Below are 144,179 nucleotides of genomic sequence, written 5' to 3' on the forward strand. Positions count from 1 at the left end.
AAACACTTTTTTTTACTCATATCCCACCATTGCTGCAAGTCCCCAATCACCCCAACACTCCCCAAATTGTACCCACACTTCAACTAAAAACCCATAAGCGCATAATCAAATCAAAGCAAAAACCCGACACTCATCATCGGCACTCCACTCTAAATCACCCACTTCAAAAGACTGATATCAAATTTCATTCAGCTCGGTTGCTTCTGCACTAAAAAGCAAAGTCAACAATATGCCCCAGGATACCAACTGTTTCAAGATAGACTGCCCAATAATGGCCTATTAAAAGTGTGTATTTATAATGTGTACCTATCCCCTACTTAAACATCATCCATACAGTCTTTCTTCGGCGTGGATCCTCAACCCTTGGTAATGTAATTAATTTCTGCTGCCGCCACTGATGCACACTGCGGATTTAGACTGGCCCCAAGGCTACATGGTGTAGCATTGGAAACGGTTTCAGCGATACACTGTTGTAGATGTTGGTTAACCGAGCTATGTCTGAATGAATCGACTTCGCTTCTGGTGGAAGGGTCACTGCTGGTCGACAGAGTGCGCAGGATCGTCTCTTCTCAGTTTCTGCTGATGAGTAGGAAAATCTACAATTCGTCAGAGAGGGTTTTTATGCATCTCATCCGCAACTATCATGGGGTTGTGGAACTACCATCTGTACCGGAAGTTACTATGTTGCCGCTGTTGAAGCAAATGGATGGAATGGACTATGCTGAGTGGATAACTAATCATACGTTTGTCCTACCATATGTGCTGGGTGCGTTATTGATCATCATGGCTATCATGGTTGGGGCCATTGTCCTTTATATGTGGGAGGTTTTGCTGCTTCAAGGAGGGCATTCTCCACAAGTGCAGATGACGGTGGAGCATGAAACCGCACCACAGTGACTGAATAAGTGTGCTTCAGGTCGAGGGCGACCTGCAAGGATAGGTGGCCTGAGCTCTTTGTGCATGTACTGGCATACACGCTCACAACACACGGCCTCTTCCAATGTATAACAAACCCTGCAAGTGGGTATGTGTTTGTTAATTCAGCGCCCAACATTCATTCACCTGTGGATGTCAGCAATTGATCGATCGGTGACCTGAACATGTTTCGGAGGGCACTTGGATACAGCGTCACATGTCAGTGATGGAAATTTCCATCATTATAGCATGGAACTTTTTGGTCTGGTTATAATCAGATATTGGGGTGTGTTAATGGGTATGCAAATCCACTTGCGCATTACGATATCGCTAAGTGAGAAGAGGCTTTGGAAAATAACTAACTTTTATGATCTTTCCTTTGCAGACTTAATTATGTTTTTTATTATGATTTAACATTTATCTCATGTATGTCTGTAAATTAGGGGAACAATAATTTCTAATGGATATGGTTCCTTCTCTTCTGTACAGAAATTTTTCAGTGGAGCCATGTCTCAAGTGAGGTGAAACCTTAATCTGGCATATAGTCCCTTGTGGGAATGTAACTGGGGCCGAAGTGACTATGTTTTTTTACAGACCACTCAGACTACCTTATTAATGGACTTCGGGTGTTTTTTATAGGAAGGGGAAGTCAGTTCCTACTTTTTATGATGTCTTGCAATGTTTTTATTCCTTAGATATGTGGTAATTGGAATCAGAGATTTACCATGCATGATGTTTCATTTACTTGGTTTATTGTTAGGCTTGAAGAATAAATGTATATTTTTTATATTCTGAGGCTTGATTTATACACATCAGTTCAGAAATAGATTTTCACAGAATTCGTAAGTGAGTCTGAGAGAGAGAGAGAGAGAGAGAGAGAGAGAGAGAGAGAGAGAGAGAGAGAGGAAAACGCGACACTCAGCAAGGGGGAGTGCCGGCCAGCGCTACTAAGATTTCTTTGCATTTTCTTCAAGGTAGGTAAGATAAAATATTACATCCCCTCTGAGTGTGTGTAACATATATATATATATATATATATATATATATATATATATATATATATATATATATATATATATATATATGTATATACAAATATCATACTAAAAAGTCGTTCCAATGCAGACGTCCATTTCCAACTAACTTATCTTTTTTTAAAGCATCTTTTCGGGGGCCAGCACAATTTCCAAGCTGAAAATTACAATAAGATAAAATTACTATAAAAGTACTCAGGATTAGGGAAGACCAACAAGAAAATTAATTTCATTCGCGCCTCTTTCATTAGTTTCGTCCATTTTTCTGGATTTATTTGCTAGATTCATCAAGGTCCTACACATTTACAAATGTTTCAGTGCGGAATATTCATTTCAATTGCGGCACGTGGAAACATAAGTACTTAACAATGTTTACATTTTGACTTAGGAAAACCTTATGCTTATGACCCAGCGTCAAAATTATAATACTCACACGCTTTATATGAAATATATATATATATATATATATATATATATATATATATATATATATATATATATATATATATATATATATATATATATATATATATATATATATATATATAGTTATATATATATGTGTGTGTATGTGTATGTAAGAAGGTACTAAGTCAAATATAAACATTGTGAAATACTTATATTTCCAAGTGCCTCAATGAAATGTAGATTCCGCACTGTAACGTTCGTGTATGTGTAGGACCTTGATAATTCTAGCAAATAAAGCCAGAAAAATAGAGGAAACTAATGAACGAGGCGTGAATGCAATGAATTTTTCTTGTTGATTTTCCCTAATCTTGATAAAGACCAAACATTTATCCGAAAGGTGTTCGTGACTTATAACATTTGAAAAGGATATGAATACCGCTTGAAAAGAAACAGTGGCAAAGAATTAAGAAACGTTTGTGATTTCTCAGATGATAACAGATTACGGTATTCAGCTGGTCCACCTCCATGGCCATACATTTGAAGAAGGGCTTTGCTTTAACGAAGTTCAGTGACCTTCCTTGGATATCCCGGGGCCGTCTATTGTAATAAATCTTCTCATAAACAATTTTGTTATTCTTAATACTGTTATCAGGCTCTCAGCCTAGAAATATACCACGCCATTCGTGCACAGGTGTGGTATGAGCGCAGATACTTCGTCCGATTTGTGGTACCCTTTCGTACCACGTGAATATTTCAGGCCCTTCTGGACTAATGACATACAGTACATCGAAACAGATATTTCGTCCCCGTCCTTGAAATGCTATCATTTCTGTAGTGAAGACTTTTATCAACGAAATTGAACTCCTTTAGTTTTTCTTAAGTGATTATTTTTCTTGTGAAGTGTGAAGAGACATTTTCTACAATATTTTTTATCTTGGTTATTTGGCTTCTTGTCTCCATAATCACTTTCAGCAAACTTGAAGTTTGTGAAACATGGAGATTGATGGTATAAATGAGGGCTGGACAAAGTAACATAATCTTCCAGCATCAAAGAAATATATTAGATCCTACTTACATTATTATTCATAATTCTAATAGATAAATTATTGACATTTATAAATTTGCCTAACAGCTTTAAATATTATCAGTTTCACAATTTCAGTGAAAAAAAAGAATAATTCTAGAAACGAAACTGGATCTGTTTTTGAATCCAGATCTGTGTCCCGTCTCACTATCAAATCAACTCTTCCTAGACCAATATCCCATTTTGCAACAATATTTCATTCGTACATTGTGTACAATTTCGTAGACCAAAATGCACATCCATATTAATATCAGATTTTGAATCCAAATCCATAGCAAAATATGCCCAGTTCTTCCTAAGATTCAACAAGCATTTCTAAATACCTTCCACTTGAAAGTCTTGAACCTACAGCATGCACGGAACTGTTCATATTCACATCTGTGTCCAGATCATCCAAAATCTCAGTCCTCCACCGAATATTATCAAATATTGGAACGTCTTGATATATCTCAAAATTCCAAGAACTCTTCATGGCCTTATACTCTAAACCACAAAATTTAATCAGATTAAAATAAAAAAAACCTTTCCTCTGCATTCATGTGATTTTGCATCATGATAATGTATGATTATTCCATTTCTGAAGTGCTCAATAAATATTTAGCGTAAAATCTATGGCTGTCCATTGGCAAACCTCTAATTGTGCAAAGTGGGAACTCAGATTGATTGATTGATTTATTATAGAATTTAGGCCAAAGGCCAAGTACTGGGACCTATAAGGTCATTCAGGGCTGAAACGGAAATTGACAGTAAAAGGTTCGAAAGGTTCAACAGGAGGAAAACCTCGCAGTTGCACGTTGACTCAATTGCTAGGAGAGGGTGGAAAATAAGATGGAGGAAAGGAAATATGAAAGGAGGTACAGCAAAAGGAATGAAAGAGGTTGCAGTTAGGGGCCGAAGGCGCTCTGCAAAGAACCTTAAGTAATGCCTACAGTGCACCGTTTGAATTTACTTCTTTTTATGCTTTACCTATTTAATTTAAGGGTGAATGCGGCCTTGATAATAAAAGAGCCCAGATACCCAAACCTTTAACTAATGGCGGCTGATAAGAGGTCCTCCCAAAAATAATAAAAATAATTAGAGAAAGATTGCGCAAAGCGGGTAGGATGAGAATAAGGAACCACTGATGGATATACATAAGCTAAAACGGAAAACATATATGAAGTGAAAAGTAAAAGAGAGAGAGAGAGAGAGAGAGAGAGAGAGAGAGAGAGAGAGAGAGAGAGAGAGAGAGAGAGAGAGAGAAATGTAATGTATTTTAGTAGTTGTAAGATAATGCGAATTGGAGTGAAATACTAGGTAACACTAAAAAAAAAAAGAGAGAGAGTGGTTGGATGACCGAGAATTGGAAATTGAAAGTCGAACGGATAATATAAATTTTTATGACCTCATTAAATCATTCTCGATTCGAAAACAATAAAAAGAGTTATACCCCAGATTTTATCACCTCCAGTTGGAAAAGAAACGGGACACCATTCACGAGACTTTTTATAGCAAATTCGAGCTACGTTCTCTCATCATAGAGTTTTGACCTCCTTCCAGGAAAATAATACCGAATTACTCATATCAAAATCATCTCGAGATGATACTTATTTCAAATTAGTGCTTGTTAATTGGTAAGATCGCGATCATTGGAACTTTTACTAATGATTTTCCGAGAGTGTAGGCGTGGGTGTGTTAGAGTTATGTTTTTTAATGTTACAGTTATGTTTTTTATGTCTTAGAAATATTTATTCCCGAGGTACTTTTATATGCTAAATGGTCTCTATTCGTTTTTCGGTTATGCTTCTATTATTTCGTGTATCTAAGCCCTAATATATATTGATTTCTTAGTACTTCTTCCACTCCGATAAATTAAATATATTACAAGTTGAAAGTTTTCTAGTAATATTTAGGTTACAAAATGCCAGTGTCAAATACCTTTAGATTCTGTGCAATTTACTAAATACTTCTCTGGCATTTAAAGGTATAATTTCTTTCTCTTTTCTTATATTATGAGAGAGAGAGAGAGAGAGAGAGAGAGAGAGAGAGAGAGAGAGAGAGAGAGAGAGAGAGAGACACTCTCAAAATCTGAAAAGATCTCAGTCTACAGTGAGCAAAATCCAGCGACGATAATCAAATAATTATGAACTATTATAGCACCATAAACTGAAGTTTGGCTACAGAAAGGCGAGGCAATAAAACTGAGGCGGGGACGGTGTAACAAACCAAACTCAGTTTGACTTAACTTTTATATACTCTGTTTCTCTGGTGGTTTTTGGTAAGGATTTGCCACAATAAGGATGGTTAAAAAGACACAAAATCCCATTAATGATACGTTTCATAATCCATTAATACTAATCATCAAACAAAATATACAAAATACGATATTCAGAAAACTAGTAGCAAAAAGATCGAGAAGAACTTCACTTTGAATATAAATACTACCGTTACCCACAACTCAAAACCAGTGGTTGGAGATCAGAAGAAAGAATACGGTGGAAAACGGAAACTTAACTTAAAAGATGGGAGTCAGAACAGTGCCTTCAAGCACTGAAGGACCTGTCACGCAGTTGTTAAACATGTGTATGGAAACATATAAGTAAATAAATTACCATATGAATAAACTTAAAATAACAAAAAACGTTTAATGATTGTTTGTTACAATGGTAACCCCCATATACAGAAAAATCGCGAAGCTCAATGTAATATTAAGGTGGTGAAACATGGAGGTTAAGTAAAACGCAAAACTCATTCAGTGTCTTAATACCAAAATTATCCAGCATAAACACCCATCTGAAATACCCTAATTCCTCTTTTAAGTTTTAAAAATGATCATAACCTTAAGTCCATACTGTTGCATTGTTAACATGAAAACTTCACAAAAATAAATTTTCGATAAAGCGATAACTGTAGCACTCAAATATTCTATGGGTAACACACAAATATCCTTAATTACCAATGGAGGATAAATCAGCGTCAAATTACCGCATCAAGGAAAGCCTACCACACCTATAGTAAACACGGAGGAAAAGACCTGATTACAGAGAGACCAACAAGGTCAAATATCCTCAAAATCAATTTAAACATGTCTCAGAAACACCAGAACGATTAAGTCATCAGTGGAAAACAATACCTTCCGTATAATGGGCTACATGTAAATCATCCTATACAATCCAATACTAGAGCAGCCCAGTACTCACTGCACTGTATAAAAAAGAGTAAGAAAATTGTCATTACTATGCATGATGCATGAAAAAGTTTTAGGTAACTTATCCTTACAGAGTTGCTTTATTATTGTTTTTAGGTCACGTCAGAACTTTTTAAAACCTTAACTAAAACACACTAATGGCCTCACCTTAGATTAATGATGAAGCAGGAATGACTGAAACGAAGATTTCCGGTCGATTATTCGCTCCGTACTTGGTGTAAAGAGTAAGTGAATCAGTATTTAGCGAAGAGCCATTTCACAAAACAATACGCAAACCCCTAAAGGTTCCATCTATGTAGTTTAGCCTTCTTCCGTTAAAGGCTCTTCATTGCAACCCAGCACTTACAATGTAAAAAAGGGGTTGTACAAGTGAACTCTTCGGGCCAGTATACCTGAAGTCACTGTTCAGGTCGAAGTAGAATTCACTGGCCACTATTTCTTCGTCGTCTCACACTTTAGCGTGGAAACCAAAACAAAAAGTAGTTCCTGAGAATTACTGTTTGTTTTGGTACTTAGACCACCCAACAACAGATAAGGCCATTATCAAATTAACTTAAAATGACAGAACAAAAAAACTGTAAAGGAATTTTATCCTAAAACAGTCAAGAATAAACCAACACATAAGACTGCGTGAAAAAATATATGACAGAAAAATCAGTTATATTTATTTTTGTACACCCCAAAAGTAGGACAAGAAATCTTTCAATGAGACCCCCTAAAGCTTACCAATTCCCCCTTTTTTTTTTTTTAAATCTGGGAAGCTCACTGCTTCAGGAAACACGCAGGAAAGAAAGAAATTCCAATCCAGGAAAAAAAATTTGAGTTGTCATTAAATTGGTAAACCACTAAAATCGTTACTCATATGCAGTTCCTTCAGGACTCTGGGGCTTGATGTGACATGCAGTCTAGTAGCATAAGATGGTGATGCTTAAATTAAAATATATAACGAGCAGAAGGTATCATACTTTTAACAGAGTTGTAGTGAATCGAAGTTGGAATTGAAAGTTTTGCCATTCCTCGCAAGGCACTGATACAAACCTGTCGAGAATATACAATGTGCAGATACTTATTAGGTCTGAGATCAATATCACATACAAGGATGGATAAAATTCCCATGAAATAGATGGAAATGCTCAAAACAGTAATACAATATATGCATCACTTTATATATATAGTCATTTTCTTAGAACTAGAGCTACCCCAGATCATTACCTGATTTTCCTGAAAAATGCTATGCTCACTTCCAGACCTAAAGTGCCGATAGATCAAAAAGGTTCAATTTTAACATTTTCAAAAGCTCTAGTGGAATAGTACGAGACGAATAGATTGAAGGGATGTTAATCTTGAGAATACCAAACCACTTAGCTCATTCATAGGTACTATGAAGATCATCATCACCATCATAAAGGATAAAAAGAGACTGAAATAAAGTTCCTTATGAAGAGTAATAACGTTGACACTGGTAGAACAATGCGGAACTTGAAGCAGGCCATTGAATAAGAAGAAAATGAAAGTAAAAGGACTGGACAAACAAACCCATCAAGATTACCATTTCAGAAGAATAAAGAACAGATTCTTTAACTCTCTCAAAACGGGTATAAATCAATTTTTAAGGTAGGATTGAAAACACAATGATTATTAGCGTAAGCTTGTCGGCAAATTCCTTAAGGAAAAGCGAGGGTACCTTAGACACACATTCATTTCCTTTCTTCAGTCAGCAAAATACACAAGGATGGTAAGAGGCTGAGTATCATGGGCAACTATAGTAGGAAAAATAGATATGGCACTAAAGTGATGAAAGAGATGTAAAATGCCAGAAGTGCAAATGTTTCCATCATGGTTTTAGCTAAAAAAAAAAAAAGTCAGTGGACTGTTGGAACTGGATGTAGTCTGTTCTCATCCTTACAAAGTTTATTTTTCAGTGGTTCACCACATATTTTTAAACAACTAAAGCCGACTGGGAAAGAGTCATAAGCAGGCTCCATCTCTAGCCTCAATAGCAAAAAAAAAAAAAAAAAAAAAAAAAAACACGCACAGTCAGACCAAGGCTTCACAAAGAGAAGCAATAGTTGAATTAAGACTGAGGATGATAACATAATTATGTTTATCTTGGTCAAAGTGCAAAGCGTACTGCGCAAGAAGGATTAGTGGACGAGATGCGAAAGCAGAGGCTACCACAACAAAATTGTAATAAGAGAAGTGTTGGTCGTGCGTGTATTATTCAAAATTCCATCCGTTTTCAAAATGTACTTTAAAAGCATGCTGAGCGAGCGCTTTCCAGGTAGTGTTCATTTCCTTTTATAAATAATAATAATAATAATAATAATAATAATAATAATAATAATAATAATAATAATAATAATAATAGTGAGTACATTAGATTATAAAATCACAGAAGTTATTTGTTTTACCAATTTCCAAGAGATGGAGAGAGAGAGAGAGAGAGAGAGAGAGAGAGAGAGAGAGAGAGAGAGAGAGAGAGAGAGAAGGCGATATCACTCTTTACATGTTGCAGCTTTCCCCTGTCCCCTATGGAACATAACGGTTTTTTTTTTCTTTTTAAAGGTACAGATTACCAGGCTGTAACGTTACACGCGTATCGCGCTTCAGAATCTTCTCTGTAAGACTGGCACAACAAACGAATTGATGTAATCGATTTTCTGTCATGAAAATTCCCTCTGCGTTTTTAAATCCTTTTCATTCGTTTTTTTTTTTACGTCCGTGGGTAAAGAACTTTGCCAAGTTAATTTACTAAGAAGAGTATCAGTTAATTAAATTATACGGACTCTTTCACAAATGGAAAAGATGTTACCTAAATCATGTAAGGAATTTTTTGATGCATGAATATGGTTTTCATGGAAGCGACCTAACTGCATACAGGAATGTGTATGTATAGCTATTGAAATGTATAGAGAGAAAAATGATCCTTGGAATATTTTGCTCCTCTTTAGTTTAGAATTCTTTTGAGGGGAAATACAATACAGGCGTGCATTTATGTATTTATAAATACTATATATATATATATATATATATATATATATATATATATATATATATATATATATATATATATATATATATATATATATATATATATATATAGTTACGTGGAGAGCAGTCCACATTTGAAAAGATTAAGTTTTTGATTTATATGAATTTAATTGTGAAAAATAAAGGCTAAAGCAGTGAGTGGTGAACAGTTGCAGACGAGAAATTTCAGTTTTCTTGTGACCCCCTGGATACGATAGAAGTACTCACAGCCGCTTGCATCGTCGGATGCTGATAAATTCATCAGGCACTGTTGAAGGTTTCCACGCCTCCCGTGATAAATGGATTGTACATTTTTTTGTTGACACACTCTAGTCTCTGAATACTTAAGTTTCTTTTTTACTTTAGACTCACGAGATCATATAACCACTTGAGATTTTTATTCATGAAATTTCCTGAAGTTGATTTCACTTTTACTGAACACTATAATCGTTGGATGGAAATGTTTTACAAACTTGGATAGAATTATGAATAACAGCGACACACTCTGAAATCAACCAATAACGAGAACCATTCCATATTGAACAATAATCATGTGTATTTAATAAATAACGAATAAAAAATATAAAATAAAAACACATGCAAAGTTATGTAAATGACAAATACAGATAAAAATCAGGCAGAGAAAAATAATCATTAATAATAATGGCAGAAAGTAACCAGAAAGAGAATACAGTGAACTTTCACACCCATGTAAACCAAATCAGGAGCATACGCGAGCCAACAGTACTCTGCCGCTCTCAAGAAGAACAATCAGGGAATGAAGATTTACTTGAATTAGAAAATATTCGCTTTCCAGCAAAGTCTACTCTTCCAGTAAACAGTCAGCAAGGTGGTAATTGTAAGGACTTCAAGCATGTATTCAGAATTAAGGCAACAAGTTTAAAACTGAATCTCCACAGCGCATTCACACGCCGCGAAAATGGAAAGCATTTACGTTAAACGCCCACGAAAAGACCGAACAAAGGCTAAGATGATTTCTAACTCACTGCACTCGTAGGGATTGTAACCTTAAATTCTCAACTTTCTAAAAAAAAAAAAAAAAAGTATTTATGAATAATGAGGGACGAACGCGGACCATGGGCCGACACACAATGAATTAGCACCCAAAAACAACGGCTTATTGAGGTGCACATGGCCACGATTCTTGCGTTAATTCTTTACACAAATGAAAACAGAATAATTTCAATTTCACACGGAACTAAATGGGGGATCTCTTTAATTTACTTCAATGATAAAAACTCTATGGGCACTTGACTGCAGCACGGAAATATCTATCATAGCTCGTACAGAGGGATCTGTCCAAAAAGGTTAATCAGACATGCTGCCTACAAACTCAACCATAGCCTAACATGGATAGTACAGGATTCACAGACGAGGTGAACTCATGATGAAACAAATAAGGATATGAGCTACAGTCACAAAGACAAACTTAGGCACGTCATTCAACATAAATAATAAATTACAGAGCAAAAAGATACCCAGTCGGTAGAACAAGAGACAAATGTGATGATAATAATGAAATTACTCTTTTTTTTTTCTTCTTTATAATAAGGTATCTCACTAGAGACTTTAGGTCAGTGCTCTTTATGAATTTTGGCAAACAGTTATAATTATGATTCTACAGCTGTATATCTTTTGCTAATACAGTATAACATATAATTCAGTTGGGATCATGGAAGAGGGAAAGAGAGAGAGAGAGAGAGAGAGAGAGAGAGAGAGAGAGAGAGAGAGAACTGTAACATTGTTTATATATTGCTGCTGGGTCCTTCCACGGCCATAGAAAACCAATGAAAACATTTGTTTTTGGTTAACACTAACCGCAGCAGACCATTAACTCAGCAGGTGCTGTGGAACACGTAATTACTTGTCTTCTCTGCTTAAAGGCACGGCAATGTTCTCTAATTTCCGTGGAGATTTTTCAAACCGCCTTGAGGTCGGTCGCCCAGATGGAACGTTTGTACTGTACACGCTTCTCTCCTAAAGTAGCCTTTTCCCACGTAAATCATTTTTCAATCTTCTCGTCTTTTAATACTCTTTTACTTTACCTCTCATCTTTAACTCACTCTAAAAGGTTTCTTCATAAAACTATCTGGTTTTCACTGATTCCAATTTTTGAAGGAATCCATTTTTCGAAAACTCGTGTAGCGAGATTTACTTTCCTCTTTCGCCACTTGAATTATTCCTTTCCATAATTTTTAGTTATGAATTATTTAATCACAGGTTTCGCCAGCGGAATTAGTTGCCCTAAAGTTCTTTCAGGTATTCTTGCCTTATGACCTTATTTTTTTTTGTCCTTTTTAGATTTAAAAAGGCCTTCAATCCAGCCTTCCTAATTGCCGCTTTGAGTGACTTTTTTCGTGGTTTCCTTTTGCGGTTGCTGTGCTCTTCAACTCGGTCACTCTCACGCTTTCCATTCCCTTACAGGCATGATCGAAAATAAAAATAGTTCCTCAAGATTTCCGAAAATGTTTATAATTAACTTCACTCTTGGACTGATGCAGGTTTTTTCACAAACTCAACTTGTGAAATGGACGCCGTTCCTGCAACTTCTTTCTCTCAGCGAGAAGAAACTTACGACTCCCGTCGGTTAAACTACGTCACTTTTATGAAGGTTTCTCTCCTTTGCTGCAACGACCAAACAAAAGTGGAATTCTCAGAAGTTCTCAGCAAAATCTCACGAATGTAATTCCTGACTGTAATTCGAGGTGTTCACGCGTGCAATTCTGGTTGCGTATTTCATTCCGAAGAGGAGGAGGCTGTGTGTACGAAGTTCATAAGGAAAACCGCAGTTGAATAAAATTTTGCATTTGCTTGTTTTCCCGGGAAATACCATTTGCTTTGCTCTTTAACTATTGTTAAAGTGTTATAAATACTTTAAGTACTACGCACATTCTGGTTTTTCACTGTATGTAACAACATGTAATACACTCATAAACTTTTTCAAAGGAATTATGAGTTTATTGCATGCTGTTTTCGGGAGTCAGAAAAAATATTTCGCCTTTTCAAGAATCTTGAACTCAAAGCATGTGAAGAAGTTCCTGATTATTACTTTAAAGTATAAAGATTAAACAATATCGGTCTTGACGCACGATGGGAAAAAGATCGTCTTGATCTATGGAAACGTTTGGAAAGGACATTTTGATCAATGGCGTCATGAAGGAAAACTCATTTCCCTTTTACAGAAAACCTTTTAACTGAATTATTATTATGAATAATAATTTTTAGATTAGATAGTTAATAAGATGTTCACTTTTTTTTTTAGATATGTACATTGTTAAAGATCTTAATCACATTCAAGATGCACGAAATCCTCAGTGGCGTTTAACCATTAATCTTTCCTATTGACCTTTATATCGGATTTCCTTCTTATAATGTACCTTGTTTTGCGAGCGCTTCCACAGAAGATATCCAGTTCCCAGAATTAATGTCCTCTTTTAATGAAGCTAATCGATCTAGACGTCTTGCTGTGACGTTAATGGAAAGTCGTGGACTATTAACTATTTTTTTTTTTCATCTATGAAGCCTTTTCTGAATTTTTTATTTCACAAGGGTTTTTATTATATGCCCAAATAATAAAACAGAGGATAATACAACTGACATCCCAATTCTCTTTTCAAGGTCAGGTCTAAACAAAACAATGAAACAGGAGAGAAAAGATGAAGAATAAGGGCGACCTTTGAAGGAAGGGATGGAATAACAGAAGTAGGAAGATCATTCCGAAACTTGTAGTTGAGGGAAGGAAAGAGTTGGAGAATTGCCGATTTCCACAGAGTATATGTGGGAAGAAGTGATATGACAGGCGTTACGAGGCCATATTCGTGGGAGGAACTCTTTTCGAGTTACACGGAACAGTGAACTAATGTAACCTAAGAAAGAGAAGAGAGAGAGAGAGAGAGAGAGAGAGAGAGAGAGAGAGAGAGAGAGAGAGATAAGCCACTGTGAAGTGAAGAGAAAAGAATAAAGGTGAGGATAGGGAAGAGTCATTGAACGAACAAACCACCTTAGACTCCAAATCTGGGAAAACCTCTAAACACTGAAGAAAAACTCCGACTTGATTTGAATGAGGAAAAGTATATCTACATAATTCGCAAAAGGGTTAGAGGCAAATAAAACTATTCTAATTATGTCAGTCTAGTAGGTGTAATATAAAAATATGAATAGCACAACTCACTAAATATATTCTATTGATAAGATTCAGAAGCATATTTTGACTGTTATCAATATCACAGGGAGACCATCTTCAATGAAATTGTTTAAGTATGGCCGAACAAGGGGTAAAGGGGCCTTTCAAGTACAGTATAAGAAATACATCTAAATAAAACAACCCACGATGAAGCACCTCTGATCCTATATATGAATCGACGAATATGGCCAGCACAAGTCAAGCATTTTTCATTCCAAGGAACAGGTTTCAAATTTCCAAGTCCCATGTGATAGCTTAGAAATCCCATCCCAGAAAGCTGTAAAATCTCATCTTGAACAGTGTTGGATGTTAATTACCAGAATTCGTTCACCAAGTGCTGGAAACTGAAATGGTCCAAAGGGTTTGGTGGCGTGTTTATGTAAAATGCCTCACGCGAAAAGTAGCCGAGAGACAATACCCATAAAGAAATCGTGCCCAGTCAAATGGAGTTTACTTGAAGGTCACTTGCTCAAGGTTATCGGTCGCGTTCCTCCTGGTAGCATAGAACCCTGGTCTTGTTTTTTTTTTTTTTTTTTTTTGCTCGTCTGATTCTATATCTGTTTTTAATGCGTCATCCAATAATTAAGTTTTTTATGACAGTGATCAACTTCCATCATTTATCTTTTTTTTATCTAACCTTGATATAAGATTGTTCAGTTATATTGTTATTCGAAATAACTAATGAAGAGAGAATGAGAAAATTAAAGATCAATCCTTTTGAAACAGACAGGAAAAACTGTCTTTTATGTCAAGCCATTCTTAGGCAAAAGATGAAGAAAATGAAAAAGGATGACATTTTCTTCATATTGAAAATATATTAAATATCTTGCAAAAAATAAAGTAAAATAGAAAACCTTAACACAAGGATTATGAAAACATTATGACTGACCTAATATTTTACTCATTTTTCATCATAACGTTAATATCCAGGCATACAAAATAACAATTGAACTGAGACGAAATATTATTGCACAAATTTCAAAAACTTTTTCTAATAGATAATGCTCACAGTCCTTGAAATAGATAACAAATCAAAGCATCAATATATAACTATATAAAGCTATAACGTCACATAAACAAGCAGCTCAAAACATATAGTCCAAATGCCATTACCCCGTTTCGCAGCCAACGATAATCCTCAGCCTCATGCGCATACCTGAGAATTTCTCATTCGGAAACCAGTGATTACGAAAGGCCTAAATTCGGCAGCGTTTTCCCGTCAATATCCCGCAACGTTTTAGGGATTTCTCTCGGGCCCAGAATACCTACAGGACAGACCTGAGGTAAGTATTTCAGTCCCACAAAACGGCCGGAGAGAGAGAGAGAGAGAGAGAGAGAGAGAGAGAGAGAGAGAGAGAGAGAGAGAGAGAGAGAGAGAGAGACTCACAATTATAAAAATAAGAAGATTATACTGGCTTGGTATTTTGGCTTCTAAGAAATTGTGAATTTTCTAACAATATATAAAACAAAATACTTGGAATTATGGTCATATACTTTCTTAGACAAAAAAAATCTAGATTTGGTTATTGTGAATGTCAAGTGTGAATTTTTTATATAGTTATGCAAAAATAGCTGTAGTCTTTTTATTACCATATATATATACATATATATGTGTATATATATACATATATATATATATATATATATATATATATATATATATATATATACATATGTGTGTGTGTGTGTGTGTGTGTGTGTTTGCCTGTGTACTTCCACGCTTGTAAGAGCGTGAATATGTACATGTGCATATGTGATCAGTGATTTTATTGTTATTACTTCAGTAAACATGGAACCCTCCCCTCCATCAAATTAGGCCCCCTTTAAACTAGGCACCCGGCCAGAAAAAGAATGTTATATTCATGACCAGCCCATTTAAGTAACTGTTAAAAACTAACATCATTTACTTCCTGCTCTGTGAAATTTTACCAAGACGATCTAAAGGAGTTTATTAAGCCTGGAGCATTTACAGTCTTTCGTGAAGATCACACGCAGGCTCCTCCCGGAGCTAAAATCGTGCAGTATTGTAGTATTATAATTGATTCATTTCCTTCATTAATATAATCATTGTATTAGTTTGCTCTTATTCTCTTTCGGCTAAGAAATACTTATCGAGATGTCTGTTCGTTTCTTGGTGTAAGTTCACGCCCTATTAATGATAATTTCTACCAAACAAGGAGGGGAAATGTCGACAAAGTTGATTACGTAGATTGCACTGTTGCGTTTAAGCCGTTGCTGGGAAGCTTCAAGGCTTAATTCCCCTTTATTTTATCAGACGAGAAGAAGAAGAAATTGGCCGCTATAGATATAAAAAGATATATAAAAGTTTACATTACGGATTATTTACAGTCTCATTGCCGTTAAACATGAAAAAGTTACATCGAAGTTTAGTTTGTCGATTATCACGTGATCTGAACATCCATCCTACACCGAACAGAGTTTATGGCACAGAAGGTAACATAAGGGTTTAATTTGTTTGTCTTTAACTGAAAACCTGTCACTTCTGATGCAAGTGGTAGAAAATACTTATCATGAGTCAAAGCACACTTTCCTACGCTCTACCTTCCACCTCAGTTTTTCAAGGTATGGCCTCCAATAATATTCAAAAAGAGCGAAAGTCTCGTGTATTTATCAAAGTGGTTTAATGCATTAAGATTCTGTATCAAATGGATTCCTTAAATCATCGTGAGATATTTTATCGAATGCTTATGTAGTTGGATGATCTGCAACCCTCTCTCTCTCTCTCTCTCTCTCTCTCTCTCTCTCTCTCTCTCTCTCTCTCTCTCTCTCTCTCTCTCTCTTCGGAATGTAAAAACGGTTTCTCCTCCGAATGCCTACCTTTGAAGTTGTTGCTCTTTTTTTTCAATTTTCTCTCCACCCTGGAACCTTCATTGAATTAACTCATATTGTAATAGGCTGTCTTCCCCACCAGGGCCCTTAGGCTTATAGCACTCTACTTTTTCAACTAAGGTTGCAAAGTGACTTGTAAGAATTATATTAAAATGTAATATCTGCTTTTCTAATACTCTCTCTCTCTCTCTCTCTCTCTCGCCAAAGTTCTGAAGAAGGTTTTTATACATCTTGCTTTCCCTTCAGTTTTGTTTTAATTTTTCTCTGTTACAATCCTCTTTTCTTTTACAAATTGGAGGTAATATCTATTTTTCAGTTAGTCTCTCCCTGTCTCTCTCTGACAATCAGAATATACTATAGTGCTCTCTCCCCCTCCAGATAGCAGTTACTGAAGGTAGCATCGATGACAATAGTGGAATATAAAACGGTAAACATCTTTTGTACAGACGACGTATCTTTTGATGATTCTCGCAAATCGCTCGGTTCCAAATTGTGATGACCCCCAGTGCCATCAGAGCGGAAGTGGAAACTATAACGGTGGTGGGCATTGCAGTGCAATGATGGAAGAGAGATGGAGGGTAATCTGGTCATACTTTCGCGCATGTTTTTATGTCTGTGTGTGTGTGTATGAGTGTGTGTGTTTGTGTGTGTAATGCAAAATGCCTTTTGTCTTTGGTATCGAAGTTTGAGAGTTTTTGATGTCGATTGCCGTCACCTACAGTGTGTGTGTGTGTGTGTGTGAATGTGTTCTTTTATCTGGTTCTTCTTTTATTTGTGTGTGTGTATATATATATATATATTTTTTTTTTTTTTTTTTTTTAGCAGACGGTAAATTTCCGCATCTAATTTTATGGTAGCCAATGATGATTCTTAAGGAAGAGCTTCCGCTAATGACGATTAACTTTAGTAATATCGACTGTGGATATTTACCGACAAGTTAAAAGAAAAATTTATAAACATTCCTGCTAATAAAAAAAATAAAAAAGTTAAATTAAGTGTTTATTTTTTTATATAAGATGGCAGATTTCCAGTAATGAAACCACATTCTTCATTTTTGTCTTAATCGGTTAAGAAAAATGTCGATATAGAAAACCTTCAATAAGGTCCTCTTCAGCTGTACTAAACAGTAATTAAAAGTGTTTACAAAGAAATAAAATACAGAAAAAAATCTAAATACAATTTAGCCACCTAAAACTGATTTTCTACAGCGGCTTTTTTCTTAACCAATCAAGACAAACTTGAAGAATGTGTTTTTATTAATGGAATTCTGCCATCTTATATATATAAAAAATGAACTTAAATTTCACGACTACAGACGGCAAAGTCTTATATCTTTGTGTAAGTTAGATACCTGTCAAGTTCAGCTTCTCATAAAGCCTTATGAAAATAAGACAGCCAAAATTCAGCCAGTTGAACCAGTCTTTCATTTCACTCGCCACAGCTAACTGGCCTGCTGCGTATATTTTGATATCTTTGATTTGTCTTTTCTTATCTTTTAGTTTTTTCATCCTATCCGGCATAATCAACTTGAAGAACAAAATAAAAAAAATCAGGATTCGCCAAATGCTGAGGACAGTCTAATTGTGTTCTTTGTACCTTATGCCATGTTCTTTGAGATGCGGAAGATTTGCAGATCTTTGATCAGGCAGTTGACTACTACGCGGAAAATTACCAAGGGTTGTTGGAATGGCTGCTAAACAGAAACTTAACAATCTTGACCAAAGGAGCAGAAAATCTGGATCTCGACGATGAGAATAGAATAGTAATGAGGAGAGGTAGTTCTGGTAAATGTGCCACCCTCGTTTATGAAGGCGTTGATAAATTGTTATTTGAAAACTGTGGGGAAGTTAACAACGCGAATTGCTGGGCACATTCTAACGGCAGTCAAAATCACTCCTCTATTGTTTGTCCGCTATTTGTTCGAATTTCTGCTGATAAAGTTTTTCTATTCCGTTGATTCTTGAAGCCATAATCAGGCTGATCACTATCATTTTATTTATGCTTGTTGTTGAGACGACATGTAATGTAGACAAACGGAATACACATAGCCCGACGACAAATGAGAAATAAACTGGATGGAGTTGTAACGATGCTCACACAAAGTATCACGCCAATTTCTAATAGAATGAGCCGTGGTTTCCAGCCTACTTGCAACTGTATAAACTCCATCGTGAAAATCATTTTAAGTAATATTCAATATTCTCTGTTTTCAAATGATATACTTGTAACCAACATGAACAATAGTCAATCTTTTCTTATTTACTAAGGATGGAATTCTCATTTACCAATCTACTTAAGTCGGGATAGTAAACTCCATCGTAAATAAATCTAAAACTTCAAAATAACCTGCTTGGGTAAATTATATACATGTTTGCACCAAGCATACGCTTTTTGCGACATATATATATATATATATATATATATATATATATATATATATATATATATATATATATATATATATATATATATATATATATATATATATATATATATATATATATATATATATATATATATATATATATATATATATATATATATATATATATATATATATATATATATATATATATATATATATATATATAAATAAGGGGCCAAGAACTAGAAAAAACTGGAAGAACAGGTAGCCTACAGTCAACAAGATAACTAGTAAAATAAGATTCACAGATATAGTATTTAAAAAGAATAATGAATAAATAATCTAATCAGATGCGATAAAATATGGAATGTTTGCTTTGACAAGTCAGTGGTAGAATGCTTTGAAACGGTTAAACTAAGAATAATACAGTATATTCAAAAAGCAACATTTTATATTTAAATAAATGCAAGAAATTGCTACCTACCCACAGGTTATATATATTTTCTTTGTTTTTAAAATGACTTTCTAGTGGTCCTTTGTACATGAATTGATCTAGTGACACTAATTATTAAAAGATCATATTTCTTTTAGAATCCTGTAGAATATGATTATTTTTCTACAAAGGGAGCATTAGAAATTAGAACGGTCACTTTGTGACGATACAGCTGTGAATGATTATTAGTAAAAGTCCACGGCCGAATCCATTTCTCTGAATGCGCAGCAGGCTCCCTTGGAGGTTCTACAGATCGTGTTCTTGTTGTAGAACAAGCTCACAATACTCTGCTGATTATTTTGGCATTGATCACCATAGTTTTGTAAAAATCGGACATGGCATTCGGAGAGCCGATTTTAATTGGGGCTGAGGAGAACTTGTAGACTCGTAGGACCAAATGTAGACGATTGTTGATGACGTACGTGGAAGAAAAGTTAATATTATTTATTTATGGTGGCAAAGAAATCAGCTGAATATTCTTACCCAGTGATATCTGGTGTGGTATAAAATGGCTGATATCCTGAAATAGGAAAACATGGAAATTATTACAAAATATCTTTTCCCACATAACCAAAGCCACACAGCCTAATATTGCTCTCCATAATTTAGAAGCCAGTGGACAGCCTCAGCTTCATTTTAAAAACATAAAACAATCTGTTTTTGTGCATAGATTACAATGAACTGAACGTCCTTCGGTCTTTTGCCACCGTTAGAAGCATCACCTTTGTGTCATAGCACTCGATGTTAAACGCCTTCCTTCTCATAATTCAAAGGATTCTTTTCCCTTGAGATACCAGGATATGGTTCGTTCGTAGCTTCTGTTCATGGAAAGTACGGTGAAGATTAGCAGTTAACTGATGGGGTCTTCCACCAGGAAGCAAAAATTCGTGTGGTGAGAGAGAGAGAGAGAGAGAGAGAGAGAGAGCAGCTGGCTCTATGAATCCCTTTTTGCACACAGATGTTATCAAATCTTGTGTACTATTTATTAATTATACTTTCACCTTATCTCTCTCTCTCTCTCTCTCTCTCTCTCTCTCTCTCTCTCTCTCTCTCTCTCTCTCTCTCTCTCTCTATCTATCTATCTATCTATCTATCTAGTAATGAATTTATAGTTAATCTTTGAAGATATCAAAGGTACACACATTATCCCTTTTACCTTGATAAAATCATAAATGTGAGACCAAGCCTTCCCAAAAAATGTTCCCTTTCACTAACTTTTTTAGAAAAGCATTTAAATGTTCTTCCTTTTTATTGTGAAAAATAGCCTGGCAGTCATCATTTACAACAAGATATTATTTTCCTGATCGTATTTAACAGAAAATTATCTATTTTTGTATACGACAGAAAGGATACACATGAAAATGTGACATTATTATTTGCTGTTCTCAAAAATATATTTTCATCACTGTTCCTCTTCCAATTTGACAGAATCCCTCTCAAATAGAAGGACAAATTTTCATGCAAGTTGGCGAAAAGGATAACAATAGGGTAAGGACCGTTCCCTGATATTGATCCGGATCCGGATCCGGAAGCTGATAACAGGATTATATTCAACTGCTGGTAAGTCTAACTTATTCTCGCTTTTTTGTTTAAATATTAGTTTTAGTTGCATGTTGACATGTCTTTTTTTCTTTTCTAAATATGCCTTGTCAACGTCATCAATAACAAAGCATATTTAGTTAGTTTCTCTGTTTTTTTCTTTGATATCATTGGAAGTTTCATCTTTTTCCCTTGAACAGGGAGGCTTTAGAGGGTAACATGTCTCTAATTCCATCTCGTATTTATGGGGTGCAGTTGCTATCCTCGTACCTTTTTCCAGCTTCGTCTGCAACCAACTGAAGTTGACTCACTATTACATAGAAGACTCATTTCTTAGGTCAACACCGGTACAAGTTATTCAACAGAACCTGGCCAGTATATTCCGCCGCAGATGTGAACTCTAATCCCCTCACTAATGTAGCGGGCGCCTTTTCTCTATACCACGAGGTTTTATAAAAAAAAATAGTGTAAATGACATTTCAACTGAAATATGCCTTTAAAAAGAAGAAAAAACTCTTCAAAGGCTTTGCAGAAAACTAAAATTGGATGCAGCAGCGGGCTAAAAGACCTTGCAAGCACTCTCAATAAACGCCTGTAGTGAGAAATGTTAGGTAAACTGACGACGCTACCCCCTAATGGGAGAAGAGAGGAGAAACAAGGAAACGTGAGTGTGCATTACTAGGGGAATGATTTGATGCAGAATGAAGGTGAATCAAATAATAAATGAATAAAAAAATCTTAAAAAGAAATTTAAGGAGAAGGGAATTATTAAGAGAAACGCTATTTGAAATTTATGGTCTTTTTACCCAACTCTTATTTCAGGAAACAAAAGAAGCATAAAGTGATATATGTTGACATGAATTATTTGCATGGTATATATGAAATAAGTAGGGTTTGAAAATATGAATTCGATTACATCGACGTGTTTTGGCCATGTAGAGGAAGAAAGCAACGCATTTTGAAAAGGTTACGTATTTCAAAAGTGTTTGGGAGTAAGGAGGATAGACGCCAAGAGAGTGCTCGCTACTTGAAGTAAACAAAGTGCTTAAAATAGGACGTTAATTGAACAAAATAAAGGTAAAAAAGAAACACAGCCTTGGAGCTCGCATGTAATACCAAAGCTACCTGTGTATGGTTCAGGGATTTTACGGGCCAGACAGTCTAATTTATTCAATTACGTATCACATATAGCTAAACTTAAAATTTGTTCATGTATTACCATGATGTTTTATGGCAAGATCTTTCAGATTAAGGTATCAAAGGTAAGATTACAATAGATCTCTCTCTCTCTCTCTCTCTCTCTCTCTCTCTCTCTCTCTCTGACAAAGGCAATGATTTCCCATGACGAAGAAAAACCTTTATTACCTACCCTCAGCTGGTAAAAAATTTTAGAGGGGACCTTTCTGTAAAGATTCCAGAAATTTGTGTAGGTTTTGCTGTTTTGTTGATCTACAGAAGTTCTCAAATACCTAACGTGGATTTCCCTGGCTGCAAAGGATAATATATAGTAAGAATAAGAGAGCACGTAAGTTTGGACATCAGTGGAGCATCTTGTATAGTGTTGACAGTGCACAAACGAGCCTTCTGTCTACATTTATGAAGCTGCTGATGATTCATAAACTTTCTGCACACTGGTATTCCGTTTGATTTAGCGTTTGAATAAAGACCTTGCCGTAAAAAGTTCTTTTGAATAGACGAAAGAATAATAGAAGCGAATATAAACATAATTTAGGCCAGTGAATTCAAAATATCTGAGGAAAGGAAAGAAACGCTGGGCGGTGACTGGACTCTTTTTAAAACTGAACGCTACGCAAAAGGAAGGCCGTTCTTGTTTCTTCCGGCTAACATGTCGAAACTCCCGTGCGAATCAAACTTTTTTTCAGTTAATTACAAAGTAAGCCAAGCGTGCTTGGAGAAGAAAAATCAATCAATAACGACTTCTTTCACTTGTAAAGCCCAAGAGCAAACAATTCTCTCTCTCTCTCTCTCTCTCTCTCTCTCTCTCTCTCTCTCTCTCTCTCTCTCTCTCTCTCTCTTTAAGCCTAAGAACAAGCGAGAAACGCCGGTGATTCTGGTGGTAGCGCCCGATTACACCAGTCAAGCATTTTTGGCCCATTTCGAAGAGCAGGATTTGAAAGGCCTCCCATTAAACGAAGTTAATGTTTCCTTTCTTAAATGGGCTCTTACCTTGATATACGTGTTATATAACTTTTAGTTTTTACCTACTGTTGACGTGCAAAGATGTAAATATGTCCTCATTTTTCTGTATTTTCATTCTATTTGTACCTACTGTTGACGTGCAAAGATGTAAATATGTCCTCATTTTAGTTCTCTGTTCTTAGCGTACCGCGTCCTCCCAGCATCTGTTTAGAGGCTTTAATGCACTTCTCAAGTTGTAACTAGCTCGATCTAAACAACAATTGCCGACGTAAATATCTAATTGTGAGAGAAGCGTTACTTTACCACCCCATGGTGTCAAGATGAAGAGACTTTCGGATTCTCTCTCCGTTCATATTCTCGAAGACAAGCACGTTTGATCGAAGCAAAAAAAAAAATTAAAAAAGTAAATTGATTGTGGATATAAACCAGACATCTATACACGACCTTTTAAGGAGAGCGAACTTGCTTAATTCAAGAGGGACTGTGTATTCACCCGTGTCCACGTTGTCCTGTAACATAATAGAGTCTTTCTTTGTAAAATAGAAGGAAATTTTTAAGCCACTAGCGTCTTTTAAACTTTCCACATTTAGGATGTCACTGATTTGGCATATCGGGGTCTTTTGGCAATCATGCGAAATGGTAATTTTTTTTCCGTGAAACTTAGATACAGCAGTTATTATTAAAAGATTTTCGTATATGTGTCTCCGTACGTATACGTTTATGTACGTGTTTATAAACCTGCGTGATGCACAGTGACGGAATATGCATCATTTTAATCATTGTCTCTTTATTATTATTATTATTATTATTATTATTATTATTATTATTATTATTATTATTATATTAGTCACGCATAGGTCTTCTGTCGATGAAATTTCGTTAAACTACTGTATATTGCCGCACCAGAAGAGTCATTTTTAATCATAAGTGACTTTTCATTGTTTTTACTTCTCTCTCCTCTTCGGAGACTAATGCAATAAACTTCTAAGGAAGTGCGTGAGAGACGCTTTAGCACTTGTCTTACAAAAGATAATAGGAATCTATAAATTTATTTGCCATAATTACTATGTCAAATATTGACTTCTGTATTGAAATTGCCGTGTTTGTGTCGTTGTGTTTTTAACTAACCACCGTCTATTTCAAGGACATATATACAGTAGAGCTATAAGGGACATGAAATTTTTTAGTTCATGCATATTGTGAATTGTCTGACTCTTGAATTTAGGGTCATGAGTCATTAGGTAATTGTTCTCGCCCGATCTGAAGTATCCAGGACTCAGCAGAATAACCTCCCCCGTAGCTTAGTTAGAAATACTATGAGCGGAACCAAACACAACTTTAGCATCCCTCCTCCGAAGTCAGGCCGCTTTTTGGAATTCGAAGACTTTAACTTCAGCCCTTCTCGAATATTTGTGAGTTGTCTCTCCTTCTATAATGAAGTTATTTTGAAAGTTCAATCTTCCAGCGTCATTTTACTCTGCCTTTGAAGGTCGCAAAGATGGCATAGAAATGAATATCAAATTATTATGTAGGTCGGAGTTATCTAATTCGCGACCTTGCAACCTCTGGAACACAGAGCTTCGATCAAGTTCGAGGTTTCGTGACGCTTTTTCATCTCGAGTCTGTTCTTTCTTTATTCTTTGTGATTTCTTTCATGTTTCCCTTTCTTTGTTCGAGTTTTCTAAGGTCTTAGATCATTTTTATTTATCAGCATGGTATATGGGATCATATGAGGAAATCTCTCTCTGGTTATATTTATTTGGTGTTTAGTTATCATTCAGTCTTTTCATTAATCACTGCAGATGGCATGAGCTTCGTGGCGCCGGTTATATTATGCATTCATTTCGTTTTGTTGGAGGCTGTTACACTGATTCATCTGAAATTCAAAACAAATGTCAACCAGATCTGAATTTTGAGCAATTTGCGTATTCATTTTTCAACAATGAAGGATTAATCTTCGTTCGTGATTTTTATTAAAAGGGAAAAATGTGATGGCATTCAGTACAATAACTCAGAATAGAATTATGCTGTATGAATAAAACAAAACTCATTTCTTAATCATATAAAGAGAAAGCGAGTGAGAGAAAGAGGATCAATACTGTTTTTGACACCAAAAAGATTTCAGGACGGAATGATGGCGCTATAGTAACAGAGACAGAAATAAAATCTGTCATTCAATAGTCTTTACTAGAGAGAGAGAGAGAGAGAGAGAGAGAGAGAGAGAGAGAGAGAGAGAGAGAGAGAGAGAGATGTAACGTCATATCAAAACTAGCTCCATTTAACTATCGTTTAAAAAAACAAGTTATTTGTCAAGTATAGCTTCTCAGAAAATGGCAGTGCCCCCAATTACGTTTTACAGTGTCGCCAATGTTCTGTTATTGAAATTCAATCAGCTTTTTTGCTTTTATATTACTGTTATATATATATATATATATATATATATATATATATATATATATATATATATATATATATATATATATATATATATATAATATGCCACACGTTTACCCTTCTGAAAGAATCAGTATTCTTGGTTTTTCAAGTGATTCAGTTTTCAATGTCTCAATGGCCCTTTTGTTCATTTATCTGAATAGCTAACTCTCTGCTTCTCTGCTCCAGCTGAGGCGACTTAACTGTGTACCTTCTGAAGGTTCACTTCCTCACTTCCTCACCCTCGCCTTATCCCTCATAAGAGTTATTTTATTCTTTTGATTTCCTCTTTCTCGCAATTCAGTTTTCTTTATCCAAATAACTCTTACTCGCGGATCCTTTCGATCTCCTTGCTTACGAAAAAGAAGTCTCAGTCACTCGACTTTTCAAGAAAGTTCATCTGTAAATTCTCTTTCAGACTGACGAAGGTTTCCTTCACCAAGTTGGCGCCGTAAAGAGAGAAGTGGCTTCTGAAATGGACGCCGTTCCTGCAACTTCTCCTTTCTCTCAGCGAGAAGAAACTTACGACTCCCGTCGGTTAAACTACGTCACTTTTATGAAGGTTTCTCTCATTTGCTGCAACGGCCGAAAGTGGAATTCTTAGACGGGCTCCGCAAAGCCCCATGAATGTAATTCACGACTGTACTTCGCAGGTGTAATTCACGCGTGTAATTCAAGCCGTGTATTTCATTTCCTGATGGGAACTGCAGGTGCGAATTTCATGAGGAATATGGAAGGTGGGCGAAATTCACCCTTCCATTTACTTCTCCAGGTGGTTACATTTTGTGCATTGTTTTTGAGTCATTACCCAAATGAAATCCAAATTAGCTCGTAGTGAGCATAAAAAGTTAATGGAAATAAGGGGGTAGGAATGGGTAATGAAATTACTAGGTGATGGGATGCGGTAATGAGAGGTTTTGCGAGTGAAAATGAAACCGTTCATTTCAAAAGCGTGACAGAACAAAAGAGGATAAACAAACAAAGTAAGCTAGAAGATTGGAGGAGTGAACTGAAGAAAATGTTTTATGGAGAGATAAAAAATGTTCTCTAGGGACATACATTGCAGGGAGTAGCCTAATATTAATGATCAAATAGATTAAAGGATGATAGAAGCAAGCAATGATGATGTTTCCTGCGGAGAAGATCAAGTGGAAAACAGAAGACAGGAAGAATGAAAGGCGATAGTATAAGTTTAGATTTACCTGTGGAAGTGATTGTCGAGGATGTAAGGATGGTAATCAAAATATTTAAGAACGTAAAGGCACCAGGAATTGATTTGATTACACGTGAGATATTGTGATATAGTAACAAACGTCTGGTAAAGTGGTTGGCCATGCTTTGTAAAATGTCTTAATGAATGATAAATTCCAAAGGAATTATCAGAGGAATAACTAATAACTATTCATTTATGTACAAGCAAAGGTAATAAAGGGGTCTGAGAATTATCGGTGCATAATGTTATATTGCCTATAATTTCAACAAGCTTGTGTCTAAGATGTTGATTCAGAAAATAAAGTAAGACAGAGGTAATGATTTGGAGAGTAAAAGAAAGAACTCTGTGTGACTTAAACAAAGAACGGGATTATGAAAAACCTGACAGAAATGCAATTCAGCGAGTACTGAGCATGTGTGGTTTACTGGATGTTGTGGTGAGAGCAATATGTAGTTTTCATGACGGAAGCAATAAAAGTGCCAAAATATTTAAACTGGGTAGTGTTTAGACTGGTGTATAGACTGGTCTGACACATGAGCGAGCTACGCATGCGTGGCTCTTTGTTTCTTTCATCATGGAGTGATGTGAGAAGCCAAAGAACATCATAAGTACTGTAGGTGCAAAGTTGCGGGATAAGGAAATGGACTGTGAATGGAGTGTGGACCGATGTGCACCAGGAGACGACCCAGTATTGGTTGGAAGTCGTGAAGAGAAATTGCAGAAACTATTTCAAAAGTATGTGCAAGAAGAGAAAGTTAAAAGAAAATGTAAGCAAGACTAAGGTTATGAGATTAATTAGATACCGGAAAGATGTAGCAATGAATTTCATTATGAATGGCGGAGGAATGGGATACATTGATTTGTAATGGTATTTGGGAGTATATGTGGTCATCGGGAAAGAGTTGAGGTGATTAGGGGGTATAATATTGAGGTGTTAAGAGGGAAGAAGAAAGGAAGACTAAGAAAGTATTGGATAGATGGTCTGAAAGAGGAACTGGAGAGGTATGGCAAGAGAGCATGGAAGAAAGATGTGAATGGCACGGCTTAAGAAGGAGGATAACAAGGAGAAATTTATTTTGCGGTTTTCCGCACCTGGGGCTCATTCATGTTTCAGCAGTTGAATCACCAGTGTCGTTTTTTTCCTGTTCACTTTCTTTGTTATCATGATATTTTAGTAAAGGTAGGCCTTATGATAAGCACATGTTACTATTTGGAAAATAAATCTGAGACTCTTTGTCAGCATCTGAGCCCAATATTCTACCCAGTATAAATCGTCGAAATGTCCATCTACAAAAAGAATAAAATATATCATAGAGGCTTCACAAACAAATGCATAGAACACCGCTGGTTACAGTGTGAGAGAGAGAGAGAGAGAGAGAGAGAGAGAGAGTGTGTGTGTGTGTGTTTGCACAAAGTCAAATTAGGACATAGTTAAATATTTCATTTCACATTACATTAAAAAAATTGTCTTACAGTCATAATACACCACATAGCTCACATTCATGGAAAATACCACATAAACACTTCAGAAAGACGTGTATCTCAAAAGCATATTTAGTAAATTGTAGTATATATATATAAACATATTTTGTTAGACAACCTTTTATCTATTCTTATAGAAAGAGACCGAATCAATTTATAAGAACAAGGTAGAAAAAGAAAAAAAAATAAATGACAAATAATTAAAGCTAATTCAACTAGATGGCCAGTGATCAAATGTCCTTTCCTTTATCTAAATAGGCCTACTTGTTAAAACCACTAATTAAGGAAAGAGAAAAAAATATCCTCTTCTGCGTTTAACCATCAGTCTGCCCTGTCCCCCTTTTAAATTTACTTTTTAACATAACGTAATTGCTTTTGCCAACGCCACTGCCAAAGATAACCCTTTGTCAGAATAAATGTCCCCTTCTGGTGTTGCTAATCTACGTAGGCATCTTGACAGGAATCTTAATGAAACGTCATGGCATTTGTATTTCCTCCGGTCCTCCGGGAGAATAGGCGAACGGCCTCCTGGCTTATTTTCGAAGTATGGGTTCTCACACGGGGAATTTCTTCCTTACCTTCGACGACTTCGAGTGCTGGTTCTTTATTTAGGACCTTTTCAATAAAGGTTTCAGTGTCTCTGTTGGTTCTCAGTGAATCTGCTCTTGCCTTTGTTTTCTTAGGTGTGGTTTCCCACTGAACAGCTCATTTCTTATTATAAGAACTTTCTCACTGAAAAAAAGAATTTTAACTTTGGAAATCACTGATGAATCTCTTAATTGGCAATTTTTAAACGTATAACCCCTTTGGTAAGGTATAAATACCGATACAGTTTGGTCAGTGGCCTAAAAGTTTTTCACTGAACCGCTCAATTCTTTTCGTAAGAACTTTCTCAATGAAAAAATGAATTATAACTTTGGAAATCGGTGTTATATCTCTTAATTAGCAATTTTCGAATGTATAACGTTTTGGTAAGGTATTAATACCAATACAACACGTTCAATGGCATAAAAGTTTAATAAAAGAACACGTCTAATTAACTATTATCAAAGTCATTGTCAAACCTGCCATCATGATTTTGTCTATAGAACGGCCTGCCGGCCAGACAGCTTACATTAGAAAAATATCTAAGAAAATGTCATCAAACAAAGGAAACCTGAAACTAAAGTATCCCATAAAAGTTACTGGAACGATTTTGTCTCTAACAATCCAGGGTTCTGACTATCGAGTTATTGGCAATAACCAGTAACTCATAACGGTTTTCTTTACACTGGTCAAAAGAAGCTATTCTTAAATGCTCGTTGGTGGTAATTATTTATTATTATTATTATAATTCACTCATGAAGCGGTAGAAACTGAAATTGCTCCTTGCTAATTGACTCAACCAGGCACTAGATTGTGTAAAAGACAATACGTTTAAGGAAGCGGAGTCTACACGATCGTTGTTTTGTTGAGGTCTTTTGATTAACGAGTCTGTTCATGCAAAGGATTGTTGCATGAAGGACTTTAGAATTTTTTTTTTTAGTTTATCAGACGTCATCCTTCATTGAGATTCTCCTAGGCAATAATTAACAGCTAACACTTGTATCCTATATTTTTTTACAACATTTGATAAACGAACGTTCAGTGATGTCAGTTTTTCACTAGATTTTGACTATGATAGTGATAAGATATTGACAGTTACGACGAAAGTATAATGGAAATAGCTTTCGCTGAATGTTTTTTTTTATACTCAATAGGCATACTAGAAAAAATTCAACTGAGAAACGAAAGTCAGTGCAAATTTTTGAAATCATTAACAGTCATAAATTTTCAGCTCGGTGCACTTCTATCATTAGCAGCATCTGGAGCTACATAAAACATTAATTTCCAAACCATATAATAAGGAATGATTATTTTTCAACACGTATGGCCAAACTTATGGTACTGAATTGGTGAAAAAGTACTAGAACAGTGTCTCTGAGGTTTAGAAAAACTTGTTGCCCAAATACCTTCATCCTACTTTTGAGTTTCACCTTAATCTTCGTCATTAGGAGTTCAACTGATAATTAATTTTTATGTCTAAACCACTGATTCTGAAGGGCTGGAGTCCAAGAGACTTTTGCCGTTTATATTTCATATCATTTTCGAGACTTATCTGAACCTTAGCAAGTCGACATGCTGCAGATTATGCCACAGAGCTGGCCTAGGTTTAGCTTTGAGGATTAAGTTTCAATGATACTTTTTGTTTTTACATCGGTAGCTCGTGCTGACTGTTGACTGTTGTGTGTGTGTGTGTGTGTGAGAGAGAGAGAGAGAGAGAGAGAGAGAGAGAGAGAGAGAGAAATAAACTCCTGTCGCGCTAATTTGACCAGAAGTCACACCGCTCTCAAGACACCCACTTATCGCCTATCAGATCATCCCTTCTGACAGCAGGCCTCTGAAGATCACCAATATATACTCATATAATTGGCAAGAATTGATGGATACACTCAACCGTGTTCGGCCTAACCCCAACCCCACCACACACAAACACAAACACACACACACACACACACACACACACACACAATCTTCGAAATATTCCCTGATATTTTGGTGACCAAGTCCCTCAGCTTTCTTCCGCAAAAGAATTAAATTTTTTCTTCATTGTTAAATGTAAATAGTTTTTCTTTCCCAGCTCATTTTTCCCCTCATGGCCGTTCTTCTGGCGTTGTCATATATACATAACTGCGCAATCTTGCATGCTGCTTTTTCTACTATCTGGAGTGCTGTAGTTATATCTTAGGAGACCCTAGGTTAAAACATGAACCCAACCACCTTTGGTATTCTAGTTTCACCTGAAGGTTAGAGTGTTGCTATCACTGCTGTAGGACAGCTAATACTTATCTCGAACAGAACTTTTGTGAGCATGTGTGTGTGTGTGTGTGTGTGTGTGTGTGTGCGCGCGCGCTCGGCGCCTGTGTATACGTTACACTTATCAAGGAAATCTCTCAACAGTGGCTAATTTCAGCATTAGAGATCCTTAGCATTATGTTTCGATTAATTGGGTCTTATGAATATTGTTTCTGAGATAATATTTTTTGTGAACATATAAAACATTTTATAAGCCCTTTCCATTAATGATTTCTGATATTAACACAATAGAGCTAAAAAGCCTTGTCAAGAGGTAGACACTCTGAAATAAACTAACATATGGAGCTAATCATTCTCTGTCAATCTGGTTCCTGAAGATGTAAGTTTTTGTTGTCCGATCAAATTATTTTCTTTTTTGCAGATTCCAGCATTCTGCAGAGTTTTCTGAAGTTTCCGGTAGTTTAAACAAAACAAATAGCTCTATTAAGAAGACTTTTAGGAAACTGGAATCTAGGGACAATATGTTTTTACTCATTATTTTGACTAGGTGATTTATCCACGTTTGTTTCGCTTTCTTTTGTGAATTCCGTTTTTTATATTAATGTTTTCCCACATTTTTTATTGAGCTCCTGCCCCCCCTCTCTCTCTCTCTCTCTCTCTCTCTCTCTCTCTCTCTCTCTCTCTCTCTCTCTCTCTCTCTCTCTGTGAAACCTGAAACAAAGTGGAGGTTTTCCTCCATGGTGGCACTGACTAGGTAAGCATCAGTGACAGCGGCGGAATATAAAAAGCTAAACATCGTTTGTACAGAAGAAGTATCTATTGCTGTCTTTTGCAAAACGCCCCGTGCCAAAGTGTGATGTTTCCGAGGGCCATCACAGCGAGGGGGGAAATTCTGACGGAAATAGGCATTTCAGTACAGTGGAAATAGAGGGAGGGGAGAAATGAAGGTAATCTAGTTATACGATTTGTAAACGTCTTATTTAAATGTTACAAACTGTTTGACTGTAAATGTTTAAGTCAACATTTTCTAGAACCGCGATAATCCGTGCAAGGAAGGGTAAATAGCACTTTGTGTTTAGGAGTTCGACTCACTGTAAATGAGCATTTTCTGTAAGAAGATTGTGAAGCAACTAATGTTGGGGAAATTTTAGTGCCGATGGGGTAATCCCACGAGTCGCCAGTTAATGGTGTGAACTTTTTCTCTCCCCGTACAGTAAGTGGAAACGGCTGACTTACGGCATGGCTAGTCCAAACAGTTTTCAGTGTTCTTTATTTCCGTGTGCGTTTATTTTGGACAAGATCATAGGCCCTCTGAATAATTATGCATAGAAAGAGCGAAATCTGAAACAATCGCTCTGACCTCGAGGACACACAATCAACTGATGCTGGGTGATAAGAAAAAGAATAAATTAAGATATAAAGAATCAGTTCCTTATATCTTAATCTTTATATATGTTCTTTTACTATAGGTATAGTAGTATGAAGCGTTAGTCCCGTTTTTGAAAATAGGTACATTTTTAAATAGTTGTCTCCCAATCTACGTTAGTTAAAGCTCTACCGTTTAGTTCATTATGGTAATTGGAACCAGCTTATTCATCTGGTTAATTATTCTTGTCTTTGAGATAAAATGCAAATGTGAGATTGATAAGCCAGATGTGGGTCTCACTCCGCTTGGAAACAATTAAGAAATAAACCGGTCGGAAGAGTGAAGAAACTGTCAAGATACTATGAAGCAACATTTTTCTTTTCAGAAACACCTCTTCTAGTAGTTGGGAGTGGAAAGGATACACACGCAATTTTTAGTTTGCAATGATTTTATCACATCACATGCACGTCGATGTTGTAAAACTCTTTAGGTATAAAGCAAACTCTGAATCGTATGTGATAATGATTGTTGCATGAAAAACGGGCGTGAATGTCTCTCTCATACACATTTGTGTGTATATATTGAAGCTGAATCATCAGCACGACCTGGCTATAAAAAGGTTCATTGCAATTCAATTTCTCTGTGCACTGGAAGACCTCTTTTGACACCAAAGGAAAGCGCAGGAACCAAATGCCACGAAGCTAATCTTTTTCGTTTCCCTTCGTTGCATCTTTCTCCCTTCTGAGCAGTGACATAACTTTGATAGAGTTAAACGGTGAACAGAGCACATGGAGGAGATCACTGATGATAGGGGAAGGACAGAGAAGGAGGAAAATAATGAGTAACACTCTTTGACTGGAAACATAGATTAGTTCTTTTATCGATACCAGATTGCTAAGGCGATAATGTAAAATTAATCACAGCACGTTTTGATTAATAGAAAGTCCCACTCAGAGGAGCAATAGTTAATTCTCTCTCTCTCTCTCTCTCTCTCTCTCTCTCTCTCTCTCTCTCTCTCTCTCTCTCTCTCAAGTCATGTCATTAGTTTCACTCTATAATTTTATTTTTGTCTTGATGTTTTTTCTCTTATATAGTTAATTTTTAATTTTTTAGCTAGGTTGCAACCTGGGTAGTGATAATAATAATAAAAAATTGCATAAACTTTAATCTAACCAGTTGAGAGAGAGAGAGAGAGAGAGAGAGAGAGAGAGAGAGAGAGAGAGAGAGAGAGAGAGAGAGAGAGAGAGAGAGAGTTATTTCAGTCACGAGCGCCAAACATATTTAACAGTTTTAAAGACGAAAGATCAGAGAAGTATTCCGAAAGTGGAAAGTAAAGAGGGGATCTCTATATGGCATCATGGCTGCAAAAGTGTTTCATGCTCAGTGGTTAATCCTCATCAAGGGACATTTTCCTTTTTTTGAAATTTCCCTATTTTCTTTTTAGAGCTCTTCTGAAATTGTAATTGCAAGTAGGATTCAAATGCAGGGGAGAGTTGATTAACATATCCGTAGAATAATAGGAAGACGGGTAGCTTTTATTTATTTATTTTTTTATTTGCTTTCTTTGTTTAAGGACAAACAAAAAAGAAGGGCAGCTTGTTTGGTTATAATCTGATAGATAAAAGTGTTTGTATTTTTCTAACAGCTTATCAACTGGAATTCTTTTAATAGTGATAAATGGTGGAATTCCAATAAAGAATAGATTTCCGTAGGAAACGGTGATTGATACCTGGATCTTGTTGTACCAGTGGGTCTAACAGAGACAGACATCTGGAGATCGATGTTTTTTGTTGAATGTCGCAGTTCACCTTTTGTCATGTATCAAATCTGATTTCATTCCTCGTGAATTTATTGACGTTTCTTTAATACTAAAGCCTTTCCGTTGCATAAATGAGGTTTACATTTTCACTAGTGAATATGAAATATTAAATCTCAAAGATACTTTGTTATGCATTGTTTACGCATATTGAGTTTTCCTCGGGGGTCTCTTACACTGGGAGAGTAGTTTTATTCGGTTTGCTGTGAAAACTTGCATTTGCATTCAGACGCAAGAGCTGAGGATTATTGTTTTCATACGCAGTTCTACAGAACCTGAAGACTGCTATTAGTTGGATTGCATTTAGAATGTTATTTCAGTGGCTTACAAAAGACAAAAGGTTTATGTATTCAGTGCAACTAGATAGGCAGTTAATGGGTTTTGCTTGGTTTTATAAGAGTGTCTACTTTAGGAACAGTGAGAAAACAAAGGTGAATGTTAGTGAGAATGCACTTTAAGGTCATAAGGCTTCTGTGGCGGTCAAATCTATAATTGGAAAATTATTCAAGCTATATTTCAGTTACGAAGATTTCGCAGCTATATCTGCGAGAATTTGAAGAAATATTATGTTCGAGTAATATAAACATTTAATGAAAACAGAGTGGCAGGTGAACCGGAGCTCATTAGCATTTAAAAATCTGATTATGCATGTCAACCTTTAGCAGCCTTTGCTGTCTTGCGTATCTATGCAAATGATATCAGGCTCTCAAATAGTCCTATAAAACAATGAAATCCAGTTGAGGTTGTTTAACGTTTAAAACTGGATAATTAGCTTGGTGACATATTAGGATATATCTCAGACATTTCCAGATTTTAGGGAAAGATGAAAACGGCTACAATGTACATAACGAAAGTGAAATAAATGGTCCCATAGGTATAAGGTCTACTGTAATCACTTTATTAGTATTTTTGGAATCATAGTCATATACAGTTGTTCTGACCTTCAGAGGTAAATATTACATACTGAATGAAAGGCAGTCCTTTACAAAATACTGATGCTTGCACTCCACCAACGCTAAAGAAGAAGAATAAGAAAGACAAAGAAAGGTTCTTGATTCTCCTGAGAAAACACGAGAGTTGTTGGTATTTTCCGTTCAAGCAGGTTGATGTCTGAAGTTTTCCTTTGGTTTCATCTCGTCTGTTTTGTTTCCGAAATTTTGACTCCAGATTTTCCTTTTTATTCGAATAAATCGGAGAACCAAGTAATTGCATGTCTATTTTCTCTTCATGAAAAGAGAATTTTTAAAAATAGTGAATATATTTTGGTATTTCTTTACTTCCTCGGTGTTTATTTTCTTACTTTATTTCTGGAAAAATACGGTGGCATAACCGCATGTTTTTATTTTTCTTAATGTTTCAAAATGTTTGCACTGCTCAATGTGAAAGGAAACTCACAGTAGGAGGGATGGCATTCGTGATTTGATTAATAATCGCCGATATTTAGTGTTCTGTCTGCCCTCAGATCTTAAAAACTACTGAGGCTAGAGGGCTGCAAACTAGTATGTTGGTCATCCACACTCGAATCATGAAACATACCAAATTGCAGCCCTCTAGCCTCGGTAGTTTTTATTTTATTTAATGTTAAAGTTAGCCATGATAGTTCGTCTACACTCCACCGCTATAGGTGTCAACAACACAAGCCACCACCGGGCTGTGGCTGAAAGTTTCATGGGCCGCGGCCGAGATCTCAATGGGCCGTGGCTGAGAGTTTCATACAGCATTATACGCTGTACAGAAAACTCGATTGCGCCGAGGAAACTTCGGCGCATTTTTTACTTGTTTTGTTTCGGCTTAAGTATCACAGTTAACAGAATCAATTCAAAGTCATCTTGTAAAATGTTCACCTTTATGTATTCCACAAGGTAGTTTTGGGCATTCGTCATCTCCTTTCAGTTATATTTTCTCCCGCTCACTGATATATCCCAGGTATCATAAGCCACCTGGAAGACCAAACAACCAGATTCTTGAAACGTTGGGATTAGACGAACTCTCTCTAATCATGTTTACCGTCTGCGGAAATGGGTTTGAGTTTCAGGGTTTAAGAGTCTCAAACGCTGTGTCATTTCCTCATTTACATTTTATTGTAGCTTTTACTTCTATTGAGAAAATTATGAACGAAATATACTAGTGATAATATGACTCTTATTTGTTATTAGTTACAAGTGTTGAGTGTTTACTCTTGTAAAATATCTGCTATGTTCTTGACGTTTTTTTTTATACCCTGGTATCAATTACGCTGCTGGAGCTTCAAAGGCAAGAGTTGGCTTCTTCCATAAAATGTATGATCTTATGAGCAATAGTACTACAGTACTAAGGCTACCACTATCGTTGGTCTTGTTGTGTTGTTGCTGGGTTGCTACTGTTGATTATTATATAATACCAATAATGAGCAGCAAATGTCACCTATAATCTTTATATGCGTGATTTTTGAGCGATAAATTTGCATTCAAATATTTTCGGTAAGTCTAAATCTGGGGATGCTTTTGGAAGTGAATGTTGAAGCTATAATGAGTTAGGAGGGTATAGAGAAGGAAGTCTTCAGACACAAAAATTATCCGTAAATCTCTGTCAAAGAGACTTTTGCTCTTTGAAGAGGGAATGTCTGAAGAATGTGAAACCGAGGTTCTTGCAGTTCTTGCCAACTTACCTTCGAAACACTTAAACTGCCCAGAATCTAATTATCAGAAAGTGTTACTGAATTAACATTGTATTTGCTTATTTAATTGATATATTGTGTTTTAAACCTCCAGCTACTGATAATTTTTCTTCCTTTTTCCTAAAGACTAAAGCTTATCTGTGCCGAACGCAATTTCCGCTTCTGAGAGAATTTCAACACTGTTGAGAAGGGTGTCATAAAATCTTCACTTTTGATGGTAAAGTGATTCCTTTCTCTCTCTCTCTCTCTCTCTCTCTCTCTCTCTCTCTCTCTCTCTCTCTCTCTCTCTCCTTTTTTACTATAATTCGTAGATGGAAGCGTTCCTTGCCAAGGACGCTGAGTATGCGTAAAACAAGTTACCATAGACCTTTTAGAAAAGTTCGGCTGATATATGGTCATATTAAGCGCTGGCCCCTCTGTATAGCCGCAAAGACTATAAGCACCAACGTTATTTAAAAGGTTAAGCGAAGGACTAAGGACAAAATATAAGTCCATTAATAATTAAGAAAGGTCCGACAAGAAAATTAGAAAAATAAATATTGTAATGTTTATATATGATATCAAAGTTATTCATGAAGAGGTAATACGTGTGATTTTCTTCTCTGAATATTGGAAAATTAGGTTTAACTTCCCCTATTCTGTGCAAAAACCTTTCGTGAAGTCAGATGTGACACGTAAGTGTACGATTTTTTTCTCCGTTTTTTAAGAAAAGAACAGTTTTCTGACTTTGTTGAGTAAATTAGTAATCTCTCGCTGGACATCCTTTTTCTCTTGTTTTCTACCATAAAAACTGGTTTATATAAAATCAATTCCATATTTAGAAACTAACACGAAAAATTTTATTTCCTGGACTGGCACTTTTACCGGAACGGAAATTATATCATATTTTCCGTCATTTTGAGAATAAAGGCTTAATTTGAAATTTTACTGCTGAACCAGAAACCGACCCTCCTCCCGACTCTTTCGCTCTGAGGGGAAATCAGAATCCCCCTTCCCCCTTCCCCACACGCCCACCCCACCCACCCATAAGGTTCTAACGGTTTCCCTTTGTAAATAGGCGCATTAATATTCAACAGTCGGTTAATGCTTATGACTTCGAAAGCTAAAGCCCTACTTCCAGTGATGCAGAAACGTTGTCTCTCTCTCTCTCTCTCTCTCTCTCTCTCTCTCTCTCTCTCTCTCTCTCTCTCTCTCTTTGAAAGGAATTTAGAGAAGGAAACTCCCATTTCTATTAGTAAAATTTGAAACATAAAATAGGAAATGTTTTATACTTCTTTTAAGTTCGTTTTTCTCCTTCCCTTTCTAGCTCTCCTTTGACTTGAAACCAAAATGGTAATAAATGAATAATGGTTAATTACAGTATTGTGCCAAAGCAAAAGAATGAAAATATGCCAGTTAAACACGGAAATGTCTTGTTGATAGTCTTAAAGAAAATATTGTGGCAACCATTAAGCTGTGCGAACATAAGTGAGTTTTTAGTAGCAGAGGTTCTATCATTGATTCAGAAGTTAAAGGATACATGTGGCAGTGACTGTCGTTTCGAGCCCTAATAGTAACAATAGCGAATTTAAAACTCAACGACCATTCCCGAGTTAATAACATTACTGGCACAAACGAGCAACCAGAGTCCTTCCAGATGAAAGAAAGGCTTGTTTAAAGACATGGGTGCGCTAAGTCTCTTGTGTTATTAAAACTATTTAAGTATTGGGTGATGCAGAAAATCTGAACAACGAAAATAAGACGTAGATGCTAAGTTTAGGAATAAGAGATTTAGCTATAAACGTTTGTAGATAATGCAGTGCTTATTGCGGATAGTGGAAAAAACTAAAAACAGAGTTTTAAAGTGATTGCAATTGGAGAAAACTGAGAGTAAATGAAAGCAACAGTAAAACATGAAGGTAAATGAAAACCAAGAAGATGGGGCGGTGAGCTTCAATATACGTGGTCGAAAATTTAGTTGGTAGGTAAAGGTGCTGAGGATTAAAGTTAATGGATGACAATGCAAGGAGAAAAAAGATGACACTGAATTAGTGAAACAAGAAAAGAAGCAAGCTTTGTTCAAAGGATTGGAAAGAGCCCAGGAGTATCTGTGAAAACCAGAGTAGCAATGTATTGTTAAGTACTCTCCTTTATAGAAGTGAAGTGTGGAAACCGACTGCAAATGAAGGAAAACTGACTGAAGTCGTTTCACTGCTTAAACAGTATACGTGACTGAGAAGAAATATGGATACATAAACATAATGTGATAACGAGGTTAACACAAGCAAAAGGATCCGATCAAGTAAAAAAAGAATTGAGTACAGTAGGCTGGTGAAAAGAATTTATAATTTAAAAGTGCTATGGAGGAGGGGGAGGAGGAGAGGACCAGTTTAAATGTGTTGGTTGTATGGTTTGACAGAGGTTTTGGAAAGGAAGGGCCTTCATATCCAGGGAGGACGAAATTGCCTACAAAATTGCATGCCAGATGGAGGTGAATTATGTAATGAATTTGAAGCTTTAATGACCTGGTGATGAACCCTCTGGGTAAATGTGAGAAGCAGCTGTTGTTTGGCAAGTTATCTGAACAGGTGCTCATCCACGATTTTCCAGTTGAAACAGATGTTTACCTGGGACCACTTTCTTGTACTATCTTCGTAAACACGCTCAATAGGGGATACGAGCCACTCATGAAAAATATATATACATTTTTCCCTGTGTGGGGTGGCCCCACCCATGGTCCCTCAAATAGCAGACACTTCAGTTACTGATGTACAAAGGAATTTAATGATGCGTATTTAAATCTGTATCTACATTAATGTATACACTTTTCTAGGTCATTTTGATGTGTTTCGCACAAATTTCACATTAAAATTCGTCGGAAATTGATAGTTTCTGGATTATTTTCTCCCATTTAACACAGTACTCTTGAGATCCTCACAGTATGCTGTCACCGAGATTATGAGTGTGTTCGTGTGTTTGTTTACAAATGTAGCTCCTCCCATGTCCATATGGCTCCTCCCACATGCTAGTTTTGATGACGCAATGATAGTTTAAGTAAACAAGTGACAATTTATTACAAATGCAATGGCTGTTTTCAAAAAAACAATAACCAATTACATTTGACAGCGTACCCTGAAGAAATCATTTGAAATCTGCCGGCGTTCTTAGTTTCGCCATGGCTACTGTGGAGACGTCATGCATTGCCTGTGAAAGCGATTACTTCGACTTTAGTCAGCGTTTTCACTCTAAAAATACGGAATTTATTATTTATTTGCAAGACCACTGTGTCTTACCAATTTCAGTGACTTCCTTGTTCCTACACTGAAGACAGACATAAGTTTTGGTGTGGAAAGCGAACAAAAGTCGCTAAAACTAAGCGCATTCGTCAGTGTAATTATTCTGTAAGTCTCTTTAAGGGCACTTTTTTAGATAAAGTTCTTGTGCAACCTTGGCATATTGCGTTATTTGTTAATCACTGGTTAAGCAAGAACTGGGATAACAAAACTGTTATTAAGCGTCTCGATTGGTCTAGCCATACTAGTGTAGTTTTTGTTCCGAGGTCACTGAACAATGGTTGCGTAAGCAACCGCCAATCGGAGGTGACGGTGTGGTGGTTGAGATTGATGAGACCTTATTTGCTCTCCGCAAGTACAATCGTGGCAGACAATTAGGCCAAGTGTGGGTTTTGGTGGCATTGAACGTTTGTCAAAAAAGAAATTTATTATTCCCTTAACTGAAGACTGCCAAGATCGAAGCGCTGAAACATTATTGCCATTAATTAGACAGTTTATTCGCCCGAATTCTATAGTTATTAGTGATGGTTGGGCAGCGTACCGTAACCTGGAAAATGAAGGTTATGTCCATAAGGTTATAAACCATAGAGAGGAATTCGTGCATTCTACAGACAAATCCATTCATAGCGCCCCGGTAATCGGAAGGAATATCTTGAACAGTACCTGTCAAGGTATTTATTTTTAGATCATTACAGTGAAGACCAATGCCACCATCAATTCTTTATTGAAGTGGGCAAGCTGTATAAACCACATGGTGAGCATGAACTCTCTGTGGTTGAAAATGAAAATTATTCGTCGTCTTCAGAGGAAAATACTGATGATCTCGAACCTGCTTATTAAGGTAAATGTTATGATAATTCCTTGTTTTTTCGTCCTTTGGTCATACATAAGTTAGGGGCTGTGACCTGGGTAGTCGAGTGACAAGTTAGGGTTAGGCCGTTAGGGGCTGTGACCTGGGTAGTCGAGTGACAAGTTAGGGTTAGGGGCTGTGACCTGGGTAGTCGAGTGACAAGTTAGGGTTAGGGGCTGTGACCTGGGTAGTCGAGTGACTAGTTAGGGTTAGGGGCTGTGACCTGGGTAGTCGAGTGACAAGTTAGGGTTAGGGGTTGTGACCTGGGTAGTCGAGTGACAAGTTAGGGTTAGGGACTGTGACCTGGGTAGTCGAGTGACAAGACAGGGTTAGGGGCTGTGACCTGGGTACTTCTGTGAGTGGTTAGGTTAGGTTGTGTGGGTTTCACTGATAAGGAAATATGTTATTCTGATTGATTTTGATGTGTTAAGCACGAATTTCACCTTGAATTTCGTCGGAAATTGATGGTTTTTGGTCCACTTATGTACGTGGAGTTAGCTCCAAAACTAATTGTTCCTCGCTGGGTGAGCGACTGAGCGGGTTCCGTTCTCAGCTACCACTCTGTTGGTCGCGAGTTCGAATCTCCGACCGGCCAGTGAAGAACAAGAGGAATTTGTTTCTGGTGATAGAAATTCATTTCTCGCTACAATGTGGTTCGGATTCCACAATAAGCTGTAGGTCCCGTTACTAGGTAACCAATTGGTTCTTAGCCACGTAAAAATAAATCTAATCCTTCACGCCAGCCCTAGGAGAGCTGTTAATCAGCTCAGTGGCCTGGTTAAACTAAGATATACTTAACTTTTTTTTCCGACGAAATTGAAGGTGAAATTCGTGCTAAACACATCAAAATCAGTCAGAAAAACATATTTCTTTGTCATTATGGCGTGTTGCCTCTTACTGCAATAATGCCCATTAATGTATATACACAAAGACAAACGAGCATGGGGTCGCATTTTAACGAACTTCTCATTTCACAATTTGTATCGTCAGATGTTGCATGGACGGATGCCTTTCCTTCCTTATATATATATATATTATATATATATATATATATATATATATATATATATATATATATATATATATATATATATATATATATATATATATATATATATATATATATATATATATATATATATATATTTTTGTGTGTGTGTGTGTGTATAATTGTAATAGCCACAATGCCCTCTTAACTTTCTCGAAGAAATTCTGATGCTCAGTAGCAGGAAATGAACCCGGACATCAGAATTTCTTCATATTTCTTGCACTTGGGTCTTAAGGCTTTGTAGTGACAAGCGTATCCAAAGAAGCGCGAAGAATTCGAGAAGGTTAAGAGGGCATTGTGGGTCTTACAATTACATATGTATCTGGTAAAAAAAGTGAACAGTAGATTCTATATATATATATATATATATATATATATATATATATATATATATATATATATATATATATATATATATATATATATATATGTATGTGTAACGAGGACAGAATTAACACCTTTTTAAAGGTGTATAACGTGCTCCAACGATCTTTATTCATGAAACGGAGGCGTATGAACGTTCTCTCACGACAACACTGACATCTATTTTTCTCCTCTTTCTCTCTCTCTCTCTCTCTCTCTCTCCCTCTCCCCGTGTATCGCCTCTCTCTCTCTCTCTCTCTCACCGTGTATCGCCTCTCTCTCTCTCTCTCATCGTTTTCCGAAGTTCACCCACCCGAATCTCGCTCATTCTCACCAAATCAATTAAATGGACCATTTAAAGAAACGCAATAGTTTCTACAAAAATAGGTTTATTATTCAAATAACCCAACAAGAAATTTTTAAAACAAAGCAAAGATTAAAATGCATAATAAATGAATTATCGAGTTAGATAACTAAACTCTGAACTGCAAAACACTTCTGATTAAAAAGTCAAACTATGGCTAATAGCATGAAAATATCCAAACTCACACATACTCCCCAAATCAATAATTAGTCATGTCTTAAAAAAACAGTCTACCCATGTTATTCGAAACAGTCCACACTATCCCTTTGTCCAGGTCGACATCTGTCCACAGACATCTGTCGGAAGAATTAAACATGATAGAAGACTCCCAAAAATATATGAAATGCAAAACACAATAATGGAAAGTGTAAAATGCATAGCCAAGATATGGCAAACGTCTTCTTTGTTCTTTACCATGACAAAATTAAATAATATGAACGAGGTATGAATATTCATATTAAATCTCAAACACCAGTTCAAAAGTTCGATTCTTGATTAGAAAATCATAGTAAAAATCACAAGTTCAATTTTCTCCCATAAAAACAAGATTTCAAACTCTACCTTATCAGCCATCCAAAGCCTGGATCCTCTAGATTAAGCCAAATTATTATATTGACAACTGCAGTTCTATTCCGTTAATGAACGATCAAACTCACTTTTTTGTGGCAGATTTTGGCGTAATCTAGATCAAATTAACGCGTCGCAGTTGGTGGACGAATAAATACATAACACTTGGAAGATCACCTGACCTTTGGCAATTAACGATTGTCTTTGAGGAATCAAACTATTTGTTGAACACAAAGATTTTACGTGTAGTCTCTTGACCTAGTTCCATCTGACTTACGTAAATTCTTCCATCACCTCTTAAAGCATTGAAGCACACGTGAAATATATATATACATGTCCTTTAAAATAATACACAACATTTTCTGTAAATATATGTATATGGATGAATTTTTATCACATCACCGTGATTCAAATTGTCAGTTATTTAGTCACCCAAACGCTTAATATCCACTTTCCATTATGCCTATGATATATGAAAATATATTATTTGGTAGAGCATTGGATATTAAAGGCTGGTAGTAATGTTTATATATATATATATATATATATATATATATATATATATATATATATATATATATATAGATATCACTGTTAAAGTAATACACAACATCTTCCAGTAAACTGATGCCATGTTCATTAGTCACCATCGAAGGCTTAGAAATTCACTGAAAATATTTTCTTTCCATCAAAAATTGGCAGTTATTTAGTCACCCATGACGCTTACATCCTGACTTTCCATTATGCCTATGAAAATGGATTCACCAACTGCTACATTATAAAGCAGGCAGGAGTATTGTTGAAGGGATGTCCGAATTGATGCAGGTTCATGATGCTTAGAGGATATACAGGAAAGCAAGCCTAATTGAATCTCCCCTCCAGCAAAGGTAGGCTTGTTCATTAGACCACCATCGAAGGCTTAAAATGTATAATTAAAAGTATTTCCTTTCCATCAAAAGTATTCATCAGACACCAGTCATAGGCATGGGCCAAGTCATGACTCCTGATTCAATAATTCCGTGCCGAGGCGGAAGTACAGAGCATGCTCGAATTCAGCGATAACAAATAAATGTTGTCAAGCAACATGATATGCTTTTAGTTTATATATAAAACCATATAATACCGATGTAAGCTATTCATTAAAATGAGATTACTTACAAGAGAAAGAATTATGATTAAAAGACGAGCAATCGACTTGCCTCATTCTCTCCACCACCCACCCCCTCCCCTAACATCCCAGTCTACTCCGACCTCCCGTCAACAGCCTACCTCACCCGAGAGCAGTGTTAATGTTGAACTGTTATTTTAAAATTCCTCTCCCTGACAAACGAAGTCTTAAAATGCATATCTTTATAGAACATTTTGCTGCTCAGAATTATGTTTCTTCCATTCTCCGAAATATGAGCATAAACTCGTGTTAAACTCTGTATAATAATGCACATTTTTAATAGATAAAAAAATTGATGTGTTCATAGAAAAATTTATGGGTGTAAAATAAATCGAACCAACTAGGCTTGAGAGCAACATTGAAACTTCTTTGTTTTGGAAAATAACTGGAGAATTATTGACAGTAACAAATTAAACAATCCATACTTAGAATATCTTATGGTACTGTTTTACATCTATATTATTAATCTAATATTATAGGGGAATTGGTGTAAATAATTGTTGATTTAGCATTGACACTTAGATAATTGAAATAAGATTTTAAATTATATCTAAGATACTGTAGTGAAACTATGCAGGAGGAAAGTGATCTCAGGAATTGATAATTGTTTGAGATAACTTAAGAACCAGCCAGATATTTCAGGTAACGAGTCGATGTGCAGTGAGGACTAACTGCACTCCCGTGCCAAGCCTACATTCAGGGGAGCGTTTGTTAGAGGTGTGATCGATAATTTGCTTAAAGGATAATTTAATGAAAACCATCGAAGAGGGATGTGTTGGCTTGGATATATCATGGAAAATATGAAAACTAAAAATAAATAAATAAATGCATCAAACAAGGGCATATTCTACGAAGTGAATTCAGTAGGGAAATAATGGGGTGGAGTGAAGAAAAGGAAGGTATCGAGAGAGAGAGAGAGAGAGAGAGAGAGAGAGAGAGAGAGAGACTTAAAACTCTCTTGAAATATTTCCGAGGTTATTTTCCCAAAACAAGACACCATGGAGGATATTTGAAATGTTGTAAAATCTGGAGTTCTACGAGAATTTCTTGTTTTTCTTCTTCGTCAATTCTTTTCTCCCTTTTCCCAAGAAACGCGACAAAGAATAAAATCGCTAAGGTAAAATTCCAAACAAAGAGGCGCAAACAACGCTGCTAATTAAACTAACATGAATAATTCAGAAAAAGTAAAGTTTTTAGAAACATGTTGAAAGCTACAGAATCAGTCAAAAAGAAATTTTATTTCAACATGAAGGTGCTCGGAAGAGAAAATCTTCAGCCTTTCAGGATAGAAGAAGCGAAAATATATGATAATTTTTAAAAAGGACAAATGAAAGTAACAGAAAAAAAGGTGTAACTTGGAGCAATCAAGGAAGGAGAGAAGCAACTCCTGTTTAGATACCTAAAGTTACCTCATTAGGGGAAACAGCCCAGAAGAATCCTTTTGACGTGACACACTTCAGGCAAAATTATCTTTATTACCTGCTCTCGCTTACAGATAGTTCTGGAGAAATGAAAACGATATTTAATTCACACACCATGGTCGAGGTCGAATTATACTTAAATAGTGTTTCCGACGCTATAAGATTTTAATCTTTGTTTTTTTCCAAAAAACAGTGAAGACAGTATTTGGGCCTTGTACATTGTAGGATCCTACGTGGACCCCACACACCGTAATCTCACCTGGCTCGCTAATCTCCTCATAACAACATCTCGCCACGCATCTTTAATACGTATATCTCCATTCATATTATTGTCACGTCAATTGTATCTTTATAACCATACGCATTGCAGTGTCAGCATTTCAACCATATGTACCATAGCTTCAGTCATGCCTTGTATATCAGTTTATATATCTGTCAACAAACACAATTGATTGTGTGGTGACCTCTATTTTCGTTCGCCTAGTGTCGGACGCTACGTAATCTCTCGCAAGAGTTATAACTTGTCTGTTTGTTGTCTGAATAAATTAGCAAGTTTGTAGACACTGACTCTTACTCACGCCTTCGCTACAACATAACAAAGGTCAAATTACACTTCGAGGCGTTCAGGGTTCTTGAAATTTTATACTTAGAAATATTACGCGCTATCGTAACTTTCTTAACCCTTGGGATTTGAGCTCAGGTAAGGGGATGATCTTTGCTGGTTCGAGTATTGGCGTCTTCGTAGATGTCAAAAGCATCCGATATTAAAATACTGTTGACACAACTTCTTTGAAGTTTGTTAGAAGTTTTTGTCTCCTTTGATGGATAAACATTGGAGACTTCACTTGTTAGAGCAGCAACAGTTCTCATGGAATAGTAAGGGAACCGCGATAAGTTGCGAGAGATTTCTAAACGTAAAATGACAAAGAAGCCAAAGGGAGTTTAAATGTCAAGGATCAGCTCTGGAAATGATGATGTTTTCACTTTGTTATGATTTCACATAATCTGAAATGAACAGCGCAAACAAGTTAATCATAACCTTTACCCTTCAGCAATGATGCTGCAGATTTACAGGAATAATCCAGTATGAAAATCTGCGCACTATTTTAGTCTAAATTTACAGTAAAAATTAGACGAGTCAGCATCCACACACACACACAGAAGGAGCTCCTATAATCATTAGCTCTCTTAAGCTGAGAGAGAGAGAGAGAGAGAGAGAGAAAGAGAGAGAAAGAACGTATTATTTAAAGCACTGACAATTAATTCTGATCAGCCACTATGAATACGAAAGACCCGGGAGAGGGACAGTGAAGGAATGATAGAGGGAAAATTTTGTGGGGTCTGACCGGATCCCATTAATTATGCGAAAGTGCTCTGTGCTCAATGGCTAATCCTCATTAGGGTACATTTTCCTTCTGTTTTCCTGGTTTATTTCCGTTTCACGAAGTGGAAAGAACAAAAGGGTCGCAAAGAGAGGGAAAAAGAAATGGTTATCTCTAGCGATAATTTTTTTTTTTGTCTGAAATTATTTTGCATAAATATAACTTCTTTTTTTTATTTAAGTAAGTTTTTGTTTATATGACTAACTTTTCAGGATATTCACATGACTAAGAAAGTTATTTGATGATGTCATATACTGCTACCCTTTCTCCCTCAATTGCTGAGGAAAAAGAACGCAATCTGAATTGTCCCCTTCCCCTCCATTAGATATTTTAAAGGGAATTACGAGAAAAGTATACTGAAACTATTCCATTGCCTTGATGAAATCTAGCTTTTGATGGTATTACGAAGCAACATAAACACTTACTGAAACCATTTACAACAGATAAACTCGACCTTATAATCGCTTACAAAAACGTTTTATATTCGGCACCGCCCGGGGGAATAGTGCGCGATGATGTCAGCTGGATTCCTCTAGGCACCAGAAGACCTCCAGACCCATAACTTGGGAGAGAACCAAAAACCGGGAGGCTGGAAATGATTGGAGGTTTGATGAAGAGAAAACACAGGAATGACATACGGGGCGGAATTTTAGAGGCCTTCTACTTCACAAGGGTTGGAACTGAAGATGATAGTGTAATGACAAACTTTTAGAATTAATTGTGGTCTTACGCCCGCTATGATTTATTTTAGCCCTTTTTAAATATTCTGATAAAATGTAGTAGACAAACCCGAAAAATATTTGTATGAAAGTTGCCTGAAAAGAATTTGAATTTTAAGACAATTGCGCTGAACATTTGGAATAAAATACTTAATAAATTTGACGAAATTTCAAGCTGTGATCCCTTAATTGAGAAATATTAGATGCTTTTTCAGTGACATCCAAAGAACTGAAAAAAACCCTGGTTCCAGTTTACTTTATGATTGTTCAATATGAAGAATAAAGGGAAAATTCCAAATTTTTTCCAAAAATAAATAGCTATTGAAGTGCCATTCCAGACAAAAGATAATAGGGTTAGTCTTCCGTTAAAATATTGTGTTAAAACCTGTATAAAGACAGATAACTATGAGAATAGTTATACTTTTTTTTTCTTCCTTTTTTGCTTCAGATCAACCACAGGAATAATAAGACAATAAAACAATAAGACGATTTTTAGCACATGTTAAAAGGATTGTTTGACTTGGTGTGCTGTACATTTGGACATCATACAAAGTTGTGTTATATTTTAACGATTTCTTTTTTAATGTTTTTTGTTTTTGTTTAGAGAAATGAGTAAGTCAGGGATATGACAGAAGAGGTTGAGGCAAATTTTGGGGAGTTAAGTATAGGAGTTCTTAATTAGGCTTGAAGTGCCTGACTGTAGTAGATGATATTTTGTTAAAAAGTTTAGTGAAAGACATTCGAATGGTTTATAAGGGAGGAAGTTGAAAATCATATGAGTAAGGATGAGGATTTGAAGGTAAAATAAAAATAAGAAATATGGTGTAATAAATACTTGACTGGATAGTGGAAGAAAATGCGTATTTAATTTGTATAGATATTTAGAGGAAATATAATGCCTGGCAAATGGATATTTGGAGTGAATCTCAAAATAAGCAAAAGAAGTATCATAAAAGGAGCTTTGCTAAAAGTTATGGAAAATGATAATGATTTAGGAGTCAAAAGCTGACATATTTGAAAGAATTGTGAGCTCCTCATCTTTATGAGAGTGAAACAACTATTTTTAATGAGTAGGGTTGGAAGTGAGAAATGTATAGGCCCAAGAAAGATGAAGTAAAGAGTGTTTCCAGGTGGTTTGGTCATGGGCAGGGAATGTGAAGAAAACAGTGCATGTTTTAGCAATGATGGCAGAATGGCAAAGCCTATGATATCCAAGAAGCATGGGTATGTGTATAAGGTAGAACTAAGGAGTACAGGAAGAGCCAAGGGGTCGGTGAAAAGCTCCCAGCCTAATCGAACGAGGTGACTTATGCTTCGGAAATTTTTTGCACGACTTCTGGACCATTGGTTTAGCAATGGACGCGGAGGTGACTGTTATCTTCCATCAAGGGAAACAGCTCATTTTGTTACCATTAGACCATTATTAAGGGAAGCAATAATAATCAGTATTCAATAATGTAAAGACAAATATCTATAACCTTGTACATGAACATCAAAACTAGTTACATTTCCTTACTTAATCTAGTATTTAGTTTTCCTTATCAAAGAATTTCTCGATGATCTATAATATTCCTAAGCTTAGCAATTCCTTGGGGCTATATTTTGTTTTACGCAAATAAATTGCATTTGCGTGGATGCTCGTGTTTATTATAATGTAAAATATGTACACCGTGAGGTCGCACACTAGGCATTCTAAGGGAAAATGTTCATAAAGTATGTGCAAAACCTATCTGCATATGCCTGTTACATGGTTTATCATACGGATCAAGGATGGTCATTTGTTGAGGAAAACTTTACCATAGTCTACAAGTGTTTCAGAGAGAATATTTGTAAATGTTTTAAATTAGTTTGAACTTTATGGCATCTAAAAAGCAAATATAACTGCTTAAGAATTCAGTTGCACAGGCGAAGTACAAGCAGTCTGGTTATCTATTTACGTGCATGACAATGAACACATGCGCTCACGCCTCAGTTTTCCATAAATATTAATCAAACAATGAAGAGAGAGAGAGAGAGAGAGAGAGAGACAGAGAGAGAGAGAGAGAGAGAGAGAGAGAGAGAGAGATTATGTAGAGTCTTAACAATAAATTTTTATCAACCATTATGAAGACTAAAGACTTGTGAGACGAAGTTGGTTAGTAGAATGTGAGCGCGCGCGTGTGTGTGTGTGTCTGTGTGTGTGTGGTTTGGGGGACGGGGGAGGGGGGGAAGACCGGAGTGCTGGATCGCATTATGGCTGCAGAAGTGGTTTATGCTTAATGGTTAATCCTCATTAGGGTACATTTCCAGTTTTGGTCTTTAGTTTTCTGTAAAAGAAAACTATTGTGCCGGCTTTTTTCTATCCGCACTTTTTTGTCTGATATTAAAAATTACTGAGGCTAGAGGGCTGCAAATTAGTATGTTGATCATCCTACCTCTAATCATCAAACATACCTAATTGCAGCCCTCTAACCTCAGTAGTTTTTAAGGTTAAAGTTAGCCATAATCGTGCATCTGGCAACGATATAGGCCAGGCCACCACCGGCCCATGGTTAAAGTTTTATGGGCCGCGGCTCATGCAGCATTATACCGAGATCACCTAAAGATAGATCTATTTTCGGTGACCTTGATTGTGCGCTGTACAGAAAACTCAATTGCGCCGAAGAAACTTCGGCAAATTTTTTATTTTTTGACTCTTGAAATTAACTTCTGAGTTTATGGTATATGCTAATCTTAATTATCGCTAATTGTCTTTTTTTTTTAAGGCACTGAATAACCTGCCCACTGAACCATTACTTCAAATTATTTTCATAAGCATTGGCTGTCATGGACAGCTACAATTAAACGTTTAATGTGTTGCTTTCATCACTTTAAACATCTCAGTATGACTGTCATAGATTGATATGAAGCCTTCTTACTCTTTACTGAAGTAGTATATATTTGGTCTCACCCTAAATGTTAGTGAAAATAAGCTCTTTCTGAATTTGTTCTAGTCTGTCAGATTTATGAGGTTTCAGAAAAAAAAAATACAGTTGGCCGATGTCATAAAATGTTAGTGAATTCACAGAGTCCTCACAATGAAGGAAATGTTATCAAAACGTTTGTCTCTTGTCTCCAGCTTTCGATCTCATTACAGAGTTAATTAAAAAAGTTAAAGTCCTCCTGGGCCTCTGTAGGCTCATAGGCCAGGCGCTGATCTCCTGCTTCTTAGGTCGACAGCCAGTGGGAGACAGGTCCCAATGCCTATAACACGTGGCCAGTGTGTCGCTAGGCCCACTGCTTAACTCCCCAGCCCGGGGGCTGGTACCTATTCTCCTACTGAACCTTTCCGGTTTTTTCGGACCGTTAGGTTGACGGGTAGCATAAACATTTACTTAAAACATTAGCTGCAGATAAAACGAACTATTATCGTTTAAAACACATTGCATGTTGTCTTTCAGAGGCCATTGTAGTCTTATATTGATGCAAATTATTATGGACCCATTTAAATGCTCTTATAAAGGTTCTGCTTCACATGTTAACGGTTTACGTTTATTATTGGATAATCATCTTATAAAAGCGTTCCTTAGAAATGTAACCGAATAGAAGAAATATATGAAATGGAATATTTGGAAGCGTTCACAAACTTTTAAGCATTGATTTCGTACCGTCATACAACAGATTTTTTTTTCGTAAGAAATCAAAATCGCTCAAAAAAGTAACCGCTAATTATCGCCGGAGAATCAAAATATCCTTATGTAGGGAATAATAAATATATGTATATAATAAATAATATATAAATAATTAAATATAAATAAATAAAAACCAAAAAGACCCATTCGAGATGAGAGATAAATGAAACACGTTGTTCCTTCGTGAGTTTCAAAGGAGAAACCTTCCACCTTTTTGAACAAATGAAAATGTCTTTTGACTCTTCTCTTAATAACGACTCTCCGATTGTTTCTTCGTGTTTTTTGTCTTAGAAAGTATGACACTGAAAGTCTTAGTGCTTGTTTTTCATCTGAATAAACTGCATGTTTTTCTGTCAGTGTATTTTTATATCCAAACAGATAAATCAATAATACTGATATAATATTTGTATTTCTTTTTTAACCATAAAGTTTTTCTTTCCTACGTAGTTTTGGTAGTTAAGAAAGCACAGGCGCTGTTCGTTAACCCCGTGAGCATTTCCGCAGCATCATTTCTAACATTTTGATAAATAAAACAACAAATAAGACAGGATAGCAGATATTCATTAATATGTCAACATCTTTTCAAGTCTTCTTTTCGTGATTGTAATATTACGGTCATAAAACTAAATGACATAAAACGATATATTGCTTTAACTCGGCTTCATTCACTCCGTAGTTATTCAGCATCGATTCGGTTCGTTTAGGCTGTCCCTTTCTCTTCTGTTGCAATGTCTATTCCGTTATCTATGGCACTGCTGTTGTTGAGGTTTTGTCATAGATGCTATGGCCTTCCACGGTCTTGAGTTTTAGTTCCCTTACTTAAGAATTACACTCACAGACTGTATCATATCCTTTCTTATTTACTTACTGTTACTTGCTATTCATCTCTTCCTTCCTTATCATCCCATTTTAATTATCTGTCATTTATTACATAATATCATTTTGACTACTATGATTTTAGCTATGTATTATAGTAGATTTAGTTGTTTTTCATGTAGTTTGTCTATGACAGTTATCCAGTGTCAATATGACGTACGCCTTTCATTTCCTCGAAGGTCATCGTATCTGAATACAAAATCTATTGAAATTTTAGACCTCTACATTTGCCAGCTAAAAAGAATTTTAATACAATTTTGCGTTTCAATTAAAAAAGGCTATTTCATATTAATCCATGATATTTTTTAAAGTGTACGACAGTTATGTACGTCACTGTACAGCGCAAACATCAACTTCCAGTTTTACCGTTTCTCACAAAATGCGAGGAAGCAGACTCAACACGTCCCCATTTCATATCAAAAGTCACGCGTGTCGAGGCTAAATCCTGTTGGCAAGTACAGAAAAGACAAGAGCATTTACATCAGTGCAATGATATAATATATTAAACTAGTAACACAACTTTATCGATATACAACAAAAATCAAGGCTTCAAAGTTATATGAATGAGAGGCAATGAGAATAAAGTACTGAACGTAAACTGCAGTATGTTATCGTATGTACCTCGGTTATTTGTATTGATTTTAAACCCTGATTGCTTCTGTTTTCATGTCTTTAAATTTATCACTAATTTTTAAATTTATTTTTATATATAGTATTTAAATATAATAATATTTTGAGAAATAAACTAATTAAGAATAGCCCACCCAATTCAAACAATATTGTAGACAGTATTCCTTGCAAAGAATGTAATAAGATTTATATTGGTCAAACATCAAAAAGACTTTAAGTAAGAAGCTCCGAACACAAATATGCCATTTCAAGAGTCTTATCAAATAATGACATTATGGATTATTGGCTTAAGACAGGCCACACGATGAACTGGGATAAGTCAACGGTAATATACAAGGTCAACGACCATCAGAAAAGAAATCTGCTGGAGACTGTGTTCACTGAAGCTACTCCCACCAGGAATGTTACCTCCACCCTGGATTATCCCTTGATCCTTTGTCCCTGTATTTTTTGTTTAAAGAACATGCTGCCCAGATTAACAAACTGTAACCCCGCCCCCACCTTCTGTTTTTGTACATAAATCTCTGTCAGCTTCTTTTGTGAACTTAAAAATGTAGAATAAACTAAGAAAGTACTTGTTCAAAATCTCGGTTGTCACTCCCTTTCCGACATGGTTTATATATATATATATATATATATATATATATATATATATATATATATATATATATATATATATATATATTTGATTTTAAATATCTAAAAGGTAAAAACGTGATGATTATATGAACAAAGTTTCAGCCACCAAGGAAAGTGACACAATGGAGATGAGTACTTATTACCATGTCCTGGTAATAAGACGAAAGTACTTAATATCCATTGTTTCACTGTCAATCGTGGCTGAAACTTTGTTCATATATATACATGTGTGTGCCTTTATATATATATATATATATATATATATATATATATATATATATATATATATATATATATATATATATATATATATATATATATATAGCCTATATATATATATATATATATATATATATTTATATAGTATTATATATATATATATATATAATTGTGTGTGTGTGTGTCTTTTATACAGTATTTATATATATATATATATATATATATATATATATATATATATATACTGTATATATATATACTATATATGTATGTATAGAAAGGCATGTCGTTACCACCCTGAAATGTCATATTAATGTTCTTGAGCTAAGTATTATCAGGAGTTAAAATTGATATCATTTGTTATAATAGATATATGTGTGTGCATGTGTAAGTGTGTGTGTGTGCGCGTAAGTGTGTGTGTGTGTGTGTGCGCGTAAGTGTGTGTGTGATGTGGGACGTCAACCATTTCTGAAACCTAAGTTAAAAAAAGCATCGAATTATTTCCCACGTACAATGCTGAAAGGAAGCTGTTTATATTATCCTCTAAGCAACTCAGGTGGGTGTTATGTGGGCGGAAAAGAAGATTTATCTCTTAATAGGTACACTTTAGAAAAAAAGTCACGCGAAAGGGAAAAATAAGCTCTCAGGTAAGATTTATGATTCTTTCTTAGGGTGTGGCTCTTTGAGATGTGTTTTTTCAGTTGGCTGAATCGGAAAATGTGAAAATGTTTGGAGCTTCTTCATATTACTCGTTGTTATTTTTGCCTGTTTTTTACTTTGCATTTCTTCCTCGTCAGCAGTCTTTTTCCATCATCATTGCATACTTACGTACAAAACATGTATATATATATATATATATATATATATATATATATATATATATATATATATATATATATATATATATATATATATATATATATATATATATATATATATATATATATATGTATATATATATTGTATATATATATATGTATATATATATTTATATATATATATATATATATATATATATATATATATATATATATATATATATTTATATATATATATATATATATATATATATATATATATATATATATATATATATATATATATATAGATATATATATATATATATATATATATATATATATATATATATATATATATATATATATATATATATACATACTGTAACATGAGTTTATGCAAATATTTTGGGAAATGTCAATCTGAACAGAAAATGTTCTATAAACATAATATTTTCAGGGATGAGCGGGATGTCGGAGCGAGTAAGCATGGATAAGGCTAGAAGAGTTAATTAAAAGCGCGTTAGGCAACTCAATCGCTAGCCTTTTAATTATGATTTTCCCTTGCAGGTTATTAAAAATGCAACATTACAGTCCCTTTAACCAGTAAATCACCTGTGAACAGACTTCGTGTAATTGATTTTAATGATTAGCTTTACGTATCAAGAAAGTGGTGTAAATGTTCCTTGGCAACATTTATTTGTGATCGTTGAATTCTAGCGCAAGCTGTCCTGCCACCTCGTCTTGGAATTGTTGAATCAGCAGTCAGGATTACGCCTACGCCTATGCTGAATGAGTGATAGTGACAGTAATCATGATAAAAAGGGAATGTAGGTAGGGAGGATACTGCACTTTGAACAATGTCAGCTTTTTTACCTCTTTCGATTACTCTCTGAATAGGCTACCTTTGACAGGAAAGAATGAAGAAAGTGGATTTTCCATAATATTCCCATTCTTTTTTATCTGCCAGAGATGAAAGCTTTTTCATAGGTGCTTTTTTTCCCTTTAACTGGTGTGTGATGAATACTTTCGATGGAGTAGGAGAGATTTTTTATAATACTTTTAAATCTTTGATCGGTGTTTAATGAATAGGTCTATTTTTGATGGAGAGGAGATTCCATTAAGCTTGCTTTTTTTTTCCTTTATCGGAGTCCAGTCAATACCATTGACGGAGAGGGAGGTTTCGATGATGCATGCATTTTTTCCCCTTTGTTCAGTGTCAAAAGGATACATTTGATTTTAGGCATTTTATTCATATCGGCCTAATCGCCGATTTCCTTTTTAGTATAACAGTGGAGTGCACAGCCATGTAATCTAGAAATGGAATTGTTGCAAAACTTATGAATAAACAACTTATCTTCATATTCCTCATTACTGGAGTGGTAAGGCATTTCCTTCACTATCTTGCTCTCAAAATGGATCCGGAATCTGACACTAGTAACACGGACACGCTCACTTATCTTGGCGGAAAAGCGAGACTGTTCAGAGTAACAAGTGAACTGATCAGCTCCATCCCCTCTTATCTCCCCATATCCATGACTACTCAATCCGGCATCCCGTGCACCGTCTTACTTGCCTGTTTAATGATAACGGTTATTTTAAAAATTCTCCTCACTGACAAATGAAGCCTTAAAATGTATATGTTTATAGAACATTTTATGCTCAGAATGACTTTTTCTTTCATTTCTCAAAATATTTGCATAAACTCATTTTACACCTATATATATATATATATATATATATATATATATATATATATATATATATATATATATATATATATATATATATATATATATAGCGACACAGGGAACAGGAAATACTCAGGAAGCATATCCAGAGGAAGACGGACGAAAACCACACATCACTAGGCTGTCTTATTTATTTTAAAACCAACGTTTCGTAATTTTGTACTGAATTACATCTTCAGGGCTGTGCACAAGAAAAGATAAAAACATAGAAACAGTTATAAGTACAGTCTTAGAATACATTTAAAATGTTACAGTAAAAATGAAATAAATAAGAATAAAAACACAACCAACCTAGAGGTGAAACAGTAAGGAACTAAATGGAAAGAAGCCACCACAGTAAGGAGTTAAGCTAAATACAATTGACCAGCGGATGTATGAGTATTTAATGATGGTACGAGTTGTTTTATAAATAACGACTCTAAGATTGTTAAGTCTTGAGGGTTGGCAGTATGACCGATGACGCTGTGTCTTTGTTCTCAATGTAGGTTTTACATTGTTTTGAATGGTTCCTGATGTTGGAGTGCTCTGGATTCGAGATTCTGCTACCTGTGCGGAAACTAATTCCCCGATGTGAATCAATGCGCATCGGGGAATTAGTTTCCGCACAGGTAGCAGAATCTCGAATCCAGAGCACTCCAACATCAGGAACCATTCAAAACAATGTAAAACCTACATTGAGAACAAAGATTTTAGCGTCATCGGTCATACTGCCAACCTCAAGACTTAACAATCTTAGAGTCGTTATTTATAAAACAACTCGTACCATCATTAAATACTCATACATCCGCTGGTCAATTGTATTTAGCTTAACTCCTTACTGTGGTGGCTTCTTTCCATTTAGTTCCTTACTGTTTCACCTCCAGGTTGGTTGTGTTTTTATTCTTATTTATTTCATTTTTACTGTAACATTTTCAGTGTATTCTAAGACTGTACTTATAACTGTTTCTATGTTTTTATCTTTTCTTGTGCACAGCCCTGAAGATGTAATTCAGTACAAAATTACGAAACGTTGGTTTTAAAATAAATAAGACAGCCTAGTGATATATATATATATATATATATATATATATATATATATATATATATATATATATATATATATATATATATATATATATATATACTGAGATTGTTACAGAAATGTTTAGCTCTCTTTATTTATATCAGTTATTTTTCCTTTACTATCTCTCTCTCTCTCTCTCTCTCTCTCTCTCTCTCTCTCTCTCTCTCTCTCTCACACACACACATATTCAGAATATAGTGGTGGGTCTCATCTCTAATGGCTCTTACTGGGGGAAGCAACGATGATGGTATCTGAGAATAAAACGGTAAACATCGTTTCTATAGACAAGGTATCCCCTGATGCCCCTTGCAAAACGCTCGTTCCCAAACTGTGCGGATTCCGAGTGTCATCAGAGCAAAGAGAGAACTCCCATGGAAGTTAGTATATCTGCACAATGCTCGATGGAAGAGGGGAAATGAATTTTGTGTTTACCAGACCTTAGTTGTGAAAGCATGTATTTTCTTAACTCCTAACACCAGACAACTTGGACATGTAAGTTGTGACCGCGATCTTGTGCTTCAGTCAAGAAACGAGTACCCCACTAGTCAAGACATCTTGTGCCAAAGCTTAGTTCTGACTAGAAATTTTCGTAGAAACTGAATCTGAAAATGTGTATTTGAGTGTGAATGGCTATTGAAGAGTCCCCACAAATGACGTTTCTTGGCAAAGGTTTGCAATTTTTTCCCGTGTGAGGAAACTGTGAGGTGGCCGGTAATAGTCACGGGAAAAAAAGTAACAGAAAAGTCACAATTTTGGCTAGGAAAAAAGTCACAGAAAAAAAAACACTTTAATTTATTGTGGCAATTAAAGTCATAAAACCTAAAATATCTTGGATCTTTCCTAGATAGTGATCCCCAAGGTTTTTGGGGGGTCGTTATCTAGGACTAATATTTCTTGGGGGTCATTATCTTTATGATATTTACAGTCTTTTGTTTATGTTTTTACGGTCATCACCAACGGCCTGGTACTAAACACGCCGTTGGGGGTCACTATCAAGGAAAGATTAATGTGACTTTTTTTCCTGTGACTTTTTCATGTGACTTTTTACCTGCATTCAGCTGTGAAGGCAGGATTGTTGTGCTCATCAAAATTCCGCCATTTAATGTTTCCTTTGGGAAGTGATCAATAATGTGTCATTTCTAAAGCATCATTTGCCCTCTTCATTTCCCCGGAAGAAGCCAAACAGGGGACTTCTTGGAATGTCAGAGCAATGAAAATAATGCATATTTATGCAACATTAGCAGAAATGATGGAATAAAGTTAAATCTCTCAAAAGACTAAAATGGTTATTGAAGACTTATGAAAAATGGAGTTTATTCAATTAAAATTTCTCTCGATGACATTTTAAGTATAAAGATATGTATGAAGCAACGAGGTTCAGAAGGAATGAAAGAGGTTGAATGCTATTTCAAGATACACTAGTTTCAGCGGTATTCACTCACGGAGCGGAAATAAGTGTTTTAGCCGCAACAGGAAAGCCAGAGAGCGAAATTCCTTTTCTGCTCATCTCGGAAACAGCCTCAACGAGCCGGGTCCGGTCTCACCACTCCAGAACACGATACTTTGACAATTGCCTCTTTTGGATGCCAGTTTCTATGCAGACCGCGGTGTAACAAAGCTCTGTTGCCTTATCGTAGTCTGGATTCATTTTTTATTGCACAAAACGCGATATGTTCAAGAGAGATTCCCATCCGAAATGGCATAGACCACGTAACTGTTACGTCGTAACAGATACACAATAAATAGATTTATCATCTATTGTGTAAGTCAAGTAATGAAAACAATAATATTTAGAGCATCGACTATTTTTGGACGTTTTCACTAACTGAATTATATTCGTGAGATCATAACCAGATGAAACAAAATGCGTTCCATTACTTTCAACTGACAGTGTAATTCTAGCAGTATTCCTAGGATTGAGATTTGATAATAAACACGTTTTGAGATTGAATTATACAAATTATTAGATACGCTTCATTAGAGGAACTTTTCTCACGTACTTATAGAAATCACATTTCACTGAGCCATTTGTAATAGTGCCAGTGTTTTGGAGATTTTTGCCGAGTGATTCGATTCTTCCAGAATACTGTAAAATCGATTCTGTCAGCCAACACTGAATAAGAATAAGAAAGTGTAAGCAAACTGGAGGAGTTTAAATGTCTTGTTTTTATCTGTAAATCTTGTTTGTGTTCTGAAAAATTCTCTAGAACGCCCGATGGTTAAACAGATTTTATGTGATCAGCTAAAGGGAACCAGAGATATTGATAGAAAAGCCACCGGGGTACTTTTGTGACGATGTAAACAGCTACCGTACGGCTACGGAAGTGTTGGATGCCGTGGAAATGTTCTGCCTTCTGATACTGATGAGCCGCTTGAAGCCAGATATTTTGCTCCTTATGTTATTCATACAATAAGTCATGGACAATCTGAAAAGATAAATATATTGTAACATTACAGAAAAGGTAGATGATCATCACTTTATTGTGTGAATTATTCCAGATAAAATCCATACCCAGTAACAAGAAGAATTGGTAGTGTAGCCACTTCCTTCACGCTACAAGAAATCTTAATGTCAGACTGATCTCAACGATGTCAATGGAACTAGAAAGAGATTTCACACCTTATTACATTAACTTAGTCATCTTAATAAATTCATTATTGTTCCCCCCACGGAAAGCATAAAAACTAAGGTAGCATACCTTCTCATAATCATATTCACCTTTTTGAAGTATTTATATATATCGAAATGATAATTGCTCAAAATTCTGAAACTAAATAACTGAAAAGTTTTATGCAATAAAAGCAGAAATGATGCTTGTTCATAGAAAACCATGCGTCTCTGAATCAAAGGTCAGGATTGCAAGCTTGAACCAGAGATATTCTTGCAATATAAATGACCTAAATAGCATCACACTACATCATTACTATTTCATTCCGAATGAATTCGACCCATTGGTCTATTTTGATTGGTTATTTTTGATTGATATTCTTATAATTGACGCCAGAAAGACACCCCACATCATATGCCTCACGCACCTGAATTAGAAAACAAATGAAACACAGTTATAAAAAAGATCAGTGATTGGTTTCTTCTATATTAATTTTTCTTTTATAGAAATCGGTTTCAAATATACTTAAATCAATTGGTTTTCCTTCTTTCCAGTAGGTTTCGATATTTTTTCGTACCATCCTTTTCTTTATTTGTGTGAAGCCTACATGATAAACGTATGGTTAGTTAAACAGAAATCGAATTCTTTGTGCGGACAGAAAACGTAATTTTCTCCTAGTCCCAGGTACTCTCACTATTTTTTGTCCTTCCTAGTTCATTTTGCCTCTGCACCAAGCGGTCAAATAAAGCCAAGACAGAGTCCTACAAATATAAATAAGAATGGGTAAACAAACCCTTTGAAAAGATATCTTGTCATTTGTGCCCTATAACTGGAAAATATTGCAAGCTAATGTGGTGAGTGGATTTTTTTTAAAGGAGTTTCATTTATTTTTTAGAATTTAATGGAGCCATGTTTTAACGACAGTTGTTTCAACTTCCTGAAAGCATATCCCTTTTATGACAGATGCCTTTCAATTGAGTCCATTTCATCTTTTTGTCAAAATCTACCTTTTAAATAGATAATGGGTCCAAAGAAAATCATTAGCGTTAAAAACCTTTAATCGCTGCATACTGGTATCATAGATAAGAACTTATAAAAGTAATAAATATTCAGAATATTATCGTGGTTTGCTGCTCATTGTATTAATAGTTGAAATAACCCCACGAAACCTTAGGTGACAAGAGTGAGATATGAATATGATTCGAGTTCCTTACTTAAAAAATATTAATGAACTACGTTTTATGTAAAATATGAAGAAGGCGTCAGATATCTAAAACCACTTTAATTCAGTCTTTAGCTTTTTTTTTTATTTTTTTGTAGCTGTCAGTGTTGATATCAGTCTATCCTGTAAAAATCTTCGAAGGCTGGAACACAATCAAAGGACACATATGGAAGACAATGTCTTTTGTTATATGTGCGAAGTTTTGCCGCAGTATCGTCAGTCTTTCACCAGCATCTGATAATCATTTCATTTGTCCTCTTGAAGAAAAAGGCTATTAGACGGAGAGAGAGAGAGAGAGACGGTTGACATACTAAGAACTTTATGCTCTTCAGACATGTGTTTCGTATGGATTTTTTATTATGCTTCGTTCAGGGTCTTCCATTCTGTTCACACCAGCCGAAATATTACGAAGGATGCGCAAGATATTGTCATGCGTATGAATATTCGCTAGAATACAAAAAGCCTCCAAGGGACCCGCTGCGTGCTTTTGAAATTCGCGTGGTTTGCTCGGCAAAGACACTGGCTTGCATTTTCAAGGGCAAGGCTTGTTCGTTAAAGACATTATGTTCTTTAAAAGTTGTGTCGTTGTAATGAATACGCTATTGCTGATACGCAAAAATGAAATGTCGAGGAAAGAATAAAAAAAAAAATAATTGTTGCCGCATAGAATCTGACCCCTAAAAAATCGGTCTCATTATTTTGTTACGCTGAAATGATGGCATAGTCAAATTTCTGGAGCCGAAAAAAATTATCTTTTTTTTTATTGAATATTTCAGGATTGTTTGCTGGCCTGCCAGTTTAAATATTTGCGAAAAGGACAGGAAAAGTCGCCAAAATTCTCTTTTATCTGTTCATTTTTACTATTTTTTGGATGTAACTTTTTTCGCAGAGGCTATTGAAAGCTTGAAGAATTTCCTGTAAAAAAAAAGTCAAGGTTTTGCTTTATTTTCCGTTTAATTTTTTTCTTATCTCTCAGAAAGTTTCACGTCTATTCTGTATTTTTATTTATTGTAGATAATACGAAAATAAATAAAAGATATAGAAGCGAGTAAAATCATTAGGATTTCTATTTTACTTTATTTTTCCTTTTCATTGTGTTATTCAGTACACACTTAATAGAAAGCTGTGAAAACATGAGAAAAAAATAGATTATTCAAATAAGATACACACTAGCGGAAGAGACACGGACAAGTACAATAAACTAATGTTATTAAATAGATCCTGTGGAATGTACGGTTTTTGCACGTTCATGAATGTTGAAAGCAATAAAATATAACCAAAAAATTAATTATTTTTACCAGAATAATACCCGAAAAGTCGACTCCAAAAAGTGTATAATCAAAGTTTTATTTCTGGTAACAAGAGCGGAAAATGAAATAAAAACATCAAAGAGAACAAGAACTGTGGTGATTTTCAAAACGGCAAATAGAAGAGACAACAGAAGGAAAAGGTGCAATCTTGGGTAATTAAGGGATGCAAAGAATGGTCTGAAGGACTTGTGATGACATGGAGTAAAAGAAAATAAAAAGATCGACCCGAACTCAATGACGATCATTTTCTCTGCAGATGAAGACTTATTGCTCCTCCCCTGCAATCTAACGAAATCTATATAATTTCCAGAGATACGAAGACGGGATTTGTTCCTGATATATCACAGAGGTCAAGTGACTCTTCGTGACATTTCCTCGAGGTCTTGGTAACCTTGCTTTTACAGACATCGAAGTGTTGTAACTGCAATATTTGCTATTATTTTTATTGACTGGTTATTCGGATTCCGAGTTTCTTCACGACATTAGCCTTAGTTTTGTTCCAGACTTTCCAGTGTTATCGAGTAAGTTGATTTATTTGTTTTTATCTAATCATTTTTTATCTCTTCTTCGCCAGCTGCTTCATCCTGTTGCAAACCCGTTGGGACGGCAAGCCATTGCCTTAACTTACCTGGACCTAATGGGAATTGGACAAAATCAAATAAAGAGGAAAAATAGCGTGACTTAACCAGGACGGAAGCGAAAGACCACACCTGTTGAAAGAGGAATATTACATGAAACTGACGACTGACGGCAATGGATAAAGAAATATTCAAAGCTTGCACTTTGACGTCTACCGACCTGCACACAACAAATATCAGAGGTGAGTGCTAGTATCTTCTATATCTCTTTTGCAGTATCCTCCAATGCTTTATTGTCTCATAAGTACTGCTTCCATCACCAATACTTGTTCTCGACGACGTAGTTTTTGCATCGACCAGTCTTTCTTGGCAAATTCGTACTAACGTACAATACATTCCATCAAAGATTTATAAAATTATTTAAGAAAGTGTCTTCCTGTACTGATTCGTACCTCTTACTAAGCAAGTGTCTTCCCCACTTACTCGTTTGATTTTATGAAGTTTAGGCTGTCAGACCAAGCAATGGGACACTATGGCCATTCAAGAGTTTAAGAAAGTGAAAAAAAAGGAGTCGGAGTGGATGGGCAACAGGACAAAGAAGCAGTAACAGAGGTCATAAAAAAGACTGAAAACTGGAGCGACTAGGAGCCGAATGAATGCTTCAAGCACCTCGAATGACGCATACAGTGCACTACTTCATTTATTGATTTGCAGGTTGCAGAGACAAATACCATATTTCTTATATCTCGAGCACCAATTTCTTTATCTTCTCTGATCTCCATCTTATAGACCGGGTTCTCCTCTGCTCTGAAAACATGTGGGAACGACCTCTTGTTAAGTAATTATACGTTGTAGCATCGTCAAGGTTTATAACAAACGATGAAACCCTTGGCCCCGCCTGACTTCCACTCACCAATCTCGGACACTCAATCACCCTCATCGTTTCTGGGCACTCGTGCCCCATCGAACGGTACTGGGAAGACTCGATTCCCTCTCGGCATGCGGCCAAGTGAAGTTGACGACGACAAATAGAGTTTATTGCTAAACGAACATAAGTTGTTTGTCATTTAGGTCACTTATCAACGGCCCAAAGTTCGTAATGAGGGCTACGAGTTTGGAGAGAATGCTCCGGCATGCGGGTAGTGTTGGTAAGCAGCGAGTGATTTTCTTTTCCTCTCTTCTTCAGCACTTTATTTGTATCTTTCTAACCTTATTTTCATATAAAGGCCATTCAGGAATTGTATAGTTACCTCAGTGTTGTAGATTATTTCTTATTATCAGCGTATCATCAGCTAATGATATCTGATTTAAAAATAATTGGCTTAAGTAGTCCTTGATTATTTTCTTACCTAATGTAGGGAATTATAATGATATATTCCACGAGAAATATACGTATTATCTCGGAATGACTTTGGCAACTAAAGAGTCTTTTCAACGACCCGATAACATGGCAAAACAAGGGCCAGTAATAAAGTCTATTATGGGGCTCAAAAATTCCATCTGAAGTACCTTAAAATGATGCGGCTCTAAATTTGTATTCATGAATGTCTTTCAGTTTTCCTTGTAGGACCCTTAAATAACGGATGGTATGTGCTTTACTGCCAACGTCAAATAGGCCTAGAACTGGCGCACACTTTACTGGCCTTGTCCAATAGGCCTACAAAAACTATCACGCCTCGAGATCATAAAATTCCCGCGCGCGGTAAGATTAACCATCATGGCCGAGAGCATCATTGCCAACGGTATATTAAAATCAACCCTTTATCCAACTCCTTCCGACCATCCGTCCTCCGCTCTCCTTCAAGAAAGCTTTTGTTTTTATGGGCTGCCATAAACAGACATATTTAATGACGCCACGCTGGAACCAGGAGCCGAAGAAGACTCTTGCCTCCTTGCTTGTGTTTTATGCTCCATTATGTCAGCTTGAAGTGGATAATGACGCACATAAAAGTTCCATAAAACTAGAATACTTCACTTCTTGATATGTGCTTCCTTGGTTTGCCTAGCTCTTAATCGGTTTCTTTTTTGTTCGGGATGGGTGGCGATGAAGTCTCGAATGGCCCTCGTTTACGAATTTGTGTTCGAAAGAATGGTTTTCTGCTTATTAGCACCATTAAATTTAGGTACCTTAATTTTTCTACCGCGCTATTCATGTCTCAAAACTCTCAGTGGTTTTCATTTTTTAGGATTTTAATAATTCGTGTCATTTGGAAGGAAATACATATTTCTGCATGCATTCTGTATTATTATTATTATATATTAAGTATTGCCAAACTTCAAAGTTATTGCTTTCTTTTTTGTTTCAAAGATCATATCCCATAATTATGGAAAACGTTTTTATTGCCCTGTTAGCGATCAAATGCATATAGCCTTTTCGTAACCGTTTCTTCTCCTTCTTCAGCATAAGATATTTGGATACTTTTTTTCCGCTCCATTCCCGAATTTCTAGGCAAATAATATTTTTTGTGAACTACAGTCCAAATGACTATGGCCATTATGACCAGAAATACGCAGTTTGATTTAAGAGTAATAATAAAAAAAATCATTATGAGAATTTCAATGAGGTGCCTTGGGAATTGTCAGCAAAAAATGATTAGATTGTATATGGTGAATCTGTGCCTTGTATGTAAAAAATGCTCCTTGAAAATTAAATTTTTTTCATCTTTCTAAAGGTTTCTGGAGATAATTTTCATTAGTTATAACTGGAAAAGACTTGGTGTTTTATTGAAATGCCTAATTAATCACTGAATAACATTATATGATACTTGGAGCACATGATTCTGTGCTACGGTGGTAAATTACTTTCTATGACGTGAGTCAGTATTCTCTGAGGATGGAAGTTCTATGAGAAATTATGAATCACCACAAATACACACACACATATATATATACATACCCATATATATATATATATATATATATATATATATATATATATATATATATATATATATATATATATATATATATATATATATATATATATGTTACAGTCAGCATGCGTAATCAGTCATTACGCGTGATGACTGAAATTTCAGTCATCACGCGTAATGCACTTAGGGACATTTGATCCCCCAGGAGCTAGTACTAAACATTTATGAAATACATTTGACCCCAGGGACTAGTACTAAACCCGGCGAAACAGCGTAGGTGACTCACTGTTTCGCCGTATTTAGTACTAGCTCCTGGGGAATCAAATGTCCCTAAGTGCATTACGCGTGATGACTGAAATTTCAGTCATTAATGACTGATTAACATGTTGACTGTAACATATATATATATATATATATATATATATATATATATATATATATATATATATATATATATATATATATATATATATATATATATATATATATATATATATATATATATATATATATATATATGTATATATATATATATGTATGTGTGTGTGTGTGTGTGTGTGTGTGCGTGTGTGCGTGTGTTTGTGTGTGGGTCTGTGTATTTATGTATGTATGTATGAATAAAGTGTTCATTGGTGGATTACATACTGTATATTTCCATACGCAGATCGCTTGGACATATAGTTTAGATAATCCTGCATTATCCCTTAAAGTCAGTAGGCAAGCTGGCTCCTATCCTTTTGACGTCTTTTGCCATTTTGTTGGATCTTGCTCGCGTTTTCCATCTGAAAGTAGCCAATTGTTCAGGTCATCAAAAAAAAAAAAAAACGGTTATAGCTCTCGTTTCATTGTTTTATCTTCCAGTATTTCCGAAGTTTCAATAATGACTCTACTCCATTCCTACCTTCTTGAACGTCCTGAGTCCCCCTGTAGTGTTTCAGATCGTGAGGACGGTTTCCACAAGGCAAAATATACTGAGAACCTCTTTTCTTACCTTTCTGAGTTTTAGTCATAATCTCTGTGGAACTTTCAGGGATCTTGTGTTGTCACTCCGAATATTTCCAGGATGTTTCACATTTTCTTTTGCAGAATGATGCTGATCACTTTAGATAACAATTTTCTACGTTATGATGGCATGATAACGCCTACGCCATTCTCATTCCTGGTGGTATGCATCAGAGGTCTGCTTATTCATATTTTCTTCCGCTTCATCAGTGACATTTTCCAGTCTACCTGTTGTCCTATTCATGATTTTTCAACCATTTCTACACCATATATCTTTTTCCATCACCTGATATCCATCACTGATATCAGACTATCAATTCCACTACTGTGATGAGGCATTGTCCTCAAGACACACCCATTTCTCGCTCCTCTCCCGTTCAGCCCCTCTGTGTTCTTTAGGGAAGCTGTAATTCATCCTCTCACTTCTGTCAAAATTTTGATTTTCGGTTAGTCCAAAGCGGTTGTCCCTGAGTGATTAGATACCTCAGATTGATTAAAATGAAAACGAAATAAGAATTTTCTCAGTATGTTGCAGGCTCTCGTCTTTATTCCAGCTATTACAAGTTACTGTTGGTCTGATCCGACCCAGTTCAGAATATTGCTCGCACACTGACGTTGTATTATCTTTTGTCGACTTCTGAAGTGCTAAAAAATAGCAATGTAGCTGATTATGCCTCTATTCTGACCTCTTCCCTGAATCTACTGTCTCTCAGACACAAGGTAGCCTCTCAATTCATTCGTTTCGCAATGCTCCAGCATTTTTTCTCTGCCTCCTTGTCGAGAACCAATCAACACTTCAAGTGGCCATATGGCACCTTTAAAGCCTCCTCTTCTACTGCCAGGATTTCGAATTCCATCCGACCTCCTTCCCCCCCCCCCCCACCCACCCCCAACTCTTATATAGCTCCACCTCGCTCAACAGGCAAGTCCAGCGTTTGTTTTGGGAATAAGCCCAAACTTTTCCCCTCATCCTTTCTTGGTTTAGGCGAGGCATTTCTTTACCAGTTCTTTTATCCTATATTTTTGGGGAAATCCAAAGTCACACGCCGCTCGCACTCACGCACGTACACACACACACACACACACACACACACACATACATATATATATATATATATATATATATATATATATATATATATATATATATATATATATATGTATGTGTGTATGTATGTGTATATGTTTCTATGTATGTAGTATGTATCAATAGCATACAAGGATTTCTTAATACATCGGTTTCTTTTTTTTATACACTTTTTTTTTTTTCACTGACAACCTTGAAGTCTACCTTGTAAATGAAAGGAAGGAATTCTTCGAGCATCGAAAATGTAATCATACGCCTATAGCTCTATATATATGTATATATGTATATATATATATATATATATATATATATATATATATATATATATATATATATATATATATATATATATATATGCACGTGTGTGCTAGTAAAATTCATCCATTTCTTTTAGATTTCTGTAAAAGAAAACTATTGCGATGGCTATTTGTCTGTCCGTTCGCACTTTTTCTGTTCGCCCTCAGACTTTAAAAACAACCGAGGCTAGAGGGCTGCAAATTGGTGTAATGATCATCCACCATCCAATCATCAAACATACCAAATTGCAGTCCTCTAGCCTGAGTACTTTTTATTTTATTTAAGGTTAAAGTTAGCCATGATCGTACGTCTGGGACGCTATAGGTGCCAACAACACAGGCCACCACCGGGCAGTGGCTGAAAGTTTCATGGGCCGCGGCTGAGAGTTTCATGGGTTGTGGATGAGAGTTTTACACAGCATTATACGCTGTATAGAAAACTCTATTGCACCGAAGAAACTTCGGGGCATTTTTTTTTTTTTTTTTTTTGTTTACACGGCACAGTCTTGGAGTAATTTATTATTGGTTTGAGTCTGTAGTGCTGTATAAATCCCTGCTATATAAAATCTGTTCCCATGGCAGTTTGGATGTATTCATCTTTTTCAATGGTAAATTTATGCGTCATTTTTATGAATACTTCGGAATCTTTTTAAACCTGAATCTGGCCTTCATGCGCCATCTGTGCAAACCGGACGTCATTTTTAGATAAAAGAAATTTTACCGATTCAGCTAAAACCGAGATATTCTTTCATGGATATGTTTTCCGTTCTTTTTATTTGATTTCATCTGATTTGATTTTGTTATGCGTTTAACCTTTGTTTCTCATAATAAGTTTTCTATTCAACTTGGTATATTTTATCTTCCTTTTTGTAAGCATTTTCTTGTTATGCTTTGGTGAACATAAGTATATTTTTATACGCTTTTATTTAGCTTGTTTTTTTTGTCTGTCTGTATGTCTGGGTCAAATCTTGTAACCCAATTTTCGACCTGTCCCTTTTGTCCGATGTACTTGAAATTTTGCTTGGTTACTCAATCCAGGTGACAATACAACCTTTCATGATCAGTAGGTCAGCAGTGACCTCTAGCGACCCTACAGTGACCTCTCCCAATATCTCAGGATTCGTATGAAGTGAATAACTCTTCGGATTTTTCATACCTTCTTTGTTCGACACGATATTCTAGAATGTCCCTTTCAATTTCTTTAGCTACGATCATAAATCAGTTACAATTTATGTCAAAACTAAAAAGTATAAAATTTTTTTTAAAAATTAAAACAAGTTTTTATTAAAACGCACTAAAGAGTAAAAAAAAATTTTTTAGACACACCAAGATTTCCTTATAATTAATCATGTCTACAAAACTAAAAGGTGTGCGCCAAATATAGAAGGAAATGCTACAAGAAATTAAAAAAATATATTTTTTTTTTCTTGTAGCACTTCCTTCCATGTTTGGTGCTCACGCTTTTATTTTAGTAGACATGATTAATTATAAGGAAATCCTGGTGTGTCTCCAAAAATTATTTTTTACTTTTTAGTGCATTTGAAATAAAAGCGTTTCAAAAAATTTTATTTTATATTTTTTTTATTTTATTACGTGCATGTCCATATAATTTTTCATATCTTATTCGATATATCTACGTCACTAGGTTTTCTGAGTTGATTCAAACAAAAATAAGGAAGTGAGGCATAATGGGTGACGGTTCCAGTAATGAAATGAAACGTCAGAATAAGAAGAAAGAAATAATGCAGGGTGAGATAAGAGGCAAGTCTTAATTAAGAGTTTGGAAGAACGAAGGCAAATAATGACTTCAAGAGACTGGCGGTAGAGCAATGAATGAACTTTGAACTTAGCAATCCTGGAATTGCTTATCGTCATATCCACGAGATGCTGATGACGACATGGCCTCCCAATAGAAGTTTCTTTTCTCTTTATGGTCTGGTCAAAAGACAAAATCGGGATCTGATCGTTTTTGGGACGTTAGAGCAAACCGATTTGTTTCAAAGTAAAATGGTGACCGTTTCCATTGCAAATACATTTTAAAGAGACTCAACCGAATATTAGCCATACCATTAAAATTTTAAGATCTCTCAGAAATACAAAAGACGAAACCCCGAGTCAGCCCGCGATATACGCCACTCATTTTCTCAAGATGAATGAAATATTTTGATCCCCCTGAATTTCTTCGAATATTTACAGCCTGATGAATATCCATGAGGTAAGAAACCAGACCGTCCACGAAATGGCAGCACGTAACTCATTGGAAATTTAAGTTTTAGTGAATTGAATAACTGGTCTTTAAGAAAGTCATTACCCATTCCTTTCAAAGCGCTTTTTACTCAGATTTCCACTTCATTGAGTGTGCCCTAAGGAGAGAGTGCGATTTTAAACCATTTTGGTTCCATTCTCGTTTGTGCCCTAAGACCAAGATCTCTCTTTTTGAGAGGTTGCAATTAAAGGTAATAGCCAGGAATTATCGGTCTAATATCTCTGGGAGCATTCGCATTATACTCGAGAGGCAAAGTGGTCGTTTAAGGGCGAATGGTAATCGTAAATAGCCACTTAAATGAGTGGCCGGCACGGTGCCTTACAGACCAGAAAAGTTGATGGTCTTCCGCGCAGAACACCTCATCTGTTTGTGGAAATCCCGCTCGCCTGGATACCGCGTCCTGGGAGATATGTCAAGGGCGCCATATTGAAAGAGTTGCGCGAGTGTTAAGAGCAAACTTTCAGACGAGCGCCAAACTTTCTTTGTCCATTTACCCAATGTAAAAGTTTACTCAGAACTGAAGGCTTACTTCTGGGTTCGAAAATAGTTCATGTGTATACTGAATGGTTATCAAGATACATATACTGCACAAATATACTTACGGCGGAAATTAATACTTTGCAGTTGGTATAAATGGTATTTGGGCTTCTCCCATGTACATCTACTCATTACACCTGTTGATTTATCTGTTTACTCATACATTTTCTATTTTTTCTTTTTTAAAGACGTAGACATATTTTCCAAAGGTTATAGCAACAGATCCACAGGCTTCAATTGGATTTTGAAGTTTATCTGAAGCTTCTCGCATATCTGGTACTACAGTATCGCTTTAATTTTATTTGCGAAATTTATGCTGTCAAGCCAAGCACCGGGGCACTTTCGGCTTCTCAGCCCTTAAGACAGTGAAATGAGGGAGATGGAGTGGTTAGACAATAAGATAAAGAGATCCAAATAATCTAGATGAATTACAAGAGTCTAAAGGGGGAACTCTAAGGCCCGAAGGACCACTACGAACACACTTCAGTATGCCTACAGCACACTGCAGGAGATGAATTAATGGCAATCAATAACCATCCTAACAGGAACAGCTGCGCTTTCAGTCTTTCCTCTTTTCTCAATAGCCTCGGCGAGACAAAGAAAAAACATTGTGTCAGGTGTACCGTCAGCCTTCCCATGTGTAAGCCTGCCAGAATTCATCACAGGGTCAGTTACCCACACAAAGCTAGCACTGACGCGCATGCGCAGACAGAACAGACACACAAAAACGCACCTTACACATTTTACTGGTCCGTAACTACCAAACTCTAACGAAGAAATGGGAAGATACCAAAACGAAGGATTATGTGGTTGATATAAACTTCATGTAGCATGTTTAGGTTATCCATATTATCAAGAGACTTTTGACTCTTGTTGTCATAAGTTCTTTAATGATTTGGTGAAACAACTTCACAATTTCCTGACTGTTTTGATAGTCCGTAAAGGAACTTACTTGGCCTGGTCGACTCTCTTGTATTAGGCTTCACATACTTTATAATCATTCTGAAAAGTGTTCGTTATTTCAGAAGAAATATCAAACATGTTAGTGAGAAAAAGACAAGTATTATTACCTTGGTATGTGTATCTTTCAAAGTACCTGATGGTTGGTTGCCTAGATGATACCCTCCCGTGATTTTTTTTTTTTTTTGTCATGAGGGTGACAGTAAGTGTGTGTGTGTATGTATATATATATATATATATATATATATATATATATATATATATATATATATATATATATATATATATATATATATATATATATATATAATCATGGAGTGCTGTCTGGTCATACTTCTTATCTTCGTTCCTCACTTTACTCGCTTTCTACCTTTTCATGAAAAACTGCGACCCACGATAGGCGGCATTGTATCTGATTCACTATTGTATATCGCTATCTGTATCTGTATATATATGTATACATACACACCCATACACATATATATATAAATAAATAAATATATATATATATATATATATATATATATATATATATATATATATATATATATAAACAAATAAATATATATATATATATATATATATATATATATATATATATATATATATATGTATATAGAGCACCTGTCTGTTCCATTCTGGGCATATTCCACTACAATCACTTAGCTAACTGATAAATAATTCACTCTTTATCTCACCAAAGATCCGATGGGTTTCATCGGTATTTGCCTATTTTGCTCCATCCTCGCGGAGATTCGAACTCTGCCCTTTCACTCAATAAGTTAGCATGTGTCCGTATCTGTTTCCGTGTATTTATGAGCCAAATCAGTCCACAGCAGAAAACAAATTAGATCTGTGTGAGAGCATATCAATCACCGGAGATTTCATCATATATTTCCTCGAGCTATCAATGAATTTATGCATGAGGCGAACGGAATAAATATCCTGATGTAGAGGCGGACATATTTTTAATACCTCGCATTTCTTTCCTGCTACGAAGTCCTGTGGAGATGAGATTTTAAAGATTTCTGCACTTCAGTGGAAATAGCTAGCTTAGGCATGCCTCGTATAAGTATTCGGCCAGTGTTATATGTTGTAAGTGGTCTTTGAAATATTATCTTAAGGCAAATAAATAAAATGTTTTAGATATAGTAGAGCTTGAAAAAGAATACATTAAAGAATAAATTCTTTTTCATAACAATCGTAATAACTTTAATATATCCTGTCAAACATTATTTCTATTGTATATAGATTTTTTACTGATATTTAAACTTAACAAAGTGTTCAGTTGAATATAAACTTACTTTTAAAGATTCAGTTTTCTGCGTGGCTATAAAGCGACTAGGGGGGAAATATTTCTATGATTACTGTAACGGCAAAACTATCGTTCTCACCGGCTATAAGTTTATATAGAAATCTAAAAATACGATTTCTTCCTAGGTAGCAGCTGACTGTCAAACTAATCAGCCCTGCAATGTAATTAAAGTTAAAGGCGTCTTTGTAACTATTTTTCACCAGAATGAAAATGCACATTTCATCTAGTCTTATCAAAGTATAAAATGAAAAATACTTCTCCTCCTAAACATGTTATACATAATTTTATAGAAAATAACAACAAAGGTGTCTTTACACTCCCAGTCTTCACCCTCTCTTATATTACCGTTATTTTTTTTTTTTTTTGACAGAATCAGTATTTCAGCTTCAAATAGAAATATCCTGCACGAACGTAAAAAAGCACCATGAAGCCCAAGTTAAAAAGGAAGTAATTATGCGATTCCATAAAAACTGAAAGTGTGTTCCTCTCAGTGTAATGGATGTTTAACAGAGGCTGTAATGGCCCTTTGAAGTGCTAACCACCATTCATTTTACTTAATGTTTACTTTTTCCCAACAACTGCTTATGCAAATACGCATTTATTTTGTATATGCCTGGTATATCTTATACACGGATTGCATATCTGTATATATATATATATATATATATATATATATATATATATATATATATATATATATATATATATATATATATATATACACAAATATGTGTGTATTTTTTACTTTTTTTCCCAGTAAGCCTTTATGTAAATAGGCATTTACATTTTAAATGACTGGGATATCTTCACACTGACACACACACACATATGTATATATACTGTATATATATTTTTTTTTTTACTCGAATCTTTCAGTTCTTTGGAGGGGCACTTATAAAGTAGACGGTGTTTTCGTCATCGTCGAAGGGAATGTGACCTTACGTTTTGAAAATTATTCCTAAAAGTCATATTTTTTTACGAGTCAAATAAATAACATCTGATTTGCAGTGATGGTGTCATTGCATCTTGTCTTCCTCTAGCTTATAATATCGATGGACGTTTACTTAAATTCCCTTTCTTAAGAAAGACGGGGCGTGAAACAGACTCTATTCATTTCTCATTTTTGTTTTGCTTATTCGGATTAATATGAGGCTACGCTGACTATTTAACGGATGAATTTGATCCTTGCTTGAACTGTTTAACTGCAGCGGATGTTTCACTGTTTACAAGAATAGATATTTGACTGTTATTTTTTTTAATTGATGTATATTTCCAGCCATAACTTTCATGTTTAAATCAAATGTTTATTGAACTTCCTACTTCAAACACCTGCTTTATAATCAAATTTTAGTTGTGGAAAATTATTTTGTTAAATCTAAGGGATTTTGTGTATATACAGTATAGTACTTTCAAAGTCTTCGCACGGTTTATTTCATAAGATTTTTGTTCTGAAACAGATGTCGTTTTACTACCTGACTGGAATCATTTTAGACACACTAACCATAACAATAAGTGATGCAATAATGTTGTATGATTATTACTTAAGAGCACTTAACACCCATTATCGTGAAATCCTGATCCCCCTCTATATTTATGGAGACGTAGAGCTTGGTAGCTTATATGCGTTTTATAAACTACACATATGAATTACCCTTTAGTAAAAGGCTGTAAGTTATCTCTTAGTATGTTTTTTGTTAAATACATATGTCACTTATCGCTATTTACATTTATCATTAATTGTTATTTAATTCAATATATGGTCAATACTTTCCTAAATTATCAATTAGTTAATTTACCCCACATCTGCCTCTTTAATTGCCCTGGCAGTTCACTGGGGTCTTTCATTCAATCCATCAACCGATATTTAAAGTCTGAATGACCTAAAGGCTTCAAGTCCTTTAGACTCCTTTCAAATATTCCAAATTAATTGCCATCATTATATCGTAACATTTCCACAGCGATTCAAAAGTGTAATTCATGTGGGGCCTTCCTTGGGCGAGTGTCTGAATCAATTTCATTTCCTTTTATTGCGTTTTCTTTCCTTTCGATGCAAGTTTAAGGAGGAATTCTCCTAATTTATCTACTTTACGGTTTATGAAGATCAAAACATGTCATTTGTTTTAAGTATTTTTCTTTACTTTTTGCTTCTGCATATGCTTGCTCGTATATTAAACAGAAATAAGTACGATTATCTATTTTACCCATGGAACTTTTTTCATAAATAGTGTAAGGAGTTAATGAAGTTTCAAGTAAATGGGGTGATTGCATATTCATGAAATATAAAATGGTGTGAGAGAGAGAGAGAGAGACAGATACTTACGTTTTTCTTGCATAATGTTATGTTCATTTAGTGATATATGCAGCTTTTAAGAGCAGCATTTAGATTTATTCATTATATTTACTGAAATTTAAGTGACACTGCTAGTATGGCAAGTTTCGTGACGACTAATGTCATTGTACATTCGTGCTCTTTAAAAAAAAAAATTACAGGACAAGCATATTAGAGCATGTGGCTGCATGCACTGTAATTGTACACTGGAACATGAAAACAAATAAATAGAGAACTGCACTTATTGTACAAATGACCAGCCAACTGTGCAAAATAAAGTAATTTTACCTAAGAAAAGAAATTCAAACAATGTATATCAGCTAATGACTTTATTTTTCAAACTGCTTCAGGGCTCAGAATTTATCTTGTTTATGACTGTTTTTTTCTCGGATTTTTTTTTTTTCCTCCGATTTTCCGCTTCTTTATAGTGAAGATTTAATCTTCTCCCTTTGTCGGCACCAGAAGAACGCTGTCATCACCTTCTCTTGCAACATACGTGGTCTGTGAGTGTTATAAACATTGCCTTCTTAATAAGTTACTGAAAAACTTAACATTAAACTTTCTAGAGCAACATAAATTCTATGGCATAATGGTTGGCTGCAAACTCCTTTGCACTACATATTTCACTTTAATCATTTCATAAGGAATTTCTGACTAATCCCAAAATTTCCTATATTTGCTAAGCTCTATTTTATCCTCTTATACCTCAGTAATTTATCATTAGAAAGCACGCATGGCTAAATTTCGTTGCAAGTATTGCGTGGCAAATGTCGAGAAAATATTCCACTGTATATAAAAAACTTTATTTGCAAGCGTTTTACTCATGTCGTGAATTAAGTGTCTGAGATAACGGGTCCATTATTTAATCTCTAGAGAGCAATCTTCGTAGAGATAGTAATTATACACTTTTATCACACCTGACTTGAAAAACTGCATTCTGAAACTGGGCTGTACCAAGGTTATCTTCTTGGATGATATGATGAGAGAGAGAGAGAGAGAGAGAGAGAGAGAGAGAGAGAGAGAGAGAGAGAGAGAGCCGAGGGAGATGAACAAGATAGATACAAAGTAAAAGGTCAGAAGACCGTACTAATAAATCTGATCATTAAAGGTTAATCATGAGTGTCTATCAATCACTATGATTTGTCCACAATGAATGTTTGTTAATTTCACAGATTGATATACCAATTTAAACTGCCTCTCAATCAAGTTTCCAACAGCCGAGTGAAGACTAATAATTTTAATGTGCTTCTTGAGAGATGCTAATATATCACTGTCAAAAAAAAAATATACGAAAAGGGTAACTGATTTGTGAGTCATGAAGATTTTAATTATTTCAGGCTTATAAAACAGGATTCCAGCTATTCATTTGTTTTGAATTATTCTTGCCTGTTTTTAACTCTACAGATAGCCTAACTTTATTAAATATAGTCATATATTAACGACGATAATTCTTTTTACATAACGACAAACATTTGTTATGAAGAAAAGCGAATGAAATTATAAAAAAAAGGAAAGTAAGAGAAGGTAATAAATTCGACATTCTGCAAGAGGCGTTAGGAAAGACTCACCAGATCGGTTGACTCTTGAGTTTGTCAATTCAACACAGATGGTGAAGACTGACGTACATAACGAGAACAAGAGAGCCAGTCTGGCATATAATCAAGAGGCACAAGAACATTACCTAGGTAACAGTTGCTGTACAAGAAGTGTTAATGACTTTTCGGCGTAGCTAAGTGGATTCTGGTGGGAAGGTAGAACTGCTAAGTTATATGAAAAGGCGATGGTTCAAGCCCATACGTTTCACTCACAGACCTTTCGTTCACAGGCATTTCATTAAAAAAAAATTCATCTACTTTATTTTATAGGAATATTTTACTGTGGAGCATGAAAACAGATAAGTATAAAACTGTGCATTGTATTTCATGAGACGTAATACACCAGAAAAATTTATTAATAGCTGCATCTTGGAGCACTGATTTAACCAGTGCGAAAGGCGTTTCCACCCATGACCCCTCAATTCGTGGCAGGCCTGCATTTTTCTCCTTTTTCTACATAAACACTAACGATCGGGTATTAACTGCAATCTTCCCTGTATATCAAAAATCCTCAAATCGCTCGTTTTATTCTCCTTTCCAAATTATAGCTGTCCAGTTATACTTCCCTTGATCGATCTGAAGTCTCTCACTATAGACTCTACAAACTCTTCTGTTTTATAGCTTGAATCTGTGTTAAGTATACCTTAGTTTAATCAGACCACTGAGCTGATTAACAGCTCTCCTAGGGCTGGCCCGAAGGATTAGACTTATTTTACGTGGCGAGAAATGAATTTGTATCACCAGAAATAAATTCCTCTAACTCTTCATCAGCCGGCCGCGGGAATTGAACTCCGGCACATCGAGTGACAGTCTGAAGTTGAATCTGTGTTGTGTGCAACATCAGCACACCTACAACAAACTTGTAGATATTGAATCTCATCTCTCTAATGGCATTTGATGAAAAATACTTCTTTCAAACCGACTATTGTTCTTCTCTCTTCTCTCGTATTCTATTATTAGACTAATTCATTCTTTTTCACCTAAAGTAATAATCCTAAGTATCTGCTTAACTTCTCACTCACCCAGTCTAGGAGCCTGCCTATATGACTTCATTGCACTCTAGCTGGGTCACTTCCAGCCTCTGGTATGGAAGAACTGTGGTATTTACATCTTTCGTCAGCGAGGTAGAGCAATTTACCAACCAAATGCCAGTACTCATAATCATCATTTTCACACATCCAAAATTCTTGAACCTTTTTGACGTCTAATCCATCTTAACTTTTCACATAGCTATAAATTTTTGCCAATTCAACCTACTCCACTTCCTCACTGATCTCCTCCAACCAGTGCCAATTGTAGTACCCTCTTTTGCATTTACTTTCTCAACTTAGGTTAGACCACTCCGGCTCCTCGGCCATATAGCTGATAAGTGAGTGCAAAGGCCACTAGTTTTTCTGATGCTACTTATGCTTCTTTTATGTCTACTAGGAATTAGTAGACCACCATATTTTGAGGGGAAAATATTTTCTTCAGACTAAAGAAACCTGACATCTTAATCTCATTCTAGTAGGAGGCCATACTCTTTGACTCGTCTTTTCAACTAGCTCTGCTCTCCATTATTGCAAAGGTTCTAATACGTCTCCAGCCTTGTATAATTTTGTGTCCTCCTAAACACTGTCTGCTTTTAAGGTATGTAGATTTCTTACGTTATTAAAGACTATCAAGAACGTACTCCAGTGTGATTATTCAAGGAAATTGCAGATGAACTGACTTCTGTGCTTGACCATCTTTTCTGACAAATTGTTAAAACCTGCACTTATCCAGTCTCTAGACAACCATTCCTTAAAAGGGTACTTACCTTCGTCTCATTGCCTTAATATATTCATTTGCTAACACAAGGGACATTTATTTAATTTATATGACAGTCTGGCACAAAGTTCTCTGAGCTAAACGTTCTACTGTGGCTTCACTCCTGTCCTCATAATAAAACTAATCCTTACCTGTTGCTTACAGCGCAACCTCTGCTTTCTCTCTAATACCTTAATAGATATTTCTGGGTTCTGTCCTTTAAACTACTCTTTCCCCCTCCTTTTTATTAATGACCTTTGTCCATCCATTGTTTCTTCATTCACCTCTTACCCACCTGTTGTTCTTTCACAACTCCGAAGTGCCCTATCCCTACGAATTAACTCAACATCGTGAGCTTATCTGAAAGGGGGCCAATGCTCAGTCAAACACAGATTATCCTCATATTTCTTATTCGTTCCAAATCCAAATCTTTTACTATTTTCTAATCGAAATCAAATCGAATTTCTCACTTCAACTAATATTTATGGTGTCCATGTTGTCATCCACGTTAAGTATGCTTCTAAAAATGGGTGTATGGTTCACAGCAACTCATTCTTTTCTTCATTCCAGTTATTAAAGGCTCATGTTGGACTTATTCATCCACGTGTGAAGCATTGATCTTATATCTGGGTTCTTATTCTCTCGTCTCCAAAGCAATACGTTTAATCAGTGACCTCGCTCTCATTTTATCTGTCGATTCTCTTTCACTCGGCGCAAGGCGGCTTCTCTCTCTTTCTTTTCTGTCGATACCACTTCGCTCTCTGTTGTATCAAGCTCAGAGAGAGAACTCCTCAACCTGCCAGGCGGCCTCGTAAAAACTCAGATTGCCATCATGTGGAAATAAAAAAATCACTGGGTTAAACTGTTTAGTGATTGTTCCATTTCTTGTACTAGCAAACTTTGGAATTCTTTTTTTTTTTTTTTCTACTGAATCTCATTTCTGTTATTGCTATTGGGATGGAACAGGCAGAGATTGTCCATCCCACTGGTTTTTGGCCTTGTCTTTGGAAATCTATACATAAATAAATCACAATGAGATATAAAATGCAGAAAAATGGAACCAGGTTAGTCTGTGACTAGTAAAACTGGGGAACTAGGTATGAAAAAAAGTCTTGACGTAGAAAAATGCGGGACAAGTTCCCTTAAATGAAAAATAGAAATACATTTGGATAAAACATCCGCCCAACGAAACGCCCTTTCGACGAAATGACTGCTGACAAAATATTCATTCGACGACATATCTGCTGCCGGTGAAATGTCAGTCGACGAAACTTACGGTCATGAAGAGAAGGTCCAGCTTCAATGAAGCAGAATTAGTTTGGCACAAGGCGTATTTCTCTCTTTGCTTCTTCGCCCCAAATACTGATAAAACTGAGGAGTCTAATTTCCGAATTCTCTTTCACTTCTGGAACAGTAGAAGGAGTATGAAATAAAGAGATAAAAAGCTAGTGAAGAGAACCATTAAAAAGATTCTGTTTATTCTGTTGTACTTAGAGCTAATATGCCTACAGGAGAAACGCCATCTCACAAGCTTATGCAAGACTCAGAACAGGTTTCTTAAGATGTAGCTTTGCCCACTCAAACACAGATAGTCCTGACAAATATCGAGAGAAGGACTGGAGCCATAATGAATTAACTCCGACTATCAGGGTCTTACACCAGACGTGGCAGAAACATTAAATGAGGCGCCAATGTCTATTACATAAGATAACCCATTTTCCTAAAAGAGTTCGGCTTGTTACAACGAGCAGCAATTGATCCCACTTTCAGATCCAAACTGGTAATAAGCAGAGATAATAGTTTTAGATACTAAATGTTTGCTGAGCAATGAGGTAATAATCTTAAACCGTATCAGTATTAAGTGAAGATGTAAGACCAGTTATAATAATAAAAATAAGAAGAAGTAGAAGAATTATCAGTATTATTACTACTAAATAATGCAGATGATAATGAAAATTATTATGATACTCTGGCTATTGCTGCTACCATTATCATCAAACCAGATTACATCGTTGACAGAATGAATGTTTTCAAAATACTGAAAAATAGATTGGTTTGTCCCTTCGACATGTACCTTATGTTTTATGCATTCCCCAATAAAAAAAAATTATGAAAAATGAAAGGGGGATAGATATAGGTATAAACTGACCACTAATGAACCTCTCCACTTTCCCAAATGACCCATTCGTTGGCCCTAACACGTGCTCTTCTGCGCTATCCGACTCCCGCCCGAGGAAATGAGGACTTTTTATGGGCGTCCTGGAGGGAGATGACCGTCGAGTCTGAAATGTTGGTCATGCCGCCTGGTGGGGCCATCATGCAGTCCATCTCTTTATTTATTTATCCGTTTTAAAGTGATGTCTTCATCTGTTTCTTTCTTTCTTTATGTCTAGTTTTGGCTAAGCGTTTAACCTGCTCATGTATTTATTTCTATCTGTTTGTCGTCTTTCTATGTATTTATCGAAAATCGCACGTTTGATGAATTAAACTATTTCTAGCTACTTTACGAATTGTTAACTCAATATATACATATACACACACACACACACACACACACACACACATATATATATATATATATATATATATATATATATATATATATATATATATATAGATAGATAGATAGATAGATAGATAGATAGATAGATAGATAGATAGATAGATAGATAGATAGATAGATAGATAGATAGATATATAAATATATTTATATCATTTCCACTTATTCTTTCAATTCTTTTGCACCATCGTTTGTATCCCTACACAGTCGACAAACTACTTGGTTTTTTAATTAATTTTTTTTTTTGGTAAAATCAGTGTTAGAAGATATTTAAAATCTCCTACACTTATTTCTAATGTCACCACATTTGCAACTGTGAAAATTTTGCACGATACTATAGCATATATTAAGAGATATATTTACGTTAGAATAAGATCGTGCCGAAAATAGTTGAATGAATGCTGATATAAAACAGCACATTCGCTGTTTTCTCTTCAAACAGTTCTTCAGTATCAGTCGTGAATAAAATGGTATTAAAGTAGTTGTTTAAGAGTTGGAGACTGATATCTTGACTTCAAGTGATTTGGTCAGTAACACGATTGGAACTTCTGTCTGTTATTGCTGGGTAATTGTCTAGTAGAAGGGAAAAACACCTCTTTGCCATCTTGTTTTTACATGTATTCACTAAACGACAATATCCCATTTATATTTCAGTTCGACTTGTCCTTTTTCCCTGTTGGAAATGTTTGACTGTCGCATTAAATGTCGCATTCATAAATACGTCCTCTCCTCAGTGCTGTCATTCTTGTGATGTGCAATCAATAAAAGTGCAAGTTTATTACCCGCCTGCATATGCGAATATCTCGATGGTGGTTCTCTGTCAAGAGATGGAAACTAATATTTAAATATGAAATAAGACACTGAATATTCATAGATCATAAATAAAATATTAGCGGTGTCGACGTTATGAAGAAACTAAAAACCTCTCTAGTCCTTACTAGACAAGTTATATTGTTCGTTGAGATAGGTATAAAATTCCCATGAAAAACTGCCATTTTTTCAATACTGGAACTAGTCAAAAACGGTAATTTATTTAAAACATACACAAGATTTCAAAGCATTTTATTCTGCATCCTCTCAACTTGATCCCTAGTTGGGGACGCTGGTTTTAAACTTATTATAGGGGTTTTTACTACTCACCAGCCCTTCGTTGGCTGAGCCGGTTGAGCTTCAGACTGTCACTCGATGGGCCGGAGTTCAATTCCCCCGGCCGGCTGATGAAGAGTTAGAGGAATTTATTTCTGGTGATACAAATTCATTTCTCGCTATAATGTGGTTCGGATTCCACAATAAGCTGTAGGTCCCGTTGCTAAGTAACCAGTTGGTTCTCAGCGACGTAAAATAAGTCTAATCCTTCGGGCCAGCCCTAGGAGAGCTGTTAATCCGCTCAGTGGTCTGGTAAAACTAAAGTATACTTAACTTTTTAACTACTCATCAACAGGCTGATTTCATAATTTGTTTTGGGAAAGGTTGTACTGACGGGTGCCTTTCCTGACTCCAACTCTCCCTATTTATCCGGAATTGGTAAACATTTGTTTCTGTATTATAACACCCATTCTATATTGAACACGGAAGCAGCAATATTAATGTACTGAAAAATCTGTACTTCCTGAAAATTTACTGTGATACAAGACAGAGCAACTCAACTCTTAAAAAACTATGTACATCTCTACTAAGTGCCAGTAAAAAAATTCCTTGATATAAAATAAAAGCCCGGGTTCTGCTTTCAGTAATATTTTGTAACTATGGAGAATTTTAAATTCTTAATTACCGATTATCCATTGAGGTTAATCAGTCATAATCAGTCATTGCTTTCCATCTGGACTCACACATTCTCGGTTTGAATAGGATACTATCATCAACCATGATCAACGCTAATTACAATAGACTATAATGTGCAATTTTTATTTGCTTAATCTTTCTGATGATTATGCATATGTTCACCGATTAAACACATTTTGGATCACTCTAAAGCACTACCGCTGGAAATTCTGAAATCTCGAAAATGTAACTCAATTCTAGAGTTATTTATTTTATTCTTTGTAACATTTTTCTATTGTTTATAATATCATCGAAATATTGGAGCACTTGCTCAGACCCCTTCGTCAATGCTCGTGTTGGGATCAGTTTCGACTTTCCATGGCCCCTTCTTCTTCTTCACCCTTACCAGTACGTAATTCGCTGCTCACGGCAACAGGATGACGACTGTTTTAACGTGAAGTGATGATCAAGTATGAATGTGTCAGTGACGGCTGTTTTTTTGGGGAGTGGGTGGGTTACCCTCGTTAAAATAAATGGCCTAATGCAAAAAATTAATAGCGGTCAACTATTATCAGACGGAGAGAAAGAGGTCTGAAAGAAGAGATAAGACCGAGGCCATTGACCTAACGAATCAGTTTTAATTTAGTCTTAGAGAGAAGCGAAACATGAAGCCCTCCAACTGTGAGCAAAATCGCAGACCGCCAACGGACAGGAGCAACTTGAAACTTTGAAACTGGGAAGAAGGAAAAAACTTGCCTTTAGTTTTTCCGAACAGCTTCTTTCTCTTCTTAAAGTGACTGACCAAAATCGCCCCTAAACTTCAATTTCACCATGGAATTCTGAAAGGTGATTTTTAATTGAACTGCGTGTGCGTGAGTGATCCTTTCGCTGACTGCGCATGTTGTGTACCATTTACATTTCGACAATTTACATCCTTCCAGCTGCAAGAATATAAAGTAAGTACACAACAAGAGTCTTAAATGTTCCTCCAGGCTGTTTTAGTGTTAATCAACAAATAGCCAGGTGTTTTATTTTTATATCAGATTCGATGTGAATGTTAAATTGGCCATCAACATGTTCAACATGTTCAGAAACACTTTGCTTGTTATGCCCTCCGTATCACTGATATATCTGACGTTGGGAAAGAAATTTACCAGGTTTTCTTCTCAGAGGAAAGTTGAGAGTGGCTGCGAGCAAAACTATTATTACAAGATTAAACGGAGAGCAGGAAGATGAAGCAATGAGTGTTAATCGGAATGGTGGAAGAACAGAAGTAGATTCATAGAAGTGCTTCAGAGCGAATGCTACTGATCATGGAAGGGTGAAACAGGTGAACCGAAAGGAGGTAACAGGGTGTCCCCCGAAAAGTTTACTAAGCAGCTACTCTATTTATATATATATATATATATATATATATATATATATATATATATATATATATATATATATACATATATGTATATATATATATATATATAATTATATGTATATATGTAGGCCTACATATGTGTGTGTGTGTTAGGGAGTGGCTTCCGAGAAAGTCTAGATATCGATCACTGCCATAATTGGGCTTTAACTGCTGAATAGCAGTTATATCCCTACTTAGTAAACTTTCTGGGGCACACCCTGTTACCTTCTTCGCTTCACCTAATATATATATATATCACGAGCAAAAAAGTGATGAAATCACAAGAGGGGCAGTAAAGCCCAGCCGCAAGACATAGATATGGAGGTCAGGGGATATAAAGGAAGGGTTTGAGCGAAAAGTAGAAGTAGGAGTCTTTACTACCCCTTTTGTAATTTCATCACTTTTTTGCCTGCGTTTTCGGTCCCTTTTTGCAATGGGAACGCCCTAGATCGAGAAAAAAGGTGGTAACACAGGAATGGGAGTTATTTATGTTTTAGATATAGTTTTCTTAGACCTATGTGTCTTCTCCGTGATTATGGTCAGCCCAGCTGATTTACTGCATAATTATACATTTTATATATATATATATATATATATATATATATATATATATATATATATATATATACGTGTGTGAAAACATTCTAACTATTGAGGCTCTTTATTTAGGGTAGGCCAACGATCGCGGAAACCAAAACCGAGTAGGTAAATTCAACGTGTATGATAATTTCTGGTTAAGATAATTGACAGTAAGTCAGCCAGCTTCTCCTAACACCACTTGCTATTCACACACATTAGGAAACGGTGTATTTTCTAATGCTGTGAGCAGTCCGTACCTGAGCATCAGGAAATTTGAATTTTGGTGGCTAATTTGAATGCCAACTGAACTTTAAAATTTCATTATTTCCAAAAACAAACCCCGAAAGGCACCCCTCCAGAAGACGAGCTTTAAAAAATAATAAGTATCACGGCTATATCTTTCTCCATTATTGCGCCACAGATATGTTAGGTCCTCACCCACCCACCCACCCACCCACCCACATCCCCTGAACGCCAAAAATCGATATCTGGATCTCCGGAACGGTTGAACAGATTTCGATGAAATTTGACACGAATAGGGAGGGACCTTAGTAGGAAACCTCTAAAGCCAAAGTTTCATCCCAATCGGTTGAATATTTATTGTTATAAAGGGCCAAAGCAGGGGGTTTTGTGTACTCCAGGTGGCTGGGCTTTACTAACCGCCAACTACCGTGTAGCTAATATATATATATATATATATATATATATATATATATATATATATATATATATATATATATATACAGTACAAATATATATATATATATGTGTGTGTGTGTGTAGGTATGTTTGTATATGTATATATGTATGTATATATGCATGTGTTTGTGTAACTTTTCTTCTGTTACGAGAATAACAACGTCATATGAAATATTAGAAAACATTCTCAAGCTAACTATATACAATAGATGGAGCAAAAGATCACAAAGAAGTATCGGTTTTACAAAAAAACAAAACTAATATTAATATTATAGCCATTTTAATACATACAAAGCTCATTACCACAGAGGTTAATCTTCAGATGACGAACAGCTGCATGAATTTCATAGCCTAAAAGTTTTTCCACACTGGAAGCGACTTCAATCGCTACAGCCTCGTCCGGGAATTGAATCGAGCCCTGGTACTGTCACAGAGGAAGCGAGTTTCATGACCACCAGACCAGACCATATTCAAAAAAAAAAAAAAAGTATTAACATGCAAAAGCACTGACAGAATTAAAATCATTCGGCGTATTAATCCTGTTAATGTGCCCGTTAAAATCCGGATAACGCGAATAAATTTCGACAATTATCTGTGCTACATGGATTGATTGGCATTCTGGTTTGCAATTTTAATCATTAGTAGTTAATTATCAGACAGGGATAAAATGCGTCATATATTTAGCGAGATGATTTTGATGTGAATCTGAGGAGAGCCCAAATAATGAGTACTGATCATGTGTTCAAAGGGATGAAATAACACTAGATGGAGTATTGAGGTTAATTCTTTCCAATATTCAGAAACAATGACAGCCACTAGTGAAAGACTAAAAAAGAACAATCAAACAATGGAGAGGCTGAACACAGTGGAAATCAATAAGAATAATTTCAATACGAAAGCTTGATTATGCATTGGTCTAGTACTTGTTTACTTTTATTTGAACATGACTCATACTACGGCAATGAAACTATATTGAAAAAAGTGTTTGTTGCTCTAAAAATGAAATATTGTCATGGGTAGCATTAGGAATTGGACGGCAGGGTAAAGTGGGAAATTGCGATACCATAAAGGAAGCTCTGGAAATTCGATATGAACATGAGGCAATGACTGTAGGAAGATGGAGATGGTATGGACATGTCAGAGTGGATCCTCTGAGCACCAGAGGAGTTTGCAAATCCATAGCTACTCCGATGAGTGGGGATTTGTGGAAGCGAAAGCACAGGAAAGACGTGAATGGTGGAATCATCGGACGTCTTTAAGGTTGAGATGCGTTGGAGGCATTGATGAGGATGATCAAAACACAGGCAGTGTATTCTCTTGTTTTGGGGGTGAATTACATTTTTTGTGGGTCAGTCTCTAAGTTTTGCTCTTTAATTTTAATTGATGGTTAGCTAAATCTTATTTTTTTCATTCTCTATTACTAGGTGGCTATTATTAAGCGGGCTATATTAATACATCCCTCTTATTTCTTATTTATTGGAATATGCTCCTTTGTGACAGGCTTTGCACCTGCTAATAATATATAATTAGCTTCAAGGACAGCTGCTTTCCAATTCGTTTTGATGATGAATAAAACAATTCTGTATATAAGCGTACATGTTTATTTTGTAAAATGATAACAAACTGGGCGATGAGAAATTCGGGATCGGTCCCCAGTTTTAAAAATTATGAAATAACAGTTTTCGTTACATGCAACGTGACCGGTTGACATCTGTGCGATGAAGTTAATAATAATAATAATAATAATAATAATAATAATAATAATAATAATAATAATAATAATAATAATAATAATAATAATAATAACGTACAGTATATCAGCTTCTGGCTAAACTTACAACATGCGGATATTTGATAAATCACAAAGAAAAATAGAAAAAAACGTTTGTTAAAACTATAGCCACAAAGAGAGTTTCAGGAGTATAAAAGAATTTCTCTTCATTCTTGGCCAAATGAAAGTACTGTCGGATACACTCATATTCTCAATGCAAGTGGAAACCATCCCTCACACTGTATACGCTGTACTATTGTTCTTGGAAGTACAGGTAGAGTTGTGTGTTTGGTATCTTGTGAGGATAACATTTTAGAGGCTTCTCTCCCTTTCATCATTTCCGAATATATCCATATATGGTCATCCATCTCGCTCGCTGTTAGTTTATTACAAGATTGTATTGTGATTGTTGTGTGAACCAAAGACTGTTATGTATACAAAGATGACTCCTTTCATTCAACATATCGAATTCAGGCCTGGTTACTTCCAATTTGTATCCTCCAGAAAACCTTTTTAAAAGTTATCGATAATGTTTCGGGTACCCTGAATAGTATAGACTTAGAGGGAAAAATATAGTGCAAGAACTGCCTTAAAGAAATGTATTCCTCATGAGCAAATGGGCGGGGGTATCAGCACCTATTGGCAAAGAAAATACTTCCTTTATAAAATATTTTCTCTCAGTTTCGAGCGAAATCGGGTATTTTCAACCTCGTGACTGGCCGACATCAGTGATAGAACCGGGTTATGGTACTGCGAAAAAAAATGCAGCGTTACATACGCTTAAACAACAATTGCGTTAACGTTTCTTCCTTTTACTCAGGACGGTAACAGAAGATAGGAACCATTATATCAGCGTAGACACAAGAGAATAATGGGAGTTTCATCCGAAAATGACCGACGAGACTACTTTACACCTCATCGTCAGTAAAACCATCCTGCTAAATCTTTGTACTAATGAGTCTTTAGATGAAGTCTGCACAGCGCTAATAATTTAATAAAACAGGCATGTCGATGTTACTTAAGATGTCGCAATAAACTGACTGTATTTTGAAGTAAGAATTGGAAAACTGCAATATTATTTTGGCTTGTGTATATCAGTACTTGTGTTGCCACCCAGTTTTAGAAGAGCGCTTCTAAGTTATCCTACTGTAGCAGAAATGTCTAAGAAAAAGCCTGCTTGTTTTGACGTTTAAGAAGAAATACTCCCAAAGCGGTCCTATGAAACGTAGAGTTATTTTTGGGAAGCTAGATTATTGGTATGCTGTTACTAAATATAATGTGTTATACGCACGTCTAACATGTCATGCAAAATGGTGCAACAAACAAAGGTGGCATCTTTCTTTTTCTGTGTTAACTTCATCTCTTATACAGTAAATAATCCAAACATAATCATCTGAAAAGTGTTGTAATTTCTTCGGGATGTTAAATGGAAATTTCCCAAAATCATTACATTGTCCAAAACATGTCTGCTTGACCTTGCGCAGTCGTACCGATGCCTGTCTGCCGAGCCTATAGTGTCTTTCTGCTTAGCTTTCTTACTCTAATTCTAAACCCATTCAGGATATTTAATATTCTGCTTGCTGCGTAAAACATTTCATAATTTTAAAAGTCCTTTCCATCCAGATCTCCCAAGTCCACATCAACTGTAGATTGATCTAACCTACTCTTATAGTCGATTCGTTGGAACTCGATTAGTTCAAATGATGGAAATGCTTTTTTGTTGAAAAGGTTTACATAAGTCTCAATTCATAATTAATGGTTATTTGTCTTATTCATTTTGGATTTTTATTAATCTTTTGAATTTTTTTATTAGATATTTCTCTTTCAGCGTTTCCATCACCATTTAATACATTTTAGCGAATTCCCCTCAGCATGTGTGAATGTTAGTGACGTCAGTGAAAACTTCTCTCCTTAAGAAAAAATGCTTTGTGTATAGAAGCAAAGGAAAGCAATGTTCACATTTCTTACTACATACCTTATCATTTGTTAGACAAGGCTTCCCGAACTGGAAAAGCAGCATCAACAAGTCCTAAGGTCGCAGTAGTGAAAGCAACTTGGTAAAAATAATGAAAAATGAGAAACAATTTTCAATTTCCTTTTTTTTTTAACTGGGTTGCTTACCCTACTGGTACCTTTGGATTTGTTGTATTCTGCTTTCCTATTTCTGGATGCATTGGCTTATAACGAAAATAATGATGAGGTAAACTATACTGCATAGTAGTAAGGGATGTGAACCTTGCTTGTTCTTTGTTTCTATATATATATATATATATATATATATATATATATATATATATATATATATATATATATATATATATATATATATATATATATATATTTTTTTTTTTTTTTTTTTTTTTTTTTAAGGCGACGCTTTCGCTGACGTAACTAACGTTCACACTTACTAAGTTGATGGAAACGCTATTTTAGTTTTAACTTTGATTTACTCCATTTGGGGTTTTTATTTTTTGAATTCATGGAAGATTCGAGGTTTAATTTTGTAGTGAAAGATGTGCTTTATTGACAGAGGCGATATTGCTCATTGGCCCAAGTTGAAGAGAAGTTCTTTTTTTCATAAGTGTTGCTTCTGTTAGAAAAGGCATCATCGCGATATTTAGTTTTGATTTTCTGAAGTAAATTTTGGAACTAAATTACAGTGATATTTCTCCCAATTTAATATTATTATCTGAAATTATTTTTACTCCTAAAATTTTCTCTTTCTGTTAACGGTATCTGATTGTTGCTCAGAAACTCACTGATGAACGATTATGAAAGCTCCAGTCATTTACGAGCAACTAATTTCAGAGATTTAGGTTCATGTCCAGCCTTTGCTGTTACAAAGGTTATGGTAAGAAAGGGAAAGGAGCAGTTTTCGGCAGTGTATCCAGATGGCTTTCCGTCTCCTAACGTAAAGAACTTTCACGATGCCTTTCATAGAGAGAGAGAGAGACCGTTTCGATAGAGCAGAGGCTGTGAGACAAGGGCCACCGTTCTAAATTCTTTTCAATGACGTTACTAACAGAGAAGCTTGGTTGTGATGTTCCTGAAAGACGATAGGTGACTGAAAAGCAGTGCTCAGACCCAGATGTCGCATTACTCCAGGATAAGATTCTAAAAAGCAAATAAGGTTTTATTCTGCTACTGCTTAAATTTAATGATAAGGCCCTCATGCAGAAATGGGGGACATGGAAGGCCTTTTCTACAACTAATAATGATTCGTAGGAATACCAAACGAAAGTCTTTGCCCTTACTCATGACAGCAGTAAAATGTTATTTCAGAAGCCAATAGAAATTATTTTTGGACTGTCGCTGTTTCCTGCTGACTAATTTTAATAAAAGAAAAAAAATCAGCTTTGTAGGTCGATCAATGTTCACAAAGTTTTTAATGAGCCAAATAATGGGTTCCTCCTCTGAACTTCCGTCTCTTCCTTCTTTTGAAGAAGCATTCAAATGCGTAGAATTTTTCCTTTAATAAAGAAAGGATATATCTCTAATCAATTCTACTTTGAAACTCGAAGGCCAACTCTGTAATTATGACATAAATTTATTGTCTCTTTTCATATCTCCCACGGAGTTTTCACTAGACTCTAAAGAGTAAAGTTGATACGTGTTCGCAGCATCATAAAAATTAGGATGAACGTGAAAATGCTTCTTGTTCCCAGCCACTCAGAATAGCCCAGGTTTTAATCCGTGTCCAATTAATTTTGAGATAGTCTTAAAAGGAACTTCGTTATGTCTAAAGGCGATACGGTTATCTGAACAAACTTGAAATATCTTGGTATAAGGGCAGCCTTGACTATAGATGTAATCACATTGTGATAAAGAATCTAAAAAAAAAAATTAAACCTTTGATGCAGCTTTACCTTTTTGTTAATTCTGAGACGGTCTTTGTGAGGAAGATTACTTTGAAATTCATTCAGCTGAACCGAAAGTAAACTACTTTATCGACATGTCATTTGATCGAATGTGTCGTTTTACTATTTTATCAAGGTATCTTGTATGAAATGAGAGTTGTAAAACCTGTCTTCACCGTAACCGTTACCTAACTGGATAGTAACCTGTCCATTACGTAAGCCAGTTGATTCGAAAGAGCAAAAGCAAGATAAAATGTGTTGTTGAATTTAGATATAAACCTGAGAGTAAAAAATACAAGAAAAGGTTTGTTTGCTCTCGAATGATATAAACTTTTTATAAAGTACCAACATTTTATAAAGTACCAAACAAAGTTACTGTTTTATGTTGTGATTGTCTTATAGATGACGTCTCTCCTATTAACCAACATCCTTGTCGTCTCAACCTACAAAAATCTGAACACATGAAAGCGTGTTAGACAACGACAGGACATGCCTCAGGGTTGGTGCTATTAAGGCTTAAGAAATATATATATTTTATAAGTTTATCAAAAGCAAAACCTGGGAGTAAAATAAACATATTTAATTCCAGCAACAGGAGGTTACACTGATAACATTATAAATGCTAAATTCATCTGCAGAATTGCTGTATTGATAGACTGTACCACTAACACACAACTCTTGGGTATGAGAGTAATTTCTAGTAGAAATCTTGTACCAGTACAAGAGTACAGCATGTCTTGTCGTGAGGATGAGAGGAGTTTCATTCAAGTATATGTGAGAAAGTTTTCATTATTTAATACTTAATTTTAACGAAAGTTGATAAGCAGAGAAAGAATGGCTTTGGTTTTGAGAAACAATGTTTCGCATAGTCGTCAGAATAATTCCATTTGGTTGTTCTAGAACTAAATCACAAGAACGTTACACTAAGACGCTTGGTATCACTTCTTCACACATTTCCTGTTACGACAATTCACCAGCCAGAAAATTTAACCTCGTCATCTCAGCAATATTTTGAGAGATAGAAAGAGTATATCAATCGGTTGAGCCTATGACATGTTGTCAGTTTTCATGTTACAGTGATCATTAATGATTCCACTTCAAAGCCTACAGTGATACCTTGGTACATATTTACGCTTGTTTTAAAAGATGCTTGATTGTCACATCTACGCCTAATCACCTAACCAAGAAAAATGAAACGGAACGAAAATTAAAAAATAAATACCATACTCTGCGGCATCCTCCCGTTAATATCTTCATTTCCAAACGACTTGGTGTAACTATATATCATCCCAACTTGTGTTGTTATAGCGATATTGTTTTCTGGTTGCACAATCCTGTTTATTGTCAGTTTTACTAAACACATAATTCTTATAATTAAAACATGGTATTCTTCATTTCTTGGATTTTCCCAGGTAGTTTGTGACATGAGAATAATTAGAAATTATTATTTGAAAAGATCATCTAATAAATATATATATATATATATATATATATATATATATATATATATATATATATATATATATATATATAGATATACAGAGAGAGAGAGAGAGAGAGAGAGAGGGAGAGAGAGAAATGCATCAGTCGAAGAATCTAGGAAGTGAGAAAAGGATAAACATATTTGTTTTGGTTATATGGTTCCTCATTGGATGGGTCGATATCGTACTCGGCTAGCACGCTGCTAGGCCCGCGTTCGATTCTCCGGCCGGCCAATGAAGAATTAGAGGAATATATTTCTGGTGATAGAAATTCACTTCTCGGTATAATGTGGCTCGGATTCCACAATAAGCTGTAAGTCCCGTTGCTAGGTAACCAATTGCTTCTTAGCCACGTAAAATAAGTCTAATCCTTCGGGCCAGCCCTAGGAGAGCTGTTAATCAGCTCAGTGGTCTGGTTAAACTAAGGTATTTTTAACTTTTGGTTATATAACTTACATGAAATTGTAATGTTACAGTAGTATTCAGCTGAGAGTCTATGGTACTGGAGTGAACAATATTCATGTGGTGAGTTTGCTAATAAACCTGAAAGACACATACAGAGAGAGAGAGAGAGAGAGAGAGAGAGAGAGAGAGAGAGAGAGAGAGAGAGAAGCAAGAGAGAGTGATGATTATGACGGTGATGGTGAAAATAGAAGATATTGTGATTATGTATTAATGAGAGGAAGAGGATGTGGCTGAAAGAGAGCGAAATTGGGTTAAAAAGAGAAAATATAGTACAGTGAAAGAACACAAGGAATGCATTAACTTAGACAAGTGCTGAATATTTTATGGCGTCATTTGTTCTGTCCTTTTATTATCACTTTACCTTGGAAAATTTAGATAGTTTATGTATATATATATAAGTATATAAATATATATATATATATATATATATATATATATATATATATATATATATATATATATATATATATATATATATATATATTACTAACAGGACCTCATTCAAACTGGATAGGACCTCATTCAAACTGGATGGTATCTAGTGGAGATATTTACTCAGAAAAAGTTGCTTTTCTGAATAAATATCTTCACTAGATACCATCCAGTTTGAATGAGGTCCTGTTAGTAATTGTACTAATGCACAGAACAGTTGTGTATGTGATAAATATATATATATATATATATATATATATATATATATATATATATATATATATATATACATACATATATACATATATATGCGTGTGTGTGCATATATATGTACATACATATTTATGCCTTGACCGTATAACCTGGTAGTTCCAGAAATTTTTACTCTTTTGGTTTTGAGAATGTTATTACATTATTATGTGACTTTCAGTTGAGTACCCTTTGCTAGATAAATAATTCAATGTTTTGGGTAAACAGAGCCACAATTTGTTTTATCAGATTGTACCCAAGCTCGGTAATAGAGCCCTGCTCTTCGTGACGGTGAGATAAGCACTCTAACTTCTGAATTACACGGACTGTACATGAAGTTTGTCACAGACACACACGTGTGTATAAATGACAAAACTGCACGAATGGCCTAGTTTTACAAAATTAGCACTTCGTAGTCACGGCGGAGGTGGGTGGATGGGTTTGTTTCGATTCTATGTAGAGAACATGAATTTAGCAGAAACATGTACACCCAAGACAAAATCAACATATATCTCTCTTGACAGCTAAATACATATGTCGATTGCATCACTATATCTAAACCAAAAACACAGTTTCGTATCTCGACCAGGCCTGTTGTACCTAGCTGTAATTGTTCTGGAACGTAAGTTATTCCCAAAGTAAGTGATATTTGTTGCATAGTGTATAAGAAAAAAACTGCATTTGTATAAGTGGAAATACTTCATAATTAGCTCATTGTAAAAACTTTCCAGTCAGTATCGTGGTAAAGATAGGTTCATACCAACTTACTTCTTCGTAGCTGGAGGGTTAAGTCTAAATCAGTGGAACAGATTTGATTCTCATTCTCCTTGGGTGTATATTGTTCCCAAGGTAAAATGAGTTGGATGTTTCTTGACATATCTGGTTTAATTTAATTTACACTTTATTCGGCTCTTTCACGATTTAAAGCAAGTAGAATTAAAATATAAAAACTCCTAAGATATAAAAAGTGGCAATATACAAAACATTAATTCAATGAAAGCTGCATCTGTTTCAGACACGAAAAATTAATTATATCCTCACATGAATAAGAATTACACAGCTGACTTATCTGAAGTGAGGTCCTTATTCTATGGAGGAGCGATTCCCCATTTTGTTTTCGTCATATAAGTGTTCCAGTGTGTGAAAGTGTCATTGAAGTATCTCCTTGAAATAATCTGTGAAAGCCCTCAGCCATATTTTAAATCCTTTGTTGAAACTGCCCTAAATGGCATTTCGCTACCAATGTAAGTTTCTCGTTGGGCGGGTATTTATCGTCCTCGGCTAGCACTCTGCTAGCCTAGCGTTCGAATCTCCGACCGGCCAATGAAGAATTAGAGGAATTTATTTCTGGTGATAGAAACTCATTTCTCGTCATAATGTGGTTTGGATTCCATAATACGCTGTAGGTCCCGCTTCTAGGTAACCAGTTGGTTCTTAGCCACGTAAAATAAATCTAATCCTTCGGGCCAGCCCTAGGAGAGCTGTTAATCGATTCAGTGGTCTGGTTAAACTAAGGTATACTTAACTTTAGCTACCAATCACCTATGACAAATTGCAGAGGGAGTTCCTGAACAACTTCTTACTATTACCTGTTTATATGAACTGAACTGCAGTATGTTGCACCCGTTCTCGCTTTACTTTTCAAAAACTGTCAAACGATCGTCATACTCAGCTTTAACACATTTTCTGGCTCAAATATTTTATGTCTCATAAATTACTGAAGTGTCGAGTGAGACGTGTCAGCAGGAGGAGAGTGATATTCAGTTCACTACCATTATTAGTATTAGTGGCAGCCAATGTTAGCTTGTGCAGATTATCTGGGTGTTCTCTAATAGATTACCTTTTCATTTATTGTGTTGAAAATGGCTGTGAATATAACTGTTTCCAGTCTCGCCGCAAGTAATTGTGTTATTATCAAAGAAAAGAGCAAACTCGTGAGTTTTTTCCTTATTGTCTCTGTAAAGTTCCAGTCTGTCGTTTCATTTATGCCTCTTCTGGAGTAAACCAGCGTCAGTCTATATGTTGACCGGATTTCCTGTGTGGCATATTTCATTGTTATTCTTTTCAGTGTAACTGTGTATTGTCGCCACTACTTTTCATCTTTTTATTTTGATTATTGCCATTGTTGTGCATTTTTGCTTTATTCATATTATTACCGTTTTTTATATAAGATTGATGTGTGTTGTGCTTATGTCTCTTTTTTTTATATTTTTTTTCTTGCTCAGTAATCCTCATAAGATTCGTGTGTCGATTGATCTGTCCAGGGTAAGCGAAGCTGATGAGTTGTGTAACTTGTGTGAGTAAGTCATTTTAAAGGTAATCTCAGTGAGTTTTCAGGTCTTTGGCGGTCCTCCACCGAGTAAACAAGAAAGTGACAATAAGATAACCTAATTCTTGACTTAATAGGCAAAATTAAGATACAGAAAATAAGTGAGAGTTCATCCAGGTGCTATGAGTAGAGTGTAAGTAAGTAATCCTGACCGAAGGATATGTGTTTATAGCAAAAGGAATAGTTGTCATGGGAGTAAAAATGGGAGTCTCTCTACACACATTCTCCCTCCATCACGAGGCGAACTCGTTGAATCCTAAATGTTGTTTTCTTAATTTCTTGGTCTCCCCACTGTCCCTCTTTGAAAGTAACGTAATTCAAAATTTACATGTAAGGTCACCCTCATATATCAATGTTTATATATATATATATATATATATATATATATTTATATATATATATATATATATATATATATATATATATATATATGTATATATATATATATATATATATATATATATATATATATATATATATATGTCTGTGTGTGTGATTTGGAACTGCATACGTTGAGAAATATTTGCCTGTGTTCATGTGTGATGGCAAGCATACTCACTTTCGCACTTTTTCTGAATGACTTTTTGAGAATGTTTTCTTAGAGGGACTTTTGTTAATAAGGTTTTTTATTCAAAGCCAGGCGCATTCCCTATACTTGGTCGTATCTGGCTGCCTCCAGTACATTTTGAAAGTGTCTTTGTTTACTAGAGTTTTGCAAGGCTTGTTGAGGGTATAAGATGTATAAGGGTATACATGTATACATACATACATATATATCTATATATATACATACATATATATACATAAATATATAAATGTATGTATATACATATATATATATATTATATAAATTGCTGACTAATATTAGGATCGAACCCAGGTCTCTCAAATGAAAGGCACGGGCTCTACCAACTGACTCACAAAAGTCATAAAAGAAGTTTTACTGGACAAACTACCTCCTTACTTACCAACAAATTTTACCCAACTTCCCGACCCACCAGTGACCAAACTGGGAGCATTTCACGCAAATTACCCCTTCAGTGTGAATGTGATGGAGCTAATGAACCCATGAGCAGGTGTTTCACAGAAACATTCCAGTTCCAGTTTCTTGTATGACCTGTGTGGGTCCGTTGGTAGCGCCCATGTCTTTCATTTGAGAGACCTGGGTTCGATCCTGATGTTAGTCAGGAATTTATAAGTAATGTATATACATTTGTATGTATACATGTATACCCCTGTACGTCTTATGCCCTCAAGAAGCCTTGTAAAACTCTACTAGACGAAAGGATACTTCCAAAATGTACCGGAGGCAGCCACATACGACCGAGTATGGGGAAAGTGCCTCGCTTTGAATAAAGAATCTTTCTAAAAGAAAAAAGTCCCTGTAAGAAAACATTCCTAAAAAGACGCCCAGAAAAAGAGCGAAAGCGTTTATGCATATGTTCTCACACGAACGCAGCCAAATACTTCTCAACCTGCGGAGTTCCAAGGCAAACGAAACAATGCCAAAGTGAACTGCCCTTCTGATATGCTTCATGCAAGATCAAAGGCACAAATTCTGCTTTGTTTATAAAGCAATAGTAGAGATTCTTCGCGTCTTGCCCCATGGAAAGCTCTGTGTATACAACTTGGTAAATTCAGCAATCACTTGTCCCCCTTTCGACGGAGCAACTTTCGAAAAGAATATTTTTTTAGATCAAAGACAAAATAGTAACCGTCGTTTGATTCACTCTTTTACTCAAAACGCATTGAAAACGTCCACTGTTCATAGATGTATCAGCATCATACTCTAGCCCTGTGTCATGTACTTCGAGCTCACAAATACATATATGTTTATATAGTTGATTATTATATATATATACTAGTTATATATATATATATATATATATATATATATATATATATATATATAATCACTTAATAATTTATATATATATATATATATATATATATATATATATATTTATATATATATATATATATATATATATATATATATATATATATATATATATATATATATATATATATATATATATATGAAGATGGCATAGTAACCATTTATTCAAACGTTTCAAGATACATAATCACATCATCAGGGAGATATACAGTGAAGTATATATTGATATAAATTGATTTGAGGAGCTATTTACAAAACTTTACTTTAAAAAGACGTAAAAAGAAAACGAAAAAATTATAACAACAGAATGCGCAAAGAGAAACTTGTTAAGATCAGACAACACACTTAAGCAAAGACGTAAGAACAGACCACACACTTAAAAACACTGGGGGCTAACCTACCTTTCTAGGGGCTAAGAACACTAAGAATTATAAACACACACACACACAAACACACAAAAACAGGGAAAGGCTGAGAGTTACGACAATCACAAGAGTATGGCCAAGGTCTATAGATTAAGAGGTCTTCTCAACCCTGACCCAAAATATGACTGTTCTGCGCAGGTACAGACCGTGACGTAGGCCGGACCTATAGGTGCGGCCTTGACCATTTCCACCCAAACACACCAAAGTACAGTGCGCGATGATCAGAGGACTTACGACTTCCTGGAAACAAATTATTTATTATAATTTCGGCACTAACATGAAAAAAGATCTCCTTTTTAAATCGATTATTCAGGTTGAGAACGCCGGGTTTCCTGTAGTAGCCATGGTTAGTGACTTAGGAACAACAAATGTTAGTTTATGGAATTCCTTAGGCATTGATATAGATAATTCTGCATTTGTTAACCCAGTAGATGATAACAGAGAAGTACATGTGTTTGCCGATGCATCGCACCTAATAAAACTCATTAGGAATAATTTCCTTGATCATGGATTTGTGTTGTCGGGAGATAGGTTTGCTCATTGTGGTTCAGTTAGGGAGTTAATTATGAAAAGCAAAAGTGATTTACAGACAGCACATAAGCTCTCTGAAAAGCACATCAATGTAATGGGCATGCAACGCATGAATGTTAAACTAGCGGTGCAATTACTGTCCGAAACAACATACAAATGTCTTCAGTACTTCGGTAACAAAGGTTTGCTTGAAGATAATGATTGGGAAACCACAAGTCAGTTTATTTCTGTAGATACCTGGTTTCGATTTTATTTAACTCTCGAGTGCCCCGTGATAGGAAACCATCAAGAAATGCCTATGGGATGAATCTGGACATACAAAATAAAACGTTGCATGATATGATTCAGGTGTCTAAAGAAATGAAAGTGATTAAAAGCAATAGGCTCTACCCTTTCCAAAAGGCTTAATTTAATCATGCAATTCATTAATGAAGCTGCTGAGAATGGTCAAAGATAAATTTCAAATATCATATATTCTGACTTATAGGCTAAATCAAGATGGTCTTGAACAGTTTTTTGGCTGCATAAGGCAGATGGCTGCATGTCATCAACACCCATCACCCGTTGCATTTAAGCACCGAATCAGAGCCCACATTCTAGGCAAAGAGAGCAAACTGTTAGATCAAACTGCAAAGTGATATGATGACATCAACCTCATTTTCCAGCTTTCCTGTCGAAGAAAGCGCATCCAATGTAGATGAAGAAACTTCTATCCAAAAAGGGCTAATCCTGTGATAAGCCTGTCGGCTATGTTGTTTTGTTTGCCAGTGGAATTTGGTAATGATTTGCAAAATGATGACAATGTAGAATTGGAAATTGAAAAAGAAGAATTAGGAAATGCGATGGAAGATGGATACAATACGTTGGTGGTTATATAGCTCGTAAGTTTTCTGAATATGAATTCCTTGGAACTGCAGCGACGAAGGAGATGGCTCGTGGATTGTGCCGTAAGTGCAAGAGATGGAACGCTGTTGCAACCAAGCGAGGAATTTTGGTGCATTTAAAAACAATAGAAAAATGTTTCTCTGTTATCGCGGGGAAAATATTTAAAACCGGGAAAAGGCGCGACAGATAAACTGACTGATTTAATTAGCGAGTGTTTTAAAAGCAATAACATCACATTACCATACGAAGTTATTAAATTTTTTGTTAGATGTCGTACATTCTTTAGAATTCGTGTTTTGAACAAGAGTATTAGTTCATCAAGAAAAGCGCAAAATAAAATGAAAAAGCTCGCAGCGTGATATAGAACATAATTGAAGCATATACTTTGTATACATCATTATTTATTTTATAAATTTAAACTGTCTAATGCTCAACAAATTTCAGTTATTTACATCATCAAATATATGTTTGGTTGTTTTAATGTAATAAAGTTATGTATTTGTAATCTTACTTTTATTTTCCTAAAAGAATAAAATATAAATCTCTAAAAAGATGAAAAAAAACAAAGCAGAAAGAACAGTTCCTTTATTTTCTTATGGAAGTTCCACAGCTTACTCAGGCACGGCATGGTCTGAGTGACGTCACCGCTCTGACCCACCACAACTCCCACCATTCGGCTACCTGCGCACTACGGTGGCCTGAGAAGACCTCTTTAATCTATAGACCTTGAGTATGGCGGTTGTTTGACAGTTCAACGAGGGAACTTGTTTTTTAATATTTAGTGTATTGTTTGTATAACCAATGGTAATTTTTAGATCTTCATAGCTGATTACCGTTTTGCATTTATCGGTATGGTTGCGTATATTAAAGGATTCTGGATTAGCTATAACTTTCCACCCTGTGGGAATCGGCTCTCACCATGAGAAGCCGCCTGGTGGATCCAATATATATTTTTGAATTAGCCAAATTGGAATACATCAACAAAATAACCCAAATCTTAAATGACCGCACTAAATTTGAAGAAATTGGTCTAATGTGAATGTGATGTGCGCTGAGTTCGCCTTTGTTAAGTGGTATATATATATATATATATATATATATATATATATATATATATATATATATATATATATATATATATATATATATATATATATATATACACACACACAGATATATGTGTGTGTATGTGTGTGTAAACATTCGAGGCATGTCCACTAGTACCGATGAAAATTCAGTTTTTACAGATAAAACGCAGCAATAAAGAATCGCCTAAAATAAATTCGAAAAAATCCTCCATCCAGCTCTCAATAAAGCTTTGTTAAACCGGCAGTGAATGTGAATAGTGAATGGCGAGGATGTTTTTTGAATTTCAGGTAGAATGAATATTGCCTGTTGTATATTTACAAAGCAAGCTAGAGAAATGATATGTTCAATATTCCTTTTTTTTTTTTTTTGTATCTGGAGAATTTGTTATTTCATTTTTTTTAGAATTATGTATGCATTATGTTATACATTACTACTAAGACTAATTGTTCCAAGATGTGTGATGGTGACTAATGTTTAAGGTAGTTAATCATTACCATCATCATAATCATCATGATCATCATCATCCTCATCTTTTAAATATATTAAGAAAATTAGTGATTTATATCTAGATCACAGAGTTCTAGTAATTTATATTCGAATGCTAGTAATAATTACAATAATGTCTTTGTTAATCAACTTCATAATATAACAACAATAATAAACCTTCACCAAATACAAGAAATACAACCCTACCTGCTGCCTTATAACCCTCACAGGATTAGCATACCGTCTCGCCGTATCCTCTTTGCATAAAGGATCTTTCTTCTTCTCTCCGTCTCCCGGGGAGAAAGAAAGTCATCACAAAAGTTTGTTGAAACAGTTCGGCTTGATTTAAAGGCCGATAAAATCACATCGTAAGTCACAGCAGTGGCCAGACTTCTTACAGATAAACACCGTGCTCAATGACGTGTGGAAATTATTGCATGGCTTCTGTGTTTTTTAATCGAAGTTTTGCCAGATCACGCGAGCTTTCAAAAATAGTGAAGTGGGATTTACTGCGTCTTTATCAGATAAACCAAAAGTTTTGGAAAAGAATACTTGACAGATTATTATATTTTTTTGTAAGTCGATTCTTTCGGTAATAAAAATAACATGTGATGCATTTCCCGAACCTGAAACTTTCTCTTCGCGACGATACGACTTGGGCATCGAAGGGATAAAAAGTGAGAAACGAAATGTTCCAACCATTACGGAGATCGTCTTTCATCTTCCTTTCTCTTATTCTTTTCCTCTTAATTCGCCCCTTGCAAGAGCGGTCTTTTGATATCCTTTCCGATAATCTGACAAGTTTTAGGACCCGGTGTAAAAATTCTCTCTCTCTCTCTCTCTCTCTCTCTCTCTCTCTCTCTCTCTCTCTCTCTCTCAGAGGGGCCCTTTGGGTAACCCATTAAAGAGGAAGGTAGCTCCAGAGATGAGATCTCTCTAAAGAGAGGCGATGGTCGCAGACATCCTGAGAAAAGATGAGTCCGAGATAGCATTCACACGTCCCTCGAACGGCACCCCTGAAATTTATACCTGTTTGATACCTAGTTAAAACGATGAACATGATAGATATCCAGAGCTTTCGTTTATAGGAGATTATGAAACAGGTTTAGTGGCAAAAATTTCAGTTATTCGTTACTGACTGTAATTCTTGCCACTTATACATTTAAGAGTAGAAAATGGAAACTAGATCGTTTACAAGTTTCCTCATCAGAGCACCTCTGTGATAAATGAAAGAAACATGAAAACATCATGACATATCATTAATCACTTTTTAATGCAACGTATATCCTACCCATCTCACAATCAATTGCAAAAGAAGGAAAATAAAAATGTGTTCATTTTCCCTAGAAGAGTCAAGATTACGATCTCGCTGAGAGTGATGAAATGAGAGTCATCATCTATTTCTCGTTCAGATGAACCTGAGAAACATTGCAATTCCCCTCAGGTAAGTCAGGACAGCGGTCGTTGGTAAAGGCGAGTAAATGTTTTCAGCCGAATGGGACGGGTTTCTTCGATATCGGGAGACTGCGTGCGTGCTATGCACGCTTTCATAAATCCACTGATCATTTTATGTCCCGGACGCCTCGGCGGGGCTCTAGACGATCCGAGAACTAGCCGAGGGTGAAGCAGTTCCCGCGTTGTTGCGTGTGGCGAAACCACCGAGCCCTCCAGATCCGAGATGGTAATCGATAATCATGGGGTAAAGTAGGGGCTCTAACGACGTTATTTACGATAACAATATACTTGGGGCACGGGTATCATCATGCGGGTATGGGGAGGTAGATGATGTACTTCGTTTTCATAGTTCACGTGGGGATAATCAGGGTCATTTCAAAATGCAAATTACTTTGAATTTTGTAATTAAGGATTGGGAAGGACCAACAGAGATATTGTGAAACAGATGTGGTCAGTTTTTGGTTAGGGAAAAGAAATGTTCATTTTAATGATCAATTCCCATAGCAGCATGCCCACATACTACGGAGAGAGAGAGAGAGAGAGAGAGAGAGAGAGAGAGAGAGAGAGAGAGAGAGAGAGAAGATATCTGCCTGTGATAATGTATGTAATTATCTACGTGAACTTTACCTACCTGAGTAAGTCAGTTCCTTGACTTGGTCTCTTTTGCAACTTGATTTTCATGGAAATCTATTCCTTGGTTTCTTTTCTTAAGTAAACCTGTACACAAGTACCTTCAGGAGATGAGAATACGCAACTTCTACCTTTCTCATACCTACGCACATGGTGTCTCTCTCTCTCTCTCTCTCTCTCTCTCTCTCTCTCTCTCTCTCTCTTCCACACACACGTTCAATATTCTTTCTCTCTTTGTCATATGAGATTGTCGTTTTCGAGCAAGATATGATATGTTAGTAATTATTTTCAGTCTGAAGACAGAATTTCGCTCTCAAAGTGCATTTATGCAACAACTGTATTCACGCGGTTTTAATCTATAATAAACTTTCACTCTCAAAGCACATTTATGAAACAACTATATTCACGCGGTTTTAATCTGTAATAAACTTTCACTCTCAGAGTATATAAATGAAACAACTATATTCACGTGGTTTTAATCTATGATATACTTTCACTCTCAAAGTACCTTTATGAAACAACTATATTCACGTGATTTTTATCTATGATAAACTTTCACTCTCAAAGCACATTTATGAAACAACTATATTCACGCGGTTTTAATCTGTAATAAACCTTCACTCTCAAAGTACATTTATGGAACAACTATGTTCACGCGGTTTTATTCTATAATAAACTTTTTATCTTACCTTGTTCATCTCTATTTTCCTTTTACAATTTTCCCTTGAAAGGTGACTCACTTCACTATCTTCTATTTTTGCCACAAACTGATATATGCTACTCGTTATTTCCTTCAGATAACTCTCACTCTTATCCAGAGGGCGGATACTGCATTTTTCCTCATTTATAATAGTTACAACTTACTATGGTAGACTGGTCATAACCCGGATGTTCTGGAAAACTTTTCTGTCTTTTTTTTCTTATTCCTTTTCAGCACGCATGTTTATTCCATTATATTTACTTACTGGCATCTCTCTTAATCAAGTTACTTGCTTGATCATTAAATGACAGCACTGAAAGTTTTAATGGACTCCCAGCAGCTCTTATTTTACCACTAATATTATACCATTCTAGTACCATGAGGCTGACTAAGAAGAAAAGTAAGTCTATTAATGTTCCCGCCTTTTCCCGAAGAATTATTACTGAGTTATCGAGTTAGATTAAGCAATTTTATATTTTACTTCGTTCCATCTCATCGCATTTTGACCAGACTTCCGAATTCTGTCAGACAACACCTTAAAGTGCTACAGATCGATGCTGATTCTTTTGTAAACTGACAGTTGGTCAAGCCAAAGAGAACTTACGTCTATTATGCCCCCACAAAATGTCAGCTTTTTAAATTTTGTTTAAATGCAAACTTCCTTAAATCAGTCTTTAAAAGCTTTCGCAATGATTCGTTTGAAAATCTTTCTTAAGATTAAGACGTTAAAGTTTCCATTAAAAACACCATGCAAATCCCTTAGAATATAATTTCATAAGAGCTTTAATTTGGAAAACTTTTACAAGTTGTTGAATACCTCCTCATGCTGCAGGTCCCTTTACTAAACATCTAGAGGAGATCCTTATATAAAAAACAGTCATGAACAGTTATCTTTAAAATCTGTACTGACCAGGCCCCTTAAAAATTCCTTATTGAAGTTCCTTTCGAAAAGCTTTTTTGAGAACATCCTTCAAGAGGCCCCGTAGAAAATTTTTCTAAACCAGTTACCTTTAAACTTTCTCCAGTAGATGCTTTAAACATTGCCTTCCTAAGTAGATCGTATAATTAAACTATTCGTCGCATAACTCGAGAAAAAGATCTTTCCAAATTTTTTCGAAAGCGCTCTCCAGCGTGTAGCTTAAAAAATAATCCCTTAAACAGATCCCTTTACAAAAACTTCGTTAAGCTGAACCTTTCAAAGGCTCTGCTAATCAGGTTCTTTTAGAAAACCTTCATAACAAGATTTCCAAAGCATACTATTTAAAGCCGATCTATTCTTGCACTCTCCTTTGCAGGATAAACAGTTAAGATTCGACTGAAGCCCATGAATCATGTAATTGAAATGAGGAATACTGAAATCCCCGATCGGGATTTTGTTGTAAATTACCTATTGGTGATGAGCAAGGTAGTGGTCATGAAATGTAGTTTTTAGAATATCATGGAAATATAAAGAAAAGAATAGCTAACTAAAACTTTACATTTCGATATCCATGTCGGCTCCCCGGTTTATATTTGTTTTATATGTTACTGGTCTCTTCCTCAAAACAATTCGACGTTACTGACAATCTCGGAAATGTTCAGTAAGAAAGCAACATTAATCAGCAGAAAAGTAGGAAAAACTATCCGCACTGCCAGTTTTCAAGCAGTTACGTATCCCCTAGTACAGAGGTTCCCAAACTTTTTGTTCCTCGGTACCCCTTGGGCTTTTTTATAGGTTCCCATGTACCCCTAACACTAAAAATTAAGCTTAATATTAAAAAAGAACATTTTAATATTTCGATATTTTAAATTTATGGAGTCTGCATGTGTAGATTACATAGGTATCTTTAATGGTGGCAACAGAAATAAAGCAATTACTAAGGTAATTTATATTTTGATCCATCACATACAATTGTACACTAGTAATTATTTTCTTCAGACCAAATGTACCCCCTGAAATGTGCAAATGTACCCCTGGGGGTACATGTACCCCAGTTTGGGAACCCCTGCATCTGTGAAAAAAGTAATGAAAGTACATAAAAATTAATTTTTCTTATTCATAAGCACAATCGTTGGCCAATTTATTCTTCTATAATGTTTATTGAATATTACAGAAATATTCTTACATGAGGCTCTTCCCAGATGAGCTCTTCCTTGAATAAAAGTGAATGTTGTGCACTGAACTACTGTACTTTCTTCTGAATGAAGCAAAACATAGAGAAACTATTTTGAATGTAAATTTCAGGTCCTTCCTTAATGATGTTCGAGAGGAATAGAAGGAGGTGCTAAAAACATGAGGAGGACGCGCAGAATCATGATGGAATTTAAATACCTAATTAGAGTGTCCTCTGCGCCATAAACACAAAAAAATATTAAGGTGTGAAATTAAACTAACCTCGGGAGAACGTGCGAGAATTCATAGATACTTTAAACAATTAAAACTACTTTTTTAAAAACAGTTTCTGAACACGTATCAGCGATGATGTTAACCATCATTTATCACTAATAACTACCGAATAGCTGTATTTAACTTAACCATTTCTTAGTTTCATGCATAAAAGTACAAGAAACGGTGGGTTTGGTCAGTGTATGGGTAGCCTTTTTTGGAAGCCACATGATGTTCCTATATACTCGTATTTCTCGTGGCCAGATGATTTGTGTGTGGACAGTCATTAGTTCAAGTGTGTTCTGTTTATTCAGCCAACATTAACTGTGTCATAAACGGCTGACTCTGAAACAGCTTAATGTTTAACCGAAGCATCAAAGAATAGTCCTAAATTTGATGGCAACAGGAAATTTACTGGGAAAATTTTTGTTTTCGATCTAAAGAGACCATAACAAGCTAAACAAGCTAATTCTATTTCTGTTGAAATCAAAGGTAGAAATAAGCATAGTCACGTCCTTATTAAAGTAAATTTATCCTTAAACTGAATAAATGAAGAGTAGCTATGCAATACCTTCAGTAACTGCTTGATATTTGAGTAATTAAGGTCATAATAATAATATACAGTTTAAAGTACTCATGCCATATAAATACATAAGTAACAATAAAAAAAGTGATAACAGTGTACCCATCACGTAAAAATGACTCACGGATGAGTGTTTTTGTGAATAAATCGAGTGTTTTTGTGAATAAATCGAGTGTTTTTGGAAAATTTATCTCTCAGAAGGCTGTCCACTCCTCTTGGTGAACATAAGCAGATTCATTATCGTAAGGTGAGTGACCGGGTGACTGACCTTATATATGTTACAGGGGATATGTGAAATCCAGGAATTTTACGAAATCCCAAGGGAATTTGGGAAATGAGCAACTCGCTGAGGAACATTTGATCCCCGAGGGCTAGTACTAAACACGGCGAAACAGCGATTCATCTAAACTGTATCGCCGTGTTCAGTACTAGCTCCAGAGGGTGAAATATATTTCACCATGTTTAGTACTACCCCTGGGGGATCAAATGTCCCTAGGTGCATTTGATCCCCGGGGGGCTAGTACTAAACACAGCAAAACAGAGTAGATGAATCACTGGTTCGCCATGTTTAGTACTAGTCCTCCCCATGGATCAAATGTCCCTAAGTGCATTTGATCCCCGAGGGGCTAGTACTAAACACAGCAAAACACATCTGATCCCCGATGGGCTAGTACTAAACACGGTGAAACAGTGTAAATGAATCACTGCTTCGCCGTGTTTAGTACTAGCCCCTCGGGAATCAAATGTCCCTAAGTGAATTGGTGATTTCACGAACTCCTTGAAATTTTCAGGGATTTCGTGAAATCCCTGGATTCACAGTCTTACTGTAACATTTACACATGTTGATTCGACGTTTGTTGACTGACGCTCTATCGCTTCAGAAGTATTTATTTTTATCTAGTGTGAAAACTGGTGCAATGTGACCATAACTAGGGATAATTCTTCAATACTGACAATAAGCCAGCCTGAAACCTTCATCAGTACAACTTTTTAAATGTTAGAATTTCATTGCATTCTTGTTATTTTGATATCTTATGTACGTTCGTCGTATCCGTGTCTTTCTAATCGTTTCAGCTGAATTTGAAAATGGCGTCACGGCAATGCCGGAATGTGAAAATAAATAATATGCTTTGTTGTTCCTTGTCCTGAAATCCATCAGCCTACTGGGATTAAGAAAATGTTAATATTACCCTTATCATGCCAATAAGGATAATCTCACTTTCCATTTTCACAGTAAGTTGGACAAATTCTTCGTCGTCTATAGTTGTGTTATGAATTTCCCAGAATGAGCAATAAAATTAGACACTCATTCGTGGGTTATTTATGGCCTTCGTTTCGCCGCTTTACCTGTCTAGTGTCCTCGACGAACGTGTTCCAAGTGGTCTTATGTGAATCCCAAATGCTGTAGTTAGAAACCAGTGCTTCATCTGGAATCTCCGAAAGTCTTGGAAAGTGCGTTCCTTTATACTGTTACTGCCTACAATTGTTACTACATATTATTGTTAGTCCCATTCTTATTCTTACATTTATTCTTATTCTGTTTCGAAATTTGACCTTGAACAATTTTTAAACGCGACACATTAGAACGAATCGGAACTCCACCTCCTAAGCCGATAGAAAAGAAAGTTTTCGGTAAAGTTTTACCTTAATGCCTACTTTACTCGCATGAACGCCGCGTTCAGGACGAGACCCATGAACACGAACATTGAAATGTAAACAGTGATTTTAAAAATCTCGGTAACTGTAAATTTGCGATAGATTTCAGTATGCTTCTAGCATCATGCATAGTAGGAGTACTTAACAACAAAGCAAAAATATCCAATATCGAGAACTGATATTGAAGTAAATAACTTTATGATCAAGTCTACCGATATAAGTATATACTTCAGGGTGAATTTAGTTCATCAGCTCCAGCCAGTCTCAATGTGTAAGAATGCCAGCACTTATTTTTCTTACAGCAAATGCCTAAAGAAAAATAATTACTTTGGAATTGCCTCAGCTATCTTGAGGTTCTCTTATTCTCAGTCCTACTGCTTAACCATACACTGCGTAATTACATTGTTGATGCTCCTTTTATTATTATGATTCTTTGTCTTATTTTTCTGTTGATTTTAACCTTCAATAACTCCAAATGTTTCGAAAGTAGACTTCAAAACTGGCGACAGTGCAAGAATATTGTATTTCGAAATTAACTGAAAATAAAACAAAACCAAATATTTTTTTCAGTGCACTTGAATTGCATTTTAGTGCCCACTGTTCAGGAGACTTCCGCCTTTCCAATAGTTTTATTATTATTATTATTATTATTATTATTATTATTATTATTATTATTATTATTATTATGCACTGCAGTAGACCAAGAAAATGTTGAGTAACCGATGCACTCGATAAAGATACGAGAGAAATTTGGCTTGCTGGTAACCGAAAAAGAAAGGGCTCTCTGGAACATGGCTGATGATAGAGATCCGAAAACAGTTCAGAGGGAAAGGCGTTACGGAGTGGAAGAAAGGTGTCATGGGGACGCCTTTTAAGAGGAGCCGTACTCTAGGAGCAGGATTTTTTACATCTCTATCAAAGGCTTCCTACACCTTTATCGCGAGACGAGAGCACTTTAGGACGGCTTACTATCTGACGTCCATTCTAACGCCTATCTTCCACACTTCCTGGGGCTGACGAGTGGCGAATGTAGCGCGGCTAATGAGGAAAGATTATTGGAACAGGATTCTAGAAGGAGTCGAATTTGGAGAAAAGGTTACTGCTCTTGGGTTCTGTTTTAACTAACCTGCTGGGTTTTTTTTTTTCGTAGCTAAATTTCCTTTATTTTTCTTTTTTCCCTGAGAATTGTGTCGCCATCCAGTGTAGGTAATAGATAATTTAAAAAAAGCTCTCTGAGACGCTGTTGGAAGTTCGCTAATGCCGGTAAATTTTCAAGTAAATCCGCGCTGAGTACGTACTTGCATCGGTCATTTAAAATGACAGCACTGGGGATAATGACAATGACAGTAGTACTAGTAAAGTCATAACAATAGTAGCTGTAGCATTAGCAGACATCACTAGACATAAATTTCTCGTAGTAGTTTTAGCCTTTATGTGAGATTAATATTGCTGTTCCCTCCATAGTTAATAAGTTTGAATAAGGATTACATTATCCAAACTGTACGCATGAAAAGCACCCCTCTATCTGCGAGAGAAAATTGTCTTCTGCCAGCGCCATATCTTATTATTCTTTAGGGTATCTTCTTTTTCCATCCCAATATTCATAAAGTTTGTCAGTGACGGTTTATCTTCACGGGCGCCTCATATTGCACGAAAATGGATGACCGACCCACGTGGGTTCATCATAATGATTTCCGGGACCCGAGAGACTCTGTACGGAAAGTTAAAGCGGAGAGAAAAGAAGTATTGTCATTGTATCGGCTTCTGATATGGAAATATAGATGGGTCGTGCTGTAACTTATTTTTTTATGATTATCATTCATGACATGGCAAGGGCGATACGACTCTGTCTTGCCTCTTCGTGGAAAGACGCGAAGGAATTGGAAGACCCAGTTAAATTTTGGGTCGTATCTCAAGCAGTTTCGAGAATTTTGTTTTACTGAATGTTTCATATCTTGCAATGGCTATGATTGCAATGGCTATGATATAACGAAATTGCCTAATATGATGGAACTGATTACCGCAAATATAAGCAGATGATCTTAGGGACTTTACAAGTAAATGATTTCTTTCTCCTTATTTATCCTACAGAAAAAAAGAAAGAGAAGACTTTATTTATTATTTAAATACACTTTCCTTACAGTGCATTTGCTTATTCAGTAACAAAACTAGTCTTCTCTCTCTCTCTCTCTCTCTCTCTCTCTCTCTCTCTCTCCATTTTTATTCCAGTAGCTGAACTGTATTTCGTTGTCACCTTTACCAAGCAAGTGTCTGCTTTGGTAATTTTTAAAGGTTATTTTTCACCACTGTTGAGTTTTGCTAGCAATACGATTAATATTTCAGCTACATCTTCATTAACAGGATTATCTGTTTATAAACAGCGTTAGTGATGAACGTAAAGATCAGAAAATAAAATGATAACGAATAACATTGTTGGTTTTACATTTTAGTTGCTTCAAAGAAGTAGTACTGCTAATTTCACAATTTTCCTTGTGTACCAAAAGAATCCTAGGTGGTGCATGTTTATTCACTTTTCGCAAATAAGATTTTTCCCGAAAAATTTTTTTTTTTGTATTTTTACGTCAGTGAAAACATTGTTATGTTCAAATTCCCGAACGTAACTGGGTTTACTACTTTCGTCTTTTGTCAAAACGTTAATCTAGTTGGTCATGTCTGTTTGCTCTAGTTTCCAAACTGAATAAAAAACAATAATGATCTTATCCAATTTCCGTGCATGCTAGTGCAAAATTCTGACTAATTTTCCGTGTAATAAAGCCTAAAATACCTTTGACGCTTACATTTTGTTCCAGCTGCTTGGTACCTTGATCTTTTCACACAACTCTGGAGCCGAATGAACGAGTCTTCAAAGGCCTCTTTTTCGTGAGGGTGGGTGCAGAGTCTTACTGAATATTTTTGGAGATGTCACACAAAAGACAGGGAGGTAGAGAATCCACAGTAGGATATATATATATATATATATATTATATATATATATATATATATAAATATATATATATATATATATATATATATATATATATATATATATATATATATATCCTTTCTTAATATTAAAACTATCATTATCATAAGTCTATATTTTACATAAGACCTACAACAAAACTGACAGCCATATAGTTGAGTCCATATGAAAGATTTTGGAGGGGCACTCTAAAACTTTCCTTTTGTCGAGATATCTGGTGAACTGACGTGGTTTTGTTATTTTTCAAGTTTTTTTTTTATTTTCCAATTGTTTTGACGCAGCTTATTTATTAACTGTACTGACAGTTAACCTTCTGTAAGTGTAAAGCGTTCACCTTAGTGTCCTGCTAACACATAATATTCGACAAAAACTAACAGTTTTTTTCCCTTTGATTTTGCTTTTGATGTCAAGTGTAAATATGTTTCTATTGTGTATTATCAAAGGAGAAAATTAGATTCAACATATGCCTATCCATAGGGCAGCGCTTCGAAGTATCTTTACCTTACCTACATCTAGGAAGCTTTATTAGCAACTTTCTATACAGGAAGCCGCCAAGTTGATATCTTCTCACAGTTTATGATTATTGCGTCAGCCACAAACATTTCATAAGTTTTGGCTAGTGTTCTTGTTATTGATGATGCTTTCCATACTTGTTTATTTTTTTTTTATTTATTTATTTTTTTTTTTTTTGCATCGTAGGGTATTTTTTTTTTTTTGCATCGTAGGGTATTTTTTTTTTTTTATTTATTTATTTATTTTTTTTTTTTTGCATCGTAGGGTATTTGCCAGTTTTCTTCCTATTATTTGTTCATGCGCAATTATTTCTTTCCTCATTAATTCTGGAACTCCTGGAAAAAAAGAGATATGAGTGCTCTTGGACTGAAAGAGATGTAATAAAGAACGAAAAATATAATAATAATAATAATAATAATAATAATAATAATAATAATAATAATTATTATTATTATTATTATTATTATTATTATTATTATTATTATTATTATTATTATTGCTGTTGTTTTCGTTGCATTGAATATATACGTTTGTTTACTTATTTCATTATTTTGCCAAAATAGTCCAGTCTGACATATTCAAAAGTGTAACCTTTGCCCGACGAAACTTTTCGTCGACTCAAGTGGAGAACCTCTGGTGTTCTTATCAAAAAATGTTTATTATTTCAGCGCAGAAACACGACGGGATTTTCACTTTTTAAAGGGCAGGGGTGCAGCTGGAATCACACCAAAATCCCGGGAGAGAGAGGTGCTCGAATGCCGATAGCAGTCGACTCTACGTGCAAAAAAGGGCAACATATTTTTGTGATATTGTATTTGGAAGTCGAAGTCACCTGCTGCCCTGCATCACTTATACAGGATATGGTAAGCTTGAATAAATATCGTAATATCTGTATATTCATATACATAATTATATGAGTACATAAGCTGATCTTTTCCGTGATTGTGTTCCGATACGTACATGCGAACGTTATACGCGCGAACTTAGGCTAAAGTACCTTCCGTGTGACCAATGAATAAAAGTTCACTGGCGTTAATCTTTTGTATGCGGAGGAATCCTACTTACACGGCTTACGGAAATGTAGAATATTAGCAATTATATGCTTTCATTTAGCGGGTGTTTTCTTTTGGAAGGGTGAGCGTGCAACATGAAAAAGGACGGTGATTTCCACAACGTAGCAAGAGAAAACACGAGTTATTTTAGTGGTCAAACAAATCGTATCGTCCTTAAGTCGTTCTGCTATAGTTTTGCATATCATCTGCCGCGGTGCAGTTTACAGTAATTTATTCAAGTAGTGTTTCTTGTGTTCTTCCCGTATAATATCTCATGTTGTTGACATGTTGTATACCTTATAGGACTCCCATAATACATCATATATATAACATATATACAACATAAACACAATTACATATTCTTACACAGTACATATCCTACATTTGAACTGCTTTGCAAAATGTATTTCATATAACTATACTTTATATAACTTTATAACTTTATAACTATGAGTTTGTTCCTGTCCATACTTCCTGTTTCTTCCGTATAATGAACCATATATCACTTTTGGTTTTATTTCTCGTTATTCCGATTTTACGTGTACCTTACTGATCCCGGCCACAAACAGTAAACTGGCACCGTGTCATTCAAAGACGGCCGCTAACTACGTAAAATGGAGCGCCAGAGTAAATACTTATCTCTTTCATTTCCACAAATGGGGGGACAAGAGGAATGCTCTAATTAATTACCTAAGTTTACTGGTGCACTGGTCTAGGAACAATTTCTTGTCAGTATCGCTAAAAAAATTAAAATTTAATGGATTCCATGTCGTAGGTCGAACTAATTCATGAATGCCGTAAGGTTTATTATGAAGATTTAAAAGTGTTCATTAAGATTTTACCTTGATGCTGAATGTGAGCCCCTTTTGTCTTATGTACACAGGATTTATCGATCATTATAATCACATTTTGTTTTTATTGAATTGTTATAGAGATTTTGATAAATATTTCATTCATCTCGATATGATAGTAAGTTGGACTCTTTTCAGCATAGCGGCCGCAGTGCTGTTAATGAAATTATTTTGACATAGGCCTACTTATTTTAACTTCGTTTGTATTCGAACATATGGACCATAAAAAGATGCTTCTACAAAAGACATGGCTTTAAGTTTATTTGATAATGAAAAGAATTCAGTAATATCACGTTTTCTTCTTAAAACCGTTCGTGGCCTTAGTCCTGAAAAAAAAAAAATGTATATATATATATATATATATATATATATATATATATATATATATATATATATATATATATATATATATATATATATATACATATATATATATATATATATATATATATATATATATATATATATATATATATATATATATATATATATATATATATATATATATATATATATATATATATACACATATATTCTATTAGATTATTTTCGTTTCCAAAATTGCTTTTACCTCTGGTCTTAAAGAAGACGAAAACGGTACGATAAATGTTAGTAATTTCTCATAAAGAATGTCTTAACGGTTATCCGAAGGAGAGAGAAACAAATTAAACATTATTTATTTTTCCTTCCAAATGTATCCTCAGGTTGACCGCACAACGCATCAACCCGAGAGAGGCCACACAAAAGCAAAGACGGGAAAATATAATATTTTCTTTCCCAGACAACCTTAACCAGTAACCCCAAAGAATGTGAATCTTGAAAACGAACACTGTGTTCTTGAAAGCACACCGAGGGACCCTCCGGTCGTCCGTTTTCTTTCTTCTGTGAGTCCGTGTTTTTTCTTCTTCTTCCTTTTCCTCTTGGCATCACGAGCTTCCAGTGACATCATCCAGTATCGTGAAAGCGTGAGGAGGTTGACGCTGGAGCGGGTGGGTATTCCTTGTGCATTATTAAGAGATGCGTCACCTATCGACTGCGGATCCCGATGCGAATGCATTATCCGATGCATCACGGTTGCCTGGATAAAAGGAGATATGATTGAGACTGGCGAGGTAGGTATCGGGATAGCAGTATTGCCAGTCCGCCATGGCAGTACTCTTACTGAAGTGTTAGTTGCTCATCTATCAGTTTGTCCATCCCGTATTTTTCGCTATACCGAACATTCCTATGTGTATGGAGAATAAGCAGGAAAAAGTAATTAGATAACAAAATGATTAATAATAAAAGTATGTAAAGTTACAAAGACATACACACGTGTGTGCCAAAACAACAATGCAAGTCAAAAATTTAAACCAGTTGTGATATATTTTCGTGCTGTTATTCTACTTACGATTGACTACCCATTTTCATGCTGATGTGTTCATCTAACTCTTACGATTATACGTTATTATAGATATCCTTTCGGAAATCTTTCAACATCTTTTTTTCCTGGTTCTTATAACTTCTGTGAATTCGGATTATCAGGGTGGAAGAAATTTGAAACGCTTTTTAGGGAATAAAATTTCGTGTGTTATCGCTTGTTCCTCCCATGCAATTTCCTTTATTACATCCATACTGTTTCCCTTGTGAATTTTACTGCCGGAGAAAATACGTAACATACACTCATATATTGCATTTTATATCACGTCCGTACTGCTTACCTCTCATTATTCCTATGTTGAATGCACCATACTTACCCCGACCCAAATCTTAGACTGGCACCGTGCCATCCTGCGACGGTCGCTGTCTATGAAAGGAAACGAGAGTGCCTCGCTAAATTCATTTCTCATGTCATCTCCACAAACGGTAAAAAAAGAAATGGCTGTAATTATCAAGATTAATTGGGTCTTTATCTCAGTAACTAATTCATTGTTTCCCCTAGAATGGACTGAATGCCTCTGGTCAAAATGTTTTGCGAGTGTCCCAAGATCTATTACGAAAATATATACTGAGTCTCTTGAGATTTTGCCATAATGCTTGGCATCAGCCACATTTCGTCTTTCTTATGTATGATGTCCTTCTTGATTTTCTTTTGGATTAATTCCCATGAAATATCTCATTAGTACTTGGCATCAAATTTCATTAATGTTTCGCCAGTTCGATTTTTTATTCAGCATATTATAAATTCATTTCTCAGGTTATCTTGATCATTGAAATGTTTTCTTTTTTTAATTCTCGGTGGTGATTTTCTCTGGGGATAATTTCAAGCTTGACATATTTTTCAAGGTTACAGGTCAGTTAAAAGAAAAAATTTCCTTTAACTGACTTTTTTCCCAGATTCTCTAAACTATCTTGGTCAGATGTCTTTGATCTTTAGTATTCGAGACAGTTATTATTTATTATTATTATTATTATTATTATTATTATTATTATTATTATTATTATTATTATTATTATTATTATTATTATTATTATTATTATTATTATTCCCCTTTTTTATAATGGTTACTTTTACCGATTATATCAATCCAAAGTCCATCTCTTTTTTATCAGATTTCGATAGGTACCTTTAGAGTTGGTGATTGTTTGCACTTTTATATGACCAGTTTGGAAGATCACAGGTCATTTTAAAGGCCAGTGCAGCACTGATTTCTTAAAATCCCAAAAGCAATGGTAGTCAGAGGTCTCTGGCGTTAAGAATCTTTATACGCGAGTGTGATGTTTAAATCCTGGAGGTAAAATAGTATTTTATGAAAGGTGTTAAGAATTTTACTTCATAAAACTTACTACGAAACCGTTTACTTGTGGAGTATTTCGAAACTCTCTCACTCTTACAATCATCGCTGACCTTTTGGCAAACAAAGATTATGTAATAATCTATTATTTCCAAGTGTTATCATATCATATATCGTAATGATGGTATTCAAATACTTATGTTACGTGATGTAACTTTGATGCTGAATGGTAAATAGCTTCGTTAGAACACTTACAGTTGAAATCTAGTAATTCTAGTTCATTGAAGGCGCCTCACTGTTTTCAAGGATTGTGCTGAGACTTCGAATCATGCAACTGCATTGCATTTGACATTTATGGCCTTGCCATCTCATTTTCAATTAATTTTTTGATATAGTCATGCAGGAGCTAAGCTTGGACCTGATCAAATTCCATCGATCTTTTCAAGATACGAGATTCGACATGGCCTTCCTAAAATAGTACTTGACACTGGTCCAAAAGAAATGGAGGAAATTAAGAACGGTATTTTTTTCCAGCCCACTGACCTCGAAAACACTGATTCCAGAAACGAACAAATAAAAAGTTAGCCGAAGTTTCTTAGGAGCAATCAAGTTTCCTCTACAGCGTATAATGCTGTATGAAACTCTCAGCCACGGCCCATAAAACTCTAAGCCGCGGCCCATGAAACTTTCAGCCATGGCCCTGTGGTGGCCTGTAGTGTTGGCACCTATAGCAGTGCCAGACGCACGATCATGGCTAACTTTAACCTTAAATAAGATAAAAACTACTGAGAGCTAGAAGGCTGTAATTTGGTAAGTTTGATGGTTTGAGGGTGGATGGTCAACACACCAATTTGCAGCCCTCTAGCCTCAGTAGTTTTTAAGATCTGAGGGCGGACAGAAAAAGTGCGGACGGACAATAGCCATCGCAATAGTTTTCTTTTACAGAACACTAAAACTAACCTAAAAAATCAATAATGCATAACAATTTACACATAAAAATTGATCATGAGAATGGAAATAGAGACTAAAATTACTGCCTTACCAGAAAGATTCATAACATCGACCCTGGAAAACGCAATTGGACCTAAGAAAAAAAAAATCCTCTCTCCAAACTTATATGAAGTCCCCTAAACCATCTGGTTTCTCTCATCTGGATTTTTATATAAGTAGTATCAGCACCAACAGCAGACGCTACTCGTGATATCGTCCAATATCACGAAAGCTTGAGGAGGTTGGCGCTCTAGACGTTATTCCATATGCATTGTTAAATGATGCCCCATCCATCGACCGAGGATTTGAATGCGAATGCATTATCCGATGCATTTCGTTGGCTTGGATAGAAGGAGATGCAGGCTGGGGATTGGTGACACGGTTATTGGTGTGGTGTGACTGCCCATTCGTCTGGCGAAATCGACAGTCTTGGCAACTTTCTTGAAGTCTTCCTCTTCGGCCATCCTTCTATCTATTCGTCTATCTAAGGTAAGCGAACCAGTAGTGTGATGTGACTGGCGAATGCCTTATCCTCCCTCGCACAGATCATCAGCGTACGCAAGGTAACAAGAGAACATACATGCTTCCTTTCTCTGTCCCTGCTGTTACCTTTTCGTGCTTTTATAAACACGCACACACACACATATATATTTATGTATGTATGTATGTATGTATGTATGTATGTATGTATGTATGTATGTATGTATGTATATGGCGTTAAGTACTAATATGAAGTTCCCGGAGCAAACGGGAATGATGAAAATCTTGTCGAGATGTTTTTGGATACGGCCTGATTGATAGGCAAAATGGTTTTCAAAAAAAAATGTTTACACAAGTAAGTACATTTGGGAAAGAGAACTTAATGAAAAAAAAGGGGTTGTTAGATTGTGCAGTGGTATAGGTTGGATGTAATGGTGAAAAAGAGTAGCAGGAGGTATATCTTATCATTATTTGGTTAAAGCAAAAATTATAATAGATTAAAGTTCAAGTTGGAGAGGATCTGGTGAAAATATAGTCGTGAGGGCAATTAAAACAAGTGTGTTTGATGCGAAAGTATTGATGCGAAAGTATTGAGACAATGAAAGGAGAAAAAAAAAAAATAGGCTACTCTTCAAGACACTGAAGTCGGAGAGCATATGAAGAAAGTGTAGGTTTAGGAAAGTGCAAAGAGGAAATAATGAGTTTATCAAAGGAATGATGGAGATTATTCGGAATGATGGAGATTATCTGAGGTGCATTTGCAAGACTGACAGGAGGACTGTGAGCAGGAGTATGGGAAGAAGGATAAAGATGCCAAATAGAGGATGACTACGAGCACCAAAGAATGTAATGAAATTAGGAACAATAAGATGAGCACGCTGTCCTACAAAGAATTAAACGCAGAGGAGAGCTGAATGAAAAAATGGAATTCAGAATAAAAGAAGCCATGGAGAGATATAGTCTGGAGAGAACTTAATCCTGGGTCGATGAAGTGATTACTTAAGGTTATTTTTTTTTTTTTTACTGAATGACACAAGAGTGGAAGAGGTTGAAGTAAGCTTGGCAATCCTTTTGGAAGTTACAGTTGAGGCAGTAAGGAGGACAATTAGGAGGCTATAGAATAAAATGACACTTGGAATCGTTTGGATTACAAGTGATATGTTTCATTACCGCTGTGAAAGTGTGAATGAGAGACAGATGGCGGTGTTCAAAGTATGTCTGGACGAGGGAAAGGCTCCAAAGAAATGGATGAGAAGAATAACTGTTATTTTTTTATAAGGATAAAGGTGATAAAGGAACTAAGAATTATATATATATATATATATATATATATATATATATATATATATATATATATATATATATATATATATATATATAAATATATATATATATATATATATATATATATATATATATATATATATATATATATATATATATATATGTGTGTGTGTGTGTGTGTGTGTGTATATGTGTGTGTATGTGTGTGTGCGTGCATGTGTATGTACAGGTATATACTCGTATAAAAAATTAACAACCGTTATATTGCTTATATGCATTGTCACCCTTTTTCATAAAAACCAAGGACATAAATTTGCAATAGGTGATTCTGTTCTCAATTATTTACTAGAGCGGAAAACTGGAATTCATATTTTAATGAAAATTTATATTGAAATTTGTCTATGAAACGAATGTCGATGTGGATAATTGTTTTACAAATATTTCTCTACATCACATTTCTCTCATTCTCGATGTCAAAGCGCGTTTTTGTTTTCTGTAAAGGAATACTGTTGTGCCGGCTTTGTTTGTCCGCCCGCACTTTACTCTGTCCGCACTTTTTTCAGTCCGCATTTTTCTGTCCACCTTCAAATCTTAAGGACTGCTGAGGCTAGAGGGCTGCAAATTGGTATGTTGATCATCCACCCTCCAATCATCAAACATGCCAAATTGTAGCCCTCCAGCCTCAGTAGTTTTCATTTTATTTAAGATTAAAGTTAGCCATAATCGTGCTTCTGGCAACGATATAGGATATGCCACCACCGGGCCGTGGTTAAAGTTTCATGAGCCGCGGCTCATACAGCATTATACCGAGACCACCGAAAGATAAATCTATTCTCGGCGGCCTTGATTATATGCTGTAGACGCTGTACAGAAAACTTGATTGCGCAGAGGAAACTTCGGCGCATTTTTTACTTGTTTATTCTACATCCCTCAAAAATTTATACTACACGCACAGCAGTTTCACCGCTTTTATGTAGAGTCGAAAATTAACTCTCCTGGCGAAGGCCAACATTCTGCTGGTAGTTAGGTCACAGATCTTGGACATTCAAAGAGGAACAAAAGATGATTGTTCCTGCTAGAGTATTTTAAATGTCGATAATTATGTTTTATAAGTAATTTCACAAAAAAACTTTTTTCTCCTTGCAAAATCTCTACAAATATTGTTAATGGAAACGAAGAAACGACAGTTGTAATGACAAATTGTCCAATTATTTATGTAATGCGGAAGCTATGCTAATGCAGTATAAGTAAGTTATGTAAATATCCTTTGCAAAATTCGTCAAATGAAGAGCAATTTTTCCAGTGAAATTGCAGCTGATTTCATTTTGTCTTTCAGTTTTTTTCGAGAAATTCCGGAAAAAATATTAATATTTTAAACCCTGTGAATTTAATGATTGGTCATTGCACGTACCATGATAAAGAATTTATAGAAAACTTTTTCATGACAAATTCTTCACAATTTTTTACCCTGAAATAACTGCATAGTTTTAATTATTTAAATTCGTGATGTAATGAACATGACTGATTGGTATGTCTTTATTGCAGAGATTTATGAAGAGAAATTTTTAATATTTTGTCAATAATTGTTATCAATTTCCGGAAGGGAATCTAGGGAGCAGATGTGACAAGAAATTAGTAAAATGCTGAAAGTTTAACAGTATAGAAAAACAATAATGCTATATTATTATCTTCGAATTCTTACACTTACGCAGTAAAATTGTGGGGAAGAGCTAATACTGTCAACGAATCTCCTTCGCGAACAGGAACTGATGAACGTCAAACCCCCGCCACGCACAGACTCCCCCCGCCCCCGCCCCCGCCACGCCCGGTCACCCCCTCCCCAACCCCAACCCCAACCCCCAACTCCCCCTTCCTAGACTCGACTATCAGTGCTGAAAATGATTTATTCCACTTTGAGTTTTTCAGAGTATTTGGAGTGCAAGTTGCAGCGATTTTAAACTCCGAACTTCGGTACTGCAAATAAAAAACTTTTGAGATTAAAAAAGTTATTATGCTGGAGATACTCGAAAGAGCTTGAGAACTCTTTCAAGTTCTTAATGTTTTTGTGTGTGTGTGTGAGTAGGTGTGTGCCTGTGTAGAAGACTCTTTAATTGCTTATGTTTTTCCATTTATAACTAGTATCAGATTCATAAATATGAAAAGGAGTTTTAGAATGTGAATAAAGTTCAAAATTTGTTCATTTAGTCTAATGATATACTGACTCGTGAATATTTGTGTGGACGAAAGAAAAAATAGTTTATTTTTCTTCACTAATTATGGTTTTCACATACGTAACTGTATATCTATTCCCCAGTACTTCACTGGAAATACTATATTGGAAATACTCTACTGGAAATACTTCATAGGAAGTATTTCATTGAGTTTTATAAGAAACACCAAAGATGGGATTTTTCATAGGCATTCTTGGTTAAAACACCGATATTTTTCATTTAGTGTTCTGTAGCTCCAACACAAAAGTACATTAAATATTATTCGTTTAATATCTTGCTCATTTCTATAATACTATCACTCCATCTCCCAACATACTTTTCATACAAATTTCTACCAATAAGACTTTCTATTCTCTTCAACTCTTTCTCCGAATATCTATCTATCTATCTATCTATCTATCTATCTATCTATCTATCTATCTATCTATCTATCTATCTGTCTGTCTGTCTATCTATCTGTCTGTCTGTCTGTCTACTGAACTGGAACCAAAGTCATTTTCACCATGTATTGTCCTTGGCCGTCATCCTTTAGATATGATAAAAGGACCTATTAATCTTCGTCTTGTTATTCTGTCGTCAGAGTTTTCTTTGTAGTTTGAATATCGTCTCATTAAGAGAACAAACCTGTTCTTAAATTTTAACGAGGGCCAGCATGGATTTAGGTTTAATTATTCCACATCTCCATTTTGTCTTGCTTTAGTGGAAACTATAATAAGTGACGTTAATTCTGGCTTATTTGTATATCACAACTTTATTGACAACGGAAAAGCTTTTGATAACATGAAGCATTAGATCTTAAAAGAGAAGTTGATTGATCCTAAAACCAGTGATGTATGTTAATTTGATTAATTCCGGTACATTTGCCAAGTAGAATGGCTATGTGGCATTTGGAAGCTCAATGTCAAAATCCTTTTATACGACTCTTTTCTAGTGGCATAAGGTAGGTGGGGGTCCTATGTAATTTACCTTTTTTGAATGCAATTTCGAATATGAGTTATGGTTGCAAAATTACTTCTGCAATATTAGAGGTTATATTACTATTATTATTATTATTATTATTATTATTATTATTATTATTATTATTATTATTATTATTATTATTATTATTATTATTATTATTATTTAGGAAACTTACACTGCTGAAGCGGTTGTAATGAGATTTTGCAGTGTTACTTTTCTAGACTGTGGATTTTTATACTGATGATCGACTTGAGGTTATTTCCTTTGTTTTAAGAATTTGATTTAGGAAGGTGGTTTTCGTAAAGACTGTACCAGATTCCAATGGAAGGTGGCTAGAGTTCCCATTTAATCATTTATTTTAATGTTGGTATTTTTCTCCTGCAAATTGCGAGTGACTTCTTGATTAATGTGTAATGAACATTAGGAAATGATTGTTGTATTTATACAAATATATCGAATTTCTCATATCTTGTGCTTTACGTTTTAAATGCGGACCTCCGTGTTTTACTTTTGTGTGTAAGATACGTACCTCTGTAGATGAAGGCGACTCTTCAAAGTATATTGCTTTTTTTTTTACATACCTAGTATCAGATTCATAAATATGAAAAGGCGTTGTAGAAAAATAAATAAGATTCAAAAGTTAATATATTTAGTCCAATGACATCCTGGTTCGTTTCATTTGCCCGGCGAATTATGGTTTTCACATAATGTAACTACAAATCCATTCCCCAGTACTTCTTTGGGAACCAGCTCATTACTGCTATTAACGCTATTACTAGTGCTACTACTTTACTCTTTATCTATTTACCTACCTATGTGCTCCTTCAGAGCGTTTAGAAAATGGAATCCCGCCTTGGTGAAATTATTCGCCCGAAAAGAAAGCATTAAGGGTAGCGCCAATCCCGAATTTCGAGGAATTATCGATTTTTAGTTTTTTACAGTTTTGGACTGGTATATGTCTAAATAAACATGTCCTGAAATATTATTGCTAAAAAATTGTTCAAATTGTTTTTTTTTTTTACATTTTTTTTCACCGCATTTACCGGCATTTGAGCGGCATTGAGCCAAAATTTTTCGCAAACATTCTGTATGGCTTTTAGGTGGAAGTGAGAAATGTACTTTACTTTCCTACTAAAAATACACATTATCTACGTTAAAAACTGGCTCTCTCTCTCAAAAAATATAATATCAGAGTAAATATGTATCTATGTATCTCAATATCGCCCTACTATATCGCCCTGTGAGCGACACTGAGCGACAAATTGTCGTACGATGTATGACTTGCCAATTCTGGATAGTACAGTGGAAAGCGAGAAATTTACTTCCGTATCCTACTAAAACTACCCATTTTCTACGATAAGATCTTGTTCGTTCTCTAGAAAAATACAAAAAAGTAAATATACATCTGTGCATCTCGATATTTTGAACTCGTTATCACAAATGTACCATGCCAACTAGTATACATATAATATTTTATATTTATTGACATAATTTTACTGTGTATTTTCCGAAATTTGAAATTATATAAGTAGGTAACAGTTCCAAACAGAGCGTCTGGTTTTGTCAACAAACAATCTCGATTTGTTGTGTAGTTTTGGTTCAAGTGAAGTGATATCCTAGTGCTTTGTGATGCACTTCCTTTTCGGATTTTCGTACCGTGTAGTGCATTCGCGCAATTCCATTGCCATAAGCAAGAGAAGTACCACTCTTAAGAGGGAGAAATTTGAACGATTGCATCTCGTAAGTTTGTTACAAGAGAGGGATGAAGCGAACGGGAATTGTCTCGACGCCTGCTGGGAGAGCAGCGACACCAGAACGCCCCTATGTAAGTAAGGGATGATTTGTTTTCCTGTATTAGTGATATTCTGTTTAGTGATTACTATTTTATTAATAATTATATAAGAAAACAAAGCTTGATTTTACTGCAGTGAGTTGTCGTCTGGCTCGTGACTTGTGTAGGCTTGGTTGTCCAGCGTTTGTTTACTTTATCCTCTCACTTGTTTGTTTATTTGCCTCTCCAATATCTGAACGGAAAACATGTACAACAGTGGTAGCGTATATAGATAATTTAGAAAATTTATATTGATAGCAGATACTTTTATAGGTTATGAGAAAACTGTAAGGTAAGTGTACAATGATGGGAACAAACCTTTCCTAGAATACCATGTCTTGGCCTAACCTCATTAAGGCATTTATTTTTTATAAAATTACTAAAGAATTCGCACTGATAGTATATAGCCTTCTGTTTTTTATAGGTAGCATACATTTTTTATAGGTTACAGACAAAACATTATATTGATAGCATATATTACTGGATTTTTGTTATGAAAAAAACTTTGCACTGATATAAATGTATATATATATATATATATATATATATATATATATATATATATATATATATATATATATATATATATATATATATATATATATATATATATATATTAATATATATATATATATATATATATATACTGTATATATATATATATATTATATATGTATATATATATATATATAATATAGCCTATATATATATGTATATAATATATATAATATATATATATATATATATATATATATATATATATAATATATATATATATATATATATGTATATATAATATATATATATATATATATATATATAATATACATATATAATATATATATATATATATATATATATATATATATATATATATATATATATATATATATATATATATATATATATATATATATATGTTACTTTGGGCTTGGCTGATGAGTTTCTTAATTAATTAATGTAAAATTTATGGGGCCCTGCTTCACCAGTGGCACACGTAACCTGTCAATTAAAACTAAAGTTAACCTCAAAGACAGACAATCACTTAATTGAATTCGGTCGCCAGCCGGGAAACAATGTATGGGATAATGAATTACACTGCAACAGATGGATTACATCAAACCACTGTACTTCCCAATTAGTCCTGACAAAGAAAGAATGTGCCATAAGGAAAGGAAATAACATGAACAATTAGTCAGTGTCTGACAAAGTCAGTTCTCCCCCTTCTTCAAATAAAAAAAATGTAACACAAAGAGTGTCTATGCTGGTAGATATCATACAGTTTCGTATTAGTAAAGGCTAATTCTCTTCCAAACAATTGGATCGTGACACAAGGGTGCCTGAAATTTCGTTACTTAACTTTCCCCAATTCCTACTTACTGCATGGGAATAGCTCACGCAATTTCACTAGGCAACATTAATTATTCGTACACTAGACTTCATAAAAGAAATATGGTTGTACCAGGGTATTGTAGATGGTGGCGAAGTGGTGAAAACAAAGGGAAAAGATGAAATACAGTGGAAGAATACTAGTAAATCGACGAAGAAACTGTCAAATTTCTGACTTACCATTGATGTAGGTTACTTGCGCATGCAACTGACGATCAGAAGTCTTAGAAAGACCCGTTTGATGCCTCAGTAGTACCAATAAAACAGTAAGATGGCAAACACAAAGAATTAGTTATGCACAACGTGTGTGCTTTGCGTGGCTTCAAGTCTCTCTCTGCTGGCACTGGGTCAGGTCAGGGCAAAGCTGCAGTCCTGGGCTGTTGTTCACGTCAGTATGCTGTATGTAGCTGCCAGCAGTCTGAAAATTTGACAAAACATCGCCGAATGCATAGAGCAGAGCAAAAGGAAGCTTAAAACCACCTTCACTAGAGGTTACTTGGTAAAACCCTCCATATAGGTTAGGCCTCTAATGCTAAACTATCCCTGCTAAAGACATTTTTTTATTTGAAAAACACACAGCCTACCTTCACCCTTAGTGTCGACAGAGACGCCTTCCTGTGTTTGTTAGATTGATATTCTTACTAAATAATGCAGAGAGGGCAAACAGCAGAATATTTATAAAAGCTCCCCCCCCTTAAGAAGGCCTTCACCCCCTTTCGGCCGTGAAGGTCTGTACTAAGCAAGCTGTTCGCCTCTATTACTTTCTCTTCTCCCCTGAGCAGATTTGTCCCGTGCAGTCTAACTAACTACGGATCTACCTAACTCTAGATAGGATATGAGCTTTGATCACTTACTTACAGAATCCTAACTGTACTTAAAGGTGCTTACGGTTATTATGGACTACCTCTTATAATCGTGATGTTTTTGTACATGCAACTTACCCGTCAGATATATACTTAGCTATAGTCTCCGACGTTCCCGACAGAATTTCAAAACTCGCGGCACACGCACAGGGTAGGTCAGGTGATCTACCATACCCGCCGCTGGGTGGCGGGAATAGGAACCATTCCCGTTTTCTAATCAGATTTTCTCTGTCGCTGGTTCCGGCAACATCTGTTGTTGGTTCCTCCTGCTTTGATTTTCGTTTCTTGCTTGCTGAGGATCTGTTTTGGCCTGATTTTGGTGACGTATTGGATCTTTGGTTTGGCATACGCTATTGTGGACTGTTTTTTGGATTTGCTTTTTGGATTGTTCATTAAGATGTCTGATGTTAATGTTTCGCCTGTGTTCCGTGTGTGTGTGCTAGGCAAGAGTGTAAAGTGAGGTTGCCGAAAGCTTCGGTAGACCCTCACACTGTATGTATGAGGTGTAGGGGGAATGATTGTTCTTCGGACAATAGGTGCAAGGAGTGTGAGAAGTTGTCTGATCAAGAATGGAAGGTTTTGACTTCTTATTTGAAGAAGCTCGAAAAGGATAGAGTTAGGAAGGCTTCCTCCAGAAGCTCGAGTAGGTCTCGCTCTGCTGAGCACGAAGTAGAGATTAACACAGTAGACTCTCCTAATCCTTTGGTTTCAGCCCCTTCTCCCTTCATCGAACCTGTGGATTCGTCCTCTGAAATGGCTGCGATGAAGGCGGAACTTCTTCGGATGAAATCGCAACTGCGTGCGATGAAGGAAGGTAAGAGTGATAGTGATATGTGCAGTGTCCCCAGTGCAGTGGAGGGGGCGTCTGATCGGCTCCGCATTGCTCCTAGGCCTAGACCTCTTCCAAACTCCCAGGACCAGTGGAGGAGGAATGTCGAAAGCCGCAGGGAGGATGTAGAGCATCCCCAACGATCAGGCGTCCCTTCGGCAGATCCTGTAGTTGCGTCCCAGGCTGCCTTGGATCGCCATAGGAAAGGCATCCTGAAGAAGTGTTTCTCGTCATCTGACGCGTCTTCTCCGAGGCGCGGTTGGAGTTCGGCTGAGGAGTCGCGCCCTCTGAAGAGATCCTGGAAGGCTCCTAGAGTAGAGCTTTTGGACTCAAGCCCTGAGCGCTTCCCAGAGGATTCTCCTATAGTCAGGAAGAGAGCTCGTAGATCCCCCTCCTCCTCTCCAGCAGGAATTAAGGATTCGACGAAGAAGATTTTGATCGGCCTCCAGGAGCAGTTATCGGCACTTGTTGGATCTCTTGCAAAGGATACCTCGTCTTGTAGGAAGGATGACTTTCTTCCTATTAAGAGTTCCAGGAAGCTCTCTTCTTCGACTCGTCGCTCTTCTCCTGCCAAGCTTCCTTCTAGTAGCAAGTTTTCTTCTTCTCGAAGACGCTCTTCGCCGAGCAGGCGCCCGTCTCCCAGCAGACGCACTTCTTCCAGGCGCTCATCATCGGAGGGAAGCGCCTCTCCTTCCAGGCGCACTTCGCCTCGCAGTACTTCTCCTTTGGACAGGCGCTCGTCGTCTTCCAAGCTCCCTCCTTCCAGCAGACACCGCTCTCCTGCCAAGCGTCCTCGCTTTAGGGCCCCCTCTCCTGGAAGGCTCTCATCAGTGGACAGGACCCCCTCTCCTGTCAGGCGCCCGTCCGGTGTCAGGCGCCATTCTCCTGGCAGGCGCTCTTTGTTGGACAGGAGTGCTTCTCCATCCAGGCTCGCTTCTCCTGATAGGCGCTCCTCTTCTTTTAAGCCTTCCTCTCCGCCTGCTGCATTGGAGGAAGTATCAGAGGAGGAATCTCCTAAGGACGCTGGAGTTTCAGATTACAAACGGTTGGCTTCGGTTCTGATTCAGGAGTTTGGAGATTCTCTTTGTCATGCTGCCCCTCCTTCTCCGGGATCTTTATGGGACAGCACCAAGTCAGCAAGACCCTCTTCGTTCGTCAAGATGCGCCCTACGATCTCGATGAGGAAAGCCTTTAAAGGAGTCGGAGAATGGATGCAATCTAAGAAGGAAGCAAGCAAGACGGTTTTCTCTTTTCCTCCTTTGAAACTTTTGGGAAAGTCAGGAATGTGGTATGAGACCAAGGACATCAGCAGACGCAGATTTTTCTAATCTGGTAGACTCCTCCAGGAGACTTTCTCTTTCATCAGCGAAGGCGACTTGGGGAATGAGCGAAATGGACCATCTCCTCAAGGGTCTTTTTAGAGTTGTGGAAGTTTTCAACTTTATGGATTGGTCTCTTGGAGCTTTGGCCAACAGGACTCGAGACCCCGAATTCCTGTGTATGGATGACTTTGTGAGTGTTTTGTCTTGTTTGGACAAAACCGTGAGGGACGGTTCCGCGGAAGTCGCTGCCTTATTCGGAGCTGGTATACTCAAGAAGAGATCAGTATTCAGCTCTTTCCTCTCCAAGTCCGTGTCTCCTCTTCAGAGATCCTCTCTTCTGTTTGCTCCTCTTTCTCCCCACCTTTTTCCTCAAAATTTGGTGAAGGAGATTTCTCGCTCGTTATCAGAAAAGGCGACACAGGATCTTTTGGCCCAGTCATTGAAGAGGATCAGACCTGCTGTTCCTTTCGCCAAGAAGGAGAAGGCTCCCTTTCAGGAGCCCTTTCGAGGTGGTCCTTCGTCTAGATCCTCCTTCAGAAGCAAAAGACCCGAGAGAACAGGAAGGTCTTCCTCTCGTCCGATCAAAAGGACTAAGTGAGGAACGAGTACTCCAGACGACAGTGGGTGCCAGACTGTTACAATTCGCCGAAGTCTGGGCACAGAGAGGGGCGGACGACTGGTCCCTCTCCATTCCAAGAAGAGGCTACCTTATCCCCTTCAGGGAAAGTCCTCCCTTAACATCAACTCCCAGGGAGTTATCCGCCAGCTACAGGGATCCCGTCAAGAACCAGGCTCTTCTTCTAGCAGTGGAGCAAATGCTAGAAAAGGAAGCCATAGAACCGGTTCAAGAGCTCCATTCCCCAGGGTTTTACAATCGGCTTTTTCTGGTTCCGAAATCCTCGGGGGGTTGGAGACCAGTTCTGGATGTAAGCGCCCTGAATTTCTTCGTGATCAAGACGAAGTTCAAGATGGAAACTACCTCTTCAGTTCTTTCAGCTCTTCGTCCAGGGGATTGGATGGTCTCCCTGGACCTTCAGGACGCTTACTTCCACATTCCCATTCATCCCTCGTCAAGAAAATTCCTGAGGTTTGTGATTCAGGAAAATTTTTTCAGTTCAGGTCCCTGTGCTTTGGACTTTCGACGGCCCCCAAGTGTTCACGGGCATTTTAAGGAATGTGGCACGCTGGCTACACTTAGAGGGGAGTGAGGATATCAATGTATCTCGACGATTGGCTGATCCGAGCGCAATCGAAGGAAAGTTGTCTGGAGTAGGCCTACTTGTCGATCACCCTAAAACTGACCCAGTCCCTTGGACTATTAGTAAATCTACAGAAATCCCAGGTTGTTCCGCAGCAGAGCGTTGTTTACCTGGGGATTCTGATGGATTCTCGGGATTTTCTAGCCTTTCCATCCCAGGAGAGAATAGATCGCTGCATAGAAAAGCTGACAGTCTTCCTAAGGAGAGAACATTGTTCGGCGAGGGAATGGATGAGTCTGCTGGGGACCATTTCCTCGCTGGAACAGTTCGTCTCCTTGGGAAGACTTCATCTAAGACCGCTTCAGTTCTACCTAAAGGAGAGATGGGACCAGAAGTCTCAGGACTTAGCAACTTCGTTCCTAATTTCGGACAAGGTAAAAGAGGATCTCAGCTGGTGGTTAGACCCTCGAAAATTAAGCAAAGGACTGTCTCTTCAGTTACCGAGCCCTACCCTAGTGTTGTTCTCAGACGCCTCGGAGTCGGGATGGGGGGGCAACACTAGGGTCGAGAGAAGTGTCAGGCACCTGGGAAGGAGACCAGGTGAACTGGCACATCAACAAGAAAGAGCTGACAGCGGTACATTTGGCTCTCATCAAGTTCGAGTTCCTAGTCTCAGGACAAGTAGTCCAAGTGAACTCGGACAACACTACTGCCCTGGCTTATATAAGGAAACAGGGAGGAACACATTCCTTCTCCCTTTACGAAACAGCAAAAACGTTGCTGTTATGGGCAAAGGAGAGGAAGATCAGACTCCTCACCAGATTTGTACAGGGAGAAACGAATGTGAGGGCCGACCTTCTCAGCAGGAAGGATCAGGTCCTTCCCACAGAGTGGACTCTCCATTCAGAAGTCTGCGGAAAGCTGTGGAACCTGTGGGGAAGGCCGAATCTCGACCTTTTTGCAACCCACTGGAATGCAAGACTGGAAAACTACTGCTCTCCGATATCGGACCCGAGAGCAGTTGCAATAGACGGTCTTCTCCTAGAATGGACAGGATTAGACGGGTATGCTTTTCCCCCATTCAAGATCTTGGGAGAAGTGGTAAGGAAGTTTGTGTCGTCGGAAGGTGCGAAACTGACCCTGGTAGCTCCGTTTTGGCCAGCTCAAGATTGGTTCACAGAGGTACTGGAATGGATAGTAGATTTTCCCAGATCGCTTCCACACAGGAACGATCTTCTCAAACAGCCCCACTTCAACAGATTCCACAAGAATCTCCCCACTCTCAGTCTAACTGCCTTCAGACTATCAAAGGTCTGGTCAGAGCGAAAGGTTTTTCGCACAAAGCTGCGAAGGCTGTTGCAAGAGCCAGGAGATCCTCAACCTTACGCGTCTACCAGTCGAAGTGGGAGGTCTTTAGAAGATGGTGCAGGACCTATAAGATATCCTCTTTCAGTACCTTTGTGACAAACATTGCTGATTTCCTTATCTTCCTGAGGGAACAATGCAACCTCGCTGTATCTACAATTAAAGGTTACAGGAGTATGTTATCATCAGTTTTCAGACACAGAGATCTGAATATCTCTGAAAATAAAGACCTTCATGATCTTATAAGGTCTTTTGAAACGTCGAAATTCATGACTTCGAAACCTCCCAGTTGGAATTTAGACATAGTCTTGAAATTCCTAATGTCTTAGAAATTCGAACCTCCTCATCAAGCTTCCTTCAGGGATCTCACCAGGAAGTCACTTTTTCTCTTTGCCCTCGCCTCAGCTAAGAGAATAAGTGAAATACAAGCCTTAGACGGTAGAGTTGGTTTTAAGGAAGATTCGGCTATATGCTCCTTCAAACCATTCTTCCTGGCGAAGAATGAAAATCCTTCTAAACCGTGGCCAAGAACCTTTGAATTAAAAGGTCTTTCTTCAGTGACGGGACATGAGTTGGAGAGGACTCTATGCCCTGTCAGGAGCCTTAAATTCTACATAGAAAGGAAAAAATTACTGGGAGGATCGGTTGAAAGTCTTTGGTGCTCTGTCAGGGATCCTTCACGAGCGATCTCAAAGAATGCGCTTTCCTTTTTTATTAAGGACGTCATCAGGGAAGCGCATATCTCGTGTGAGGATGAGCACTTCAAGCTCCTTAGAGTGAAAGCACACGAAGTGAGAGCCATTGCAACATCCTTGGCTTTTCACAAGACGTTGTCTCTCCAGTCTATTATAGAGGCAACTTTTTGGAGGTGTAACTCAACGTTCGCATCTCATTACTTACGAGATATTAGAGTAACGTATGATAAGTGCTTCTCTCTAGGAGCATACGTATCTTCGGATTCGGTGCTGGGACAGGGAGCTGAATCCAATCCTATTTAGTTTAGTTAATTCAGTTGTTTTTAATGCTTGGTGATGTGTGTTTTTATGGTTGGTTGGAAGAGGGTGGTGGAGTTAAGCCCCCCCTTTCAATTCTTATCACTAACAAGGTTAGGCTTGGTCAGGTATTCGGGATTGGTTGTCATGTTCCTTGTATCTTTTATGGACACCTAGCTCTGTCATATAAGAGGGATAGCCCCCATTGATACGATTCAGGTGTAGGCTCGGTCATGTAAGTGGGTCAGCCCCCTTTGACACGATCCGCTATAGGCTCTGCCATGTTAGTGGGTCATCCCCCATTGGCACGATCCAGAAGGGCTGTCAGTCATAGGTCACATCCTCGCTGAAGCTCCTGAGGCAAGCAGACTCATAGACAGTATCCATGAAGTCTTCTGCCCAATCAGGTAAGAACCATGGTTTTTTGTTTATCCTACAACATATGTTGTTTCCCGTTTTTTAGTTATTTGCTGTCTCTTGCCCTCCTCCAAGGGTGCCAATCAGCTAAGTATATATCTGACGGGTAAGTTGCATGTACAAAAATGATATTTTTATGATAAAATAAAGTTTTGTACATACTTACCCGGCAGATATATACGATTAATGGCCCGCCCAGCCTTTCCTCAGGAGACAGGTGGAAGAGAAAATCTGATTAGAAAACAGGAATGGTTTCTATTCCCGCCACCCAGCGGCGGGTATGGTAGATCACCTGACCTACCTGTGCGTGTGCCGCAAGTTTTGAAATTCTGTCGGGAACGTCGGAGACTATAGCTAAGTATATATCTGCCGGGTAAGTATGTACAAAACTTTATTTTATCATAAAAATATCATTTTAGACCTAGCCAAATGGTACATTCTATGGTATCCCCTAGCGTAACCTATCCTAACACGAACGTAGCACCAACGTCAGGAACAATGAACTAGCTAAATTACAAGGTTTTCTGCAATACAATTAGTAATTGTTGGTTAATACATGCAGTTTGCCTCATATGAGAAATGCTTGCCTCACTGAGGTCTTTGGCCATGCGTGTCATGAGCGTAGTGGCTCTTTTCACCACAGTTTAGATTGTCTGATTTTAGTTACACTGTACTCACATGATTACTGCGGCTTGATGGAAGGTGGAAGGGACAAGGTTACTATTCCGATGTACACAATCGGGTCTAGGCTGTTGTATGAGAAAGAGATCACGCTGGCTACCTCCTCTGGGCAAGGGGCCAGGATCACTCTAAGATGGTAAGGCACTGTGCCGAGGGGGCACTAATGCCAGGATGAGCTCATGGCTCTGCGACTACTGGGCTGTCTTCCACCCCTTCTTCTTCTTCTTCGGGTTCCTCTAAGGCCAATCTATGTCAGACCTAGGAGGTAATGAGGGCACTGACTCAAAAAAAGGCCAGAGGGGCTAGCGGGCGTGCAGTCAGGGGTAGTATCAGAAGCTACAGAAGGGCTCCCTACTCTGGCTGTTGCGACAACCAGAGCGAGAGCGATCTCGACCTCTGCGTCTGAGGAGGCCAGTTCCTGGTCTCCCAGAGAAGATGTAACAGTTTGGTCCACCAGGGGTTCATCCTCTGGGGACAGATTTGGTGAAGAAGAGTCGGGTGCCGGAGGCTCTCCATTTGCTATGGTTAGTGCCGTGAGGGATCCTGGATCTCCCAGAGGAGGATCTGCCTCATGATTTGGACCAGGCACAGGGTCCTCTTTAATTGGTGGCTCAACGTCCATGCCGGATGGAGCGTGGCACTGCTCAGTGCTCGCAAGTGGCACTGGCAGCGGTTGAGGGTCAGGCATGCCTGACAAGGGGTCCGGAGGTATTGCACCTCGCAGATGGCTTGAATTTGGCTACGGCAGAGATTCATGCCACAGCTGGAGATCAGAGCCTCTCAGAGTCTTGCTCGGGGGCGTCTGCTTGGCGCTGCTTACTTGGGCAGCCCTCCCAATTTGTGGAGTGGCCGGTCCACTGGCACGTCCTACAGCAGTACTGCTCCTCCTGAATGTCTCTTCGGGGAGAGGGCGGACCTCTCTGTTGGCTGTCCCATCGTGAATGGAGAGGACTAGGCCGAGATTGGTTTAGTGTGTGCCCCTTCCACTGACCACTTCGGTGGGCGGCAGGTGGGTTTTTGTGTTGATTGGGTTCTCCTACAGTCTGGGCCCCCGTGGAGGAGGTAGCATGGCTGCGAAGTGGCGTTGGAGAAGGGCTTCCCCGGAGAAGGTCCCGACCCAACAGGAAGTTCACTCCTGGCCGAATTCCACCCACCACACCAAGGCGGTGGGGTAGCATGCCCCAAGGTGTCGTGACCTGGAGCTTGACTGTGGGAACGGTAATGGTGGGGCCCTCTATCCACTTCATCTCCCACCGGATCTGCTCATCAACCATGGCACCAGCTGGCACTTGCCCCTGGAGATTAGACTAATGTCTGCTGCAGTGGCTACCGTGACCGGAAGGGTCACGGGCAGGCTAGAGCCCTTAAGGGGGGCCACAGAGATGAACTAGGTCTCCAGTCTCTCGGGGTAAAGTATCTTCTATGGCACGGCCATGGAAAATGAGGCACTGATGAGGTTGATGAACTTGGTGGTGGGGACATGATGTGGACAGGCCAGATGGCCAGCACTGTAGTGACCCTGCAGCACCACAGGATTTGCACTGGCCTCTTGTAGGAGCTCGGTGACCTGCGGTGACTGTTGGTGGAGAGGGTTGAGTGGATGAAGAGGGAGAGGAGTTCTGGTAGGTAGTAGGAGGCTGCTTGTTAGTGCCGAGCTTGTATCGGCACCCAGCTTCAGTGTGCCCCACCCTCTTACAGTAGGTGCATGTAGGCTTGTTCAGCAGTCCATTCTTCAGGCAAGTTGAGCCTGAGAGGTACCCGGGTGGCACTATGCGCCACTGAAATGTGCTGTGGGACTAGTTCAAGGTTTCCCATGAATCAGCCATGCAGCAGGCTTCCATAAGGGTGATGGGCCGCTTATCATTGAGATTTGCAGCAAGGGACCCAGGCACACATTGGTAAAGATCCTCCAGCATGGTCTGATTGAAGAGGTCCTCAAACGTAGTGCAAGACAAGGAGTCGAACCAGTGGGTACCAGACTGGGTCTTGTGACAGGCCCATTCAGTCCAGGACCAGCCGACTTAATTGGCAAGACCTCGGAGCCGCTGTCTCCATTTCTCTGGGGTTATTTCGTAGGCCTTTGTGATGACTGTATGCACTTCAGCCATGTCGCCTCTCTGGCTCTTCTCCAGTGAGCGAAGGGCTGCCTTAGATTTTCCCCTCCATGTGCTTGGCTAGTACTAAGGCCCTCTCTGTCTTGGTGGTGCTGTAGTTATTGAAGAGTGCCTTGATTTCCTCCAACCATGCTTCTGGCTCGCCCTCAGTCCACTTGGGGATGAGGGAATTAATGCTTGAGATTGGAGCATTTGGCGCAGCCGGTGTGGGGTTGGAGGCTTGATGTCTAGCCATAACTTCGGCATTTTCCTTTGTTTTTGCTCTCTCCAGCTCAAGCTCCTTTTCCTTGAATGTTAACTCATGCCGTTTTCTCCTGTCTTCTCTTTCGTCTTCCAGCTGCCTCTGTTCGGCCTCATACCTCCTCTGTTCTTCTTCATACCTCCTCTGCTCTGCTTCATAATTCCGGCATTTGAGTCTTTCTTCCTTCTCTTGCTTGTCCAAGTCATCCATCTGCTCCTTGACCCACTTGGTGAGGTCCAATCCAGTGAGACCTGCCACCGTCCCCAGCTCCATGAAGGCTTTATAATTCTCTGCTGCCATGGTTTTGGTGGGGAAGGGTGTCTATCCGGATCGACTGGGCGTACTTGGGCAGCAAGGAAGTGTCCCTCAGATTTAGGGTGACTCTTCAGTGATATGGCACCTTTTCAATAAGGTGGCACTGTGGTTGGGTGTGCCGTGTAAAGGTCACACTGGTGGCACTCAGTATCCTTAGGTTTGTACTGGTGTAGCTTAGGTACAAAAGGACTTTTCTTCTGTGTTCCTTTTGTCTGGTTTTGTTTGTCTAGTTTGCTAGGAACCTTTACTTGAGTCCACTAGTTTGTATGTAAGGAAATGCACTCTACCCCAGCAGAGTGTAACAAATAACTGAGAGAAAGGGAAGGTAAGAGAGAGAGAGAGAGAGAGAGAGAGAGAGAGAGAGAGAGAGAGAGAGAGAGAGAGAGATGTAAGCTATTTGGTTGATGACAGTGCTTCAGATTAGTGGCACTGTGGAAGGAAAACTGAATTGTGATTGCTTTTAAGGCCCTCGTGAGTGTCTGGTCCCAGTACCCGCTGTGCTACTACCCTCTTCTCGTGCAGAGGGAGAAAGGCTACCTTCTGCTTAAGTCTGGTTAAAAGACCTCGCTCGTGACCGACAGTTTCTAACTGTAATTAATCTTAACTTGTCCTCATCTATTTGTGGGACAGAGGTGTTTCTGGCTATTTGGTTTAGTTTAATTAATTATCCTGGTATCAGCCTGGACTTTCGATGAATTTGGTGCACATACACTCGGTTAGGTTAGGTTGAATGCTTACTTGAAACTAAGAGAGAGAGAGAGAGAGAGAGAGAGAGAGAGAGAGAGAGACAGAATTCAGCCAACAAATTAATGCTGCCTGAGAAATTTTAAGTAAAATTTTTATAACTGCGCACTGGCAGGGTTCTTATTGGGAGATACGTCGTCTTGGGCTCTTTTTTTTAGGGGATTGTGTTAAAAATCATAACTTTCCTGTGGCCCCAGTCGTACATCTTACTCTGAGAAGTTATGATTTAAAATATGATAAGTTTTCTTTTCCTTATATGATTTCTTATGCCAGTGGATTTATATAGGAACTTGTTATATATTTCCTAACTAAGACCTATTATTCCCTAACTAAATTATGCCTTGTTTTTATCTATTGTATGAAACCCTATCCTATTTTCTATCTATCGAAGTCTATGTCTGGCTAAGATTTTGCGAGGGGGGTTACTCTGCACAACGAAGTAGTTCCCGAAGTGGCAATGAGGCAGAAGCAATGTGACTGTGGCACTACAGACCAATCACACAACCAATAACGAAAAAAGGTTTTAAGATGGCGGACATGGGGCAGTTTGTATGGGGAGATAGACAGCAAGTAGCTTTTAAAAAAATTAAGGATGCCCTTGTAAATCCCCCAAGTTTCCTGATTTGGAACGTCCTTTCACGTTAGTAACAGATGCTAGTTATGATGGTATAGGGGCATGCCATATGCAGAATTTTGATGAAAGACTCAATCCAATTGCATTTTACAGTAGGAAGTTTAAGAAACGAGGTAGTAATGAACTGTTATGGTCGGTAGTAGACAAAGAGGCCTTTGCCGTGGGCTTGTCTCTCATTCACTTTAAAATATTGCTTTTGGGTAATCAAGTAGAGGTTCTGGCGGATCATAAGCCTTTGTTGGATCTTTCTCCAAAATGAGCCCGAAGTATAGAGGGTAAACAGAATGTCATAGCAGACACTTTTAGTAGAAGTTTTTCTGATGAGGAAGGTACTCATGTATGTTACGTATCGGGAGATAGCATAGATTGGGATATTAGTTTAGTAGAAGTGAAGCAAGATGAAGCTGAAATTCTGAGAGACGCAAAGGCGCTTCTTAGAGGGGAATTAGTTAGGAAGGGTTATAAGCTGCCTTTTGCAGGGCTTGAATTAGAGGGTAATTTGTTAGTTAGGAAGATTAAATACAGACTGAGAAATAGTGAAGATAAGGGGGATAAGACACAAATAGTTGTTTCTATGGGTTTAATACCTACGCTGTTAGACATTGTTCACAGTAGGTTTGGCAGTCCGCATTTGGGGATTGAGAAAACATATCAAAATGTATGGGGCACCAGAGGTTCTGATTACAGATAGTGGGCGTGAATTTATCAGTCAAACAATGCAATGTCTGGCGAATGTAAAGGGTATTAAGAAAGTTAATATTATCCCATATAGACCGGAAGCGAATGGCCTGTGTGAATGAGCAAATAGGAAAGTCATTGAAGCCCCTCGGATGGCTGTGGGAGGTAATGATCCAAATTGGGATCGATATCTTCCACAGGTTCAACATAGTATTAACATTATGTCAAGCGATACCATTGGAATGTCTCCCAATGAGGCGCTGTTTGGTTATCCAGCGCAGGGTGCGTTCGATTTGTTGCCCATTCCATCAGGTGATGATACGATCAAGTCACTTGTGGGTACCGCGAAAGAGAGATATGGGCGCCTTGCTAGGAATCTTGAAATGAAAACATGAGACATGGTAGATAGGAGCAATGCAAAGCCAGATAGAGTTAAAGTGGCTGTGGGAGATAGGGTTTATATGAAGATAAATATCAGGAATCAGTTGAGCTAAAAGCTGGGTCCTAAATTTGAAGGCCCTTTTCGCGTTGTAGAAGCAAAGAAGGGAAATAGATTGGTTGTTCTGGATGAAAACACGGGTGTCTCGGTTGACACATGTATCTAAGGTTAAAAAGATGGGTTAATGGGAATTGTATGGGTTAGTTCCTGGGTTGTGATATAGTTATGATCATTTTGTTTTCTTTTTTTCTTTGTTATTTTAATGGGTTTTAAATGGTTGTAACTTGTAGTAGTTTTTTTTCTTTAACTAGGGAGGACGTTAGTCCTTAGAGTTATACAAATCTTTAATTGTCCAAGTTCAGTTTTTGCTCTTTTGTGTTGCATTGTTTAGTTAAAATTATGTGCTGAATACCATAGAGTTTCTTAGATATATGAATTTCTTTTTTTTTATTTGTTTTTTTGTTTGATGGATCGCATTTGCGGTTAGGGACTTCATTGTTCGCATTTGGCGTTAGTAATTTGTTGTTTTGAGTTGATGGTTCGCATTCCCATGACTTGTGAGTCGTAACATGGGCTAATTTCGTAGTGAGGTTAGGCCCATGTGTTATTATGTAAGAGTATTATGATGTATAGTTGTCGTCTGACGCAATATATTTGAATATAGAGTTACAGAATAAGGGTTTGTTACATAGGATTTTGTTTTTAGGTGGGTAATTAGTATATCGGACGGACTTTATCTGATCTGTTACAGGTTTGGATAAATAGCGGGGTTTAGGATAGGATTAGGAAAACTTTAATATGGCTTCCAAGTTTGGGTATTTGGATTTTTCAGTTCTCTTTTTGAATTAAGAGGGCTGTGCCGTTGGTAATTGTAGTTGCTATGATCATAGGAGCGATTGCCAGTATGTCAACTGCTATTTTGCTGAAGAATTGAGCAGGTTTTGACAGTATTTGCTAAGCAGGGTAAAACTTTGATGACTTTACGAGATATGTTACTTCTCAGATGTTTAAGATTGCATTTAATGAATTTAGTATATTAGTAGGTTTTTTGGGTAGTTTTTTTACTGGGTAGAATTTTTGTGAATAGTATCTTAGAGTTAGTGTACCTTATAGTGGGTTGATTGTGGAAGTTCCAGTTAGCAACTTGGAATTGTTTCACATTTTTAACATATGACCTTTTCCCTAGTAGTTTTAATAGTTTAATAATAATATGGCATGACCTTTGCCCTAGTAGTTTTAATAGTTCAGTAATAATATGGCACAGAGAATAGACTAGTTACTTTTTGGGTTGACTGTCGATATGACCGACTTACATAAGACACCACTTCCTCGCAGCAGAGCTGTTCGGAATGTCTTCTATGAGCCTCAGCTTATACAAGTTAGATATGGGAGTTGTGTACGATATGCCTGCAGGTTGCTATGCCTGCGCTTTCGTGAGAAGATCCAGGGTTCTGGAGAGATGTCGGGCAGGATGTCTACAACTTGCCGTTGTTGCTGGGAGACATCTGTTTGGCGCAAAGGATTTGTGAGTGCCGCATTCAACATGAGCTTGTGCAGTTGCAAGCCATTCAACATAGTTGGATTGCCATGAATTTATGACGCAAAGGAAACCATGGGCTTGTGCAGTCTCAGGCCGTTCAGCATAGTTGGATCACCAAGAATGCAAGATTTCAAGTGTTGCGTTCCATAAAAAAAACAGTGATTGGAATAACACCTGTGTTACGAGACATATAATTTTCGTATCTAGTGCAGTGAGTTTGCTATGACTTTGGAGTTGGCCCCTACTGAACTTTCGATGGGACAGTTATCGTAATTGGACGAGGATGCCCAACGTAGGTGGACTGAGCTCCTGTAACAATCACGAAGGTGACCTTTGAAAAAGACAGATGATGATCTGGCAGGACACTTCTACTGTAGAGACAATGGGGCTGGTGGCCAGGAATGTCTGATGTATGCGTTTGGGATCTGACGAATGCGTTTTAAGCGCAAGGAAACAATATGTGTTCGTTCGGTCACTGAGCTAGTGCATCGGAAATGCCCAGATTCCGGGGAGGTATGTGTGTGTGTGCGTATATGTGCGATTCCCATGATATATGACGGGAGGAGCTTTGACTCTCAGAGAGACTGCCTCGAGCTATAATAGCAAATATGTGTATTAACCTGCTGTAGTGAAAAAAGTATCCGCCTGTATGAAGATACGGTATTTACAGCCGTAGAAGTGAGTAAAAGGCTCGAACCTGGGCGGTTAACGTATACAGTATATATATATATATATATATATATATATATATATATATATATATATATATATATATATATATATATATATATATATATATATGTGTGTGTGTGTGTGTGTGTGTGTGTGTATGTATATGTATGTATATATATATATGTATATATATATATGTATATATATATATATATATATATGTATATATATATATATATATATATATATATATATATATATATATATATATATATATATATATATATATATATATATATATATATATATATATATATATATATATATATATATATATATATATATATATGTGTATGTATATATATATATGTATATGTGTGTGTGTGTGTGTGTGTGTGTGTGTGTGTGTGTATATAAATGCAAATTTTAGGTAACATATAAATCAAGAAAGAGCACATTTCTATTCATTTTATTATATTGAAAATTTCAGGGCATTTTTCTTATAGGGCAAAATAGTTTTTGTGCAAAAGTCAGCCTTCTAACTGTCATAGTTTCATAGTTATTACAAAATAACCATAAATTTTTTTTCTTTTGCCGTTTTCTCAAAACTTAGTTTTATCAAAAATAAAAGCTTGTAACTCCAAGAAGACTGGACCAAATTCGATCAAACTTTTACAGAGTGTAGTATAACTATATATCTTGATTTCGTACACAGGAAATTTATTTTAGAGTGAAAATATTTTTTGCATATTTTTTAAAAGTTTTGAAATCTTTTTGCCAAATGCAAAAAAAAAGTTAACTTAGAAGTCGAATTTCTAAATTTCCCACGTAGGAAATTTTCATCATTAGTTGAAGATCAAGTGGTAAAAATTTGAAGCAAATCCCTTCATTCATAAGGAAGCTATAAGCACTTACTTTATAATGGGGCCTTATGGAGTCAGCGCTCCCCTTAATCAAGGATATTGGGACAGTGATAAAATTAGACAGGGGTCGTTTCCTCTGCTTTTCACCATTTTGCATCATTGCAAATGTAATGAGACTTGCAGCTAATTGGTGATTACGCGATTCATTTGTCCAGAAAGTGCGTGAATGAAGGGTGATGATGGATTCTCAGTAAACACATACACACCACACACAGCAAATATATATATATATATATATATATATATATATATATATATATATATATATATATATATATATATATATATATATATATATATATATATACATTTATAAATATACATTTGTCAAAATTAATTTTATTGCTTTTTTCATCAATGTGTTAAATAATGGCCTCTACATCAGTTACATGTTATACAAAATACTGCAGTGCCCACTTAGGGAGTTTTGCACATTCATAAATTTGCGATTTATTCGGGATTCCTTAAAATCGGGTTTGGAAATCGTGATGTTCACTGGATGACAATAATTTAGAAATGAACTTATTTTTTCTTACATATTTTCTTTAGGGTGCAGTGGAAAAATAAGGTTGCGATTGCAGAAAACATCCTTTACTTAATTAACATAACCCGGAAGACAAAAAATAGATGGAATACTATTCACTGTGGTGATCAAAAAGCAACAAAAAAACTTTTTTTTTTCACGCTAGAGCACCTTTCCTAACATTCCCCATAGGGGAGTAATGCCGTCAGTGCATCCCACCTAGCATACCGTAGGCATTAATAAAGTATATTAGCAACGTCCTTTCGGCCCCGCTATAATCAAATTCTAATTTTTATTTTACCTCCATTCCCTCTTCCTTTCTTCAGTTTTGCTGTCCAACACCTCTAACTCGGGGGTTTCTCCCAGTTCCACCTTTAGATCTTTATACTTCATTTATCGAATCTTCTGTATCCCTGTATCTTGCTGCTTAGCCACTTTCGTCTCCCTCTTTTACCTGTCTGAAGCGCTAAATGGCCGAAAGTGCCCCAGGGTTTACCT

This window comes from Macrobrachium rosenbergii, chromosome 32 (assembly GCF_040412425.1).
Source record: "Macrobrachium rosenbergii isolate ZJJX-2024 chromosome 32, ASM4041242v1, whole genome shotgun sequence".
NCBI classification, from domain to species: domain Eukaryota; kingdom Metazoa; phylum Arthropoda; class Malacostraca; order Decapoda; family Palaemonidae; genus Macrobrachium; species Macrobrachium rosenbergii.